Source organism: Pseudopodoces humilis, chromosome 15 (genome assembly GCF_049639895.1).
Source record: "Pseudopodoces humilis isolate 2021_Gansu_Grassland_sample_001 chromosome 15, ASM4963989v1, whole genome shotgun sequence".
Taxonomy (NCBI): domain Eukaryota; kingdom Metazoa; phylum Chordata; class Aves; order Passeriformes; family Paridae; genus Pseudopodoces; species Pseudopodoces humilis.
Window position 1 is genome coordinate 15,359,936 of NC_142214.1, and position 144,179 is coordinate 15,504,114.

Genomic DNA, 144,179 nt, shown 5'->3' on the forward strand with positions numbered 1-144,179 from the left:
GTGATGCATTTTGAGTAATTGCAGATAAGGTTTGTGTGTGTCCTGTGCTGGTGCTTTAATTTATGCACTCGAGATATTAGGTAATCTTTTACAGTTCACATATTGTAACCAAGTATACAAGCAAAAAACAGCTGGGCCAGCAATCTTTTGGAAAGCAAATAACAAAAATGCTGCTAGTGATCCTCCAATCTTCTGTTAATCCAAGTGATGTTAGAGTAGAGATATAAAATAGTGCAGGTCTGAGCAGTTGCAATCAACAAGGTAAACCTAACGATGACAGAGGTCTCGGAGTAGTAACACATTCTTTTCATTTTGGGTTTCCAAGATTTACTGGAGGAATAATGTTTTAGCAGTCCTTGTCACCTGGAGCATAAAAATACATACATATAAATGTATCCAGTCAGGACAACCACACTCGCATTTCATTTGTTTACAAGGTGAAAACTCAATAAATAGGGAAAGGAACTAACACATGATTCTCAACACCACCCAAGATAACAAGAAAAGGTAATGACTGTGGAAGAGGCAAGTAATTTCACCCAGTGGTGCTGGACAAACTGCCTGGCTATAATTTAGGGAAGATTACTGTTTGGTTAGATGCACTAAAGTTGAAATAACACCTAAAAATAGTCCATACTTTCCCTTTCCCTGCTTAGTATGGAGATTCCTGTAATAGTCCTGATTTTATGGAACTATATTTCTTTCTATGTGAACAGCAAGAGATAGCATCTTAAATACTGGAGTAGTTTTACGAATGTTCTTTCCTGTTCACAAATAATTCACAGATTACTTCTGCTGAAAAGAAAAGCTATTCTGCAATAACTACTTTGCAAAGTAATGAAACTAGGCAGACACTGGAACAATATGACAAAATATATTTGTTTGAATCATGTCTGGAAAATGTCAAAGATTTTGAGTAAAAATGAGATAACTCAGTAACATTTAAATGAAAGACAAACCATATCCAAATATTCTATATTAAAAATGAAATCATTACAATTTTCCAATCAGAGAACATATTAAAATATTACATTCTCTAGTAAAGTCTCCTAAAGCTTTAAAAACATATACAGAAAGCAAAATTAAAGGGAAAATACTCATTTATCCAAAGTATTTGGGATTTGTAAAGTATCCCAAATATCACAAGTAGAAACAAAAGAACTTCCAAATATCCAGATAATTCTGAAAATAATTTTAAAATCAGTAAAAAACAGTTATCATGTTTTGGCATATATAGGGATGTCCTATATAGGGATGTCCCAGGCATGTTTTGGGATTTATAGAAAAACACAAAAAAACAGCCAATGATGAGCCTAGGTCAGTAAGTTTATAAAGCCAGTAGTCTCTAAACAGATAATTTATTTACTTTACAACACAGCTGGCTGCAAGTAATTTTTCTGTGTTTGTATTTATTAAAGATAAAAACAATTTCAAACTAAGTATTCATGCTCTTAATCAAATGAGACTTCCATATTCTTCAATCCCATTTTAATCACATCAAATTCCTTTCACTCTTCTGTGCAACCATATTTCTGTAGTTGATCCTGATTTCTGCCAGCCTTGGTTTGAGACTTGCTCCCAGATGAAATGAGGACAACTGAATCAAAAGTACTAAAGCTGTTGTTGTTCTTTTACACATGGGGAAGCTTTGATTAAAGGCTTGCCAATGCTGACAAGTGAACACAGGCCACAGGATACAAAATAATTTCTTCCATAGCTGCCCACCTTCTCCTCCCCCAATCTACACACATGCAGTTCACAGCCATTATTGGTTTTTCCCCTAAGAAATGATCTGATAAAGCAAAATGTCCCTGACCTTGGTGATCCACTGTTACTCAAACACAGGCTAATAAAATGAGTTTGTGTCAGTACCACTTCTTGCCCAACAAATAGTTATAATCTGCCAGAAGCCTTTAACAGCCACACAGTTCCAACTGAGTCTGTAACTTCCTTTTTTACATTTCTTAGGCAAATCATCAAAATATAAACCCCTGCTGTTACACTGAAGAACAGTTAAGTACAGGCCAAGAACAAAGCAATTGTGTTTCCAAGGCTGTGCACAATCCCCCTGTGTGCACTGATTGCTGCAGCCTGTCACATCCTGGTGATATGAGAAACAAGCTGCACAGCAAAGAAAACCACACAAATACAGCTCTAATGCGCAGGGTTTTATCTAAAAGATTGTGATATTCTACTTCAACTGCAATAGGCCCTGACAATGAGAATATTTAAACAGCTGTTAATGTCTACACATGTTACTGGTCACTGAACACACATCAAAATCTCAGAAAACTACACACTCATAATGGTGGACTAGCAAGTCATATTTTATAACTTAAATACTACAGGTCAAAAAGCTTAATTTTAAGAGATTTCTTCATATTTAAAAAAAAACAACTTTTCATTCCAAACCATTTTTTAAAACGCAAATTAGTACTAATAACAAACTCTTGTAGTCCAGCCTATTACCACAATAAAGACTTCAATATTTTACGGTGTTGTCAGATTTGCAATATACAAAACTGAGTGTAAATTTAGCTTTAAACCCTAAGTGGCAGCTAACTGCCTCCTCTAAGAGTCTCTCTGCACCTTCCAAATTATTTTGTCATAATTCAGATCAAACTAAACTCAAGATTCATCCCAAAATCTTTTCCAGATAACAAAGAAAGCTATACTTCCCATAAGCCCCCAGTGACCAACCAAAGGATTTCTCACCAAGTCAATTAGCAATATGAATTCCACCCAGATGAGTGTATTTAGGTGCATGGTGAGATCATTAACCTTATTATGCCACCCTGTCTTGTTTTCAAGCTTCCCACTAATCTGTTGCTAATAGATACAGGTGCCAGAATTATTGCGTGCTAAGGCTTTTCCTTATAATAGAAATAATTTGTGGTGCTGCCATTTACCACTCACATTTCTGAAGTGCCTTTTATGGTCACATGTGGAAGCCATTACAAACAATTTGTGCCTCCATGGAAGGAAGTGCCAGTGCTTCTGTTTGCCTGCCCGTTTCCATCTGTGGAGCTGGATCATTCCAGAGCCCTGTTGTTTAGGTAACATCTTGTGACACAGTAGAGGATCCTGGGTTTTGAGCTGTGGGCCCTATGGCCCCCTCCAGAGGAAATCCCCTTTCCCCTACACTAATCTGACATTATATTTAAACCCAGAATTTACACCCAGTGTGAGGAGCTTTGGTGTGCAGCCCTGCCTGGAGGGACCTGGTTGCAATAAGCACAAGTCTCTAGCTGAGTGAAAAATGCTCATTTATTTATCCAGGTTATGCTACAGGGATGCTGATGAGGACATGGACCTTGGATGATCTGGCTCCGAGTCCAGCAGGGATCAGCTCAGCCAGAGCTCTCTGCAGGCAGCACAAGCAGAGTCTCGCAGAGTCCCACTACCCAAAGCTGTTTTCCTTTTCCTTCCAAAGCACAAGACAGTTCCCAGAATTTCTCCCTTGTCATAGGCATCCTCCCAGGGCTCTCACCACAGCCTTACCACTCTCCTGCCTCAAAGCAGAATCCAATATTAACTAATTAAGAGCGGACACTTCATGTGGCCTCATGACTCGCTATAACCCAGTTTAATTAATTTGTTATTTGCACTTCCTTGATGGTTTTGGTACAAGCAGATATTATTCTCTGGACACATTCTTTTCTTCAAGTCCTGCCACACGTCTGTTAGATATTTATTTGTATTACTTATGGTTCTAAGCAACAACTTGAGGCAAATCTTGATTAGCATGTTAATTAGGAAATTCCTATCAGGCACTTTGGGTGACAGCTTACTCCCAATCACCGAGGATAAAAAATGTGTTTAGATTGAGACATCAGGTTGAATTATAGAGATGGACACACAGGAAATGCTGTCAAACAAATAAAACTCCCAGTTCCTTTCCCCAGGTTCCAGAGTGCAAGCCCTCAAAAAGCAAATGCTTGTACAAACCAGCCAGCACTGGCTCCCCAGGCTGCCTCCTGTGACTCTGTTGGACTTCCTTTTATTTCTTTACAGACACAGGACTGGGGGCTTTGAAGAGCCAGGTTAGTCCAGAGCTCTGAGCACCTCCTTGCCAGCTCAGACCTGATCCAGGTGGCAGCTCAGGGAAGGTTATGGGAATATTTCCAGTGAGTGTTGCAGGCTTTGAGTGATGTCCAAAAGGTCAGATTATGAAACAACCACTATCTGCTCCTCTGGAAATTATCTCTCACAAAAAAAATATTTATCTCTTCTACTTCCCCCTTATTCTTCCAAAACAAATATAGGGCTCAAAATTAAACCAGTCCCATACTGGTTTAAGTACTGTTTATGTAGCTTTAAAAAAATATATATGCCTTTACAATTTTCCACACCACAGTTGTGGAGCTAAGCTTCATTAAGTACAAATCCACAACACTAGCAACAGTGATGAAACACACTTGCAAGAATAAATCTCCAGCTGAGTGAAGAATGCTGAATTTTTATTCTACATTGGTTAAAGAGAAAGGGAAAGTGTCCATCATTGGTTTCAGCTGAATTACTTTTCTTTTCAATAAGATTTTTTAAATATGCATGAACTCTTAAAGTGCCTCAGTTCTCTCACATAATTTCCTACTGAACAGTGCTTTAATCTGGAATTAGTTTCAGTATTTTCTATAGGGCTACACTAAGAGCACAGATTTTTACAGATAACTAAGCACTAAAATTAGGCAAAATTGAAGAATCCCAGGTAACTACCCTAGCACATGGCTGTTACCGCTGAAGATCAATAGATCACATGGACACAGGTTGAGGTGTGGTGAAAGAAAAAGCAGAGTTTATTTTTCCTCTCAGGATTTATAGGCTTGTGACCATGGCCAGGGATTGGATGGTCAGGATAACACTTTCTCACTGCACTGGCCATGGGAGGTGCCCATTACAAGACGTGTAACAGAAAGAATGTACACATATCTATGTTTATAGTTACTGTCCTGGGAAAGTCCTTAGAAAACTATGTTAGCAAGCTCAGAAGCTGAGTTTTCAGGGCGACACATGGCAGAAAGTTTCTACCTTGGAAACAATGCCTTGAAAGTTGTTTCCATAACTTACTGGCAGGTGAAAAGTGATACAGCACCCTCCCACCATTCCACTCCAAGGATGGTAATGCCCAGCAGGTGTTAACTCTGCCAACATTGCCAAAATCCAAGCTCCAGGACATTTCTCACCACCACTTTGCAGAGGAGATTATAAACTCATTTATCAAAAACCACCTGAAGTAGGGACATCTGCAAACCAACACCCCTTCTTCATCTCCAGCCCCATCCCCAAGGGGCAGCTTGGTGGCCAGCTTTGAATAGTCAATACTGCTTAGGAGGGACGCTAAGGCTAACTTAAACCATTGGTGGTTTTGCCATTGGTGTGCCAAAATCAAGCTGGGTTTAGCAGAGAAGGGGTGACATCAATAAAATCTCGAGTCTCCTTTCATGCATCCCAAGCATAATTCTCACTGCTTGCCTTCTGATCACTTTTGCTTCCACTAATCTCAATGTGGATTAGGCCAACACAAAACTAACTGTGTCAGCTCCATCTCACTGTGGAGACATGAGGCAAAGCACATTCAGGTCCAGAAATCTCCTGCAGTAAAATGCTGGTACTCTCTGCTGGTGTCTAGCTCAGCCCATGATTTCTTCTGGTGGCAATAAGACAGGTGACACAAAGACAGGGGGACAAATCCAGATGCAGATTTGTGTTCAGGCATGTGAGGTTATTAAAAAGCAAAAAAGAAATACTAATTTTCAGTCTGAATATTTGATATGGGCATTGGGGGAGCTACTGGTCCTGTCACCAATTTAAGTCCCCTGGTAAGTAAAAGCACTGGGGGAGAGCAAACACAAAATTTAGACTCCCTTGACTTTTTTTTCTTATACTTGGAGAAGACTGAAAAGAGACATTCTAGAAACTTATGAATAAGTTTGAAGACTTGATGGAAAAATAAAAGGCATCAATAAGACAATTACAAGAAGGCAACAAATGTGGGAGGCAGAAAGAGAAAAAGGGAAATTAAGCACACAGTTATTTCACTGCAGCCAATATGGAATATTGGAATATAAAATATGGACCAGTGAAAAAATAAGTTCCATAATAGCTGCTTTTCCAAGAATGATCTGTTAAGAAAAGTAAAGGTGAAAAGATAGAAAAATTGCTCCTGAAGCAAAATTCTCAGCCTCACAGAAAAATGTTCACACAAAACAAAAGCAGGTGTTGCAAATAAATTGTTTAAGAAATTCTTTTACTACTGCTAATTACATGTAGGTGTGGTATTCCTTACACAGATGCAATAAGGTGTAAAGATGTAAACTTAATGGAAATTTGAAAGTCTAGGAAAAAAAAACCACAAAGAAAAATGCAAAATCTCCAATCATATTTGATTAAGAGAAAGAAAACTGAATTATATCTACATTAGTTATTTTCTTCTCTGAAAGTAATGTTTAATTACCTTTTCAAGAGTGAAAAATGTATTATGCATAATTTATTTATGAAACAGAAAATATTACTGGGCAGGTCTGTGTAATAAATGTTTGTATGTTGTTTACACTAGATTAATGACAAATATAGGCAATATTTGAGACAGAGCTGTACTGCATATTAAGGTATTTACATTTACTGTTTGCCTGTAAACATTTCTAAAGCAGGAAAAACTAACATAGCAGAAGTACGAAACATCAATATTTTTGACTATTTACCAGAAAGGTATTTACATACAGCTTCTGAGGCCTACCCCCTATAAAAATCACATCTCTTTAATGCAGATGCAAAGGAAAAGTATGTTTTGCAAAGGTAAAAAGTGGAAAATAAATACAACATTCTATATAGTCATTGAAATGTAGCTCTAGGGGACATAGAAATACATAGAATATAATCATTGAACCTGTATACTGACATCATTTTGAAATAAAAATAGCATAATTTGAAATCCTAATTAGTTTTAGACTGCATCAGAATGAACTGAAATGTAGCAGTAATATAATTTTCAACACTGAGGATTCTGTCATTACTTATTCAAAGTATTGCCCACATCATTTTTGTCCCCTGCAACTCCCCAGGTTTCCAGATTTCCCTTGTTTTTCCTCAGGGTAGAGAATAAAACAAATGACAGAAAAAGACACTTCCTCCTCTACCACCAAAGCCTGAGAAACCTGCATAAAAGAATGAGAAATATGATTTTGCCCTTAAGAGTTTGTTACTATTTTCTTGATCTCAGCTCTCTCACTGGAATGTGGAAAATGGAAGGGTACTTTATTCAGTTTACTAATTTCTTGCCTTTGATAAGATTGGTGGGAAACTACAAGAAAATGTTAGGTGGAATAATGCCTTTCTTGAAGACAAGGGGAAAGAGTGGAAGCTAAATTTCACCGGCCTATTCATTCATTTATATGTTGCAATTCTTAACAAAGTGGGTTTTTTCAAATTGTGCTTCACATGCTCTTTGTAAGAGCAGCCTATTAATGTCAAACTGTAATAGCATCAAATTAGGTGATGTGAGCACTCAGGCCCTTAAGCCAAGTATTTTTTTATTGTGGCAAGAATGAGTGTGTGGAATGAATCATGCAGCCCCAAAGCACGTTGGTAATCTTGGCTTTATCTGTTCTGTTGTACTGCTGTACTGAGGAGAGAAAGGCAAGATAAAATCCTTGATATGTGTGGCCCAGAAGCACAGAACCATCAGGTGACTCCACCCATCAGGGAGATTTGGCTCAAAACGTGCCTGTGAGCAAAAAGAGCCAAAGTGAGGAGACTGCCTGGGACCAGTTAGATTTTACAGAGAACATGCACCCTGTATTGGATTCAAAAGCTGCTTGGGTCTAATCCAAAACTCACAGAGACAGGTGAAAATCTCCTACTGGCTTCAATAGGCTTTGGTAAAGGATAGCATTGCCTGCAGCCCGATTTCCTGTTGAGAGTAGAGTGGATTATCCGGTAGTTTAGGATTCCTGAAGATTTCACCTTGTTTCAGTATTAGATTTACATAGAAGCATGTGGATGAGAATACTGTCATCATCCCCTGAGAGTGGGGATTATTTTTCCCTATATTTTAAGAATCTCAAAACCAACCTCTTTTCCCCAACAAGGTTAATAAATACCCACGTTCCACAAATTTTGTACTTAAAAGATTCAAGTGAAGGAATGGTGGTAACACTTTACATAGGCAGTAGCACAGGGCTGCAGCATGTTTAGCCGCTATCCTTGTTTGGTTTTAGTCAGTAGAGGGAGAAGGGAAAAATCCTGATTCCTTGACAGCATGAGATAATACATAACAATCATGTTTATCAAGTCACATTTTAATTTATAGCCAGTGACTTGCAGTTATTTGAATACACTGCTAATTAGTATACATTATGAAATAACTGTCAGCATGAGTGAGCCTTCAGCGATAACAAAAATGAACCTACTTAAATTTAAGAAAAGTACTTTTTGAAACTGAGCATGTGCATGTACAGCCTTGATGAAATTCTGTAATAAAGAACATTCTTTAATTGTCACTGTAGCCATTAGCGGTCCTATGGAATGAAATATTGGTAATGTCCTTGACTTTGTTCTGCAGAAAATTTAAGAATTATCCTTTATGTTGCTACAGACCAGCTACTATAAGCCTATTGAAGTTCTCTTCCTTGTTGGCATATGTTCCTTTGTTCTGTTTTGTATAATTACCATGCCTCTAGTATACACTCAAATACACTAGAGACAAGAATAGAAAACATAAAATATTTAATACTAAACCTTCAAGGTGAGTACACACACAGGAATATGCATAAATCCCTGCTTCTTATTAAAAACCCATACCTATATTGTTATTTTTGACTGAGCACCTACAGAAGAACCTTTCTTTACATCTTAACAATGCTACAGGGACCATAAGCAAAAAAAAAAACAAAAACAAAAAAACAACAACAAAACCCACCACAAACCACAAAACAAATAAACTTTAAAGTTACCTTCCAATTTCAACCTTACCTAGAGCAGATGCAGCAAAATTCATATTTCCTATGTGTGGGTCTCTTGCCTGCCATTAAAAGGCAGCACAATATTACAGTAAGCTTCAGATAACATTTGTCTCTCAGGATATTGTAAGATATTAACAGACATTAAGAAGCCCCCAGCTAGGTACAATCTGTGGCAGGGTTGACAGAAAAGCAGCTGCCCATTCAGAGCCAGCCATGCTGGGTTTGAGGCCCTGGTGTTTGCTCTGTCCAGCAGATACTGGATGAACAGCTATTAATTACCACACATATTTATGCCAGTGCTCTTCCCAGTTGGAATACAACTCAGTGCATTTCTCTTTGCAGAGAGAACAATGGATTTTAACAGACTAGAGGGAAAGATAGAGCAAGAAATTGTAATTTATTTCCAGTTCTCTTCCTTCTGCCCTTTCATTTGAAAAAACATTCTGCAGAAAAAAGCCTGTAGAGTACATAAATTTCAGCAGACTCTTCAATGTTACCAAAATAGGGGAAAAAGAAACTGTTGTGTCACAATACCTACAAAAATTTGAAGACCTTGAAATGTCTTACTCTACATTTCACTCCCTAATTTTCTTTCCAGTCTCTTCATTTCCCATTCATGTGGACAAGAAACCACCCATGAACTACTACAATATGAACATTCATCAAACATCATGAAACCCCAAATATTCAAATGATCCTTTGCTTTATATTGCCTTTCTTTAGGAAGGCATGTTTAATCTGATTCCAAACCATATAACTCCTTCTACTTCAGTGTTTTCAAACTTCTCCCACTGTAAGCAGAGCCATTCTAGCTTTGTTTTATGAGCAGAACAGACTCTTCCTCTCTCCATCAGAGATCAGCTCCCCAATCTCCAGCTGTCACTCAAACAGCCGCACTCTGTAGCTCACGAGTGCTGTCACTCCAGCCGTCCGGGGGACGGAGCAGCCTCGCTGCTGCTCCCCTGACCCTTGCAAAGCCAGCAGCAGCATTTCTCAGCACAGCAGATTAATCTGCTACTCCTGATCCTTTCAGCCTCTGGCTGCAGCTGCCTTCTCGTCTGCTCTATGAAATAAGTAAATCTGTAGTCACTGCAAGCCCGTGTCAATCACTGTGGGATGTCACCCCCTCCTCCCCAGAAAGCAAGGTGCTTCATTTTCACCTGAATTACTGAAATCAAAGGGGACTTGCTTGGATATCCAACTTCATTCCCACTTAGGCATTCATTGCAACAAGCTCAGCTCCCAAATAAACAATCTTGGCACTCCTGGGGAATGAAATGAAGTTACCACAGTGCCTATTTGTGCTGGGAGTGTGGTGAGAATCCTCCCACACTGTGGAGTATGGGTCCATCTTGGCAGTAAACTGGGATGCTCTTCCCAAGTTATCAGCAATATTGTAATGAAAATGCCAATAGATCTATTTTCTAAGTTACAGCTGCCTAAAGTAGCAGGGAAATGGTGGTAGAGGAAAAGCTAATTAAGCAAGTAGTGGAGGCATCTTTTACTGCCTCCTACATTAATGCTTCATTAAGGATCTGGAACTGCACTTAGCTTGGGATGATAACAGCATGCACATATTCAATAGACCATAAATGAGAATATAAAGTGCAGGACAATACAAAACACAGCTTTAAAGGATAATCACCCCTAACATAATCTAAAATTTTTACTTTGATTTCAAAATATAAATATCTGGAAGGGCAAACTTATATTTTCTTCATTAAAACAACCCATAGCCTTGAATGGAGAGGTTTTTTTTTCCTCAAATCATCCAGATGCAGGTCAAATGGAGAAAGACATGTGTGAAAAAAAGTTTTGCTTCCTTGTGATTTTCACACACAGGATCTGGCAGGATGACTATACATGCATTTGACATACTGCCAGTGCTTTTCATTTTCACCTGTAACAGTTCTTTGACAAACAGCAGCCAAAGCAGCAGTGTTTTTACAGAAGATGCCTTGGTTTTCATGGTTCCATGACAGCTTTCCATAAAAATGAAGCTTGATTAAAGACATGGTTGGGCTGTACCAGCCCAGGAGACCTTCTCCGTGGAATTGTTCTCCACATTTGTCAGCTGGAAAGACTCGTGTGCCATTTGTTCACAGCCCACTAAACATTTATAATTTTTCACAGCAAGGTGACTGCTTTGAATATAGAAGCTGCCATTGTTGGGTAAGACTGACTGCACAGATCTCTGGTAGATGGACAGCTTTAACCTGTCATCAGATTCTGGGATTTCTTGCACAAGGAATAAGAAAATGCTTAGTGATACACACTTTATGTGAAGCCCCAGGCACACTCAAATTAAAAAATGGTTTTCATGTGTTTTGTGGAGACTTGTAAATCAACCCGAGCCTGCATGAAAATATTTGTTGCAAACTCTTGACCAAAATTGAATCCACAAGTTTCACTTACATTCAAAATTCCCCTTACTGAATATTTTCTTCTTGTTAATTCTCTACCATGAAGAAAAGCATTAATCTATCAACTATGACCTAAATATTTTGATTAGATTCTGAAAGCCAGTAAATTCTCATATAAGACACCAAAAGACCACAAAAAAAGATCTGCATGTTCCATAGAGAGCAGATAATGAAGGCTGTGAAAACGAAAGCTTTGAAGCCCTGGCATTTTTCATATTCATTAAAATCAATATAGACACTTTCCTGCTATACCCCACTCCAAGGCAACATAACATGTTCTTCTAGTGAGCAAGATTAGCATTCAAATCACAAGATTGACACAAGAAATATCTTAAAGCAAAAATTAAAATGCTGATCCATCCCCTGTTAATACAGGGCAGATAATTTCTAAGCAGTCCTGCCATTTCTTTCTGGTGTAGCTTCCATTTTCTGCCTCACAAGAGCAAATGGTCTCCAATCACAACAGTATCATTTTATACATTTGGTAAACATATGTGAATGTTAGATCTCTGCAACAAATAAGGGAAAGTACTGGAATGAATGGCAGGTCTCTACTCATGAACACATCCTGTTCAGGAATACTTATTGCAGGAAGGGGCACTGCCAAATCCAAACCTCTGTAATCAGTGTTTGGCACCCTCCATGGTGCAAGCAAGAGCTCTGTCTGCAGAGGCAGCTGCCATTCAACCCTTCCTGTGTTCCAGAGGAGAGGATGCCATCAGGACATATCTCCTCATTTATACATTTCAGACTAGAGGAGGTGGTCTGGAAGCTTTTACTAAATGCAAATGTAAAGCTCAGAAGCTTGGATTACACCAGCATGAATGCCAATAAAAATGCAAGAGGAAAAAAAAAAGGCCTTTTCTCTTCTCCTTTGATTACAAGGTACATGTTTATCTCTCCCATTTTTCTCTTGATGTCTCAGCTAAGCACTAAGCTAACCATCATTATCCAACATTGCACACACTGAGCAAATTTGTCAGTGTAAAGGCTCTCAGTTCCACCAAGTCAGGCTGGTTGCACTTTTGACAGAACAGCCTGAGCATATCGTGCTGTTCATGCTGTGCTGGTGATGAGGCCACATGCTCCTCAACAAGGCAATTGGAAAGTTCATGCATGAGAATGTTATTTCCATTATTTAATACACTAGGTAGTATTTCTACTGGTTTTTATCCAAATTATAGCTGGGTAAAAAGAACTGGATTCGCATACTGAGAGCATTTATGTTCCTGTTTCACTGTGTTACCCCTGTGCACATGACAAAATTAGGCATGTGTTCACACATGGAGAAGCAGGATTGAAATTCCTTTCAAACACTGGTAGGGGGGAGTTTTTAAATGCAGAACACAGACATTAATGTGTAGACAACTCAAAATTTAGCCTTTCCTAATGATAATAAAATTGGTGTTACTGAATTCATTTTTTGTGAAGAGAACATATGAAAGCAGCATGTTCAGGGTGGCTTTCCTTTGTCTATAGTATTAAGGGCATTTGAGAACATCAATAAGAAACTGTTTTCTGAATTAGCAATATCCACTCCCTCTGGCACTACATGGAAGAGAAACAGGTTCTCAAAACTTACTGGCTGTGGTTGATTTCCTTTAATCATGGTGGAGCCAAAAGTGACAAAGAGAGAATCACTTCCCAGCCAATGTGCCACAGAACCATTGCTTGAGGAACTGGAACCAGCAGGAATGCTACAAGGACAGGAAGGGCTGCAGCCTCATCCCTCCAAGCCTGCTCTCTTACATACAGGGAGATAAATATCATTTCTGTGCTGCTCTCTGTGAAAAGAAATTAGTGTTCTCCAGAGCTGAGCTTGCTAGGAAAGAGAAGGCTCCTCACTAAATGGCACACAGGAGCTGAATCACCTGCTGATGCTGGGTGGGGTAAAAGCTGACAAAGAATGGTCTGAATCTCTGCTCTAATATGTTGTTAGAACATAATTTGAACGAACTTCCAATACAGCAAAAGCTCTGACCTTCCAGCTCAAAGAGGAAAACAGTGAAACCAGACCCTCTATTCATATCCTCACTGGGCAAACCTCCTCCAGGCCTGCTCTTAGACCAAGCAGCTTTCAGTGCCACCTCTGGAGACAACAGCTTTGTGTGACATCACAGCTTCTCTGTAAAACGTGTCTTTCCTTCCTGCACTCAGGGGTCTGACAGCATGTCTGCTTCTGACTCTCTCAGCAGTATCCTGGCTTGCCCTTCTGCTCAGGGTCTGTGCTGAGTGAATCTGTCTCCTACAAGCTGCGTTAAAGCTCGAGTATTTCCCATGTGGGATGCACTGCTGGGGAAGAGACCACCTTGGAGACACAGCCTGAACAAGAGTGCTGGTCAGCCCAGGTGGGCACACAGACAATCCTTCCCCTGCTCCATTCTGCCTTAAAAGAAAGCCAACAAACACATGAACAAACACAAGGAATCCTCCTGCCAGAAACAAAGAGAACAGATGGTGTCTGCCAGAGTCCCTCACATTGATACCAATGGCCAGCCAGGTCCTCAAGGTTTTTGGTGCTCTATATCCTTGTCTAGGCTCTTCTCTTGCCAGCACAGTGACTTTAATTGCATACAGTTTCATGCCAGGAGCCATGAAAGACCCCCCAAGAATGTGACAAAGGCATTAGAGTTCAGCTTTAACACCACAAGCAGCAGTTTTTACACATTAGAGGATCTACAGCCAGCTTTGCCTGAGCAAAGGCTCATTCCTCACAGCACAGTTCTGCTGCAGACATCCTCTGAACACAGCCACACACGTTCAGAGCAGAGCATGACTTAGTACAGACATGCACAAGGACAGATCTTTAACACTGGGCAGTAAAATTACCCAGTTGGCTCTTATCACCATTATGAAATTCATCTGTAAAGACAGAGGCCCCTGTGGTTGTGGGAATCATGCCACACAGATGCTCCATGCTGTTTCAATACTTTTGTTGGTCTATAATGTGCCTTTGTTCCACATGCTTCAGAAGAGAAATGAACAGCTGGTGATTGTCTCCAAGTTTATATCTAGCTTTTATTATAAACTTCACAGTCCCTCCACCTTCCCAGCAGACTGAAACACAGAATGAGATCCCTTATTTACAATATGCACTCCTCCTTTGCTTCCCTACAGGGCATTCTGAGTCCAGGTTGCTCAGATTCTCTCCAAATTTATTCCCCAGTGTCCTTGTTTTCTTGCAGGATGTACTTAGAAAGCATCCAACTGGACCACTAACAGATGGCCTGCTCTGACTTCAGACACTTGTAGAGCCAGGTGTTGCCATATTGAAGCTATTACAGATAATTCAATCCATGCCATGATGCTTTTTGAGATGTTAATATTCACTCTGATTTAAAGTACAGCAACATGAATTTTTTATAAACCATATGCTGTCACTGTTCTATAGCTAAGGCCAACTATTCAAATTGGTTGATTCTAAATAGGCATAACCTCAAAGAAAATCCACAGAAAAAGATGATTTGCATTAGTATGAACCACGGTCTGCAGGTAGATCTTTTACATTGAAATTTATTGCTGATGAATTGAAAATTCCTAACCTGTGGATAATGACTGATCTTACATCCTGAGATTTCATTTGACTGCAAGAGAGACCCCCCCAGCTGTCAGACAGCTCCTCATAAAACCTGCTATGAGCAGTTTGTAGTACTGGATACACTGGAAGATGTCACAGCACATTGCACACACATCCATCAGAACACTGCAAGAAATATCACCTTTATTCAGTGTGCCTTGTGTGATAACACAATCATTACAGTGCACGGAAAGAAACACAGCTTTTCTGAGTGAATGAGTGGGGAACCCTCACATTTAGTGGCATTAGGAGCCTCCAATAAGCTAACTGCAGCATTTAGATTTCCTGGGATGAAAGAGGACTGAAAAAGATAACTTGGTGCCTTTTCCATCAGTCCTTCTCTGTCCATTTCCCTGTCAAGTTCCTGGAATTTACCATCCCCAAGATTCTGCAAGGTCATAGAGAAGCAAAAAGTTTATCCATATTTAGTTTAGACCTCAGCAAGTGCAGCTGGTGTTCCAGAATCCAGCAGGACCAAGGAGGAAACAGGACATTCACTATAATTTTATTTGCCATTCAGACACAGGCAAGTTTGCTACAAACTGCAATTTCTGCCCCAAGGTTTGACAGTCGCAAGGTTTGACAGGAGGATTTACATGAGAAGCTGTCTCAGGAGCAGTGATGTGCTGCACAGCACACTGAGCTGCTTGGTTTTCAGTGCTCTGAACAAAATACCCAGCATTTACATTTCCATTTGGGAGAGAATTTGAAAGCCAGCAGAGATGCCTGGGGCCAGCAGCAGCTACAGCAGGCGGTTTAGCTGCAGCCAGGGCTTCTAACGATGCCATATTTGCTCTACAGCATTCAATGGCTCTGTGTCACTGTATCAAACTGCTTCATTACAAGGCAATTACTGGCTGAGAAAACAAGGTGTTTCAGTCAGTACTTATAGCCCCTGTCCTTGATGTTAATTAATATAGAAAAATTTTATTATTATGTCACAATGTGGAAGGCCAGAAGTAGAAAAGAAAAACAACCCTGTAAATGAATTATGAAAGCAAGAATTTATGAAATTACTCAAATGAATATACAGATTCCAGAGGGTTCAGTGGGATTCACATTCTTTTTTTTTGCTTTTGCTGTGGGATTTTTGTTCATCCCCCTCCCACATGTGCAGGGTGTGATGGAGCAGCTTTTCCCAAGCAGGGACCCCTTTATTCTGGCAGCCACAGGTGTGTCACCAGGGAGGCCAGGCTGTCACTGCTGCCAGCCAGCAGGAGCAGGACACAGCAACCTCCACCGGTTTGCTCCACAGTGACACAAACTGAGAGCCTCTATTCTCTCTCCCCTGCCTCTGCCTCTGCTTCCCACCCTGCTCCTGTTTGCTTTCAACCTTCTCTATACACTGCAGGTTTGGTCCTGGCACATTCTGGAGCTTCCCACGCTTTGCAGGCAGAAAATAAACTGAATCTACAGCCCCTAAAAACTTCTCCCATCTGTGTCCCATTCATCCCCATTATGAGAATCCTGAGCAGCCCCTTCAGGCCAGCCTTCGGCCCATTTCACAATCCTGAAATCACACCAAGAAAGCAGTGAGAATTTGGCCCTCTAAAAAGAATAATTCAGTTAGAGATAGGCAACATTACAGAAAAATATTCCCAATTGTTAATTTTTGCTCTGGCTGTGTTACGTTAGCTCACTGAAATTTAATTGCTAAAGGCTTATAAGTGCCTAGAAACAGATCTAGCATCTGTCTTTTTTTAATGTCTCAATTATCACCACAGTAATTTAATGGCACCGTGTAAAAGAATCACCATTGACATGCTAATGAATGGCACCATGTTCACGTACATTAGCTCTATTTTTCAGAGGTTATAGGTTGAAGATAGACATTTTATGCTTCAGATATCACTAAAGCAAGCAGTGTCACATTTATCTCATTTTGCTTTTACAACTCAAATTGGTTATCTTAAAAATAGTCACTGAACAGTGAACTGCAAATGGGTTAAACTGTGGTCAATTACAATTATGTACTTGCTTCTTTAGATCAGAATAAGTAACAAAAATCCTTTCAACCCATTTATTACTTAATTTGTATGTCAACATCTACTGTTGAAATTTTCTACAATTAATTCTTTATTATTAATTACTATTAATTGTTAATTATTATTAATGACATTTATTCAATTTATTATTTAATTTATGTGTATATATATATATATTCACTTTTTAATTGAACAGCTTGCTTTATTAAGTTTTACACTATTCTTCTCATTTTGCTGAACCAAATTTTCCTATCAATATTTTTCTTACATTTATTCCACAGAAACTGTGTTGCTAACTAAAGAGTCCCAAATCTATTGCATCTAAATGATCACAGCAATTTCCATAATAAGAGATGCAATGATGTACACGGAGATATTTATCTGCAAACGTTTCAGCATATTGTGTATGAATTTCTACAGACAAGCAATAAGGGGTTGACTTCACAAACACAATGGAACAGCCTTTTGAGATCACCTAAATGCTAGTGTTAGCATCAGAGTTGATTTTGCATGGAAGGCTGCATCCTGGCAATAATGTGAATGGATTTCTCACTTCAGCAAATACATCACAAGACTGGGAATAACCCTGTGATATTTATTATTCGCGTCTATTTAAAAAGACTTTTAAAATCAGTTTATTCTCTCATCATAAGCACTGCCAACAGTTACACTGCATAGCTCCGTTCTGCCGTGAAGAACGAGGGAGGCCACGCTGAAAACTTTAGGTGTAAGAACTCACTGATGCTCAGACGAGCTCTCCGGGCTTTTAGTCCTACCCAGGTGGCGAGATACGAGAGGATGCTTCAAGTTGTATTATTAAAAAATACACTTTTTTAAGTGCGTTGTTGGCACCACAATCGGTACAGAGCGTTCCTCGCGGGATGCCTCCGCTGGGCTGGAATTCCATGGAAAAGGTGGAATGGCATCCCGGATTCCCGCAGCCGGGGCCGTTCCGCCCCCTGGTGTCCGCAGCAGCATCCGCACCTCATCCTCATCGCTCTCCCCGCGACCTCCCTAACTCTGGGTTAAAAAAATAACAAATTAACCACGGAAGCCTCTCGTTCCGTGAACACTTTTTAGGTTTTTTTCCCACGTGATGTTTAATTCTTTCGTGTTGTTGCCTCCACCCTTGGGGGAGAGGGAGAGAATCCAAACCTGGGCTTTTCAGCAGCGGCAAGTCCGAGGGGTCTGGGACAGGCAGCCAAATGCTGCTCTTAATTTCTCTGCCTCCCATCATCTCTCGCAGGAAAATATGACAATTTGTGGCTCTATTCTTCTCCTGCCTGAAATATTTCTCGGGCCAAGTGCCAGGCTGTCCCTTTGTGGCTGGGTGCTGCCTTTTAGGAAAGCTGCCATTAATTAGCTTTGTAATCACAGTGAGAGAAGCAATGAAGGTGGAGGGGAAAAAATGGTCATTCTACGCGAAAAGTGGTCATTCCATTAACTCTTCCTTATCTGTGATCACAGAAGCTTATATATTGTCTCACAGTTACAATTATCTGTTTTAAGGCAGATTAGATTCTTCCAGGCAACTTGTGACATGTATCTCAGTGCAAATCCTGCAGGTGCTGAGTTTATCTCCCCATTTGCAGAAGAGCCTGTGCTCTCTGGATCAAACAGATCCATGAAGGGATCACGAGGGAATGGTGGCAGACACTTCCCCTTCTCTCTCACACTGCTTTTTGTTAGCCAAAGGACATAATTTGCAGAATAAATTACAACAGTAAAATAAGAAAAAGGCTGCCTAGATCAGCTTAGGGCACAGCCTTGTGCAGGTTTTCTCCTTAGTGCCCTTTTGATTGCTTGAAGACGAGCTTGTAATACACTCACTGTTTATAACCATGCCTTATATTTGCCCATGTTACTCTCTATTAACCCATTGCAACCGTGACGAGATTGATATCAATCAGAGGGATGGCAGCCATCCTCATGAAATTTAAACCTGATACATGGCCCTTAAAAGAGAAACTAATTATTGCAGGAGGAGTGCAATTTAACCGTAGGTGTTTGTACCTGGAGACTTTGAGAGATAGGACAGAAAATCACAGTGAATTTAACTGTGATCCATACAATGTTGATCTGAAAAATTGTGGATGACACAGATGACTGCAGCTTCTTTAAGGGTCTTCCCACTCACATCTTTCACAGTTAGACTGAATATTCATTATATTCACCTTCACAGTGGTCTGGTTAAAGGTCTTCATCCTGCTTAATTGATGTCAGATGCAGTTCTAACTAGGAAAGGAACTTTTCCCCTCTGGGTGACTGATTGGGATTTTATATAGGTCAAAAAGAAATGAAAATCCACACAAACATTTCAAATTTTAAGCAATGATCTCATGTTCTATAAGAAATAAATCACTGACCAGTGTCTGGTTAAATTAAGTTCAAGGTCTCCTTGAACATTCAAGCATTTATAACCAAACTAAACCCAAAGCATCAAAGCAGAGCAGTGATCCCCACTGGCAGGTGGGCAGGGGGCTGCAGCCCCCGGAGCCTTCCCAGCCCCAGGCGCTCTGCACGAGCCCGGCTGGGCTGCCCTGGGGCAGGATCCAGCAACCTCCTGCTTCGTGGGGAGCACTCCAGGGACTGCCCTGATTGAAGCCAAAAACAGTCAGCTGGAACTTGAGAGATGGCTGTTTGCTGGACCAGCTAGCACTGAAGAGCTTTCAACATCCATGAGTAGAAGCAACAGTTTAGTCCTTCAAACTCAAAAGGCATCAAAACAACAAGGGTTTGGGCTGTCTTATTTTCCGCACTCCAGTGTCTTCTATTTAATTTACTGATGTTTTATAAAGAAGTGAGACTTGTACAAGCCTTTGTATATCACAAAAAAAGCACACATTTCTTATTCCTGCTTCTCTGGTGTGTTGAAATGAATTTTGATACTTATAAGGGAATTTAGACCATGTAAAAAGCAGAATGCTACAAGAGGTAATGAAGAGTACTACAAAGGAAAAACAATCATGCATGATAAACACTCTTGTGTGTTTAGAACAAGTTCCAGGGACTTGAAAAGATTAGATTAAATTCAGCTCATTTAGTCCAATAACTTAAGCATAGTCAAATTTAATCATAAGAATAGGTATGCAATTTTCTGCACTTGTTTTGTGTAGTGTTGAATACGCTTAAAGATTAGCAGGTTGCAAGTTTAAACACTTCAATTAAAACAATTTTTTTATAAATCCACCTCAAGAAAAAGTGAGGGTAGTTTTTACAGTGTGCTTTTGGACAGAGATTTGACTCATGAGGAAAGCTCTTAGACTGCCTTGAAGAAGCCTACAGTCAGTCTCTACTCTTTGTCCAGAGAGCTCTGGAAGAGAAAATAAAGTCTGAAGGATGTCAACATTTATATCCAAGAAATTCAGTTTTAATTGACAGTGACCTCAGTCATAGAGAAAGTACAAAACCAAACAAGAAACCAAGCCTGCCTACTTCACTGGTTAATTTTCTTTTCCCCTCTGCTGCAAGTGCTCTATTAAGGAAGTTGCCCCTAAGCTTTCCAAGGCAGTGAGCTTTGAAAAAAGAAAGTGCAGAAACAGCAATGTATCAGGAAGGATTTTCCTAAACAAGATACTGGGAAATATGTAAAAAAATTCCAGGACAGACAAGTTCATGCACAAACCCTACATTGTTCTGATCAGATAATGTTTCTGCTGTAGTGGAAGTCCCATCTGGTAGGACACTGTTTTTAGGTGACACCTTGGGGTGATTCCACCACATGCTCTTTTCTTTGAGACAGTTTATTAATTCTTCCTTAATTTTTTTATTCCATAAGCTGCATAGTAGCTCTTAGTGGTAGACTTGTGAATGTCACCATGTCCTTGATTCACTAAAAGCCTCTCCACAATATAGCCATACCGTGAATCCTATCATTCTGCTTCACCATGGAAGTCACCAGATATTCCACGTAAGACTAAAATTATAGGCCTTTTGTGCCTCTATTTTACAGTTTCACTATCCTCATGAAAACTTTGTAACAAACTCCTGACAATGTGACCACAATAATTCATTCTTCATGTGAAAGGTGAATTTTCATGAGAAAACAATGTCCACAGTATTTTCTTATAGATAAATAAGCAGCCACTTTTTCCATCCTTTCATTGGATGGTTGTTGTATATAGGTAGATGGTTATCTGGGTCCATGAGCTATTTCATACATATATATTCTCTGTTTACAAAGGACAACTTTGAAAACTAGGCAGCTTTTCTAATAGACCTGAGTTAAAAAAATGCTCATGATTGCAGCAATCAGCAATCCAAATCCCAGAAACAAGCAAGTGTGGCTTGGACCTTTCACATTCATATTTGTTGAAAATATCACAGGAATTGGTGAAGTTAAACAGGGCTGAACTTCCCCCAGCAATGTCTCCTACATCAATCTACAGGGTGTTGTTTTGTGACACCACATTAATTCACACCAATCCAATGGATATGAAGAAATTTAAAGGATATTGCCCTATCAGTTCTGTTCCATCACAATTTTTTCACCCACACACAGGTGAAATATATCAGGAAGTGCTGTCATGAGCAGGTTTCAGCCATTCTGTCAGATCACACCACAAGTGGGTGCAGAACAAGGGAAGTGCACAGGTTCAGTTTACATAAATGATGTACCTATCAAGGGTGGATGAAAATGCAGGTGCTTGTGTTTCATTTTCTTCTTGAAAACTTCTATAAAACACACCATTTCTGTGAGTTTTCAGTAAATAGAAAAGTTGACTATAAAAAAATTATAAGAACACAGTTGAACCCAGCTGATGCAAATTGGAATACCACCAGATTCTTCCAGACAGAAGTGCTCACCTAAATCTGCACAACATGTCATTATCTTCAGATCAGAATGGAACTGGTTTATCTTTCACCAGACAATAGGGGAAAGAGGCAAAATTTCTGTGCTTAACTCATTCTGCAGTCCAAACTAACAAATTCCATCCCAGTGTTCAAAATATATTTGTTTGACTTAGCCTTGAAGTCTACAGCCAGCTGTATCCAAGTTGAAACAAGCTGTCATTATGCCTGTGAAGACAGGCTTATTCTGCACTAAAAGTTTTGAATATTCTCGTACTGTGATTTCATCTTGGGCCAGCTGATGTTACTACAGAAACACAGACATTTTCAGGCACAAAAGTTATCGCCAAATCTAAAAAAGAAGCAGCTATCCAAACTGATGAAGGGCTTATGTGCCAAACATGCCCATCATTTTTCAACCATATTGCATTTTAATTTATATCTTTATTTTTAACCCCATTTATTCCCTTAGATCACAATAAGGAACACTTCTGTTATAACAATTTCTCTTTATATAGATCTGGCATACCAGATGTCTCACAGATAAACAGCAAACAACTTCATGTATTTACATGAGTTTTCAGGATTATGCAGAACCTTTCCCTTTCTCTTTTTCTTTTTTTTTTTTTTTTTGAAAGGGAGGAGACAGAGGAAATAAGCATTTCCCATGCATCATGTTCAGAAAAGGCATCTTCCAAATGTACACTAAGCATTGTTAATCCATTATTGTCTTATCCAGTCTGCCAAAAGACAAGGAATGCAGATGAAAGGGCACAGGCAATCCAAGGTTAGCTCTGCCAGTGCTCAGCCTGGTGGATCACAACCCAGCTTCAGCCTGGAAACTGCACAGCCACGCCAGAGTGGCTCCCTGCCCATGGAATTTAGCAGCTTGTTGGCTCAGTCACAGTTCCAGCTGCACACCGGGGTTGGGGGGCTCCTGGAGCAGCAGGAGGAGCAGCACAATTCCAGGGCTCTCTTTAACCAGCCCTGCAGCCACACCTGGAGCACAGCACCCTCACTGTGTAATGCAGCGCAGTCTCCCCACTCCAACTGTGGCTCTCTGAGACTGCGAGAAAAGAGGGCAAGAATGGGGCAAGCATATGGAATAAAAGCCATGGAATCCTCAAGGCTGGAAAAGATTTTCAAGATCTTCAAGTCCATCCTTTGACTGAAGAGCTACAACCCACTAAACCAGAAGTTGGAAGTGCCCTGTCCTGAGCAGGCCGTTCCAATGCTGAGCCACTCCTCCAGTGAAGACCTTTCCTTTGCATCTCTCACACCTACAAAGGCATGAACTCTTCTTGAACACCTACTAATCCACCCACTGCTGACATTTCAGGAGACTTATTTATTGTTGCTCAGGCAGGAAGAAGCAGCTGGTACAAACTGGCACCACCAAGGAACATGGAATGTTCTTCAGCACTTGTAAATGCATAAGGCACTACATGGACTAAAGGCAAGGGGCATCATGGGTTTTTTGACAAAGCAACTTAGCTTGAAATAATTACGCCTAAACCATATTTCCTGGCTGTATAGTGGGTTGAGACTTTTTCATGCAGGACTTTGTCTGTGGGGAAGAAAAGGTCTGTATAGCATGCTCCAGCATCCTGGTCTTTATTAATACAGTATATATTCCTTCTAAAGGGCAAAACACATGTGAGGAATCCAAATAATTTAATCACTTTGCTCTGAGAAAGGCTTTCTCTCTAAGTTCTGTCTCTAATTAAACTAGGTCATTCCAACTTATAGAAAGAAAAATAAAAAAATCTCTAAGATAGGAGGTATACATAATGAAAACAAAATGACCATTGTTAAGATTATACTAAGATGAAGTTTTAAAAAAGTGCATTTTTAGTTGTTAGCCATCAGAATTTAAAAAAAAAATCAAAATAATACAAATTGTAAAAAAAAAACAAAAATCCCAAAAACGCCTCAGCAAATCCAAACAAAAGTATAAGCAAACAAAAAAAACCTAAAACCCAAACTCATAATTCCTGAAAAACAAAAGAAAATGTCCATACCTCAAATTGTATAAGCATCATGTGTTTGCCATATTCCAATATAAACAATATCTACTCCTCATGCAGTCAAATGCTTCTCTAAGCTCTTCAAAAGCAAAAGTTGGCATGTGTAAACACAGACATATGGGGGACATGATCTCTTGCCTAGGGTTCACCATGGACATTGGAGACAGAACTTTGGACTGCATCCAGATTTGACCCACCATCCAATTCAGTGTTCTTTCCACAAAGTTACATTATTCCCTGTCCATTACAAATGTTGCATCAATTCCTGGAAATTCATCAATGTGTTTGTCCAATAAAATGTGTGTTCCACAAAACTAGATGTTGTACACAGAGCAGTTACCTTTGACTTGCAGACTGCTGCAGCTGGGACACGCTTTCAGCTCTACATGAACCCCTTGTAGCATTGCTTAAATGGAATAGAGACTGCTCTGTGAACAACAGCAAGATCAGGCTCCTGTAGCTCTCTAATTAGTGTTAATTTCTGCATACTAATTGGGTGAATGCCAGCAAAGAATCAGTAGGCCTACTCTGGTAGAGAGTCAGTAAAATACTTCAGAGGAAAACTGGATCTGTGCCTTTTTGAAATCAGTTAAAATTTGTTGCTAGGCTTTTCATTTTGCTCAGCAGTGAACAGCAAAGTGGTAAATGATATCTTAATACGAATGCACAGGAGTCTTCATGCTCTGAAATACTCTCTGTTCCCACTGCAGCCTTTGACAGGGTCTAGGCCCTGGTGATCAGACATACAGATATATTTCAGTCTCATCTCAGCTGCTGCCCAAGGGCAGCTTGCTGGAACCACTGTTTCATCCTAGTTGTATGGTTCATAACAACTAGAGAAGATTAGTATGGCTTTTAAGGATACTGATTAGCCAAAATCTAAACTAAACCATGTTAACTGCCAGAGACTGGAAATACTGCAGAGCAGTAGACTAAACTCGGATTAGCAGAGCAAACTGGGCTGGGGGAGCAGCACTGCAGAAAAGGGCTTGGGGGTGCTGGCGGATGAGAGACCGGACATGGGCACTGACGGCTCAGAAAGCAACAAATGTGTCCTGGGCTGCAGCAAAAAGCAGGGGAGGGAGGGGATTCTTCCCCTCCAGTCTCATGAGCCCCCACCTGCAGTGCTGCCTCCAGCTCTGGAGTCCCAGCACAGGAAGAACATGGAGCTGCTGGAGCGAGTCCAGAGGAGGCCATGAAGGTGATCAGGGGTGTTCTAATTGCAGTCTTCACTACCTTCAGGAAAGATGGACAGAGGCTATTTAGAAGAACATGTAGTGACAGGACAAGGTGGAATGGTTTAAAACCCTCAGAGGGCAGGTTTAGATTAGATATTAGGAAGAAATTCTTTCCTGTGAGGGTGGCAAGGTGGTGAGGATCTTGCACAGGTTACCCTGAGAAGTTGCGGCTGCTCCATCCCTGGAAGGGTTCAGGGACAGGATGAGGCTTGGTCTAATGGAAAGTGTCCCTGTACATGGCAGGGGAATTGGATGATCTTTGAGGTCCCTACCAACCCAAGTCATTCTCTGATCCTATTTCATACTCATTCCATACTGGTTAGGTTTCAACTTTAATCTGAACTGTGTGCACTAGGATGGAAACAAGCATTTCATGCAGTGGTGCACATCAGCAGATAACATAAACATCCAACATTTTCAGATGTCTTTTTCCAAAGGATGGAGCAGACACACACTTGATGAATGCCTCTGCTTTTTCCTGGGCAAAACAGCTGAGAAAGAGGTGATTTTATTCATTTCTCATTGTCAATGGTCTGGCAGAGATAGAGCCTAGGTGCCTGCCAATTCCTTCCCCCATTCCTGCCCTATTCCCCTCTGCCTCTGTGCCACTGCTTATGTTCCAGGAACCAAATTCAGAGGAATTCCTTGTTCCATTACAGGGATGCAGAGTAACAGAAGTTCTCTACGAAAGGTAACAGCTGTTCTTTCTTGCCTCCTCCACAAGAATGGCTTTCAGATAGCCCCAATAAACAATGTTCTTCGTTCTCATTCATGTTGAAGCTCACGCTGCACAAACATTAGTTGTATTGATGGGAACAGACAGAACCATTGAAGTCAAACTACAACAGCAAATCTTTCAGTGCTGCTGCATTCAGCAATTGGTAAGCATAAATCTAGAGCTTTTGGTGCAAATCTCTTTCAGTCATCTGTTCTGTAAGGGCATTCTCAAATTTATGGGGACGTGCAAACTACTCACTGTGAAAACAAGGAAGTAAAAGCATGACTTCATTACTTCATAAGCATTCATAAATATTTCTCCCTTTGGAATTTTGTACTTTGTATATTTCATGAACTAAGATCAAAAACTTTTGACTGCATCTCTGTTGGTTGCTTTCTTGATTTGGTTGTCTTTATCAAACTTTGAAATTGAAAATAAACAGAATATGATTATCTTTTTGACATTTGGTCCACATCAGAGAAAATCTTATGTGATAGCAAGCTTACCAACCCTACAGATATTGTCTGTATCTATCTGCAGGCTTAACAGAAATACTCTGAAGTTACAAAGACCAGCAGTCACAGCAGCACTGGACAATTACTCCACAGTGAATGCTTCATTCAATACATCTTTTACAGTTTACATTTTCTCTTTCTATTTGTGTCCACACACCATTTTTCCTCCAACTATGTGGCATTTGTCCTTTCTGTGAGTATCGATTTCCATGGCTGACAGCATTTCTGCCAGCATGCCTTTGTGAAGGTTTGGACCCAAAATGGGGTCACATGCATTCCCCTTTACAAGCAACATCTTTTGACTCAGCTTTACCTTCCACACACAATTTGTTTGAAGTAACTCTTGGCTAAAGGATTATTCTAAATTTCATACACTTCTGATCCTGTGAGCAATGCGACTTCTATGCACTTATCTTTTCTGGTTTTGATCATAAAAGATCAAAGCTAAAGAATAAAAAAGAAAGAAAAAAAAAGCTTTGGCTGATCATACACAAAATCACGTGGAGAACCAAATGGTAAAATGACCATGTTTAGTTGCATTAATCCTGATGACAAGTCAAAGCAGGAAGCTGCTACACAAGAAACAAATAAAAGAAAGTATTTTCATTCTTTCCTCATCTCTTTTTCACCCACGGTATATCCATGAAATCCATTAGAATATTCAAAGTACTGTGTAAACTACACTGTTGCTTGAGACTTTGCTCAAGGAGGCCCGGCTCTGAGCCTGGGTACTTGAGGTACATTCTGCACATCAGATGCAGAAGTTCCCTTCTTTTTCGCCATAGGGAGTGTCCCAGAGCTGTCTTTTATCTTGGTACCTTCAGAAGCTACTTGTGATCTTGCAGTGTCACAGGGGCACTTAAATTCTGAGATTCCAAAGTTATCTCAGTTTCTCAAAGACGTGCAGATATCTACTCTGCTCAGATTCTGCTCCCAGCAAAAAGCAATGGCTCCTTCAACATGGATCCTTCAATAAGTGAAGGACACCAAACCAAACACACAAACATATATATGCTGTGCAAATAATTAGAAAACAGAAATGTAGTTTTGTCAAATAATCACTTTCTTGCTTTCAGGAATCCTGTTAAATGGAAGTTGTTTTATTGATGTGATTTGTGGTGAGGGAGCAGAGTTCAGCAATGTGAAATGGCTGTCATGTGGCAGTATAATCTCAGCTCTAGAAAGGAAAAGGCTCCCTATTTCCTAAGCTATCCATTCAACACCTTTTTATGACCTGGCCTCCATTTTGTAATTAGTAGCAATCGTAGCAATATTTCCATGTTCCTACAATAATAATAATAATAATTAAAAATCCCCTCATTCTATTATAAAATGTCATGAACTTTTCACTTTAATTTTCAAAATTACCCCAGAGCACAAAATGACAGTTACAACTAAATTAAATCAATGCACACATCAAAATGGCAGATCTGCTTTTTTTTTTGCTTTTTTTTTAACAGGCTGAACGAATACATTGTGTGTATTTATGGGGGTGGAGAGAGACAGACAGAGTGCATTTATGCACATGCAAGCACACACCAAGGCAGATATACATGCACAGAATGCTGAAGGTTAAAGTGATGTCTCCATTTTACTTAGAAATATTCAATTGCAGCAGTACATAAAAAGTAGCAATAACTGATTTATCCATTTTGAAATACAACTAAGTATTGAGGTTACGAGTCTGCAAAGCAATCTATTGTACATGCAAAGAAGTTTCGTCTAAGGTTTACTGGGATGTATATATCGGAAAATTAGCTTTTGTATTCAGCCCCTCAGCACAATAATTTAGATCATAGTAAAAAATTATTCTATTATGTCTGCTACTAAAACAAATGGAAGCACTGAATTACAGTATACAGTACCAAAAAGGAATATTTTACTAGCATACACTTGTCTAATAGAATTTTGTGAATGTCAACAAGGACATAGAAAACAAAGGAATTTAACAGATGTTTTACATGCAGAGCAGTGAAGCATAGTAATGCTCTATCCTTATTTTACTCAAGTGAAATATCTTTCCTACATGGTTATTTTATTCTGCCAGCTCCTGTTTACACATTGCCACAAACATACGAGCTGTACCTGTATGGCTGATCAGCCCAGCTCACACAGCTGGGTATCCCAATAGTCCTCCTGGCAGTATGGGATTGATGGCACACAAAGGACACTGAGCACAAGTGCCCATGAAGTTAACGAGAGCAGCCACCTCCGGACTTTCGAAATGACTTTCAACCTTCCCATGCCTTCCTCCACTAACAGTGGTGACTTCATCCTGCAGTGCCTCACTTGAGGAAGACGTTTCACCACGTTTTGCAGTGCTGACTACCTTGCTTTGAGCAGACAGGCTGCTTTCATTGGTTCAGGCAGAAATGCAATAGTAAATTTAACAGCTTCTTTCTCTTGCCTCCACCTACACACGGGGTCACACTTCTGCAGCCTGACCTCGCAATGCTTTCCAGTTGTGTTGCATTTCCTTCCACAGATTTCCAGCAGTTCTTAATTTCTTTCCACTTCATCATGAAAACCCCAAGGTACCTCTGTGTCAGGATCTTGGCAGGGCCATTGGATGTACAAGATGCAAGACTGAAGAAGACATAGAAGAGGAAATACAGAGAATACCCTTATTATGAAACAAAAATAAAATCCTCTTTGATTAATTTTGTTCTATGTGATGCAAAGATAAAAAGGGGCTATTAAGCAATATTTCAAAATTCCTGTGTTTTAATGAATCACAAATTGAGATATAACAGCCTTTTTGCAGACTTAAATTATCCCCTGAGTTCTGGAGAAGTTTCACTATTAGGACATCCTGTCTAATTAGTCAGATTAGGTACATGTAAATGGAGCCTAACAGAATTAAACCTTGATGAAGGGGAAATATGTGCAGTAGAATATCTCAAATTATCAGAAAATTAGGTGATTTCACTGGCTGACAGGAAACAGAACTTTGACTGGTGTGTTACAGTTATTTTCAACAAAGTATTTAAAGGGTTATTAACATAAAACAGTATAAAACACATTAAAATGTGTTTTATTCAGTGGAGGATGGTATACCACAAGAAAAATCTGTCTGGAGAGTAGACTTCAGCCAGAGAACAGCAAATGCTATTCATGTTTCAAAAAGCTCATAGTTCCATTAAGCTAACACTGAGATAGTATGTGTTTCCTCTCAGCAGGAATGCAATAACCTGAGGTTAAGGACCTGCATGTAAAAAACCAAGCATTTATCAGGGGAATTACAGTTTAGGCATGAAAAATCTGATTTCTTGTTACCCATCCATTTTGCTATTGGAATCTCAGGCTTCCCAATCTGCTTTATTTTTCATGAACATCTCAGGCACGTTGTATCTTTCAAACAAAGAGGCTCCCATGCTCATGATACTCTGAAAAAAAGCAAAGTAACTCCTGGTGCCTTGGTTTTACTCACATAGATTACAGCTTGCAAGGGCTTCATGCATCTTCCCTGATGAAGTCAGCAGTACAGTCCAGTTATAAATCTCTAGCCCTTGTTAAGCTTTTGTTGAGACAACAGTTAGTAGACTCATCCTCTGAGATTAAGATTCTCCTGGTGTGCATTCACCCTTGTCACATAAAACAAACCGTGCCTCTGAGATGGACAGCTGGGTGCCTGCCACCCGTGCATGGGAAAGGTCAGCTAGCTCTGAGGCTTACAGAAGGGACAGACACAGAGCAGGAGCAGAGGAATTGTCTGAGCAGAGCTGGAATTGTTCTATACTTTCTAGCACACACAATGCAAAATCAACTGGGAGCTGAGGCTGGAATCAACAGCGGTCTGGCATGCACGGGTCATCTGAGCTCCTTGTAATCATCCGGATATGCGTTATGTACACAGCAATTTGGCACCTTTGCTGAGAAATTTCCTCCTTTACTAATTGCTGCAAATCTACTAATTGCAGATCTAGTAATGGATTCAAGTCACCTGAGCTAGTTGTAGTTTTATTTCTCTTGTACGGGCTTAGACTAACATGTAATGAATCCTGTTAGGCACTGAGGTGTGAGTTAAACTCCTTGAACAACATCCAAAATCCAAGAGTTGGATACTGCTGCATTCGAGCAAATCAAGGAAAGCTTTTGACAGAAGCGATTGCATAGAGGGTAAGAGACAGGAGAGGGAAGCCTTTACTCAGTGCTGTGAGAAATTCTCATTGGAAGCTCTTCCTTTTCTGCCCTATGGACAGAAGCACACAGTTTTCTTTCAAAATATCACACAAACTGTACTTAATATAGCTCTGTTCTGAGAGGCCATGGCTTTAAATCCTTCTGACGGACAAGGAAAACCAATTCAGATCTCTCCTTTCCTGCACAAATCCGCTGGCCACTACATTAGCATATGGAAGGAGGGTAAGAGTTCTTCCTTAAGGTGCAAATTAAAGAATGGGCAGCTGGAAATTGTCTGTCATCCTTTTCTAGGTTCGCCCTTCGAATCTCCACCAGGAAATCTCCATAGGGATTTAAACAGGGCACTGACTGGATTTGCATCTAATTGTCCCCAGGAAATGTGAGGTAGTTCTTGATGTGACTGTAGATGGGTGAAGAATGGGAAGATGTCTGCAGGGTCACAGAGTGCAGGATCATGTCTCTGAAATTAAGGACATTAATTCTGCCATGTCTTGTGCATCTGGCTTGGATCTGAGTGCCTCTGTCATGAAATAGGATATGTGCTCCCATACAGGCCAAAGTACCAAAGTGGAACTTGTATTTTAACAGACTAATATTTTTATTCAGAAAACTGACTTTTGATAATAATGAATGATAAAACTGAATTTTAAAATATGTCTAATTAATCTCATTGGGTTAAATGTAACTATTAAGATAATTAGCATATAATTTATGAAGACTGATTATAAACTTAAGTATTTTTCCACAATCCATATCAGTGTTTCAGTTGGTCATAAGACACAGTCAGGTGGGCTAATTTGACAACACCTTTGCTCTTGTTTCACTCACAGTAATTAACCTCTCAACATCTGTAGCTGTTTCCTGGTGTGTGGTAAATGCACATCTAAAGTGTCCAACATGCACTATTTCCCCAAAGTGCTATATTGTTTCAGATTGGCTCCAGCCAACCTTTTAATATCCACCCTTATGTTTCATTCAGCTTTTCCAATTGCTGCTGCAAGAGAGCAAAAGTAGTAAGCAACTCCACCTGGGAAAACAAAAAAACCCAAAAACAAACAAACAAAAAAACCCAAAAAATGACAACAACAACAAAAAGACAACACACACAAAAAAAAAAATAAAAATAATAAAAAAAAAACCCGCCCCTGCCTAGTCCCCTTAAGGATATTTTCAAATGTGTTAAAAATTGTCCAGGAAAAATCTGGCCCAGAAAAACCTCTGAATACCTTGACCCTTGATGATTTTTAGGAAACACTATTAAATTATTTCAGTTCTTATGTTCAATGCTATAAAAAAATATGATCTATTCATCAGATGAATACTCTATTTCTCCAAAAAGGGTCTAATCCAAAACCCATGTCAAGGCTAAGGGAAGCCTTTTTAATTATTTCACCATTCTTTGGATCAAGTTCACTTACTTTCAGGAGGATTTTGAAACTGAAATGGATTATTTCCTTTTGCCCAGGGGTTAGGTTACATGAGATGAAGCATGGCATAATGAGTGATTACTAGAACAGTCCAGGAGTGAAATATGAAGTGTTAGCTGGATTAGTTGATGAGTTCTTTATTGCTTCTTCTTTATGTGAAGGAAAAAAATTCTCTGTGAAATTATATCTAGTTAGATTCTACAAATGATAATGATGACAAAAGTTTTCAGTGATCTGGGATGCTTTAATCATCTCTTGATTAGTCAGGGAATATTTATGTTAAATAAAATAATCCAGAAATAAAAGAACAGCCTTCCATTCCCCTCAGAATCTCTACTTGCAACCACACCAGCTTTGCTTCCATTTGCAGTGTCAGGGGAGAGAGACAAAGTCTGCTGATTCCTCTAAAAGCTGAAGGGCTTTCCTGTTCCAAAGTTTGAGATGAGGACTCGTGGAATTCCTATTGAAGCCATTAAAATTTAAACATTTGAACTGAGATTTAGCATTCTGCTCAGAGGCTTCACTGGACAGAATCTCTCATATCCCCAGTCTATCACAGCATTGTACCCTTATCTCAGGGGATGGAATTTGACAGGCAGCTCTCTGGGGTCTTTCCTACAGCAGCCTATCTTGGTGCACAATGACACAGGAGGGGAAGAAAACAGCCAGAAAACAGGATCTAAATAATTCTGCATTCCTGTCTAAGAATCGGTGTAAATAAATAGTAACAAGGATGCACACAAAAGCTGAGTTTGTAAACCCATCATGCACACGGGGCACACCTTGTCTGTGGTCCCTGCACCATTTTCAAAATGATGTCTGCTCTCTTCATGACTAAAAACAGTAACTCTGTAAAGAAACTCATGCACAAACTCTTTAGACTTCCAGTGTCAGCCCCACTGGCACTGAGAGCAAAGTTTGCATAAATTTAATTAGCACAGGTCCACAGCAGATGAGATAGCCACTATCAAATATAAGCCAGTGAAAAAGAGGCAAGTCCTATCAATAAAGTACAAGTTTTAGGCATGAAGTGTACAAACTCTCAGAAGCAGCTGCCATTTAAGAAATTGGCAGCCTAGAGAAAAAAAAATGGGTTTTCACTGAAAATCTGCAAAAGCTGGAATGCCATCAGTTGGGCAACTTTCCCCTCCATTCTGCACAAATTTGTCAATGGATTCCCTTCCAGGGGCAGTGAGCATGGTAAACATTCATCAAGGCATACACAGAGCTATAGATTTTAAGGAAATCATAAATTCAAGGCCACAGGCCACTACTGTTGTTAGTATTTGACTTTGTACTTAATAGACCATTTAATAGCGCCTAGCCATGCCTGCACTGAAGAAAATTCTCTTCAGTATGAAGCTGGAGACCTTAAAAGCTAAACCCAAGCCTCTCATGTTGAGATTTTTACACTGCCAAATATGAACATTCCTCATTTTTCAGCATTTGGTTTCATTTTCCATGCAAGAACAGATTATATTTGAGAGGGAAATCTGCAAACCTACCCCTAGAGCAACAATTAAGAACAACCTTATGTTCTATTACATGGTAAAGGACAGAGATATCAAAATTTCATTCCACAGCAAACTACAGTGTGGAGTTGTTGCAAATAAGAATTCTCAGAATAAATTTTAGATGAATCTAGGTCTTTTAGGCTTAGGTAATGGACTTATTTTGCATTATTTGTAATTGCTATGAAAAAGCTGCCCCAAGGTTACTTTCTCTCCTCATTCTTATTTCTCTTCCTCAAAGAGAATTTTAGGTAGTTTTAAGGCAAAAATAGGAGCTCTCGCCAGATCTGTCATCCTGTTATACCCCCACAAGAACGTATCTATATATCCTTCAATTTGTCATTAATCATAAATCTGAGTAGCTGAAGATGAGATTGCTTTGACAAAAAGCATTGAAGAGGGCATTTTTGGGGGGTGGTAGTGTGTATATATACATATAAATATATATATAGGCATAGGTACACACATATAGAGAGAGATATGGTGAAAGACAGTTTTAGATACAAAATATTCATCCTCTGAAAAGGAATAAATTTGAGTATGACCTTTCATTTTCATCTGACCTTTCAAAAGACATGATTAAGCTCTATCTCCTGGCAGTGCAATTGATTTCCCCCAAAGGGCCATTTATCAGGTAATAAACTGGGTTTGTACCTTGAAGTGTATATTTTGTGGCTTTTACATATCAACTGGTATTTTAAAAGAAGCTCTCCATTTTAAAAGCACTTCTGAGAATACCAGAAAAAAAATTAAAAATAACTCAGGTGGAGCCCCTGACTTTTTATCAATGTATCATTCCAGTAAATCCTGTCAGTTAAAAGACTAACTTTTGTGAAGAGATATATTGAAATAACAAACAGAATTAGATGTGACTAGAAGGTTGTTTCAGCAAAAAGGGGCTCAAGAAAGACTTGTTTAAACCAACATACAAGGACCTGCCAATTCATGTAAAGTTTGGGCATTAAAAGCAAAGATACAAAACTTCTTCCACCTCTATCACAGATGGTGGAACACACAAACAAGGAATTCATTCCCCATTTCCCATGGCAGGCAGGTGCTCAGCCATCCCCAGGACAGCAGGGCTCCATCACCTGTAACAGTGACTTGGGAAGACAAACACCATCACTCCAAACCTCCCCCCTTCCTCCTTCTCCCCAGCTCTATATGCTGGGCATGGTGCCATATGGTCTGGGATATCCCCTGGGTCAGCTGGGGTCAGCTGTCCTGGCTGTGTCCCCTCCCAGCTCTTTGTGGAGCCTTTTGCTGGTGGGGTGGGTGAGGAGCAGGAAAGGCCTTGGCTCTGGGTGAGAACTACTCAGAACTCACAAACCTCTGTATTAACAACACAATTTTCAACAAAAATCCAAACCACAGCCCCATACCAGCTAGTGTGAAGAAAATGAACTGTATCCCTGTCAAAATCAACACATACCGTAAAGATTAAGTGTTGGATTTTAACTGATACCTGGGGGTTACCGTGCTCAAGAAGCTGGACATGCAGACACCTACATTCATTCTTAGCCCAGTGTGAATAACACCCCAAAACTGCTGTGACAACCCTTGTGTTTGGAGTTAGACACATCTTGTTCAGGAACTGTGGGAACTGACAAGGGTCAAATAAGAGATTTTTAGGCTGTAGGCATTAACCTGAGCCTGTGTGAAACTAAGTCACACAAGGTTCTTACTCTGGCCTGCTAAATCATAAGGAGGAATTCAAACAGTCCTTAGAGAAGGAGAACAATCTTTGCAGGTGTTGTTTGTCACCTTGTTGTTTACTTGCAAGAAACAGTCAAGGGGTGGTGTTCCCAACTGTCTAATGATGGTGATGTGTTGGTTTCATGGCCAATGAGAGTTTTACCTTTCAGACCTTCTTAGAACTGTCTATAAAAGAAGATCTGGAAGAAAAAAACTCACTCTCTTCTGCAACCAATGCTAGAGAGTCTGTGTCATTACTTTCACCATTGCTAATATAATGCAACAAGCAACAGGCAAAAATGTTTAGAGATTCCAAATTTGAGTAATTTCCTTAACTCTGAGTGTTTCAATTCATGTATTTTGACATTGTTTTTAGACAGAGCATTTATAGTAGAGGGAATCAAACCATTTTCATAAGCAATTCAATGCTAGAATTTACAGAATCAGACATGGAATTTACTTGTTCTACAAACAAAACTTAGTACTCCAGGTGAATTAAAAATAATTTCATCACTGCAGCTACAAAGAAATTTAAGTTAACCAGAAAGTAATTACCTGTGTGGTACAGCAGAGGTAAAGTGATACCTAGATTTAACATTAATGTTAATTGAATTATACATGTGCTGTGGGAGAAAAATAACTTGCTTAAACTCAAATTATGTTCTTCCAAATGTGATTATACATAGCAAATTTGCTATTCTCAGACAATCATAAAGCAAATATTATTTCATCAGATGGCAGAATTATTAGGAATATTTACTCTAATGAAATACAAGAGCAAACAGATAAACAAGAGATTGAGGGACAAACATTAACCCTAAACATTAACCCTCAATATTGACCTTTACTTGAGTCCAAGACTAACAAGAGGACTTGGGAATCAAGACACATCCTTACCCCTGAGTTTTGTCAGCCAGGCATTATACAAACTGCAGATTCTCCTAGAGATCAGTTATATGAAGGTGTCAGCTTGACAAGCAGTGTAAGCTCTCAGGGTAATAATAAATACACCTCTGGTATGTGATCCTCTGGTTTGGAGGGGGTTGCTTAAGTCCATTGACACGTGTCATGTCAGGACTCCAGATCAGCTCTGTCAGGAGCGGCTCAGAGCTCCTTGCCATCATCTCAGATCCAATGTCATGTATACAGAAAAACAAAAGCAAGGTGTAGAATGAAATATGCAGTACAGACGGACTGGAGGAAATGTGAAGCATTCAACTGTTGAGTAAACTCCAGTTTTCTCCAGGAGATGTTATGGCAGTGTCAGCTCTGGTACTCTCACTGACAGAAGGGACAGGCAGGTTGCTGGAGCACAAGTGACCTGCTCAGGTTTACCCTGCAGCCTTGGGACAAACACTGGGCAGGGCCTGTGTAACTGCAATAAAATACACTGACTCTCTGACAAGCATGTTAAAGGGGGAAGGTCAAAATCTGAGGAGAAAATCTCAAAAGACTGTACAGAACAGTATTACTTTGAGGTAGATTAGTTTTTAAACCACATTGCAACTGAGATGAAAAACACACTTTAAAACTTGCCTCGCTTTCCAAACGAATGATGGGCATAATTTCCTGCTCAAATTCACACGGGAGAGGATTACTGTAACGGGTACACTGGCCTGCCACCGTCTGCATGTCACTGGCAGGAGCCCTGAGGTGCTGTGCAGAGCTGAGGACAGCTCTAATTTAGCAGCCACCAACCGGCAGCAGGGACAGCTGCACCACAGCCGATGCTCAAGCACAAATACTTGTTAAGCTAATTGAGGTTAACTTCTTCTAACTCAATATGCAAAAAGCTGTATCTTGCCTGTCTTCAGCCAGGGGATATCATGACAACAGCCCAATATATTAGGAAAGTTGGCACTGAAACCAAGAGACAGAACTGAATTGAGTGAAAGATCCGATGACAAAATGATTTGATCCCTAGAGAGGTATAAATAAGTTTGAAAGAATGTTAAGAAAATATTGATTTGAAGGGAATGTGTTTAAGGAACCCCTTGTTCTAGTAACCTCCAACTTTAACTCTGTTCCTTTGTCTGGCACAGTAATCTACAGGGTGATCTTAAGAATTAATGTGCAGATTTTAGACCATTTAGAAAAGTCAACATTTTAATATTAACTAAAGATAGAGTTGAATTTCTAGTACAATTCTGACTAAAGTAAAACATAAACAGGCAATTCCAAAATCATAATGATAAGAGGTTATCAGTAATATCCTCTACACTTTTCTATTTTGGGTAAGAACAAAATAGGGTCCGGGTACTCTACAGCATAAAACAATCTGGCACCAACTATTTGACCAAAGTGCTCTTCAAATCATCACTTTTTAGTTTTCACTATTCACACCCACCAAAACAGAATTTGAAAGCATTTCCAGAAAAAGAAAAATTACCATAGAGCTTTGGTGAAGGCACTGGCAAGATTCAACTCTGTGAACCTCTCATTTGGTGTAAAGGAACCTAGAAGTAGGAGATAACCAATAACAATTCTGTATTGATATTCATTATGAAGGAATTGAGGTTGCTTATTGCAACAAGAGTGCTAAATTCAGTGAGTACCAGTGCGCAAAACTGTACTGCTTCTTAGAGAAAAAAATAACCAAATTCCACAACTGCTGGGAGAGAGTAAGACCTGAAAAGAGAGCACATATTCACCTGGTTCAAGCTGGTGGAGTCCTGACAGACTCGGTGCAGCTGCACTGATTTACACCAGCTGAGCATCTTGTCTAAAGCAGCACACTGAATCTTTGCACAGAGCCACAGCACCTCATCAAGAATGATGAGATGCTCACCGCACTTCAAAGGGTGATCCCCAGAGTGCAAGCACAAGATGGTAACAGAGACCTTGGAAATACAAGGCACAGGATGAAGCCAAGGGCCTCCAGCATCCCAATACAAACAGTCAATTACTACAGGATTGCTACCTTGAGAGTTTGCTAGAATTGGCATTAGGGCATACCAAAGAGAAAAAAGAAATGTAAAATCACTTATATTGTAGAAACACAGAGGTGATGGCAAGAATGTATAAATGTGAGTAAAAATGTCCACAGGAATATAAGTATCCCAGCATCATCCCCACAGCTTTGGTGGTACAGCAGAAAAAGCTGCTGCTTTTTGTTTTTTCAATCACCATGTTTTCCTACTTCAGTTTTTCACATGCCATGTATTATATTTATTAAGTTATTAGGCAGAGTAAATTAGAATTTCAGAGAGCAGCATGTATATGATACATGTGTTTTCTGCTACAACCTTATCACATGACAGTGTGATTAATATCAGCCCACCAAGTCAGAATAAACCTTATAAATATTTAATCATTTTCCTTATAAATGCATTAATAAAGTAGCAGTAATAGGTGCAAGAATGCTGCAACATCATACCTATCTTCTATTTTTATTTTAGATTTCTTTTTGTAAAATCATGTATTGCACACAATATTTTTCAGTTGTAAAGACAGCAAATAACACTAGATAAAATCTGGGAAGATTTAGAGCAACTAGCAGCAAACTCATCATCTTGCAGGATTCCCCTGCACCAAAGGGCAGGAATCTGAACTCAGTTAACTGTGAAGTTCTGGATATGCATCTTTATTAAAGTTAGAATTCCAGCTGAATTTCCCTTTTGCAACCCTTCACGGATCTTATTCTGACTCTTAATTAGATGCTGTTCACCATGTGAGCTAGGATGTTAAACCAGTGGGCTGAGGTGAGAAATCACTGCCACCAACAAAAGAACCCTGGCCCACAGTGAGACAAATTGGGGTCCAGTGATTTAAATGCAATGATGTACAGCCAGCATCTACAGCATCATTTAGGTACTGTGTACCAAAATATGGTACAAATTACCACACTGCTGTAGCTGTTGGCTGTACACAGCATACGTAGATAGCATCATGCTACAGTTCCATTTTGGCATCCAGAAACTGCAAAGACAGTTGTGCTTCTAAACTCCTCATCCCAAAGACAAACCAATAAAAAATCCTTTTTTCACTTTGCTTCTAAGGGGTTCACTGCAGCCACCCAGTACATGAGAAAACCTCTCCTTTCAAATTTAAAAATGCACCAACTTTGGCTACCCTGTTATCATCTGGCATTGTCATATCCCAGTGCAATCGGTTTGGTCTTACAGAGGCTAATGGGACATAGGGAGCCTGTGGGTTACAATGCCAGCAGGTGGATGACAGCAATATAGGCATGATTAATATCTCAAAAAGTTCTTTGGGGCTTGTTCTAGACATTAACAAGTGGCACAAGCTAGATGTTCACTGCATCAGCATTTTATTTAAAAAAAAAATATTCTCGTTCTGCATGAGACACTTCTGAGGAGAAACACACAGGGGAAAAAACTCTGCACACTTTGATATGAAGCAGTAGCAGAGAATTCAGCTTTTCTCACTGCTCACTTGGTTTCACACTTGTTTGCCTCCAAAGAGAAAGGGATTCTTCTGTGCTAGAGGATTTAGTAGGTGGTTCTGCACCACTGCTCTCAGGATAAGGAGGAATGCTTTAAAACTATCAACTAATGTCCAGAGGCAGCTGGGGAGCCGTCCTTCCCTTTGCAGAGTCTTTGCACATAGATCCCCTTTGGAGAAGATGTTTGGTACAAGCCTCCAGGTTGCCAGTGTGCATAACCCTCCTGTGACATGTAACCAAAGCACCAGTGTCCCTCAGCAAATATTACACACTGCCTGAGCTTTCCAGGCTCCAAAATTCAGCTTTAACTGTGATATCTGCTCTCCCCTGAGCTGCCTTGATACAGCACTTGGGTCACACAGAGGCAGACAGAATGACTTTGAGAATAAAAATCTGCTATGCAAACTTTCTAGTTAGAAAACCTCCACTGCCATTTGCCTCCCAACCCAAACGTTACTCCATGATTTCCCGTTGTGGCTGAACATGCACTCAAAGCTCTTTCCCAGGAGACAGACTGTCCTGCACAGAATTAGTGGGGCAGGGAAGGGAGCTGCCTTCAAGTTCTTTTGGTTCCTCTGGTACCATAAAGCAGCAGAAGAGGAGATTCTCCTTCCAACCTTGAGAACTTTGTTCCTTGCCCTTATCCTACCTTCATTCCATTTGCCATAAAATTACCATCCTCACTATTTGCTGAATCAAACAATAATTCCAGCAGGCATTGTGACTATATTGTCCTTCTGAAAAATAAGAGTTAAATACAATTCTTAAGATGTGAAAAGCAGGAAGGCAGGTGATAGTCAAAACATTAGACACAACAAATAGTGCATTTTTAGAGGATTAAGTCTATTCTTCAGGGATGTGTCACATGGGACTGAAGGTCAAGTGCATACAGCCACCTGAGCAGTGAAATAATCCTCCAGAAGTACCTTGACTGCAGAGACTTATTATTCTGAAACAGAAATTAAGGGAAAAAAAAAAGGAAAAAAATTCAGAAACCAAACTTTTTCAGGGATTAGTTCTATAAATATAGTATCATTCAAAGCCTATTAGAAACATAGAATATTTCAGCTATTCTGAACATATTCTATTTTTGAAATTCAGGTATTATTCATATCACTAAGGTAGACTGTGGATTTATTTTAGCTGATTATATTAAATCAATTTGTTTAAAAATTCAAAAGACTATAAAAGCCTGCATGTGCCTACAGCCTGTTTGAAGAAGTTTGCAGTCACAAGAGTGTAATGAGTGCTGCAGTTGGCAGTTCTGTCTGGAATCTGAAGATGCTGTGCCATGGCCTGCCTTTCACATCCTTGGGGGATACCATGCAAAATACACTTGATGCAAATTAAGGAAATGAGGGATCATTTTGTGTACATGAATCTTGCTCTTGCAAGATCCCTTCTGTATGTCCAAGTTAAAAATCCTGCTTAACTGAACTTCTGTGGCACTGCAGCTGCACACATGATGGAATGGTCCTTCAGGGGAGCTCCTAGTCAGGAGTAACCTCAGCTGTCCTAGAATACCCCGACTTGGCAGAGAAACAATTTAACTTCTAATTAGATCCACTGTGCAAGTATCAGGTAAATCAAAGAGGATGCATTTCTCAGTGCCTGATACAAAAATTCCAACATAATTGCTGTCAGAGCCTCATCATTTTCTATTACATTGTTAAACCCCCAGCAAGATCAAAAGCATCTGAAAAATTGTGAAGGATGCAACATTCATCTGATACATTTCTTACAGCTCTTATAAGGCTTTTTTCTCCCTCAGATCACAAATCAAACAAAAGGGGCACTGAAGTTTAAGAACATTCACTTGATTTTCTGATTTCCTAAGAACACAGATTGACAAGCAAAATGGTTGCATCACCCTCTTTGAGACAGAGCAGTGAAAAACTCTAACTCACATTCACTGAGTTTCTCCTGAACTTACAGGTGGCCCAGTATGGAGAAGAAAAAGCAATCAGAGAATCTGTATATTTGAACAATTGTTGTCAACATAAAAAACTGAAAAAACTCTTGTGATTACTACAAGTACATCAGAAGACACAGCAATATCCACATAAAACAACATGTTGCAAAGTAGAAGCAAGGTGATTCAGCTTGAATGAGTTTACATTAACAAACAGCTGGTGCTAGCTGATGATCAAGTTTAAAATCTTAACGAAGAGTCGGTAAAGAAATCAAACTGGAAATTACCATAATTTTACAAGCCCTATTTAACACCCCATCAAGTCTGCCAAACAGCAATCCAACTTCCAGGAATATTATTTTTCATATCTCTGAATTCAGGAATATCACACAGGCAGTGCCTGCCATCACAAATGGGAATCACTTCAGCAAGAGACTCTGTCATCACTACCAACAAACCACTCCCAGCTCAGGCAGGTGTGACCTTTGAAAAGGGTACCTGCTTGTCACCTCACCATTAAGTACTGTATCCATAATCTTCCCACCACTCTGCAATCTAAAAATATTGCCCAAGGCCTTTGTTTCCTTTTCTAGTCTCATAATTGCAGTCAGTTTCTGCAGCAGATTCTGACATTCTCTTGTGTGCTGGCTGAACTCATTCTGTCATGAAAGGTCAAAACGTAAACAGCTTCAGAATGTCAATAGGTGTTTAAAGTATTCCATCTCAACCCAAATTGCTTATGTGCTAAGCCATCAAGTGTTGATTCAGAGGTCATTAACTTTAAGGTAGGAAACTTGAGCTCATAAAGGGAAAATTTTCTCTTTACTTGCCTTCTTCAATAAAAATTTGAGTCCAGGTCACATTGACCATTAGCAGTTATTCAGAGTAAGATGAAGATTACTGCACTTCCTTAATCCTCCTTAGCAGTTCCATGATGTGTATTTAATGAGAGTGACATTTAATGTATTTACATTTTGGGAGCTTGCCTTGCTTAAGAAAAGAGGATGTCGTGCTACAGATCCATTTAATCAGACTTTCCCTGATTTACCACAGTCCTGCAAAGGAACTCTATTACAAGCCAAAATAAATCATACCTAATGCTATATAACATTTTTTTCATATGTGAATTTTCAAAGGCACTTTAAAAAAAGAGTTTAGGTTCATTATTTCTAGTAAAAAGAAAAACTTGTCGAGCTGGCCAGTTTGTTAGTGTCAAGCCAGGAATATAATGCAGGTCCCCTGCAGGGACTTAAACAGACTCAGCTGCCCAACACCAGACTAATACAGGCCAGACAACTGACGACTGTGTAATTGCAACATGGTTGAAAAGGAGTGCATTTGTGAGGAAATCAAAGAAAAGGAAGTATTGGTGATTCTCAAGTCCATAAACATTTTTTTGAATAAAAGAATTCTGAAAATCACTCTTTATTGATTTGCTAAAAATTAAGAGGGAAATTGATGTTAAATTTAGACCAGAACTGAAATATAAACTATAGTCTGCATTCCCCAAATTTAAATTCTTTGTTGACCAAGAGTCTTGTCTGCATTTTACATTATGATTCTGTTTGTTTTTTTCTTTAAAAAGAGAAGAATGATGAGAAGCAATTTTAGTTCTTTTTCCCATAGTTTTATAGTTTCAGTATTGTCTTCATCACTTTGAAGTTCAATAGTCTTTGATGAAGTTGAGTTTTAAGAGCTCATTTTGGTGCACTCTATTTATCAAAATAGCTTCAAAAAACTTATTCCATGTACCAGATCACCTATAAACCACATACATTTTAAATTCAGTTTGAAAAAAGAAGCCTACCAGAAAAATCCCACTGAGAGTATCATGAGAGAGTGGGACAACTGACTTTAAAGCTTGTGAGCTTATTTGCTTTAAAAATAGCGATATCTCTACATTGTTTCTTCTCTTTCTTTTTCCAGTATAAAAGAATAAAAAATATAAAACATTTATTTTCATGTTCTTAATCAGCTAGTGCTTGTTTGTTTTCAAACACTACCTTCAAAAAGGCTGAATAAGACCCAGATTTGCAGAAACAAACAAGCACCAAAATGTTATGATCAAATGCAGGGTATTTCAAGTCAAAAGGGCTCCTTGTTTGCAAAGTGAGGAGCAATTGAAAATAGAGTTTACAGTAAGGCTGCATTTCAAGCCCAGCTTCCTGTTTGATAGATAAATGATAGAGCTCTCAATGTACACTATAGCAGTTTAATTGAAAACAAACAAAAAGCCAGCTAGCCCCTGAAAAACAAATCAGAGATGGAATAATGAAATAATCCCCGCACTCTGCCGCAGTTTTCTAGGCAGTGCCTGTTGCTTTTATCCAGAACATGCATTTTAAACATTTTTGCTTATTTCTTGCTTTTTTCTTTGCAAGAACAGACAAAACTGACTAGAAGTCCCCTCCATTAATATGCCATATGCATGCTGTGCTCCAGCTGCCATGTTAAAAATACATAAGGCTAAATTAAAAACTGCTGCAAAGCCTTTTGGTGGCAATCAGATAACTCTCTATGTAAAATACGATTTAAAATGATAATATTTTCCACACATTTCATATCTGTAATATAGCTGAAGGATAAAAGAAGACTATATTTTGATAATTACCCTTTATGGACATTTTGTGTCAATGTTATAAATAAACTGTATTTCTAAATAGCATTTAAAAGTACAAGTACTGAGTCATAGCTTCAGCTGGTACAAACAGTAGTGAATCCAGCAATTTTCACCTGGTTCAGTGTCATGATCAAATGAGCAGCTTTTCTCTTTGGAAGGAAAATAAACCCTTGCAAAGTACTTATCAGACTACTCAATAAACGCAGTGAACTGAGCTGTGGTGTTCAGCCAAAGTCAGACCAAGCAGAAACAGTGAAATAAACCCAGTTTGTGGGAGATAGCGGTGCCAGGATGTAATGTTGTTTTGGTCAAAAGAAGGGAGAGCAGAAGGAAATGGAAGCTGGCAAATTTAACATGTGCATTGTGCTTGTTGTGGCCGTGAGCTCCGGAGAGCTCTGACAGTGAGCGGGGAAAGCTGGCTGACCTCAGGGGGAGAGGAATCCACAGTGGGGCGGTGGAACACCCTCCTAAAGCATTGCAGCTCAGGGAAATGCATTTGAACTGCCTCAGTCACAGCCTGGGGCACGAGAGAGGGGCAGCGAGAGAAGCTTATCCTGCTTTTTGGACTCTTGCGTCCGTCTCTCCCAAAAGCCCCGGGGAGGGCACTGTGGCCGCCTCACCTTCTGCAGGCCGCTCCTCAGCTTCCCTGGAACGCTGCTGGGAACAGGGACAGTCGGGCTGATCCTCCCCAGCAGCTCCTGGAGCTCCATCCCTCCCCACAGCCAGCAGCGCCACTCCCAAGCTGCCCAAGCCCCGCTGGCCAAGGGGGGGAGAAGAGCCGTGGGCCGGGGCTCTCCGGAGCTGGGCTCCCCCGGCTCCAGGCCCGGCTCCAGGCCCGGCTCCTCGGGGAGCTGCAGCCGCACGGACCCAAAGCCAAGAGCTCTGCATGGCCAGAGTCCAGCGCTGGGCTCGGCACAGCGCAGCTCATAAAATCCGAACCTCTCTGAGGGGCTCAGAAAGTCCTTCCTTTGCAGGTAAGGAGACTACAACCTAATCCATCATCCCGGCTTTCTTTGGCTTTGTTTTCACATGAGGGAAAGAAACTCATCAAAACTAGGGTTCAGCTGTACAGATCTATTTTTCTAAAGCAAAAAAATTATTGTTATGGACCATCAGTATATCTATAGAAAGGTTAATATTTTTCAAGCCAGAAAATAATGGGCATACCTAGATAATAATTTTAATAAAAAAAGAATATTGGTCTAACTCCATAGTAAAATCTACTAATTCTTCACTCCAGCTACAGGAAGTAAATTTCTAAATAAATGGTTGTTCCGCTTATTATGAGAAAAGTATTGGGAATGAAGCTGCTATCAGAAATAAATTAGAATAAAGAAATTCTTGTGCCATACATCATGAAACATTACTATGTAATTTATAAAAGACGCATTAAATTGTTTTTTATTGTATATTGGGGTAGTTTCATTATGCATTTAATACTAACAGATATTAAAATATCTGCTTGTTTACAACCTATAGTTTCAGGTTCAAGAAAATAGTTTGCATCATTCTGAGAACCACGTATATATAATAATACAAAGAGAAACTAAATCATAGGTGTTATAAACATGACAATGTAATGTATAGCAGGGGTGGAATATTGATATCTTCTGAGATCCAAATGCATTGATAATGCAAAATTTCTCTCCATCACTGGAGCTGTTCACACCAGAAAACTCCACTGAGTCAGATTTCACCAATTTAAGAAAAAAAATATTGTTAGACTTTTCCTGATAATTAAAATTTTTGGTATTTCAACAACACCAGAGCTATTTTTTGTTGTGATGGCAGGTCTGACCCAGGGTACAGGTACAGTGGATTGAACTGAACAATGCACTGCCAAGAAAAATCTATAAAATACCTTTATTGCGCATAATACTGTGAGAATTAGGTTATTGCTGTCTAATGGTGCCATAGGCAGGATAAGCCCTAGACATATCCAATTTGAAACAAGAGATTTTTGGTGCTTCTGCCTGTCCACTCTGCTCAGACAACAGACAATAAAGAGTCACATGAGCTTCCTCGGGATCTGCTTTTCTTTTTAGCATTGAACCCTATGATCAAAAATGAAATTTTAAACCCCTTTACTGAAATGTGTTGATTCCATACATGGTGAAGAGTTCCACAAGTCTTGAGTTTAGCCCTCAGTGCCAGTGCAGATTGAACAGTAGTGTGTGGATGGGTGCACATACCTGAGGAATGCAGTTAATGTACTGTGAAATTGCACAGCAAATGCAGATGTGAACAACATATAGACTGAGTGGTCATTTAGCAAAGCCTTCCAGACTTCCCAAAAATCATTGGCTCAGCACTGAAAGCAATAGATTACCTCTCTATTGTTAAATCATTAAACATGTTGGGTTAATGGATCTATAGTGAAATAGAAGATCAGCATTTTATAATAAGTATAAAACATTAAATTTGCTTTGAAAGCAACACAGAGTGTGTAGTACAGAAAATTACTTCACAGTAATTTTAACCCAAGAAATTGATCTGGACAAACACAATTCCAATATTCACACTTGAAAAATTTAGATTGGTTTTGACTCTTTTGTTCTATTAGTTAAAGTAACCCTGCTAAGTGTCTGAAGAAAATATTATGTGTCTATATTATGCAGGACAAACTTGCTTCTAAATTATATTAAAAATATGTATGTAATTTCCTTGATAAAATTGACTTTGACAGCTTTTTTCAGGGGAAAGTCCAATTCAGGGAAGTCTCCTGAGTGAAGAAGCACAGCTGCTTTGTGCAAGAGGAATTCAGGTGGAATGGGAACATGGCATCAATCTTTCAAGCAAACCTGTCCTTTTCACATCAGTGACTGACGTGACAGTTTCCAGGTCTGGAGGGAGCCTATAATTTACTTCCTTGTAGTCTGGTGTTTGTTTTTATTTTACTTTTGAGTGGTTTATTTCTCAGTGATTTGAGGTTTCTTTTGATAATTTCAATTTACTAGAAAATCAAATCAACCATTGCAATAAAATGTTTCTCTTTTTCTTTTCACTGGGTGCATGCCTGTTTCTCTCTGCAAAATGTCCTAGAACCATCTTATGATGCATTTCTAAAGGAAGTTTTCCCTCCTTAGTCCCCACATAATACAGCACACAGCATTACACAACCACCTCCCTGGCACATCTCAGACAGCTCCCAGGGACAGCTCTGAGATGCCCCAGCCCAGGTAAATTTACCCAGCTACTTTGGCAGATGCTGCACTGTGTGCAGCCTCTCGGCTCATTGTTCACTTGGGAATGAAGATCAAACCTCTTCTTTCAGATCCATCAAGTTTTCATTACTTTTCTCACTGCACAGAAGGGAAAAAGAAAAAAAAAAAAATAAAGGAATTCTAGGAACAGTGTTCCCTTTTCCTCCTCACACAGGAATCCACATTTGGCAGGATGACAAGAGTGAGCTGGCAGCTGCTGTGCTCTTGGTGGTGAGTCAAGGCATCTGCATCACCACAGAAAGGGAGTTCCTAGAATCTCAAACTGCCTTCCCTGATGGGGAGTAAGGAGGAACTACCTCAAACCAAATTATCAGAAGAAAGAAAAAACTTCAGAATGAATCAATAAAATGAACTGTAACAAATTGCTTTTACTGATTCAGCAGTTCTATTTCCTAAACTCTCCTGAATTCACTAAAGTTGCTACATATGGTGACCCCTTTTCATTTCCGTTCCCATTACATCCATCTTTGTCTTTCTAAGACAAAGACCAGACCTTTTTCCTTACTCCTGTCATTCTCTCTGATGCTTACTAATTTAGTTCATTCTTTGAAGCTACTAGGTATTTTCAGCCTCCAAATAATTATATAAATAGTAGTGGCAAATATTTTATTTGTTTTGTTTGAAAAGACAAACTGTGGACTATAATGATGCTGATTTATGCTTTTTAATTAAAAAAAGAAGCTTGGTAGACACTGCAGGATAGAAAAATGTAAGTAATTAAATTTTTCCTGCTGTTTTTTATACTGCTGATGCAGAGGTACTTTTTCCAGGCATCAGCTCTCATATCTAAATTTCAATATCAGTGGCATAATTTGAAGTCACAGAAATGCAGCTGAATTACTTCATCTCTAGGAAAAGATAAGCAATATGATTGCATTGTATCTATGTATGATTATTAAGCAAATAGTTGTATGGTGTAAGACCAAGAACCAGAAAATTACCCAAAGTATCTCATTATACAGTATAAATTCTCCAGATGCCCAATTCAAAGACCATAAAATGTTCATTTTCTAAGTATTAAAATATGTTTCATATTCACATTTCTATTAATTGAATAAACAAGATTAGCTGTGTTGCATCTTCAGTGTCTTTGCAATTTTATCTGCAGACTTATTAATATACTTTCACTTCTAATACTTGTGCTTTGCAAAATGAAGACTCACTTTGCAGATTTTCATTACATCTTGCTTTTTTGCAGTATTTCAGAGGATTGCAATTGACCTGTCACTCTCCTGCTTGTTTAAAAATTTGGGCAACATACAAATAACATATTTGCTCTTCAACAGAACTTCATGAAGATCTCCAAGAGATCTTACATACTTTTGTGCAGGAACCTCACAAATAATTATATATGGATGGCACAAGTAATAGAAAATATACAGAATCATCATATAGGTTGCAAACAAACAAATTAAAATATATTCTACAATACTTATAAGGGAAACAGAGAAATAAATACCTCGAGTTTCACAGGCCTCTCTAGCTCAAGTGAGTTTTATGTTTATTAAATATAAAGAAAATAAACAAAAAGTATTTTCAATTATTTAAGGAAAACAATTGTTTTGCAGCATGTAGAGAGTGTATTAAAACATTTGAAAAACAAAATTTTATCTTGTGAAATATAAATGACAAGTTGAAATTAAGAGGTCTCATGTGGACATTACATACTTTGATTTGGAGAACAGCAAATATGGTAAATAACAAACAGAAAAGCATATTTTAAAAATTATTATCAAACATCAGACATGGAACAAAATGCTTGATTTTGAGGTTCTACTTGACAGGATTTTTCATAATGGCAAAAATATATGAGACTGTAAAATATTCATGGAGTGCTTGAGTTTCTCAGTGCCAGAAAAATGTGAAACTGAACAGTCACACATCAACAATCATGGTATCCATGAGATACTGCTGAGGGTATCTTATGTTAAAGGTTCTGTGTTTTAAATTTGCTGGTTGTGAATTATTTACATTTATCCTAACTAATGTATCTTGTTAATTCATAGTTATGGCAAAGATTTCTTTGGTAGACTTTTGAATTTGGCTGTTCTAGCATAAACATAACTCAAACAAAATACAGGAAGAAAACCAAACTGGATCACATAAATAATTATGAGGAGGGGGAAATTTTCATCCATTTCCAGCGTGCTTGAGTTACAGGTTTGGTGCCCAGCATGTGATATCGAAATATGAGATTTAGCAATTCACAGAGATAAAAGAGCAATTCACATTTCCTAGAGTTGCCTCCATTATAAAACACCACCACTCCACTTACTTCTGAACATTATCTCTTGTTAAGGTTTGCTACCAACATGAGAGTTATTTATGTCTTTCTGTAGATAAATAATGCTCAGCTGACAAAAGCATGAGGTATTGCTGAGAGTTTCCCTATAAACAGCTATAATTCTGGTAAATGGCTCTTGTGGCTGTTCTGGACACCTCAGTAATTCTAAGAATTTTCTTATTACCAGGTGCTCTTTGTCTTCACATTAACTGAATCACTAAAATTAATTTTCAGTCTTCAGAAGTAACAGAGAAGAAAGTTCCTACTGAGAACTCATAGAAATGGACATTATAATGAAGGTAAATGAATGTATTATCTAAAATAAAGCACTGCTGTTATTGATATGATACACTTTAAATAACAAGACAGATACCATCCTGAGAGCACTGTGAGCATCCAGGACATTAATAAGTACAGACAAGGAGTTGCAGGGTTATGACATTTTCATTTATAACTGTATTTCATGGACTGACATTAGGGTTTGGTTACAGTAATTCACAATATTGTTTGAAAACAGACCTGTTCTCAAGAACCTACATAGTAAAAGTGGAAAACATGGAATTGGAATTGATATTGAAAAAACCTTGGGATGTGAGATATCCAGTTGCCTTGACCTATGAAATGCTAAACTTAAAGTTTATTTAAGCCAAAAATAGAGTCAGTGAGTATACAGACCGAATTCCAACACAGAGAAAGAAAACAAGAAAAGCTTAACACCACCTTATAGAGACATGCTGTCAATTTTTGAGTATAGTGGTAAATAAAAACAAGTCACTGGATGAGGAGTTGTTTCACACAGGCAGGAACTTTAGATGGAATATTTTGGACACACAGCTAAGATGGAAATCAGGCCTGGAAACCACCTCCAGTACGCTGAAAGATGACACTAAAATCAGCTCTTGCTATTGCTGTTGTCACCATGGGATCCTCACTCAAGGTAGTCTGTGTGTCTCTTAAATAAATGACAGAAGATACTTTTTGGCACCCACAACCATGTCATGCCAACAGAAAATTTCCTGTTTACTTCAAAAAGCTTCAGATCCAACCCTGTCTGTAGAGCTCTTCAAAATACACTGAGACTCATTGTGATTATTCTTCATTTTGTCAGGGCTTCTGTTTCCCTATAATGGGCTCAAGAAGGCCTTGAAGCTAACTTTGTCAGGCCAAATCCCTTTTCCTTTGGGAACAGTAAGGAAAACAAAAAAGCTTGAGCAAGTACAGCTGGTTTGCACCTCTCATCCCATCAACAGCAACAATTTCAAGGGCTAAGAGATCTTTTCCTCATGTCATGCTGCTACTCAGTGCACATGCATAATGTTTTCTTTTATTTTGGTTAATGCTTATTACTAATGTATGTAACATGTGGTAGCCTGTTATAAATTCAATTAAATGTTAATGTAAACATCTGCTTGACTTCATCTGTATACTGATATATCAGGCCAAGAACTAAAAGTTTCACCCTGTGAGTTGTTTTTACATTATGTGCCCATCCAAGGAGAAAGAGACAAGGGAAAAGAACCTGTTAAATTGACACTGGGCAGCTACAAACTTCTCTAAGTCATTAACACTATAAAAGATAGCTGTATCAAAGCAATTGAGATTAAAGGTACAGCAGTTAAAACATTTCTCACAGGGCTCAGGAGTACCAGTGACTATTAAAGCAAAAATAATAATCTCAAAGAGAGTGCAATGGGAAATATCACAGTGTTTGGAAACAGCAGAGTGAAGCCACTTGTACATGCAGGAATAGCTACACGCACTGGACACGTTCAACTTGTCAAAAAATGACACAAGTCTCAGACACAATCACAGGTCACTCATAGAAGAGTCACCCTGAGGAAGCAGCTCCTGAGAAAGGCACATAAATAATAGTTTCAACTATTACAGCTCATATAAGAAGAAACAGAGATGGCCAAACAAGCAACAGCAACTTTGGAATGTGAAACATTACTTAAATGCATCCCTGAAACTGAGAAAAGCTAGAAATCATTAGAGAAAATCTGCTCCGCTCTATCATGCAACAAAGCAATTATCACCTTCCTCTTAATGTAATTTCAAAGCTTGATTTCAGACAAACCATCTCAAAATTAAACAGAGCTTCAGAAAGCAGAAAAATTTTCATATGGACTTATCATAGAGGGAAGATAAGAATACCATCAGTCACATCAAACACAAGAGCTACCCACAAGTTCCTGGTGTGCTGGAGAGCAAGAAGTGTTTCCTCTGCATGGTGTAGTCTGCCAAAGAAACCAGTTGAAAATTCAGCTGCTGACAGATGAACATGTGTGCTCTGACTCACAGGAAAACACATACATGACTCTGTAAAGAATCATTGATGCACCCCAGCAGCATTATATCCATTTGAACTCTAAAGCTACAAAAGTCTCAATATCAAAAAATCATGCATGTGAGGTTTTTTTTCCTCCTCTGCACCTTCATATGTGGCTGGAAGATCTGGCATTAAAAGTCAGCTCAGAGTCTCAAGCCTGCTTTTTCCTTCTTCTCCAGTACTGTGCCTTTGATTGGCAGCCTCAATTAAAAATGGTGCCATGCAATCCTACTAATTATTGTCCTGCCTAATTCTTGTTAAGTCTGAAGGAATTAAGTTTGGAAAGAAGTTGGTGAATCAAAAGAACCTGTGGGTTGTTATGGTATCTGACTTACTAACACTGTAGCATGTAAACTAACAAGATAAAACAGGTCAGGATGGATAATAAACCAACACTAGTGGACCAAACTAAAAGAAACATTTTAAGTTTTGTGGGTTATAACATTTAGAACACTGCTTTAACTGTACTAATTTTCTCACCCTTGGGAAGCAAAAATGGAGCATCAGTGGTCTCTCATGTCAGTGCTATAGAGGTTGGTGAAAATGTTGGTGGAATGTCTTGAGGACTTTGAAGCTAATTGGATTAGTGCGTATGTAATTAATAGGATTACTCTCACTCTGCACATTAATAGGATTTTTCCTTATCAATTCCAAGCTTAAATGTTATGAAACTGCATGTGTCTGTATACATCCCCCAAGAACTCTGTGGATCAGGACAGCTCCCAGTCTCATAATTGCGAAGCAGTTTCTCTAGAAGCTCCCCTCTGAATATATTTATCTGGGCTTTGCAACTCTTCTGAATAAAAATATACACTCAAGCACATAAATGTTCTCCAATGTCTTCTGTACACCTTTATCTGTTCTAAATTGAACTTTCCAAGTACACATACCTACTTTACTGAAACAAGATTTTCACTGAACACATAATACCAAGTTCTCTGCAAGGCTGCATTCAAGATTACTTTTTTCCCCTACAACCAATTTCCAATCCATTAAGCTGCTCTACTTTTCTCTTTTCAGCAGCTATTTAACTTGGACATTAGCCTTTGTGGCTGGCCACAGTCTCTTAAACACTTTTCTTTGCAATAGACTTTCCTAGCTTGTCAGTTACATTTTTCCTAGAGAAATATGATGGGGAAACCATTAATCCTTAGTACGCTATTTTTGCTGCCATTTTTAGTTTTTAACCTCCCAGGAAGCTTTCATATAAAACCTCAGAGAAACAAAATATTTTGGTCAAAGTACAGTATTGAATCAGTGGAAATGAGCCCACTTCAGTGCACGACTGTTTACATCACCTATTTAGTTGGCAATTTGCACAGACCAAACAGATCAATGCACACATCCTTGACATGGCACAGTAACTAATTCTGCCTCCATTTCCTCAGCAGAAACATCATCTTCATGATGAGGTTCTTGACTTACTCTGGGAGTTTGAAACTTGAGAATGAATTAACTCACAGACTGCGCAAAACCTGTAAAAGCTAAGAAAGGATTAAGAGTGTGCTGCCACTCTTTCTGGTAAAAGGGAGAAGTGATTTCTTAAAAGCTGCTTGACTTCAGCAATAAGACCACCGTAAAAATTGAAGTTAACTTGCTGGCAGACCTGGCAGAAGACAATATTTGCTAAGCACAGGGTGTTTATATGTCTTGCACTGAGCAGATATAATTTTTTTCATTACAGGGTGTCTGGATGAGTCACAAGAACTCCTAGTTAGAAAAAACACACTCTCCATTAAAAAAAAAAAAAAAGGATAAAGGAAAAAGGAAATACTTAATTCCTTCCTGAGAAGATGAGCTAATGGCCCAAAATTTCAGAAAAAAAACAAATTATGGTGAATCTTCAGAACTTGTTTCTCTGCAGATGAGCAGGAGCACAGTGTACAGCCAATACAAAGAAAACATCTGAATGCCCCCTTCTGCAATGTAAGAGTGACACATATTGCCCAGTGAAATCCATAAAGGACCTGGGTTGGAAAGTAACCTGACCCCTCACTGACCTTTTTAGAGGCTGCTACCTGTTTTCAGCCATGCTCCATTTCTCAGTGAGAGAAAAAATGCACGTTCGAGCAAGGGAAAAAGAGTCTGCAGGTGTGTTAGAGTATAAATTAAAATGCCTGCAGGAAGATGCTTAGCCTATCCCTAAAATCAACCTCTCGTCTCAAACCTCCTCATAATTTTAGTCAGGGTAAAGGTAATTTTTTCAGGCAGCACTGTACAAAAAGAGTGTATCATTGAGAGGATGCATTCAAAGACAGTCATAAAGAACATACCCCCATGACAAGAGAAGATGAGGAGAGCCCCATGTGACTTCCCTTTATCTGCCCATTAATATTTTTGTTTTCTCAATCTGTATTTCAATCCTTTTCTCTAGCCACAGATCACACACCCTGCTTGTATGTGCTTGGCAAAAAAAGAAAAAAAAACAAAAACCATTTGGCTTTTTTTTTCTTTTTGATGTATATTTTATTACATTTCTGCAAACAGAGATGTTTTAGAATTCATTTCTTGTTCTCATGTGTTTCTGATTGAAAAATCTGACTTGAAAATTGAGTTTTCCGGTTTATGTTTCAGTAGATCCAAAGTAACTCAGTACTGGTTCATGCATTTTGTCTGCTGAGAAATTGAATTGACTTAATCAGAATCACTTTAAAAAATAAGATTACAGGAAAAGAGGAAAAAATGGTGTGATAATTACCACAGATACAGATTGACCCTATATTAATCTTTGATACTCACAAGACTGGGTTGCAATCTCATTAGGAAAAAAAAACACCTTATTTTTGTATGCAGTAATTGTCTTGCAATTGTTTGCAGCAAAGGCATGACAAAGTAACATGGATTTTGTATGTCTGTCTTATGGTTTATCTGATTAAATCTGGAAAAGCACCAAACACAGAAAGACTACAAAAAGTTATAAAAATAAAAATTTGATCTTGTATTAAAATGAAGGCTCTAAAATTTGAACCTCAGGTGCTAGCTACATATTTCACCTCAATGCAGGCTGGAAACAAATCATAATGTCATCTGGAAAAAGTCCATGCCTTGTAAGTTTGCATAAAATTCTGGTTTCGTTTTTATTACTTCTGGTGCTGCTTCATAGATAAATATGTTTTATTGTAATAGCAGTAAAGTCTTTGGCAAAAGACTATCCCCACAACCATAGCTCAACTCATTGCCTTGTTCAGGGCAGAATTCAGTTTCTGCTGGAGCACTGAACCAGTCAAGAATTTCACCAAATAATAGATTCCATTAAAAAGGAAAACAATACATGAAAGTCAGTAGAGAAATTTCTTGTTTCAAACTACCTACTTATAAAAGTTCTTTGGACAGTCCCTAAGACAAATTCAGTGTGCAGTTTAAGCATCTCCTCTGCTGGTTTTTATACAGATTACAACATACATCAGTAAGTACTACAGGTCACTGGAGTGGTCACAATCTCTATTTTAAATAATCATATTAAACCCCAATGTTTAGATTAATTAGTTTGGCTAACTTGTACTATCTCCAGCTATAAAAGATTCACAGATCTATAATTCTATCTAATTATGCTGAAAATTAAATGTGAATATATTGCAACTGAATCACTTGCAAGAAAAGGTCTCTTTTCAATTGACTTATCAATTGATTGACAAGCAACTTATCTTAAGGAGAGCATATTGAAAGTGAACCGTTTGTCCTGGAGTGAAGATCCTAGGAATATCACCCAGTGGCATGCTTGAGGTAAAAAGAAATTTTATACACTAATCAGTTTTTTTAAAAAAAATTATATATTTGAGTGGAGTCATCTTTTAAAATGTAAATAAACATTTTTCAAGAGTTCCTAATTCTAGATCTGTGCAGGGAGAAATGGTGTGTTACTGGGAACAGTTTTGAAGTGGTTTGGCACAAATTCACACAGAATGGAGAGATCAGCAGTATCGTAGAAATAAATGTGATAAAAATATATGCATAAATATATGTATATAGCATCATATATAGAGGAAATTCAGACATATTTACATGACAATGTGGGATATCTGAATAAAGACTAGAATTGGAAACATTTTTAAAACTACACTTGTACAAAACAACAGAGATCATCTACAATATGCAGGTTTAATTTTTCTCCCTTAGTACCTACAAAATAGCGTGTTCTTGCCACCACTTCAAATTAAACATGTGATGTGTATACTCAATACATTTGACAACATTTCTAAAAGAGCACAGATGAAAAGATTCCACATCTTGTGCTCTGTACAAATGACAAATGCACAGTACAGAGAAGCAGGGTTAGAAGCAGCACAAGGACATTGCTGAGCAATAAGTAACGATAAAATGTACATAGTAGAGCCATCATGGAAAAAAAATGTTTACATAGGACAGAAAGGAAAGGTGAAAGAAAAAATATTCTTTCATATTCCTTGGTACTTTTCTTAACCATTTCCATCCTTGGCATGGAGCAGCAGGTGACCATTTTTAAACTCTGACGTATTATTTGCCATAATACAAACCTAATTATTCTAATTTAGTTTTTAATTGTAAATTTGCCCCTCAGGCCTCCAGGATCACACATTACTCTAAATTTCATAATAGTTCTTAACACAGAGTTTCATATTACTTTTTTCCTTCAATTAGATTCAACAGGATTTTAATTAACTTCTCAGAACATAACTTTATTTTTAAATGCTTTCATAGCTGGTCATTCATACATTAATAATGAACAACTATCAGATGTGATATACTTAAGTTTTATTATTTTAGTCTTTCCTTCAATAACATTAATCAAAACTTGTTAATCATAAAATAGTTTTCTGTCCTAGAACCCTCATGATAAAGGCCAACCTTCAAACACTTGCAATTTAGTGAGCATGGTGGAAAAAAATTTAGCATAAGGTACTCAATGTTGTATCCCACTCAGAGTGTTAAATACTCTGGAATGTCCCCAGGAATGCATTAGCACAGAAGGTGGGATATACTGTGAAAAGAAAATCCTGACAAACTCTCAACTCCAACAAGCTGTCAGTGCTGAGAGGCCACGAAAATCACTCCCTGCTAGACCAGAGGGCTCCAGAGGGGGAATGGGGTGGCTGCTGTTGGCACATCCCCACCTGCTTGTGAATGAAATCAATATACCAGGTGAGAATAGGAAAACCTCAAAAAACCCCACATTTCAATTTTTATAACCTGTGAACTAAAAATGCAATGAAATTGTTTCATTTGCAGCTATTCTCTGCGTCAATCACATCATTTTTGCTTGAAACGGTTATGAGATTTTGAGCAGGTTAACAAGAAATACAGGTCTGTTTCAAACAAAATTGTGTTGCTTCATGAACTCTAGGACATAGAAACCAGTCTTATGCCTTGGGATTTTTATTTACAGAACCAAACTTTCTTACTTTCCTTAAAGTGCATTTTAACCTATTATTCTTCAAAATATATATGAACACCTGTGTTTACAAGTGCAGAACTCTAGCCTGAGGTTTTCTGGTATATTTACCTCGTCACAAAATAGTGCTGCCAAGTCAGTATATTCAATACAATCTATCCAAGGAGAACAACCAATCTGAGAGTGTTTTTCATCAAGCAAAAAGCAGTATTCATCATCAAAAATAGAATGTGTATGTAGTCTGGACAAAACCACCTCCATGCACACCTACACCAGCTAAGTTCCTTTATCACAATAAACATCTTCTGGATGCTGCAGCCAACTAGAAAGATCTGCCTCCTTCTCCTGGCTGCTGGACACCCACCATCTTTAAGAGTGTGTCTATTACAAAATTCAAAGTTGTAATTTATGGAGGCTTGCTGCTGTTGGCTTTAAATCCTCTGTCTTTGCTGCAGAGGGGAGCGTTGCTATGGCAGCATCAGAGTCAATGCAGGCCACAAACCCTGCCCAAGTTCAGGGGCTTGGTGTCCACTCCATTCCTGGTTGCCATGGCTGCACTGCTCTAAGTACCAGCTAATTTAACAACTTATAATCAGCCTCTGTGCATTGCCATCTTTGTTTTAAATTGTTCTGTAAGGGTGGTTCTGGGATTGCAAGAAAATGGTTCTGCTTGTTATTCCCCGATCTCCCTAAACGGAAGGGAAACAAGAACAAGGTACATGACCTCGAAAAAGCATTTTTTAAAAAGCCATTCATACAAATAAAATCCTTACATTTTAGAATACTTAATAAAAGCATTTATTTAGCCATCTGACAATACGTAGAAGTAAACCACTGCTGTTTATTGCCCTCCATCCCCATTTCCTCTGGGTTCACACACTCACCACGACAAGTGGCGTACTCTTTCTTCTGACCGGTGCCCCAACCCAGATGATTTCGGTGAAAAGTATACTAAGATTCATTTTGTAGGGCATTTATTTTCTTTAAATACCCAAATAACTCTATACTGAAGTCAAGAACAAGTTATGCCATATTCTGCAGTATCTAAGAGGGAAACAAGTTAAAGTCGGAAAATTATTTTTGGTTTGTTTGTGTTTAGCTGTAAAACCTCCAACTCAACATGTCACCTAATATATGGAATTTGTCATCACGTTGCAGTGTTTTTATCAAAACATCCAGACTGTTTTAAATCCAATAAGTTCTGCAGCTTTTCTGACTGTAGACTACAGGAAAAAAAGGGAAAATTAGAAGAATATCAACCTCCTTTCCTAGCAGGAGATGATGATGATATTCTCCAGACAAGATTCAGTTGCATTGCAAGACATAAGAGCATCAAATTCAGTTAAATTCCCCCAGTTTTTACTTCCCACTCCTGTCACTGTTAGTATGAGTCACTCCTGAGTGTGCTGAGCATCTCTGCTTTTCAGCAGGACAGGAATGGTATTTTCTGTGATATTTCCCAACAAAGTTTAGGATGCAGCACACTGTGCTTGTAACAGTCGGTTTAGGGAGTTAAACAATGGCTCTGCTGCTGGAAAAATCACAGTGAGTAATGGGAGTCTCAGATTTTCTGATTGATGAGACTTGAGTTTGAAATTAAATTACTTTCCTTAATTATCAGAAATTACTCCACTAAAAATAGTTTGTAACCAAGTTTTTAATCCTTTTTTATTCTCTTTCCTTCTTCTCCCTAAAGGACCATAGCTCAGAATCTGAGGAAAATTGTTCCTTCTATAAATGCTTACAAAATATTTCTTTAAAATAATGTGCAATTGTTTTTAAACATTTCCATTTCACAAATATCAAAGTAGCCTTAAAAATACCTTTCTTCCTACCATTACCTAAGAGACAGAGAATACAAACTCCTCATACCTTTTCTCTTCTTGCTAAAGTTCAGTCAAAATAATCTGCATGACAAATCACTGGAGAACTGTCACTTCCTTTTCTAAGTAAAAATGCAGTGTACAGGGAAAGCCAGGTTAATCCTTTCAGAAGAAAGCTGGCCAATATTTGCTGTTCATGTCATAAATGTACTTGTTCCCATTAATTATGTTTCCTTCCTTGCTTAAGCATCATATTTAACAAGATTGCAGTGTCCATAGAGGGCACCACAAAGGTCTCTTCCCCATGTGCACAGCTCTCCAAGCACTGAGTTCTAACATAACCAACTCTCAGTAGCATCTGAAGGCAAATTCTGTGAAATGGAAAATGTCTCACTTGACCCAGACCCCCTCTTTGCATTTGGGGTAAATATTCCAATTATTTTCCAATCTGTCTGTCACCACTCTCATTTACTGGAGTCTATATTATGCCAGAAATAATTGCTCTTGTTGAACAAAAATCTGTTTCCTTTTCCTAAGACTGGAGCTGAAAGTCAAATATATTCATTGCTGCCTACATTTATAACGGAGTTCTGCAAACTATCACACTGAAACAAATGAAGCATTGTGAAACATATCTGTTGATCCTTTTCACTAAATAATAAGAGATTTCTTTTTTTTTACCAGCACTGGCAGGTCAAACATTTACTTAGATGGAACATTCTTGGGAGTACTCACAGAAGCCAAAGAAATCAGGTACTCTTTACTAAACTTAAAATCATTATAATAAAGTAGATCAGTGTTTAAAAATACTGGGGAGTTTAAAAAGAAAGAAGAGTGTACTTCAAGTTTGAGGCAGAAAAATTTAGAGGCTGCTTCAAGAGAAGCTCAGAATAAGGGCATCCATACCTTAATTTGTATTCAGCTACTGCTTGAAAAATCATAAGAGAAGGCTGATTTTCATGTATTTCTCTAATTTCCTGCATGCAATTCTCTTGAATTTCAAAGCTATATCCAGGACACTGACTTCCTAGACTAACCCTCAGGCTATCTAATAATAAAAAAATGTAGTATTAAAACCATTTTTCATCATTAGGAATTTCCTAGAATGACAACAAAGAGCTCCCACATAAGTATGTACTGGAGTCAATGTGACTGCTCCAGATCTAAGTACATGGAACAGAGATGCTGAGCCTAGCTGCTAATGAAGAGCAATCTTTAAATGTGTCTAATTTTGAAGCAGAAAGGTTTATTCTAGAGAAAAATGAGGCAGAGGGACAGCAAAAAAACTGTAACTCAGAAACAACATTTACCCTATTAATGTGATTTCTGCTCAGAAACAGTTACTTAAATTATTTTCAGAGTTCATTATGAGCTTATACTGCATACACAGGAATGCTGGATAGAATTGATTTAGCATAAGACTGTATATACACAGGCTCAGAACTAGAATGACATTCCTCTTTTGTATTTCAGAACTCACAGTGCTAAGCAGGTTGCATCAGAACTTCTACCCAAAACTACAAATTTCACCTTAAATATTCCTCTCAAGATACATCATTGTCTTGTGCTGGGATCCAGAACAAAAGCTACTTTAGGCAAGTGGAAAGGCTGCCACCAATGTCAAGCTGTGTCAAAGGCCATTGGCAAAGCCACCTCTGTGGGAAAAGGGATAAAGAAAAGTCAGGAAAGTGAAGGAACAGATGGATGTGAAAATTATACTTTGGGAATAATAATATCTGGTCCTATCCCAAGAGCCAAGGCATTTTGTAGATCATGTTTAAATTCAATTGAAGAAAGAACTGCTAATGCTGATGGATGCTGATGGATGCTGATGTTTGTTCACATTATCTACCAGAAAGCAAGAAAAATTTAAAAATAAATACATTTTAAAAAAGAATTAGTTTTGAAGGGAGGGATCAATACAGTAAAAGAATCAGAATTACAAAACACACTGTGCCCAATACAATGGTGCAGAGGAGTACAAACCTTGACTGTAAATTAAGATGAGCAGGGATGAACTCTGGGTTTATAAAGAGCTTAGCAAAGTTATCTCTCATTGTGATGAAATTCTTGGGAGCTCTAAGAATACAAACAATGATGGGAAAGGAACGCAGCAGGCACAGCCACCACACACCCTTCCACACATTCCAGCAGAAGCTGGGCAGATTGTGTGAGGCAAACAAGAGATTTCTGCCAGCAGCAGTGAAGTTTCTCTGTTTTCTGTTATGGGCAGCCCAGGAGCCAGAGTGGATCCCAGAGCATCCCCAGGTCCCTGCCTGAGGAGCCCCTGGTTGGTGTCACCCTGGTCCCCTCTGCCAGGTGTGGCAGGTTACACACAGGTAACCACACCCCACAGCTGTCAGAGTGACCTGCTGAGGTGCTGGAACATTATTGCTCCTTCCTGAAAGGGAAAATCAAACCACATGAGAATCTTGTACTCCAAGAAAGGTGTGTATGTGGAGGGCAGGCAGATATCAATAGGCACATAACACTGAGTACTTTGGGGAATTAAAAAACTATCTGAATTGGATATTTTTCACCAGTTTATTGATGATGATATCTCCTCTTTTGCATTTTCAGGTAGCAGTACCTTAGGATTAAAGCTATTGTGCAGAAAGATGTCAGTTCCAGCTGCTGTTTCATTAAAAAAAAAAAAATTATCATTCCAATTTTTCATAGACTGGCTTGTAGCCTGCAAATTAGTATCTGAGCTTTTGCCAGAAAACAACAAGGGGCTCGGCACCAGTGCTTTTTGATCCATAAGTGTTTCTTTCCTGGTAGGCAGTGTCTTGTTAGACCTAGGTCAAAAGCCACCCTATATAAAGAAATCTACAGGTAAAGGCCTATTTAAACCAGAGCTAATTGTGATAAATGCTAGCATTCATTACCTGAAAAATAAAACCCCAAACCACTGTGGATGAACTGATGCTCTACATTATTAATTTCAGGCAACACAAAAAGTAGTTTTTATGAAAAAAGCACCTTATCTAAGCTATCTAAAGAGCGTCTTGATTAAAGATCAAAAGCAAATAATAACAATAAAACCTATTATAAAAAATTATTTTAAAAAAATCAATTAAGAAATATGGTTGGCTTTTCAGCAGTGACACCTCTGGCTTAATTTCCTCCCTCTGGGGCAGATTCTCAGGTGGTATAGAATCTCTCCAACACATGCAAGACAGACAGCAATAACAAGCATTAGGCAAATGAAAAGCTTTTCTCAGAGTGTCAGCCCTTATAAAAGGCCATTCATTTCCCTTTGATCTCTATTTCCCCATCACTCACTCCTGTGGCAGTTGTCATACACCACCCTGCTCAGCTGCAAATTCATATTTCCATTTTATTGCATATGCCTTGAAAAGTTCTTTCCTCGTGACACCTTTGACTTACATTAACAGCAAAATAAAGACTGAAAAAGGCTGTAGTGGTTTCTGGACTTAATCACATTATCATAGTGGACCTCTGCATTTTTTCTTATAACAACATGCATTTCAAAAGCCTTCATAACTGTGTCTGTGTACATATAGATATATGTATGCATTAGTATCTCCTGCTTCCTGTAAGAAAACTGTTTGTCTACAAGGGCATCTGGTGACAGCACATTTGCTTTTCAGGTGTATTTCCACAATTTTTTTTTTACATTCTATACCATTACCAAGGAATAGCTCAAAGTTCAGTGCATCAGGAACACAAGATTTTTTTTTTATTTATAGGTGTGCCACTGTATACTTTAATTCCAGATATGATCAATCTCCCTCTAAAGGAAGTACACTATGTTTTATTAAAAACTTCTGAGAACACAATTCTCACAGTAAGTGAAAGTGTAAATAAATATTCTTGCAAGGGACATATAAATTATTCTAAGTCAGCAGCAGCATATCAGTTAGGGATGATTAGATTCTTTACAACACCACCTTATGAAAAGGAAAATGTTATATTTAGTCCAAATTGGAATTTTTAATGAGTGATATTTTTGTGAACTTTTGGGATCAATGAACCTTCTGTCATAAACTAAAGCAAAACCTTTACTGTAGGACTGAACATTTTTTTGGAAATTCAGGTTTGCACAGGTTGTGAATCTGAAATATTAACACCTGGAGAGCTCAGCTGCAATCAGCCCTCATTGTAACAGGTATTTATATAGAGAGAGGCACAACTCCATTATCTTACTATCAAAATTGCTTAAGTGCTAGAGAGAGGACAAAAGGTAAAAGGCAGTCAAGGTCATGTGTTACTCCAGGCTCAAAAGTCAATTTGACACCTGGTTAACAACATTTCCTACACTGTCCTCCAGCCTCTGACAGCTAAATCCATTTTAAGAGAAATAGCATCACAAAGAAAATGCATGCAAGTGTATATTCTTCCAGGGAACTATTCTAACTTCAACAATGCAGGAAAAAAAATACCCTAACACATTGCCCTGGAGGCAAACTCAACAATACGTGGTCTCTAATGCATAAAATAGTAAAGAAACATGGTGTTTCCAACTTCCATGCAGATATATTTAAAAGTATATACAGAGTATCTATCTGAAACACACCAGTGAAGGATCTCTGAACACTGCAAGAAAATTACCTCAATTCATTCTCCTTTCCTCTCAAACCCAGTAAAGGAATCACTTACAGAAATCCCTTACAGAAACAATGCTGACTATTATTGCCAGTGAAAGTTATGAGTCTACACTTTCAAAAAGATTTTTGGACAAAGTTTGTTTGCAGCTATAACAATTTACATCCAGAGTTACTCCAATGGTGTCTACAGAGCTGTTCAAATTTAGCTGACACGAAGAATTCAGTTTTGTTTTCCAATAGTCAGATTTAACAGCTTCCCTCTATAAAATGCAGTTTAGGTGATCACAGGTATTTCAGGGACACTCTTGTATGTTATCCTGTATGGCAATTCTATCTAACTTGAAGTAACTGTGTTCTAGAATGTTCCTGTAAAACGGATTCCTACTTTGCTGTGAGTAGACCTGCATTATAGCTAAAGATGAATGCTCCTTCCAAGGAATGGATCATTTCCAGATTAATTAGTAAATTGCTGCTCCTTGGCAAATAGAACAACTCAGTCTACTTCTACAACAATGTAAACATTCTCATATAAAATTTAAATTATTTTATCTTTTCTCTTTGTCCATTTTCTTCCTGCTTGGGTATGAAAAAAAAAAAAAGAAAAAAAGGAAAGAATAAATAGTGTTGCACTGCTGTGGAAGTGTAGCTTGTAAGTTCACTATGTGGTGTTGTAAACATATTATATATATTATAATATATATTATAATTATATATAACTGTGTTCTTGTTGGAGCAGACTCAACACAAAGCAGGTCCTTAAGAAACTTCATCCCAGTCTTTTTATTGCACCCATACCTGACATCTTTAAACTCTTCTGCCTCCACAGTGCACTTCATCTTGGTGTCCATCATCACACTACCCTCTAAGTCCATCAGTGGAAACACTGCTTTGAGAGCATTCCCAAAAAATCCAAGGTACAGCTAAATCCTAAAGCAGTTCCGGGGTGGCAGGCAGCTCTCAGCACCCATCTCAGCCCTACTCCAGCACAATTTGTTCCCCTCACAGTGTGGCCAGGAGACTCTAACTCTACTACCTAACCCACTCTTTTATAACTCCCATCCTTATTGGACACAGCTGTGAGGGCAAAGATGTTCCTACTCTCTGGTAATTAATACAGCTGCAATTATCAGTGGTAAGACTACCTTCAGCACTATCTCTATCCTCCTGCTCCCACATAACTGTGTCCAAAAAATACAAGATATCACATTTTTAACCAAATAGTATCAAGCAGTTTACTTTTATTTCTTTGGTTTACCTTCTAAAGATTCCTTCAGGTTTTTTTCCAAGTATACGGGCTAGGATCTTTAAAGAAAAACTGATGTTTCCACCTAATTGCAGAGAGGAACCATGACAAAAACTAAGATACAGCAAGAATTTTGACAGTAGGTTCAAGTGGATCTTGAGAGCTGAGTTTGACCTTAAGTTAGTTGCTGGCCATTTCATCAATCATGGCAATTATTCAGGTAGAGTTTACTTCTACTCTCTCTCCCTCACTCCTCTGAAATGTGTTTTGATATCTTGACAGGAAAACTGCTCCCTCAATTGGTCCCGAAGTTTTATGTAATATTAGCAATACCGAGTAGAAAGACAGGTTTTATCCACACCTACTTATAATTCTTAAACACTATTGTTTTACACAGTTTAATATAAGTAAAGATTGTTTATTCAGACAGTAAAATCTGTTTCTCATCAGCTAGTAAAAAGCAATTCCTCCCTTAAATTTTTTTCCTTCTCTTAGGTTTGCTATGAAGTGCCATGGAAACTAGACATCAGTGTGGTGTGATATTTGCAAGCATCTACAGGTTTAACAGAAAAAGTGTGACAATTAAAGGGAATCTGAAAATTTCTTTCTTTCTCTGATCAATGGGTTTTATGAAATTAAAATTTCTTTATCATTAAGCAATTAAGTTATTCTGTTGTGAGAAAATGACTAATGATTTATCCAGTTTTAGAAGCCAGAAGGGAAAGGAGAGAAAGGTTGTTTTTAATGTTACTTAAGAAATATGACAGTTGGGAATCAAGGAAATGACAAAAAAGCTCAGTGGACCCTGGTATCTCACCAGGACTGTATGATAAACATTCCATTTTTTAAATGGTTTTAAAGGCAGCTGCATGCAGGGGTTGTATGTAAGCAGTGACAAGAGAGGCCACATTTAACTCAGCAATCCCCATGGTCAATACTCACATGGATAGAGATGGAATGGAAAATGGCACAAGCAAAAAAACAGCCTTAAGCAAAACTTAAATCAGTGTTTGTGGACCTAAGTGGCCCTAAAGAATCTGATGTTCACTATTAACTAACAAAGCAATTTATCTCTGTGATTATTTTACCAAGAGGCACAGTTAAGCTACTCTCCCCTCCTCATTTCCTATGTTATTCTGCAATTGCCTTCTCATCTGCCCTTTCAATGTAGATAGCTACTATTTAAATTAATCCAGGTAACACTATTACTATATTTTCATTTTTCATAATTTAGAAAAATTATCAAAAACTCATACAAATTAAAGAGTGCCAACAAAGGTGCACTACTTTGCTTTTATAAAAAGTCCTTTAGAATGCAATATAACTAATGAGATATTGCTCTGAAATATGATTTATATTACCATGTAGACTGATTTTGCAGCAATATTTTACTAACTGCAAAATGCCTACTAATTAAAGCAAGCTCAGTCTCACCCTCAAGCACCTCCAGCACAGTTCTCCTGTTGTTAGAACCAACACAAGTCAGTGTTTTTCTGCAACCAAAATGTAAGCAAAACGTTTGAACCAGTCTTAATACTGATTAAATGAATGAATGAATGCTGGAATCCAGTGTCACATTTTTGGGGTGACAATTGCAAAATATACAGGCTACACAACAAATTTAGAACTTTCAGGATGAAAGGAAGGTCTGAACTTTGTGGAATAAAAATATATTTTCTTCAATTTTTGCTTTTGATGAGCAATATGCTTACACTGATAGCTTTTTCAAGCTTTTTCTAGCTTTTTCAAGGTAATATGAAATGGCTCATTGTAACTCTAACACACAGAAATTGAAAACTGAAAAAAATAGGATTCCCCTCAAGAATTTTCTCCCCTCTCTTCTCAAACTAAAGGCTGATGAGTGTTTTAAGTGTTGTGCATAAAAATCAACCCACATGTAGGCCTTTACTGATTGGCCCTGCAACGTGGCATCCCAGAAGAAAAGAAGTATTCCATGGGAAATGAAGACATTTTTCTGAACAAAGATATTACAATACTGCCTGAGAATATGTGCACTTCCTTTCACTTGGAAAACACTGAATTTGGGTCACAGTAACCAAATTCTATGAAGGCAAATCCTTCTCTGACTAGCTTACACACTAATTTTAGGCAAATGGGATTAAAAAGGAACCAAACGTATTTGTGGGCTTCCTTCACTGACTCTTACTGACATTTCAGATAAGTCCTGCTGCTTCTGAATTTTGCCTGTGACTCTAAATTAGTTTTCAGACAGTCCTCCTTAAAGAAGGAAGTATCTATACAACCATACTCAGTTCATCTGACTGCTTCTGCTTACCACCTTCTCCCCCTTTCCCTGGCAACACCCAGAATAACTTTCAATTCCATCCACCAATTTAGATCAAACTTAGAAAAGGTAAATGTTTCAGACATGTTACATCCCAGCCAATTCCCCCCTCATTCTCCTGAAAAATCCCTGAAACAACTCAGTATAACAATGAGCTTCAACTTAACATCCCCATAAGGAAAACGGTGCAGCATCCTTTGGTCTATACTGGACACCAGAGAATCAAAACAGGACAGATGTGTTATCATCACTTACAGTTCAGGATAAGCACTGAGATCGGTACAAAAGAGCAGGAAAAGGTCTGGGAAAAAAGAGTGTATTTCATTTCTCTCACTCACAAATGGAATGATAGGATCAGTTAAGTTGGAAAAGACCTCTAAGATCGAGTCCAACCAGTAACCCAGCACTGTCAAGTCCACCACCAAACCACGATATGAAGGGCCACATCCACATATCTTTCAAATACCTCTGGGGATGGTGACTCCACCACTGCCCTGGGCAGCCTGTTCCAGTGCTTCACCACCCTCTAGTGAAGAAGTTTTCCTGATATCAAATCTAAACCTCCCCTGCTGCTACTAGAAGCCACTTCATCTTGTCCTATAGCTTTTCCCAGGGAGAAAAGCCTGACCCCCAGCTGGCTACAACCTCATTTCAGGCAGCTGTAGAGAACATGATCCCCCCCTGAGCCTCCTTTTCTTCAGGCTGAAGAATCCAATTTGCCTCAGCTGCTCCTCATCAGACCTGTCCTCCAGACCTTCTCTGGACACTCTCCACTCCTCATGGTGAGTGACCCTAAAAAATTGCCAGCCTTTTGCTTACTTGTTTTTTGCTTGTGGCATTCAGTTTGTTTTCAATTTCTATTCTTAGGTACTTTTCTGTATTTCCAAAAGGTGTTATAAAACTATTCTACAATTTTAGGAGACACATTGTTTATCAAAGACAGAAAGAAAACCTTTGTGGTAAATATGCTACTAATTTAGCTCAGAACTGACAAGTTTTTATGTAGAATTTTTTATGTAAAGATTTCTTTTAAATAAAAGCTCTCTTTAAATGTACATTATGGTGTGCTATGGAAATACAAAGCAGTGTCATCCCTTATTATTCCTTCTCCTGATATAAAGTAATGTTTACATTGCAGCTCCTCAAAAGAGGCAAATGTTTCCTGTCTTGCAACTTATAACACAGGTCAGTGTTTCCTGAAGCCTTGACCAAAAAGCAAATCTAACTCCAGACATCTTTATTTAGGTCATCTATCCAGGCTCTGTAGAAACCTACCCTGTGCAATGAAAGATGCACTGAACCTTTGACATTTCCACAGATATACATCAGTGCCTTAGAGATTTATGTGAACATTTCCATTCCACCAGAGTAAACACATCACTCTTATTGATTTTAACTTATTGAAACGAAGATGGAAAACACTAACTTCATAATGTCTTGTTTAATGGTTGGCTGGGAGATCTCATGAACCACACTTACAGTCCCAGCAATGAACCTGGTCCTCTAAAATGCAGGAAAATGCTAGGACATAGAATGTAACTGATTAACACTTCCAACACAAATAGACATCGTCCCAGGAAATTTCTGGAAGTGCATATTGCAGAAAAGAAAGAAAACTAGAATACAAAAGAAAGTACTCAAGAGAATGGTGGTATCTTTTGATTAATCCCTGGAATTCTCATGTTCAAAAAAATTAAAAAGGTGGTGAATCATAGGAATCATGAATGACTGAAATATCAAAGCTCACAAAGACAAAACCAGCACATTTCACAGAAAAAATAGGATACATTCTTAAAATTTACTACAACTCAGGTTGCAATATTTTTTTTAAGTAGTTAAGTATAGTCAATTTTGTTGTTTAGGTTTTGGGGTTTCTTTTTAAGGCAGGGATTGGCCTGACAGAAGGATAACCAATACTTTGCAAAGTTCAGTACTTGGAAGTAATACTCAGTGAGGAAAAAAAAAGTCAATATAATTTAGAACTTTCCCATCTAGTTCTGCTCCCAGTGGAATGCATGCAAAAGAGCAGCAACAAACAAATCACCCTAATAAACTTTGGTGAGAAGGATGGTGGATAGATTTTAAGAAGGTTGGACTTCAATTAAGGTTTTCAGGCAAATCTCCTCTGCGGGTGTCCTGTGATGCCTGAGGCACAAGGTCATGATGAGTTGTTCCACTGTTTCAGTCCAAAAGAACTACACACACTTTAATCCCACTAAATTTTTTGCATCTTCTAGAATGCCTAAAATAAAGCACAGTTTTCCTTCAGTCCTCATTTAGTCAGCAGAGAGAAACAATCACCTATGAAAAGCAATTCAATTTTTCTTATACAGTCACTTTCTGGAGTGTCTTTTCTCTTTTGTTTCTGTGTCAGTACTTTTTGCCTTACATTATATATATAAGCACTTTGCATAAACACACCTTGGTCTCACAGAGCTGGAAATGACTGAAAGCCTCTTGTAACATACTTTTTAATAAGTTTTAGATGATCATTAGAAAACCTCTCCCCTTTTAAAACATATTGTCAAAGCTGAAATTAAACATGTAGAAAGCTCAGAGTTGCTGCAGATGTGCCAGGAGCAGTAACTGAATTTCTTTCAGATACACAAAGACCTTTCTATCAAGCCACACAGACCCATTTCATTGCATTACCTATTTACTTTAAGAAACTAGACTTAAATATTGCTTTAAAAATCTTTAGCTATGCACTCAGCTACATAATTACCAGCCTTCTTCACACTGAGGAGAGTGATAACAGCTTATGATAACATGATTCATGAGCCCAAGTGACATCACACCCTTGTGGGGGTTCTTTTACAAGGGAGTTTTCAGCAGCAGTCAGAAAAGATCAGGCCTGTGCACAATGATGGGCAAGGACATGATCCAGCTCCCACTGAAATCTCTGTGAATGTTCCCATTTGCTTCAGCAACTTTGGAAACAGAGAATATTCTGCTGGAGTAATGCTAACTCTGAAAACATTCAGCTGGCGCTGGCGAATGCGTGGCTGAAGAGCCTGCCAAAGATAACTCTGGGTAAGGGTGGAAGATGTTGTGAATTGACTCAAAGGCTTGCAAACGGACTCCTTATCTGGGTTATGAGGCAAAAAAGGAGAAAAGTTTAAATACTTTTCATCTCCAGCATCTTACTCACCATCCTTCATATGCCAGAAGATTATGTCAAATGAGTGTTCTCTCTATAGAGGGAATCTGGCTTGGAAAGTAGGTGGTGGCAGGATTGCCACTGTTTTTATGGAATTTTCCTTACAGAGGCCAAAAATCAGCAAGTATATTACACACAGCTTCTTTACCAGTGCAACAGAATATTTCATAAACTAAGCTACTATTGCTCCTGCCAGCATTTTAAAGGAATGGCACTCTGCAGTGGAGATGCAGCGGTTCCAGTGGTCCAGTCCAACTACAGCTCCACAGGGTCTTAAATGAGATGGATATTCAAATTAGGTAGTCCTCTGTCTGCTGGAGAATCTGATATGCAAAAATGTAATTTCAGGAATTGGCAGGTTCTCCTTGGCTTGCAGTTTTGCATGTTTTGCTCTCTCATATTTCACAGAAGAGGAAATTCCTAAACTTGGCAGCCAGGAACGCATGAATAGGAGGACAATAATTCAGTAATTACTTCAGAAATAGAACAGGGAGGATTCCTGCTCTGGTCTGTCTTTACTCTCTAGTCAGAAGGCTTAGTATATAGAAATAATATCCTCTGCTTGTAAGATGAAATAGGGTAGGAAGCAGTAACTGAATTAGAGAGGTAACTGCAGGTCCCAGAGAAACAAATAACAGCAAATGTGCTATCTATAATATAATGCAAGGAAATTCTTTGTTGTACAGAACAAAATGTACATTATCCAAGGAAATGCACACCATAAATTGAAATGTCCATAATTTCTACAAAACCACTAATGGTCTATTCTACACTTAAATGAATAGGAAATTTTCCCAAATACCTAACAAAAATGTTTGCTGCAATTAATTTGGTTTCTTGGTCTTCCTCCATGAACCATATTTACTTTTTTATTCTTTGATTCCAGATCAGCAGAGGGAGACTTCTATATCTAATACCCTAAAGAACTGAGTCAAAAATTGGCAGTAGCTGATTTCCTTAAAGAAAATTATTATTCTTTTGGCCATGGAGTTCACAGGACTCAGTTCTACTGTAGTTTTCTTATTCTGTGTAGTTCTATTTACTCTCAATAATTTTACCAGAGAGCATGATTTCAGTTGTCTGGACATTCTGAAGTTCTTACTTATTTCCTGATTATTCTGTATGAAATGGTGGCATAAATAATTAATATAGACAATAGTATGGTCTGATAGCAGTTAGTATTGTTTTGCAGGGAATATCTCACTATTTTAATCTAGAAAGCACAGGTGTCTATTAATGAATGAGAGAATGGCTGGCTCTATTTGGATCCAATGACTGCACACAAGTCATTTTCCCCTCTCAAAAAAAACTCCACCAAACATATTTACATATATATACATATTTATTCTGAGGGGTAAGATTCATTTCTGATAATCTGATAAGATGGATGAAGGCAATCACCTTGTCTTAGTTTCAGAAAGACATTTAAATTTCTTTAATTACTCAAATTTTTTTGTGAATCTCTGATAGCAGTAGTAAGGACAATGCAGTAGTAAGATAACAGGCGTGATAAATTTTACAAAGTGCAATACTTCATTTGAATAAAATAAACAGGGACAACATAATTTTGTCTTCTTATAATTTAGACAAATGCAAGGCAAATTAGAAATAATTGCCCTTAAGTTACTATGACAATTTTCTAATGAAAATGTAAGGTAGATTCTTTTCAGATTTAGAATATGGCTATCCCTAATGTGAGAGGAGAACACTGCATTATGAAAAGGAAAATGTTACCCCTATTACACTGTAAAAGGCTAAGAACCTCCTCCATCTTATTTACTGCATGTACAGCAGTGCTTTTATACCTCCTTAATTGAGTGCTAATTGACTGCCTACTTTGCATGCCTGTGAAGAGTGGTTCTCTTCATCATAGACAGCCACATGGAGGGTTTTATTCCAGCACCTGTGAACTTCTAATTGATCTTAACCAAAATTTCCCAAGCCTTTCCCCTCTGATACTCCTTTCAGCTATTAGCTCCTTTATTCAATTTCATATAAGCGCACACAATTTTGCCTCCTGTCACGTAATGCAAAGTCAGGCACAAGAATTCTCAGATAAATTTACTTGTCAGACCCAGCAAGAAAAGGCAGAACAGAAGTGATGAACATGGATTTACTAAGCTCAATGTGAGCCAAATATTAAAAACCAGGTGAGGTGTTACACAGAGCAAACATCTGGGATTCTCTGTGCAGCCAACCACTACATTTAGGTCCATTTTGTGGTCCTCTCCTTGCAATGTTACACTGAAAGAGCTCACTGAAAATCCTTGAGACAAACAGAACTTTCAATTATTTTTATTTCTTTTTCATTCCCAGTCTTCTGGAAGCCTTTTCAATGTCAGTGAATATTTGTAGCTGAAGAAATAACTTATTTGTTGAGCCCTGTTGATGATGGACACCATCCCTTGCACCTATTGTACATTCTGTACAAAAGCAGGCTATGCCTTGCTTGTCTTAATGTCAGCAGCTGTTCAAGCCTACCCTGCAGCTTCAGAATAAGGATCCTTCCTGGACTTGACTCTTCAGCTGCATTCATTTAACAGTCCCTTGGGTATATCCTTTAAAACTTGTCTGCTGCAGGATGTATTTGGCATGGGAAGCAGAGTGCACCCTGCTGTGCTGTGTAAAACACCACATCCCAGTGCTGCTTTTCAGTGGAATCTCTGCAGTGTGGCAGCTGGCAGAGGAGCATAAGCAAAAGGGATAAAATCATTTTCACTCAGTATTTCATTCTGTTCTTTTTAGATGAGCTACTGAAAAGTATCTTCATGCTACCACTGGTTCCTAGAGTGCTCCATGAGATGTGGATATACAGAAACATGATGGACAGAATGCTCTGCACAGCAGAACTCACTGTGCAACAAGGGACTTACCCTGCTCCAAATTATGTTATTAATTACATTGCAATTAAAAACTATGCTGCTGTTTAAGTGTTGCCTAAAATCTCCACAAGGTACAGATACTCCAGACTTCATTAACTACTTGAAGGACTCTTACATCAGGATTTAAAGGCTAAAAAATTCCACTAGATGTTATTTAGTTTATAATAATAGCTAGAAACATTAATATAATTATTCCTCCTGACTGCACAATATAAAACCACTCCCTTTGACAAAGATGTCTTTAACTAGAGAAGAGAAATGGTTGGGAGAATAACAGAGACAGAGATTTTTTTGAGTTTACAAGGCAGATTAAATGTAAAAATCTCCAAATACCATTTGTGCCACCTGAATCCCTTCCACTGCTCCATTCACTAGGTACACATTAGCCATGCTCATCATATCACAGATTTTTATCTTTTATTCTTTTTCTTTCTTTCAAACAATTCAGATATTATATGAATAGAATTTTATTTCTTTACATTTGTTCCTAGAGAGGTGTTAAATGCCCTAAGCCTGTCACTGCTTGAGAGGCATTTGGATAATTTAAAATAAAAATATGTTTTGATTTAGTCAGCCCTGGATTGGTCAAAGAGCTGGATAAGATAAGATTGTTTTAAGTCTCTTCCAACTGAAACATTCTATTCTATTCTATTCTATTCTATTCTATTCTATTCTATTCTATTCTATTCTATTCTATTCTATTTATTCTATTCTATTCTATTCTATTCTATTCTATTCTATTCTATTCTATTCTATTCTATTCTGTTCTGTTCTGTTCTATTCTGTTCTGTTCTGTTCTGTTCCGTTCCGTTCCGTTCCCTTCCGTTCCGTTCCATTCCATTCCATTCCATTCCATTCCATTCCATTCCATCTCACAGCACATTTGCAAGAAATGTGACGACACTGAGGAAGAAAATGAAACACTTGCCTTGATTTACATCATACACTCCACCATGTACACATTTTCTACACACACCATTCTCCCTTTGTTTCCCTGATCAGAGCTCTTCAGTGCTTTACAGGAAGTTCTGAATCCTTGACTGCAATTGAGTAAAAAAAATTCTGAAGGAGAAAAAACCTCTGCTATAGTTGTGACCCAACCAAAGAACAATTCAGCTCTCTCTTTTACAAGAGCACAAAAGACTGGAAAACAGGAGATCAACAAAGCTGCTGCTAAGAGCTGACAGAATGATCTATTTACTCAGAGCCACTGACAGAGCTAACACAATTTCTTGCAGCTCTTCTCTTTCTGTAAGAACAGAGATCAGAGGAAGCACTGTCCCCCAGCTCACCACAACTCCTGAAAACAATGGTGAATCCTGAAAATGGGTGAATCCTGTGTGAAGCAGTGATAGACATTTTGGCAGGATGGATATGGTGCTACAAGGAACTTTGATTTGTCCCCATGTAGCAAGAAATGAAGGTACAGATCAACTCATCACACAGGGTTTATGAGTAAATAATTATTTTTTCCTACAAGATAAAAGAATACCTCTTACCTTAAGAATACCCCTTCCTGCAGAAAGTTGTAACTTCATATCTCCTCTTTCACATTTTCTGTGTACTTGTTTCATGGTCTCTCCTACGTGATTCTAGGAGCACGTTTTGTTTACCCTACCTACTCCATTTTTCCTACCTTGGGGGAAAAAGAAAACATATATTTTAATTCTGTCCTCTTCTCTCAGTTCAGTCAAGTAATCAACTGTCCTGAGGTTAAATGAGAGTAATGCATTTTAATGGTGCAAATTATCTTGGGTCTGACATGACAAAAGCTAATCTGACAATCTTTTATGAACTGTCAGAGTCAGATATACAGACAGACAGACATTTTCATAATACCAAAGATTATTCAAAAGCTATATAGGTTAATTATACAGATATCACAGTTTCCAGTATTAAAAATATATAATACCACTTTCATTTCCCTGTACATCCTATTAAGATCTTGAAACTTACAGAATTACCTTTTATTTTGCAGTTAAAGAATAAGTAGAGCTTCAAGAAATAAAATTGTGGACCTATTAGTCCACACTTTTCACTGACCTGCCACACTGAAAACCATTTCAAATAAACATTATATGGACAACATTAAATCTATATTTTATCTATATTGACAAACAGGTTTATTCATCTGCTGAAAGTTAAGCAGCAGAGAAAGAATGGAAGAAACCTATGTTTACTTAATCTCTTCTAACAACTCAACAAAATTAAAGTGCCTAGAGAAATAATAGGTTTACTCACACTGAACTTCCCAGCCACAGTACCAAGAATGACCAGCTAGGAAAGGAAATTTATAAAAAAGCAAAACTGAAAACAGAATAAAGGAGTGTGAAGGTGTTTCAGCTGATGGATGTCTATTAGGGAAATGAGGCTGTCCTAAAGAGACAAGTTAAAACATCAAGAATTGGCACAAGCAAAGGACAGCCAGCCAGCATCAGCCAAAGTAACACAGAAAATTCAAAATCTGCCTAGCAAGCCCCATTTGAGAGATAATTGGTGAGCACAGTCTTCATCAAGAACAGTTTAAGGTAAAAATGAGAGTTACTGTCAAATCACTTTGTAATCATGCCTTTCTGTCAAACAATACAAAATTATTTTTTGTCATTTTCCTGTCTCTGCAAGCAAAGAAAACGTGCCATTTCACCAAATGCAGCATTCTTTGGTTTCAGCATTGCACAAACTTTTGACAATGTCTAGCAGTGAGCTTGGCAGGCAGACAAGAGCTGCCTGAGATCTAAACCTAGCACGACTTGGGCAGCAGCCTTTCCTTCCTGCTGCAAGGAGTGGAGTGTCCCAGCTGGAGGGCTCCTGGGACTGGTGTGAGCACGTTTATCACACCACCAACAACCCACATCTGCACTCAGGCTGCCAGTGCTGCATTATGTGGATCTGCTGTGTATTCTCTGTTAACTCTTTCATTGCTGTCTCATGATCTAAAGCTTTTCTGAGCTCTGCAGCATGCATTCATCTTTCATTTCCTCAGAACTACTTTGCTCTTTAACCTGCCATAAAGTGACCAAACCCCTTTTGTTGTTATCCCATCCCTGAGCTGCCAAATCCATCCTGACTTTTCCAGGTGCTTTTGAGTTCCACACAGGAATGCTATCACATGTAGATAGGTTGATTTTTGAAACAACCAAAGCACCAGATGTGGCCAGAGGCATGATTCAGATGGGAAAGGGTCAAGGCATACTGGGCTTATGGCAAATGCTTTAGCTTGGAAAAATCTGCAAACGAAGCAGTAGCATACCATCAGTTACTCTGATCATGTCTGAGATCAAAAGTAGCTATTTCAGCAATCTGTTATACTGGCGTTATAAGGAAAGTGAGCTCTTACTCTCTTTGCTGCTTGAAGACATAAAAGTTCATTAAGGCAATTTTGTCATGTAGAGAAGAAAATCTAAAATTTTAACACAATTTTAACTCTGCTATGAAGCCAAATTGCACTAAATCCCTATATTCACCAAGTGGTGGTAGATGATAAAGCAAAAGTAAGATCATCAAGTGGAGAAAAATATCACAAATTTCTTCATATTTAATGCTCTTTCTATTGCTTAAAATTAGTAATTTTCTTTCTTTTGACTGCCATTGATATTGCACATGCATGGAATATTTTAGCAAGCATTTTATTATGGATTCAAGTATTTATTTAACTGGTACACATGAAGTAATCTTTCGGCTAAATTAATTTACAGATTAAAAAAAAAAAGAAACCAAAATCTACGAACAGAAAAATAGCAGGAATTTTTTATTTTTTCTCTTTTAAATAGTTGAATCTTTGTTTCTTTCTTTTGACCATGAAGGAAACAGTAGAAAATGTGTTGTCATGTTGGATTTAAACCCTGTGAATGGGGAACTCAGACGCAATTTATTACATAGTGCTTTTACTTTATTGTGCAGGTGCACTCAATAAATTAAAATGTTTATTATATTGAATGGAACTTGTGGCATAATCTAGATTGAGGCTTTCAGCCAAATCCTTCCCTTCTGTAAAATTTCTTATGGAAGATTGCCTTCAGGGTGTTTGTAGGGTTCAAACAGGGCACAGATGTGCTCAATATGCTATTGATGCCTGTTCTTTATCTCATGGATATCTGATTCTGGGTGTGGTTTCATGAAATATTTATCAGATTTGATCTTTTCAACCTTGGTTTTCAACCTAAGAAACTCTTTTTCTTCTCTTTATTATAAGGCTTCAATGAGGATTATAGAAAGAGAACTTGGATACCTATTTCTTTATAAACACCAGCAAGTCTCACTCTAGTGGTGTATAGTTTATTTTAGGGCCTTACATGGATAGTCCATACTCCATGGGCAGGAGCTGAAACAGGAGTGCACTTATCCTTGTATCTGACTTAGAGCAAGAGCCTGGGTTTGCAGAGGAATCTCAATGACTTTACCACTTAAATCATAGGTTATGTCAACAGCATGCACTACAGAGAACTTTGTGGGCCAGAAAATTTTTCTTAGTAGAGCTCTTATTAGACCTCTGAGGTATCCAGAGCAGTGGCAGGAGAGGGGAGATGGGAGGATGTATGAAAAGAAAGAACAGGTATACAATGGAACATAAATAACCAGGTCCCACTTTCTTTTAGCTTTCTGAATTTCAGAGGTTTCCTTCTGCAGATTTTGCAAGTGATAGTAATCTCCTTTTCTGTGGCTCACCAGAATTTGCTAGGCTTAGGCTCCCTGCAGGCTCTGCAGTTCACCTGAGGACAGCAAGAAATATCTTGGAGTTGCTTCTTGTGTTGCTTTTTCAGAGGGTAACACATAGGTAATTTAATAGCTACAGAGCACTACAAGAAACATATCACAGCTTATACAAAGAATTGTGAACTTTGCTGTAGTTCAGTTTGTCATAATGCTTGCTAAAAAGTTGCTTAGTTAAATCACTTAAAGAACATACCTGTAGCAAGCAACCATTTCTTCAAAATATTCCAGATCATTGCTCTCTGCTTCTGCCCCCAGTTGCTGCTGCTATTATCTTCTGCAATGTCATCTATATTTATTCCTTCACATCTTCCTCCACTTTCACATCTTGTCCTTCTAGTAATTGCATGAGAGAGCCTGTGGGACCAGCCATTTATCCTGCTAGCTTTGATATCACTTTCAAATTCTGTCTAACAGCATAGAAAAATCTGACGTGTTAATGATGCAGCTACTTTAAACTGCCCAGCAACTTTTCTCTGAAAGTTGCTCAGTTTTGTACACCTGTGACTCTTTATGCAAGGCAAGACATTAAGAGTACATTTTAAAGCATTTGTCTGGTTCTAACTAGTCCTGCTTTTCTCTAAAATGAAAAATAGAGAGAGCTCTGGTGCAAGTTGCTGGATGAGAACTTAAATAATTTTAGGAAACCACAGATCTACCTGCACCAAACTAAATTTATCTCCCAGAAAGGGCATATCCCCAAGTCCTTCCACTACTTAGACAGGAAAGCCAAGCTTTTTAAAAGCTTATTTGCTCCTTGTTCCTTTATTTTGCCTATATTATCTGATTACTAAATTGATTTTGTAACAGACCCAAGGTATTACATGTTTCTTTTGCATCTGAATATCTCTTTTCCTCTTCAGACTGTTAATCTAGGTAGGAGCATGCTGTGATCACAAATGATTTTTTCTTTCACTCCTATAACTATCATTGTTAGTGGTTTTCAGTTATTAACCTTGGGACTCCATCAATTTCAGAAGAATGCTGGAAAAATTTTTTCTCCAAAAGCCAACATATGAACCAAGATCAGATCCAGCTCAAACATTGTTATTGTTGACCTGTATGTTTATTTCACTGTCTACTTACATTTAAAAAGACCAGAATTCAAAAAGCATTAAAAAATTCAAAACCAAAAATTAAGCTGCTTTTCTCTTTTCTAAAAACCTTCAAGATTTCCACATTTTCTGTTAATGAGTAGTCTTTCCAAAATCCAGACTCAAATTTTCACAACAATATAGGCCTTTTCAAAGATTTAGTTGCACCCAATCTATATCCTAAACCTTCATATTAAGGTGCTTACATATGCAGTAATATTTTGTTTTCTACATAGTAGATATTACAAAACATTGTAGTTAATAATGTACTTTAATACACGCTGCCATGCCTTGAATCTTTCCTTGAAATCCTGAAATCAAGGGCTTAATTCCCTGATATGCCAGGCACTGGCTTTTTTTTTTTATTTGAGGGAGGGTGTTTACCTTTAATTAAGCATCCAATGTGTTTTGATGTATTGTAAATTCACAAGTTTTTAAAAAAACTCATTCATGAATGAGTGTGTACTAGCTCTCACTACTATTTTGATCTCAAAAAGTTGGCCTTTGTAATTGGTAATAAAAATACTTCGGTGTATAAAATAACACTGATTTTTAAATGGTTTTCATTTATTTCACTGTTATCATCAAGGCACATTTTCAGTTCATGTTTTCCTCTTTCTAAATTATACCTACAAATGTGTCTGTATGGCATTAAAATCTCATTTCCATTACAAAATTTTTCTGTTGATTTTGACTTCCATATGCATAAATGTATTGCAATAATAAAACCAGCTGTCAGTGCTTCCACACTTTCAACTTTTTAATGAATCGTCCAATAAATATGTAAATAGCTCCCATATCATTTAAATTTACAGTAAACATACCAGTCTTATTTGAAGCCTAGTCTTATACCCAAAAATTATCTGTATAGGAGAACTCAACATATAGGCTGATTACAGGTGGCTGTACCCATTTACATTTGTAAAAAATCCTTCTCCAAAACCCTTTCATACAAAACCACTCTTACCAAAAATAAGCCAGTTCACAAAGTTTTGCATTCTGTATCTGTAGTTGACTGAACTTCAGTTTTCAGTCCTCAAATAGCTGAAAATTGTTCAACAATGGTGTAATTCATTCTTTGATCAAATATTGCAGTGGGACCCTGCCTTTGGAAAAATTCGGGAATACCAGTAACTCACATGGAAGTGCATTCACATGATCCAGATGGTCATGATGGAGGAAGATTTATGAGCATGTAAAGTATCAGCTCCATACAAAACAGAGGTGAGGAAAATTGACAACTTCATTCTGAAATACTTTGACTTGTTGCCATCTACAGATAAATAACATCTACCTTCCCTGGCAAAAGAAAGATAAAGTTTTCCTTTATCTTTAAAAAAACATTACTTGTTATCCATTAAAGGCAAAAAACGTCAGCTAAGTAGATAAATTTTGTAGTTATATGGACATTTGTATCTCATATATATTGACAAGGTTTTTTTTTGGTCAAACAACATGGTCCACAAGATTCAACGTTTATAGTTCTCTGAGAACACAACATTTTACTCTGCATTGCATAAACAATAGTTATCTTTTCCTAGCTGGAGATGCTACTGAAAAAGTAATTCCCAAAAATATCACCATCTGATAGATGAAGTGCAGCTAAAACCTACAGGGTGCCATCTGATAAGTCTAGAAAACAGAAAGTTGTTTAACTTATTCATGAGAATCCCCACACTACTAAGAGAAGATTCATACTTGTGCACCACACACTAATACATAAGAAATATCAACTTAGAGCCATCTGTCAAACTGGCTCTAAATTTTGGTGGATTTCATCATAGTCCACTACATATATATATATATATATAAAGTTACATTTTGTTCACTATAAGTCACGTCAGGGTTTCTGCAGGAACACAGGCTGCACACTGTTATATTGACATTTATTGTCAGTTTTATTTGCAGTTCTATATGTGTAATTTCAAATACTTGCTCTTTTTCTAATTATTTGCCAACACAATGTTTGTGTGATGGTGCAATGGCCAAAACAGTTCTCATTCTAAAAATGGGAATTTGTTCTATTTGATTTATGCCATGTCAGATGTGACTGATGGAGGCTCTAATGGTGGGTAATACGTCATATCATGTGGTGCATCTCTTATAAGCACAGCACACGTTGCTCATATATTATGTGCCAAAAAAAAAGTGCCAAATAAAATTTGCTGGACTTGTCAGCAAAGAATGAAATAAAATTCCTCAGTGATGGCGGCTCAAATGTTCCATTTAGGTAGTAAGCACCACTTATCTGGGAGCTATATTACTGCATTTGCTTGCACTATCAAGCAGAAATCAAGAACCTTTGAAGTTATTCATTAATTTCACAGTAACAGACACAAAGAACATCTTGGAGGAGTGTTCAGCAAAGCTTTATTGGAGATAAACAGCTCAGCCTCTTCCAGCACTCAGGCTGCAGCGCTTCCATTCTCACCCATCAGTGATTGTCCTCCAGCAGCAGCTAAGAATTGGTAACAACTACCATGGCATTTATAAATACTTGACATTTTTTCATTGTGTGCTTATTGAACTGAGTGAGAGCTGGAAGTCTTGAAAACATGAGGCTATACACTTGATACAGCCCTCAGAAAACACTGTCCAACATTATATAAACACAATATATGCACTTGAACAAGCGAGGGGTTTGGCCTTGGCAGGACTGGTTTGGTTGCAGAAATTCGAGTGCTGATGTTTGTTTTCTAAGGTTTAAAAATTACTACTGTTTAAACAAAGACATATTTGACATGGAGAAAGCATCAAAGAATGCAGATAAACAGGTAAATAAAGGGATAAGAGTTTTCACTGATGACACTGAAGTATTTTAGAGTGGTAAAAAAGGAGGCCTGACTGAAAAAATACTGCAAGAACACCTCAAAATACCATGAAATCAGGTGACAAAACAGCAGGAAAATGTGCATGGGGATAAATATTAAAAGCAAAAAAAGCAACGCACTGACAGGCAAGAGAGCCCCAACTGCACAAAGGTAGTGAAAGACTCATGAAAGAGAAAATTACTGAAAGTCCAAAATTTCCCAGTAGTGCTCAAAGCTCCAATTTAAGGAAAGGATTTAAAAAAACAAACAAACAAACAAAAAAAAAACCTTGTTATTGTTGTGTATGGACCAGCAATCTGCCTGAAATCAAAGTGCTGGAAAGGGAAAACAGATTAGGACTACCCAGCATCTAAAAGCAATTACTGCAGAGGTCCGATAGATGTCTTCATAAGTTATAAGGTGAAATAGATGATCTTAGATGGAAGGTTTAAAGCAGAGAAATGGCAGAACTTAATCACACCCACTGTAGTTAAATGTTATTATTAATTGCCTCAAGATTGGTGCAGATAGCAATACTTAATCTAAGTTCAAAACCCACCAAAAAAAAAAGTCCCCTTGTGAATATTAAACTCAAACATGACTGTTCTGGCTGAGACTCTCATTAGCCTGAGGAAAGCCAGAGAATTTAATGATACCTGGGAAAGAAAGTAAAAAATGATATGCAAAATAATACAATAACTACAAACTTGATCAGAATACAGTGCTAAGAAAGTTAAATTAGAAAAATGGACACAGTATCTCCAGGTGTTGTGATGTAACACATCTACAAAACATATCAAAATAAATTAAAGACTTTATAAATGAGAGACATAGTCAAACTCTGTTTTCAGGATGATCAACTCTTTCAAGAAAGTTTTCTTTTCCAAAGAAAAGAACTTCAGTTAGTGAGATAAGATCTTCATTACCTTAATTTGTTCTGCTTTTAAAATCATAACTGCAGTGACAATGTAATGAAGCATAGCTTATACCCTCTAATTTCCTAAAATGGGTAAACAATGGTTACAGCTGAATGTCAGGAATTTTGAAGAAAGCTGTTTGAAGTAGGGATTGTTTTATCAGTTCCCACTCATTTAAGCCATTATGATCCTTAGGAATAGCTACCAGATGTGCTCATCAGTCCATGAAGGTTATCAGAACACCCTCTCAGTGAACACTTGAAACAGCCAATGAAAACTAAACATCACCTTCTTAAAGCCTAGTCCTTAGCCTGTTAAAGCCATAGGCAGATATGCCAGATTTTAAGGCATGGAGAGCTGGTACCTAAACAATTTTGGGTTAGTTTTTTCTTTCTTTAACTTGACATTCCATCTATTAGCTCCTGTCTCAGAGACAGAACACTAAATTAGGCTGATCTTTGGTGTGATGCAGCACATGTGCTCCCATACTGCACAGTCACTTTTCAGTTCTATATTACCTTATTGCACAGTCTCTATATTAACAAGCAAAAAACCACCATTCCCATTCCCCACATTGTTAATGATATTACTTTTCAAGGAGACTATCTCACCACTTAGGATAAAGAAATGGAGAAGAGAGGAATGCAGGCTTTATTTTTCTTAAAACCACATCATAGTTGAAACGTTGCCAAGTACCCCTTTAATTTCTTTTACTACTATCATTATGTTCCCCCTTTCTTGCTCCTTTGACTTTAAATATTCTTTAAAATCCTGCTTTGGATATCGCAGTGCATAGGGGTATCCATGAGAGTAGGGTTTCTGTACCTGCTGTGGGCACTGACGCTGCACCAGGTAACCTTTGCAAGGTACTTTAATTTGGGTTTCATATCTGAGGGGAGGATCAGGCCGTTAAAGTCAGTGGATGACACTTTTTTCCTGTGTAATGTATGAAAATAGAAGAAGATTAATCAGTGCCATGTCACAAGTGCTGACAAACCTTCATTAATAAAATCAGCAAGTGCTTTAGAAACATTATACGTTCTAAATGTAGCACAGCAGAGCATCCCGAGAGGCCAAGGGACTGTCACTCAGTTGTCCTGCATGCAGTATTCTGCACTTACTAGTAAAGAATTCCACTCAAAATCCCCAACTCTATATTGGAATTCAATATTTCCATCCTACCATTTTGGATACAGGCATATATGGGTATTTTAAACAGAATAGAGGAGAACTCTGAGATTGGTTTCTCTAAAGGGGAAGGCAGGGCAGCAGAATTTTCCAGTGGTAGAGATTACATTTTCAAAAATAATACAGTTATGTATTCTGGTGTTCTGCAATAGGTCCAAATACACACACTTATTGGAATTAAAGTAATTCATCACATTGATCTAAATGACAGTTATGAATCAAAGAAAAAACAAATCCTTGCATCTTCCTGGAAAGAGCAACAAAACAAAACAGAAACTACTTGTATATATAAAGCATTGATCAATATGATTTGTGGGAGACTAATATACCTGACTGCTGAGTCTAGATTTCCATTTGTATTAAAGAGGGAACTTTTCTGGCCTGCACATACACAAACTGCAATTATAGGCTAGAGGCTGTCATCATACTTTTTTAGAGCAAATATTGTTATCACTCAGGTACCTTTAAATGTGAAAATAACAATTTTAACAATATATTCCCAGGGAGGAGTGCTAATCACCTCTTCAAAAGGGATAGGCAGGTCATGCAACCAGTCTGATAACAACAATAAATATTGTTTGTCCTTTATATTTAGATTATATTCTTGACACTTCTGAAACCTGCCTTTTAGGAACCTTCTCACCCTCCTTCTCACACAGCAGACACAGACAATGACATGAAACATTTTGATCTAAGACATACACGTCCCATCAATGCCTCATGCATTTCTTTGTGGTGAATTTTATTTCTTTTAGTGATAAAAAACTGGGTAACAAATATCTCCTTTCTGGTACACACTTGGATACAAAATATATGTAGAGACTTTCTTGGCCAGCCTGGATATCTGAGCATCCATGGTCCTGTTGGTCCATAGAACAGACAATTGATTAGTGTGATTAGTTAGCAATGAGGTATCTCAGTGCTGTGTGGATGCAGTTATGACACAGATAGAAAGGCATGATCACCAGATGATAACAGATTTTCATCAAATCCCGTTGTGTAGCCCACTGAAATTCCCCCATTTTCAATTGAAAGGAAGGCAGTTATTCACCGCAGAACTGGGGAAGATAATTTTATATGTAGATGATGTTTAATGAAACATTAATTTCTTCTGCCTAATTGAAGCAATGCTACCAACACTTAAGAAAACTGTGACAGCTAAATCTAAGACAAAATCTGTCCTTTGCATTTAAGAAGAATGAAGAATAAAAGCCCATTTTTACCGTGAATCAAATCTTATTAAGAGTTATTAAGCTCTTTACATTTGGAAAATAAACAGGTAATTTTTATACATGTAGCTCATAGCATAGCTTCATCACTTAATTAATTATTACAGTTTGGATGCAGATTACCTGGGATTTGCCAAAAATTTGATGACTCTTGTTACCACTGTTCTGTAAGGAAAGGGGAACTTAGTCCAGTAACTAGACAAGAAGTTTTAGCTCATTTTCAGAAAGCTTGAGACATCCACTTACTGACCTCTCAGTTTTTTGGGGTTTTTCTTAAACTGCAAATTAGCCAGAAGGAAAACATATGTGTGTGATTTAAGGACACTACACTGGCAGTGCACAAACAATACAAAAGATTTTGCAATATCCATTGCTCCCTTCCAGCATTAAGCACAATGTATTGGTTTCAGAACTGCCTATAACATTAGCAGGCTATTTTTAAATGAATTTTGGCAGTGTCCTACATTGCAAGTGAGAATTAAAACTATGTTTTTGCCTTAGAAAAATTGCATTTCTAACTAGTAATGCAAGAACTAAATAAGGTAGTTATACAAACTACTAATAATTTTTTATTACTCAAATCAATAATATCTAATTGACTGTTCATTCTGTTGCAGACAAAGATTCAACAATCAATAATGAAACAGAAAAAAATTAAAATTTTCTAAGAATCTGGTAGCTTTAATGTGACTTGGGGTTTCCTGGAATATCATTGGGCCCTGTATCTTGGCTTGTAAGGAGCTGATATTTTATTCACTCCCTCATCAGAAGTAAATATTCCTGTGCTTGCTCTTTCACTTTTAAATATTTATACATATGTTTCCTCTTACAGACTCAGTATATTTCTATCAGTAACACCAAAGAGACTACTGACATATGGTTAGAGAACAGAGACTCACTTTTTTAACTCAAGGTATTATCTGGTCAAATGGTTTTAGTTATAAATGATTTACAGGGCTGTTACCACCAGCAGATTACTCAGCCATATCTTCCTGAGAATACCCTGTACAGTGACATGCACTTACCTTGTGAGCTCCAAAAGGATGCTGTGCCATAACCCTGCTGCTGTGAATAATGCAGAGGATTTATTGGCTCTCTGTGAATTCCCAGGTGAATTGTAGGCCAGTGACCTGTGAGGAGATCATCACCCTGGGCCTCTCACTTCTTTTAGAGCAGAAACTGTCAAAAAGATTCTTCCTCTTACAGAATGCTACGTGTGACACCAAAGAAATGCTGAGGGCATTAGGTTTCCACTGACTTCCTGATCCATTAAAAAATTATCATCTCTCACAATTCTGTTTCTTGCAGTGTTTTTTTCTGTTTCAAAGAATGCCCCAAAGAAGCTTGGGTTTTTCAAATCCCTGTGCTGTGCTTACTGGAGAATAGAAAAGGCCCTTTCTACCCTCGTATTCTGGCAAAGGAGGAGATGATCACACTGTCCTTCCTGGAGACAGCAGTGACATTATTAATGGCTCTGTATGACAACCCATATTCCAAAAACATCCCCTCCAATGCAAAGGTTCAAGCATGACCTCTAATTCTCCCTATATCAGGAGCAAAAGACCTTTCCAGAAATATTTAGCCCAATGGCATTCATTTTGTATTAGCCTTTGCTCATTCAAGCTTCTTGAATACATCTGAATGTATTGAATACAATACATTACAACTTAAACAAGTTTTTTGACACTATTGATGGCACCTTTCCGACAGCTCGTTAGGCAAATTCACGAGTTTTCCCAAACATGCCTAGAGACTCGTGTTCATTCAGGGCTCAGAGTTAGCTAACAGATTGCTGCAGCTCTAATTAAAATGTAAAGTCATTCTAAGCACACAACCTTTGGCAAATCAAATGCACCAACTGATTTAAAAAAATTCTTTCAACTGTAAGAATAGTTTGCCAAAATATTATGTTTGCTCCTAATGGAAATGAGCAACAAATTTATGTCACACAGCAGCTAAAAGCTGAAAAAGCCTGGAAAAAAGGCTGTTTTAGCTAGTGACAGCATATGAAAGAGACTCCTTGTTGTGGTGAAGAGATTATTAAAACACATTTTTAACACAAACTGCCATGATCTCTGGATGGAATTTCTAATGAAGCACACAATTTAGCCTTCTGATAATATTATTGCTGTTAAAAGTGTTTCAATGAAATCTCAAAGTACGGGAATAACTGCAATGCTTCACAGGGAAGTGATTTCCAAACCTGAAATTGAGGTCAAAGGCCAATAACATTTCCACTAACACCAAAAATTTCTCTTCATATGATTTCAATAAAACCTATAGCTGTACATCTCATATCCACTCTGAGCAGGGGGAGTAATTTCACGATATATTAGCTTCAATTGGAATGGTAGTTTTTACAAATATTTGCTGCCCTAAAGAGATTGAAAGAAACAGAATAGAAACGAAGAGTTTTCAGGAAAGGTTTAGACACTGTAGAACAGAGCAATGTGGTTGTTATTATCAAGACCAAGCTCTTTTTCACTCCTTGAATACAAAGCTCACTTGTATTTCCAAATATATTGGGAGACACATGTGGCAAAAATACATCATTGTGTAGAATTCTATATGGGTACTTACTATTGCAAAACAATATCAAGAGCATTTACATTAAAAAATAACCTAGATAAAAATGTACAAAGAAACAGGCGTAATAGAGAAAAAAAATATGAGCAACGAATAAAAATGCTGGAAGATTCTCTTCAGAGGCTCTGCAGAAATTCACAGAGACTCACCTGTCTCATGGGCTACCTCAAAAACAGCATAAACATAAAATCTGTCTCATACACTGACTTAGCTATTGAGGAAATACACGCACATGACTGATTCATTCTTGCAAAGTTCAAGTCCTTTTAAGAAGGCAGATACATCACTGCAAACTTCCACATTTGTTAGAAAAATGCAAAAAACATGCTACTTAATTTAGAACACACAATATTTTATGTCTAGTATAAGAATAAATTATAGTTTATGGATTTCTTTCACTGTTTCTCTGCTTCTTTTCACTTCCTCCAACAACAGAAGAGACTAATGAGATTGCTGCTGTCAGAAAGCAGCAGAATTTAGTCACTTTCTGCACCACTGGCTCCCTCTCTTGAGGACACAATGAATTAGGGTTTCATCAGCTCATAAATAGGAGGATGCAGGGGGTGACCAGTGATGCATCACCCAAGGCCTGCAGCAGCGTTTATTCGCAGCTGCCGTGGAGAACAGTTTTGCCTTATTGCAGCAGCAACGAAATCTGCAGGATTAGGCTCATGTGTCTCGCTTGCAAAGCTTCATAGCCAAAGTTCTCTTTCTTATGTGTTAATGAATACAAAAGCACATTTTCCCTTCCAAAAGCTCCTGTTACAGCAACTTCCAGATGAGAGCTGCTCTTACACAGCTAAAGCATGGCACAAACACCAGCTGTTCAGCAGTGCATGCTGCAAATAACTCCTGAAATCCATGTTCTTAGTCTTACATCCAGTGAACAAGCTGACAAAGAAATTTTCTCTGATTTAAGGGTTTCACTCTCTCTGAATTGATGGCTTGAAGCGCATTGATCCTCAGACTTTTAAGCAGATGCTTAAATTTCAGTGTTGCACTAAAGTACATTGACTTCAATGGGACACAACCACGGCTGCTCCAGGAAAAGTGCTCTGAGTGAGCAGGGACAGTCAGTCCTGGAAGAAATGAGTGCAACATTCACCAGCATGGGCACAACACAAACTGCATTTCTATCTGCACTCTCAAGCTGGTGACTGCTTTGCTATCTGACTTGTTAAAATAAGAAGAGGGAGAAGGTACTTTTCTCATGAAAAAAATTGTGAATCAGAATTTCTGCATGGACAAAAACAGGTTTGAGAGGGTTCATGACTGATTCTCAGCAGGTAAATGAGTTACTGGTGGCCTAGCCCAACTCTAATTACTGTCAGTGCCCTTCACAGATAGATATTACTCTGCTGTTTGTGTTATATTGTAAAAGAAATGAATAAATGCTTCACTTAAACAAAAATTAAAACTCATCAATTTTTCTGGTCGATAGTGTTAACATTCTGTCCTCTCTCTGCCTTCCCTCCTCTTTAAGATCTCCCATGAAAATGCAAATCTATGAATAACTATGTATTCTGAAAATATGCTCCACTGAGTGTTTAACCATCCTGCCTTTGCAGCCCTGAAACTCGTCAGCATATTCTTTCAGCATTGAACTCAGTGATGTTCCTCAGGTCAGCAAATATTTTATTTTTCTCCAGTGCCAGAAAATAGGGAAGTATAACAATAAGTTTAAAATATTTCCAGTACAAATGACCTTTTATCTCCCACCTCTTTCCTTGTATTTTTTTACATGTGTTATATAATCAGGAGACAAAGTCTTTTCTCCTGTAAATAAACATTTATGCATTTATTTTTCTGAAGGTACTTTTCAGGGTCTCACATTGTTTTTCCTGGAACTCTATTTCAATTAATCTTTGTGAACACTAGGGAGAATGAAACTCGGGTTCAAGATGTTTGATTTCTTTTCATCCCTGTCCTTCACTTCCTGAGGGCTTTCATACATTCACACAGAATGGAGAGGGGCTACAAGGATAAAATTTAATTCAGGCAGATGCTGATGAGCTGCATGACAATGAAATTGCTGTACCCTCCCTGCACACCTCTTAAAGGCTCTCCTTGCAGTGCTCTTACATAACCCATGTCTTTCTTTCCTGAAATATTTGGCTTGGATTCTACCTCTGGTGAACCACAGGGATGGGAGGGCAGTAAGGACTCAGATTCTGATTTGTTTCACCTACCATAGGAGACAATTCTCCATTATTGTCAGAAAGGCTTTGTTCAGATCTCAGGTGTGTAGGACAAGAGGGAAACAGAACTTCAGTGCATGTCACTGTGAATGAGTATTCAGTTCTGGGAGGAACTGGATGGATTTGAAGGAAAGGTTGGATAATATATGGAATATATGGAAGGACCATGTTTAGCCTGCTGCCACAGGCCCAACTGAGAATTTGGATATCCTCACTTCATTCAAAATACTTGGGATCACAGACCTTCCTGAAGCTGCTTTATCCCAGACTGAGAAGAAGCAGAGTTCCTAGGATTTCTGTTTCTGTGCCTTTACAAGCACAAAAGCCTGGTCCCATGGTCCAAGTGGCCAAACCCCTGGCTGTGGCACCAGCTCTGTAAACATTTGCTGATTCACCAGACTGGACAGGCCCTTTCAAACCCCTTCAGTTTTCCTAGGAGGACTGATGAAAATACTGCCTGCCCTCCAGATTCTCTGTTCTTCTGAGCAGTCCCTGGGCATATCTAACCTTACTTTAGGGTGAGAGTTGGGCCAGGGAATACAATAAACTGCATCTAATAGGGTACCTGACCCTTACAGCTGCAAATGCTCTCCTCCCTTTTCTCTCTTTCTTTTATTTTTAAAAAGTTCACAGGAACATTTATTCCAGCCTCTGAACATAATCACTGAGTTTCATAAAGAACAAGATTCCCACAAGGCCTCATAAAAGTTATTCTCAGTATTACAGTTCTACTTCAAACAGGAAAAAAAGCCATTTTACAATAACCTTGCTGTCACAAAGTGCTTACAGCCAGGGTGTTCACTGGGAATAATCCATAATAAAAAGGAACCCTTTGGGACTGTCTGTCCAATTGCCACATATAAAACAAAGCAGAAAATAAAGTGTTGGATGTTTAGCTGTACCTCCAGCTACTGACACCCGCAGTGTCAAAAATAAAGGAAGGAATAAAAAGATAGTCTAATTAGATAGCAGTATCTGAAGTGCTGCTTTTAGGGGGTTTTATTTGCTTTACATCATGTCTTTTAGTTCAAATTTCTTCTTTCCTTTTTTGTGCCTTTTTTTTTATTTGATTTTGTGGGCTTGTTAGTTAGTTTGTTTGTTTGTTTGTTTGTTTGGAGGGGTTTTGTCTCTAGTTATCACTACTTCCAATGCACTCTGAACAACTTTGCACTAATACAGATCCTTTGTAGTCCATGTGGAATTTAGCATGTGCAAATGCTGGGCAGGTGGTGGGGAGCAGGGAAGAGGGACCTTGAACACTGAAGTGAAAGAGTCCAAATTAACCCCTGCAGTCCTAATCGTCTCAAATTTATGGCTGTTGTACCACTGAAGAGAAATATCATTTTACTTCAATTCTGTGCTTTTGTAAAGCAGGTATATATGTAAAGACATGGGCAGATAAGACATGAATTTCCAAAAGCCAAATCCATAGAGAATTTAAAGGAAAAAATACATAAAGCAATATTAATTTTTTTTCACATCAGCTGGCAGCTTCATCCTAGGTCCACCTCATTCTGGCACTGCCTTCTGCTCTGAAAACCAGTTTTTATTAACTTACATATTGGGAAGACGCCTTCCTGTCAAAGGATATCTGCCCTGGCTCCTGTGAACCTTTATGGCTTGCCCTCTTGCACCTCCTCTGTCAGCACATCAATAGAGAGTAACTGTTGTGGCATCTGGCTAAACCAGATTCCATTAATTATCATATTCCACAAACTTCTTCCAGTGCTAAATGCATTTTGTGTGCACACCCAGAAACTTCTGTGCTCTAGGAACTCCTCAGCAAGCACCTGATGTGTACAGGATCCATCTGATGCCAGCATAACCCTGAACCTGAAACTTTTCTTCCTCACACGCTCAAAAGTCATGAGAGCAAGCCTAGAGTATGCAACTCAACAGGGATTAAATTATCATTATTATTATTATTGTTGTTGTTGTTGTTGTTGTTGTTGTTGCTATTATTATTGCTATTACTATTACTATTAAAGATCAGGATGGTACAGCTAGCAAGACAGGAAGAAACATGAGCCTAAACCAAGCCTTTGGAAAGATGTGAAATGCACATATTTTTAATTCTTACCACATTTATATTATCTGTATGGAGGGTTTGTTTCACCACTCTTTGTGAAAAAAACACATCAAAAAGAGGTATTTTATGCATTACATTGATTAAATGAAAGATGGAGATTGTTTATTATGGTTATACAATTACCACAGATCAAATTTAGAGTGCATCGAGTCAGTTTACATGCTTTTTTTTTTATCCCAAGCAGATTCAGGCAAGTAAAAAGTTGAGGTTTTTTCTTCCTATTATGTCCTTCCTTTAATTTGAAATTAATAATCCAGAATTGTGGTATTTATCTGGAAGCACTCCAATAAAGGGAAAGAAATCTATATAAGGAACAAAAGGAAAACTTCATCAGTCATATACCAAGAATTAGTTTCATGGGTAGTCTTGACTAAAACAGAGATCTCCTACCTCAAGAACTTTACCCTCTCACCAGTTTTTTTCATCAAAGGTTTCTTAATAGAATAAAGATCTTTTCTAAATATGCAGCTTTTGAGCATTAATAAGAAGTCCTTAATGCCTTCCTTCTCTCCCCCTACCTTGAACACCAAAATTAGAATGCTAACTGCTCGTTTCACCTTTATTGGCAGCTAAGTTCTTTAAAGTGGTATCAGTGAAACCACTGCAACAAGGATTTTCTTCTAATTATTCAAAATTTGACTACAAATGCTGCACATTACCCTTAGCACCTGAAGTCAGAACCTGCAGCAAAGACTGGAGCAGAGCTTTCCCTGCAGGAGAACATGTAACTGCAGCTGAGCAATCTCTTTTAAGTTTTGTCAATTTTGTTGAGTCCTCTTTAAATTACAACCCAAATATAAAACCACATCTTTCACTGGCTGCAGAGAAGTTACATTTATACCCATGTGCTTTTTCTGTCATCTCTATAGCTATTGCTCAAATACAGTTTCAAGAAGAAACTTCTTTCCACTTAAGATCTTTATTCCTCTTATGAAGAAGTGCAAAATCCTATGCACCAATGACCATCATGAAATGCTCTAAGGCCACGAATTTGCTAGACACCTTTTTTCTTTGACATTTTCAAGGCTCTGTCGTTAATCCTCCTTTAGCTGCTTTCAATATCTCTGCTGGACACACCCTCATTTTAACACAGCACCAGCAGTTACTGTACCAAGTAGAAAAAAGAAATCATGGATATTTCCCACACTTTTTTCCAGGCTCTTCCTGATGTAGGACTGAGTTAACACCTATTTCAAACAGGAGGAATCTTAACTTCCTTGGAATCCTTTGGAAAATGTTTCAAACCTTTCAACAAAGCAAATGCACACTAGACATACTACTACTTAAACCAGAGGGAGGATGATTGAATTTTCATTCATCTCCGGGAAAAGTATCCAGAGCAGGATGCAGAAAGAAGCATGAAGGAACAACTTGTTTTATTGTCCTTGGGCCAATCTACTTATTCCTACTAATGAGATGGTACTAACATTTAAAAACAATATCCCACAAATTCTAATTTTTGGTCAAATTCTGAATCTTTATCTCATTTATTCAGTTAGAAATAGCCGAACAAACCTTGTCTAAATGGAAAATAACCATATGAGATGGTGATTTCCAGAAATACAGAAATTCCTCAAGCACTGTGTAATTTAATCTTCATAATAAAAATTACCTTTATTTCCATATTGCAAGATGGTGTAATGGAATGCATATTTCCATAAGCATTATGCTTTATAAAAGAAACTAAGTACGTTGATGAATACGCTTTTCATTATTTTTAATAATCAGATTATGATCACACAAGCTGCTTCAGAGTTTGAATGACAATGTAATAATTCATCCATGACACTGTTGATGGCACTTGGCTTTTGGCCTTATGCTTAAACCATGTTATCTATAAATTACTATTTTATAATTCATACCTTGTTGCTTAAGAAAGAAATTATTAGGACATAATAACTGTAAAATTGTATTCAACTACTGGTATTATTCACTCAGTTTTTTCAGCACCCTTCCTATTAATGCTTGGATCAAAAAATGAAGTAAGGGGATAATATGTACTTGAGAATTTTTGATATTCACTACCATTGTCTCCTTAAGAAACCAGAGAACCATACAGCACAGAGAAATATGAGACAGGACTTATGGCAGTTCTAAGAAAAAGCATCACTGCCTATAATAGACATTTCTAGCACTGAATAAACATCAGCTAAAAGATGATATTTTACAGTCTGTTACCGCTTTCTATAGAAAGATTTTCCCACTGCTTGAGAAATGAAGGCTGTCAGAAAACTGTTAACTTCACAATATGTCTGACCATATCAAGTAAGCAAACAAAAAATCAAACTTTCTGTGAAAACATTTACATTAGAGCAGCCTTAGAAAGTAACTTGGGTTGCTTAGTTTGAGTAAACAATTTCCAATCGCTATCAGCAGTGATTTATACTTGTGGGACATGCTGTCCTAGTGGGCCATATCTGCCATTGGGAGAATTTCTACTCCAGAAGCAACATTCCACAGACAAATGTGGGATGACTAAACATCAGCAGAAAGAGCTTGCAATCTGTACTGATAGACAAGGAACAAGAAATTAAGCCTGAATCCATTTTTAAAGGATATGCCACAAAAGTGATGCTCTGAAGCTCAGTGTGAGGGTGATGTGAAATCAGCTTTTTCGAGTACCTGCTCAGTGCTCAAAAACTCTTTAGCTAAGGAGCACAGAACAGAGGGGATCTTTTGCAGACGTGGATGAACAGTGTTCTGCTCTTCTTGGCCTCTCACTTCAGGAATTCAGCACAAGAGACCAGCAGACTGCCTTCAAACTTCTACACTTCAGTGATTTTTTCCTCTTGGAAGACATAATGCTGCTTATGGATTTTTTGTTTTTCATAGCATGCCACTGTTCTTTTCTCTTTCAGCAGGGGCTAAAAATGTTTAACATCATTTCAAGCTGTCTGACTCTTTCTTCCACAATTATGTTATCAAATTATTGCAGCTATCAGCAAAGAAACTGTGAAATAAAAATAGGTTGTCCTGCACACAATGTTTTCAAAAAACAGTTTGCAGTAATATCTGGACCATATTTTACACCTCTGCTACTGCAGGTGACAGTGACATATTAAACCAGAGAATTTGCTAAGATCAGAATGAAAATGAAAAGGAAAATTTGGCAGAGCTGCAATTGCAAGCAAGCAGAAATAATTTGTCCAGTGCTTGACAAAGTCTTCTTGCTCTCCGACCGCATTAACATGATTTAGCAATGCAGCTGCACACTCAGGTGTAGAATCTGTAGAACAAGGCACATCCTTTACATTTGGAGGGTTTGGATTAATGAACATCCTTCTCCAAAGCTGAACTGGAATAAATCCTAAGCAAAATTAAGTAATTCTGTAAAAAAAAAAGTGTTGTGTTGTGTTGTTTAGATAGCAAAGGAGAATTTCATGTCTGAGTAATAAGTTATTTATCAGAATATTGGAATTTAACAACAATTAAACAAAGATCAGAAGCACACAGTATAGATAGAAGGAGTAGAACCATCCTTCTGTGTGTGAGGCTGATGACAAACGCATCCTAACAAATTCCCAAGTACATCATATTTCAATCCAAACTTTTTACAGGTTTGGTTACACCTCTACAGATGTTCATCTTTATTCCTTACGGTGTTGAAATATTATCAAACAGAAGGCAAAATATAAACCTTTCCAGTTTCTTTTCCAGAAAAATAAAAACTTTTCCAGTTAGCACTTAAGTAAAACAAATCCCTCCCCACAAAAATCCAAACCAAATAAAATAAAACAAGCAACCTCCTCCCAAATAAAACAGAACGCCCCCCACAAAAACCAACCGAACAATAACAACAAATTAAAAATAACTCCACCAATTTTTACCCTAGAGAATACAAAAGGTCTTCTCTTAAAACAATTATGTATTTTTTTCTTGGAGAATTTGATAAATGTTCTTTAGGTAAAATTTTCTTTCAAGCTAGGTTAAAGATTTAGGTAGGAAATATCCATATAGGAGCTATGCAGTCCTATAATTAATGCAACTAGACTCATTGTTTCATGTCTCAGATGATGATGTGTCAAATAAGCTCATATTATTCCAGCATCAATTTTTATTCTGCAGAATGCTGGGGTTTCATTAATCATACTGAAGTGCAGCAATTATTTTTGAAATGTCTCCTGTGGAATAAAATTGTTTTTTACTCTATCTTGCTATTTTTTCCCCTTATGCTTAAACTATTTTCTATTTTCACACTTGGAGCTTTTGGCTTCATGTTCACAGCCTTTGCCAGTCTTTGTTCACAATGGCAAAGCCTCATCATTTCCCCCGTTACCGCTGACACGGAGCGATCGTTCATGTCACAGCAGATTGAGTTTACACATAATCATACTGCACCAAGCTTTCCATTATCCTACAACTGCGATCTCCACACAATCACATGCAGTTGATAATGATGATATCCAGAGTTTCCCCTCTATTTCACAGCACAAACTTCCTTTTGGCAGCTTACTGCAACCATTCAGGGCAATAGCAAGGTTTCTGCCTCACACATAAATAGTGTCTTGATTCCTCTTCTCATAAAAGCATGACAGGAAATTCTGTCTATGCAACCTATCACCCATGAGGTGCTTGCAGCTGACTCAAAAGTGATCCTGCTGGAACGTGAGTATGACAAATATCAGACAATCCCCAGGAAATGACCTGCGTTATAACACAAGGATATCAGAGTCCTACAGCTGCAGCCAGACCACTGACTTCACTGAGGGTCTCTTTTCACTCCATTCAATTCCCCTAACAGTGTGAGATGAGAACTGACTCACAAAACTACTTTTTGGGAAAATTGGAAGCCTGAATTGAACAGCACTTCCGCACCAGAAGAGATCAAGTGCTGCAGAGGGCTGTGCTGGTTGTGTAGAAAAATGCAGGCAGCAAAGGTTCTGAACAGGAACAGGCAAGAGGAGAATCCCAGCTCCTGAGCTTGCAGATCAAGGTCATTGTGCCACAGCACATTGTATGATAAAAAACATGTAAAAAATTTGAGTTCAGCTCAACTGGTTTATAGATCTTCTCAGGGGTGATCTCTCCCACTACATCTACTCCCTCTGGACTGCCTGGATTCAGGGACACAGAGAATTTTTTAAATTTTGTAAATTTAAGGGAGCTTCAGTGATCCTATCATGAATGACCACTAACCTTCCCAGCACCAGCCTCACCAAAGCAATCTGATTAAAGCAAACACACTCCAATTATCCATGGAAGAGAGCATCACATGACAATAGCATCAGGAGTATCTAAGTCTCAAGGGAATTTTAAAACTACCTGGCCCTTTGTGAAACCTTAAAATGCCAGTAGTGTAGTGAACAAGACACAAAAAAAAAAAATAAAAAAAAAATCCAGTGTGTTACTGTAAGCTCACTGAAACTCTGTGTACCTGCTAAGCACTGAACTATTATTATTATTATTATTATTATTGTTGTTGTTGTTGTTGTTGTTGTTGTTGTTGTAATCATAATAACATATTCCAGAATTTTTCATACACAAGAAACTGTTCCCCCCTTTACACAAGAATCAAATCCAGTCACAGTTTCTGCCTGGGGCAGGAATCTTTGGTGTATTTTTAACATTGAGATGATAATCAGAATATCATCTCACTAAATACACCCAAAATTTTACTGTTTTGTAATTCACTGTATCATTCTTCTTTTCAGTGTCTTGTGCTTTCCAAATAACACATAATTTGACAATTACAGGAATTACATCCAAGTCCTTTTTGCCTTTCTAAAAGTTACCATGCATAAAGATTGCAATTTAAAAAATCACGTAATTTATGCAGATATTAAATTGCAAATACATTCACTAATCCAAAACCAGGTGAAAAAATACAAATCTGACAAATCAGAAGTCAATAACAAATGAAGGTAAGGACTGACCATGATGCAGAGAGTGCTAGGCTGTAATGTTTGCTTGATGTTCCTCAGGTAAAAATATATCTGAGACAGAAATGTGAGTTGAGGGATAAAGGAAAAATCTACTAAATTGTATTAGTGTAATTGTGTTAGTTGGGAAGAGTGGTTGTGTTGGAGAATGTAGAGATACTTATTTAGGAAGATGAAAAGGAAGTTAATGAGGATGTGAGATAAGGGAATTGCTCAGCTCTGCTGCAACATCAACACTTTGCAGCCAGCTCTGTATCCCCTGCACCACCCGAATCCTGGAGCAATACCCACCAAATTCACTCATCCCCCCATGCATACATTCTTGTCCTTTTGTAAAATACACATTTTTGAATATTACTTCTTAATTTTCTAACAATGTAACAGTAAAGGCCAAAAAATTTAATACCCTTAAGTAAGGATATTAAACAAATCTTAAAAAGCATGTCGACAAGGGAAGTAATCCTCATTTTACTCTTTTTCCAGTGCATCACAATTCCCTCCTCCTCTGATAATTCCATTGGCTTTTTAAAAAATAATACATTGCCAAAGAAATCAAAATGCACCATTGCAGACTGACTGAAATTAGTTATAGAAGACTTTTTGCAGTATTGTATTTATGTCATTATTCCCAAAATCATTGACCCAGGAATTCTCTGCTCCCTCTTTCTGTTTTGGCTTATCTACATTCCAGAGTGCAGATTAAGCCAATCTCTCGGTCTTCTGTGACCAAAGTGCAATAAAAAGCAACAACTAAATTTGAAATATTTATTAGAAGGTGTAGAGAATGAGAAGCGAAAAGCGGCCAAGGGAAAAGAAGCAGCAAAAGAGCATTGGACAAGGTTACTTAAACTGCCAATTAATGTTCAAAAATAACCTCAGCAATAAGCACAAACATGACAGGCCTGACAAAGAGTAAGCTGAAGCATTAATGAATACTTGATGTCAAGTACAGCAGCCAGAAAACAGCTGTTTTTTCCCCAGGATTTCCTATATGGAACAATGCATTTTTCCTCACTTTTCCTGAGCAGACACTAAACATCCCAGGCAAAGGCTCGAAGTTCAACAGAGGAATCAATTTTGGGTGGGCAGGCGTGTGCTGGAGGATGGAACGAGGCAGACAAGGCAGTGCACAGCTGGTGACACAGCTGGCAGGAGATTCTCTGCAGCCTCACATTTACAGCTCTGCCCTATCCCCTCGGCCCCTTGTGCCCCTTCAACACCTCTGTGTTTAGACAAGTTCTTTTGTAGGTATTTTACAAACATGCAATAAAAAGTACCCAGCCCAACAGGGCCTATGGGACTGGAGGCAGAAAGTTCTGGAATAAATGAAGGAATATCAACCCATTGTGAGACTCTTTGCCACTGCTGCTCTGAAATCAATGGCTGGTGCCCTCCGTGGTTTGCACACTCCCCACTCCTCCAGCTGGAATAGGAAGGAGCCACTGACTGCTTCCAATGATAAACTTTTACACAGCTTCAGATCTGGCTTTTCTCTTAATTGTCTGCCTGATTAATTACACATCTTTTCCCCCACCAGCATCATGTGTTTGAACACCAGGCTGAATTGGGACTTTATCTAATGAGCCATAAATTCTGTCCTTTATAATATATCAGTTTCTGCCTCTGGGCTTCTGTTACCTGACACAAACTTGTCCTGTTATTATTTCTGTGAAGTCCTTCACAGTTTATAATGCACTTTCCACAACATTTCACAAACTGTCTATTTCAAATAGCTGTCTTCCCTAGCAGTATCATTCATAATTTAAATTCTATTTTCAAAAAAAAATTCAATTACCATTCTGTTGAAATATTTTCTATACAAAAAGAAAAAATATTTAATAAGCAAAATGAGCTAATTAGAAGACAGTTGTGCTTCATTTTAGAAAAGTAGCAAGTGATTTCAGGTCTCTGCATTAACTTTTAACAAGAGGCTTAAATTAATGTTTTCCAAGTACTTTTTCACCTGAAGATATAGCAAGAATTTCAAAAAGCTCAGAGACTTGTCTCTCTTTGAAATCAAAACAGGAAAAATCTTGCCCTGGGGCTCCTAAGTTACTTTTGAAAATGTGACAGTGTTGAAAAGAATACAAGTTGCTTCTTAAAGAGCTTGAAGCTGTTGATGGATATAGAGTTGGAATTAAAGAGGTTGATGACAATTATTATCTATGAATTTGTTGCTTGGCAAATAGAGAATTTCTTGGTTGAGGATCTTCTAAAAGCATTCAGGTAATGGATGGAGGTGATGGGAACACCTGAGGAACATTCTTCATTTGAAACACAATCTCAGGTACATGAGCCTCTCCCTCTCTCAGAAAGACACTATTGAATCACTTTGATAATACTTGCACTTTCATAGTGGAGTTTGAGCAATAATTCTTATTCTTATTCTTCCCCTATATAACTCTTCCAAGATGTTTATACAGGACAGATGTGCTAGAAAAGCCACGGGTCCTCAAAAGCTGCTCCCCTTTGCTTCCTGCCCAGATGAAAATAATTCTCAAATTTTCAGGAAGGATTGAGAGATTTCCAGAGTTACATGTCCTTGAAACTTTGTTCTAAGGGAAATTTAAAGCTGTTAAATATCCACTATATGGCATATATGAAAAATTGTAATTTATAAATTAAATAAATCAAGAATATTAAATTTTGTGTTAGTTGCTTATGGATAAGAAAAATACTTTTTTTTTTCCCCTGGGATCATGTCTATCACAAGTTGTATATAAATTAAATCCAAAGCCATTTCCACATTTTTGTGACACCCCTGGATCATTTCAAGACCTGTCTGTCCCTACAGCACGATTGCACAAAGAGAGCTCCTCCAGACAATCACACCCTAATCCTTTCTGGATACTTTGTGAATAAAAAGGAGCATTAAATATAGACATTTCAATTTAAAAAAAAAAATAGTAAAATAAATATTAAAAAATATATTTGTAAAATGTACCATAGCCACAATACCTAAACTTTAAATTATGTTCTGTATAAAGCTATCTTATTATAGATTTTACTCTCCATTATCCCTTACAAAAAGGCACAGCAGCCCTGTCTCCTGACATCTTATCCAACAATATTCCACATAATCAGTGTGGCAGAATGAGTCCAACACTTACAGTCACTCATGTTCCATATTCAAGGACAACTTTTAATTAGCTGAGAAGGGTGAACATTCTCTTTGTCTTGGTGTAAAACAAAATTTTCATAAGCTGAATTTTATTCTTTCTCTTCCATTTCTTTTTAAACAAAGTGATCTAATTTTTTAAACAATAGTAAGGGAAAGATAGAGAAATATATTATTTGATCAAATAGAACAAATTCTCATATTGTGATAAAAGCTGGTGCCCAGTTTTAAAAAAGAAAATCATATTTTTTTAAAAAAAGAGGAAAAGGTCGATCTTGACAGATGGACTTATGAGAAGGGTTCTATTATCTCTTCCTATGTATTCCTAAATTCCATGTTTATACCAGCCACCCATTATGTTTTTCAGGGAAAGCATTCCTAAATGTGACAGGCTTGTTGTATGTACAAACACCAAGTACCTGCATGTGGTCTCACTGATTCAATATTTATTTCCACTCCCTCTGATTTGCAGAAGATAAAGGTGAAAGCACAATTGACAAGGAGATCATGTCAACAAGAATTTAACTTAATTTTTCTTTCTAAGTATGCAATGTTAAACAAAAGTCTCAGCCTGGCACATGACCCCATGATAACACAAACTTGGCTCATCCAAGTTTCAAGGATAAAAAAGAAAGTAATGAAAACAGAGAAGATCCATCAAAAAAATACGAGTTTTAGGCAATTCTATTTTGATCCTCATCCCAAGACTTGTATTCTTTACATCCCGATTAACAAATCATCTCACATTTTCTGGCTCCTGGATACTCCTCTTAACACTCATGACATCCACGACTATCTCACAGGGATTTAATACACAACTTATATTTTGCATATAAAAGGCAAAGTAAACCTGTAATTTTGACTACTGCTACACTGGAAACGAACAGCACGGCAATTGTGGGGGAAAGTGAAATCTCTAATGGATTCCAGAGCAATAACTGGTTATTCAAAACACTTCCTGCTCATTTTTCAATGAATGTGAAGGGCTCTACCTCCAGGAAGAATAAGTTCAACAAACTGCAAGCAGATAATGACACAATGAGAGACAAGGCTGCAATTTTCAGAAGCACATTGAACCAAAAACAAGGTGAAAATATCCTGTATTTAGATTTGCCATGCTGTAGGTTGGATCTGCATTCCCACTATGCAGAATATAAGTGAACTGATCTTTAGAATTACACATACATTAAAAGGAATGCTAGAATATGTTTCCATGGACAGCCACTTTCCCCACTAGAAAAGGGAAGAAAACCATTGCATATGACATTTAAAATGCCTTTAGTGATATATCATGACAACTGCACCACTTATCAGCTTGGAAGTACAGCTTGCCTTTTAAGTAGAATATGAAATAAAAAAATTAAATATCCCATTTACATGAAAAACATTTTAGCCTACCATATTATTATTTCATCAAGAATTTAGATATTCACTCTCTCCCTCTCTTAGCAAACACATCCCTAAACTTTTGGTATTCTCAATGTTTTAGAGCTCTCTATCTCACCCCTTAAACATTCAAAACTGACTGTGAGACTTGTGAATTTGTAAAACAGGCTGCAGTCACAGCCTGACACTGCCTGCATATCTCATCAGTTGTCCAGTGCTTCTACAGCTGGAACCTCCAAGAGAATGAAGGACTGCTGACAAATAAGGAGAAAATACTGACAGAACCATTTCTGCCATGGGGACATTTCACTAGAGCTGCAATATTCCTGTTTCAATAGCACATATTGATTGCCAGGCCAAAAAGTGTGATAAACACTATAAAAGATAAAACATATCCTAGACTGGATGAAAGCCAAGTTCAGGTTCCTTACTTAGAATGATTTAGAATCACATGGATTAACTACCCTGCTGCATCTCAGCCAGAATATCATATTCCAGATCTTTCTGAGTCAAGACAAATCAGCATCTCTCAGATCCACATCACATCCTCAGGCAGTCAGGACCTACAGCTTTCTCCAACCAGTCACCACTTGCAGACCAAAACATTTAGGTTTTTTCTGGTTTTATCTAATGAAAACAAAACTACAAAGTTCCAGAACATGGTGAAAAGCAGAACAACCCAGCTTTCTCAGGAAGACCCCATCCTGAAATAATCAGCTAGAAATAGAAAAGCTGAATAGAGGTACCAGATGAACAGAGATTTTCCTGGCACAGGGAGCTCAGGTGAAGCAAAGGCCTTTGCTGGGTCAGTTTACAGCACACAAAGCATGTGGGGAAAGTGGCAAGATGAGCATTCACAGTCAGGTATGATTCCAGAAAAATATACAGAACTTTAATACAGAAATGTGCTAAAGATGCTGAAGTGTGATGGCTGATTTCTCTATTTTAATCTAAATAGTTTCTAGTCACTAAAAAAGTCCTTCAAAACACTTGGGGGAATTTCCTTTCTAAAATGTTACTGCTAAAGCTGGCAACATTATCATTGTTCTTCCTGCAGCTTAGGCAATGTGCTGCTGTTGGGTTTTTTATCAAAAAGACAAATGACAAATTGCAGTGAGGGAAGAGATGTTTCCGCCTCTTTCTCTTTGCAGGGGCCTTTCTGGGCCACAATAAACAGATATTTTCCAAAAAACAACACTGCACAGGTACTCCATAGTAAATCCAGAGCAAGAACCTCCCACCAGCAGACAAGCATTATTTTCAGACCTGTTCCAAGAGTAATGAGGTTTAAATTATAAATATAAATTATTATATTATATTATATTATATTATATTATATTATATTATATTATATTGTATTATACTAATGTGATAGAATATCTAATATATTATATACAATAAAATATATATTCTATCACATTATATTACATTACATTATATTCTATTATATATTATATATTGTATACTATATTATAAATTATAAATTATTTAATATTCTATTTATATAAATAGAAATTATTATTAAATTCACGTATGAACTCTGCATCCCAGACTACATTTCTAAAGAAAACTTTAGACAATACCACAAAGCCATAGACATTCTCCCCAAATTATGTTGCCTTTGAAAGCCATCAAAATAACCAGTGTTTACATGTAGTTTTAAAAGATGCCTTGAACTCTGCTGAGTCAGCATTGGCTGCACACAAATTGTCCTTGAGGATTTTGATTGTTCCATAAAGCATCTCTGGGACTTTCAGGAACACTGCACACTCTCCTTGCTACCATTGAGAGAAGTGATGCATTGCATGCTGGATGAGAAACACTGAAATACTGGCTTGGGTTGGAGCGGGAGGTTCTTGCACAAGCCTGGAAAATTGAGCGATTTTGAAAATCCATAGTAACAAAAGTTTTGTCTAAATTGAGCAAAAGATAATGCATCTGAATTGGAGACCCACACAGAGATAAAAATCCCTTCTGCATATAGAAAACAAAGGGGAAAAAACCCCACAAGACAGCACATTACAAAGTTCTTTCCAGTATTTGCTCTCCAAAAGCAAAAACTGTTCCAAAATTTGAAAATACTGCTTGGATATTTTTCTTTAAAAATATACACAATAGAGATAAAAGAGATAGATAGATAGATAGATAGATAGATAGATAGATAGATAGATAGATAGATAGATAGATAGAATAGAGCTAAAGTTTAGATTCAAACAGTCAACATTTTACTTAACTTCAAGAAGAATCCATCTTTACAATTGACAGAATCAGACAAAAATAAATTGTTTTTTATTAGAGAAACCACATACTCAGAATGAAATTTACTTTTCAGTTTCTCCTGGAAAGGTTTTGGGGATGGAGGGTTTATCCTCTCTTCACTTACACTTCTGCTTAAAATATATTGTCACCTGCTATTAGATCACAGACAGATTTCAGTAGCTGTGATTTCCCCAGTAATGCAATTTCCTTGTTCCTGCATGTAACTGTATGATTTGAAAATAATTCAAATGCTTTGTAAAGCTCATCTTGAGGGTTTAAATGGGATGAACATTAATAAAATTAATAAAATGGGTTGTACATGTACAGTGGGATGTTTATAATATGTGCATGTAAACCTCTAAAAGAGTATATCAGTCATTAGTTTAAAAATTTTTATGCATTAGAGCAGAATTAATGATGAATAGACCACAGTGCTCAAAAAAAAAAAAAAAACCTGAAAAAATAGGAAGGTGTGAAAAATATTTGGATAAATTAAATGTATCCAAATTGACAGGACCAGATTCTGTTCACCTAGGTTGCACAGGAAACCAGCCAATGCAATCTGTGAGTCATTAAAGCTTATTTTCAAGAATTTGTTGAAATATAAGGGAAGTTTGTAAAGGACTGGTGAAGGGCAGACTTCATGGGTATTTCCAAAATGAGGGAAAGGGAATAGAAAATTATAGATCAGCCAGTCTAACGTCAGTGTTCAGAGAGATACCACAACAAATCACCTAAGAGTCAATTTAAAAGCACCTACAGGATAGTAAACGTGATAAAAAGCAGCTAACATGGATCTGTCAAGAACAAATCTCATCAAAACAATCCAATTTCCTTTCATGACAGGATAATGGGTCTTGCAGATAAGGGGGAGGCATTAGAGACAATCTGTCTTGACTTCAGCACTGCACCTGATGCCATCCCTTGGGACACTGTCGTGTGTGTCAAACTGGGAAGTTTGGGGTTGATGAAGACAAAAGCTGGGCACAAAACTTCATATATGTGCAGTAACCAACAGTTTGCTGTCTAACAGAAAAGCATTTTAAGCAGAGTTCTATGTGAGTCAGTCCTGGGACCACTTCTACGCATATTTTCAATTCGTACTTCAGTGATAGGCTGGAGCAAATACAATGTTCACTCAAAGAGACCACATATAATGGATTAAGTGGATAGAATCCAAAGCAGATTTTAAAAAAAATAAATTTAAAAAATCAATTTTAGTAATTTCGCAAGCTACTATATTTAGGAAGATGCCCAGAACATTATTTTGCAGCAAAACAGTAGTGTAGAATAATTTTGCACAACCTTTGAAGAATGCAGGGCTGCTCTGGGGATCCCAGGTACTGCTTTATGCCTTCAGGCAGAAGTCTGCATAAAACCTTGTGCTTTGTCCTACAGATTCATGTAAAATTAACCAATTTTGTTTAAAGTTAATTAAATTTTTTTACTGTCCTGAAATAGTAGCACAGGAAAACAAAAAGAAGAACTTGCTTTATTTTAGAACACTTTATAATAAGTTTCTTTTCCTTCATTATTTCTTTCAGCAATGCCCTAGACTGAAATGTAGTTAGATTTTTCTGAACTGTATTTTTTTATAAAGAAGTGGTTGTGTCATACTGAATGATAAAGATTATAGTTTTCAATGCAACCAAAGCAAAAAAACTAGAATCAATTGAATTATATGTTGTGATTTATACAATCAGCCTGTATTGGCATAGCCTAAACTTCCTCCATGTCAAAGTGAATCTGGTCTATCCAGTAATTTTTGCTTTAGGTGTTCACAGGTTTAATTATAGAAAACATTCACGCTTCATAGGTGCTCAGCTAAAACAGCACTGATATTGCAATGAGAAATACATTTATCAAGACTACCTTGCTATAGTAAACTGCTAAAATACACTGTGTTGAAAAGCATTATAAACTGATTTCTCAAAAAATGTAAAAAGTTGCAAGACCTCTACCTGTTACACAAACTTGTAGAACTTGAACAAGTCACTTTAGCTTTCATTCTGTTTAAAAAACAAATGATAATTCTCCCTTAATTTACCCTCTGTGCTGAATAATTAGTTAATCTCTGTGCAATTACTTCAAACTGTATAAATGTGCTCAATACTGTTATTAGCATAACCCAAGCTGGGTAAGATACAGAAGAAATACCACCATGTATATTCTATCGTATTGAGTTGTTAGGCCTTGCAGTAAACAAAATAATGGTTGGCTTAAAGTGAGATGGAACAGGGAAAGGAGAAGCTGAATTAAGTTCTAAAAAAGGAGACCAGAGAGGGTCTAAACAGAGAAATAGAGATATCAACACAGCTGACAGGCTGTCAGAGCAGAGGGGAAAGTAGGCATGACCCAGTGAGCAAGACAACCACACCTCCAAGCCAAAGGCAGCGCATCTGGAAACAGATCAAAACCTAGAACAAGTGCTCAGAGTGATCTCCGTCACTCATTGAAACTGGGAATCCCTAAATTCACAAGTTTGTAGCAAATAGGAAACCTAAAAAAATTTGGAATTTGCAGAACTGCAGAGATTGCTTTAGAGCTGCTGCAGAGGGCATGATGAGTGCACAGAGCATGAAAAATTAAAGCAAAATCCCATGTACCACAATGTAAGAGTAAATAAACATCATATTTCTGCATCTAACATCGCTCTTTGTGAGGCTCTCAGGTCACTGCCTTGGCCATTCTTTACTTTTCACTGCCAAAAATTAATAGAAAGACAGGGAGAAAGATAAAATTAAACTAATTAAACATCAAATATTTCTGAAAGTGAAAAATTATATTGATTTGTGTGCAAGTTTAAAATCCCCTTCCTTTAAAATGTAGTGCCAAAAATCTGTTAGTGGTGTGCGTTGGAGGGTGAATGTTGACAGGGAAATTACATATGCAGTCCCCATGTTTGTTGTCATGGATTTCTTTTTCTGTAATGGCACTTATAAACCTGGGTCTCTTGTGCTCAGGGAGCTAGGTAACATATTTTTTGATTTAGAGGCATGGTAATGTGTGCTGCTACAAAGTCCTATGGCCCCAGATACAGAAAGGAAGCATCCTGCTAACCAAATAAAAAAAGATCAGTAATTGTTCAGCCAGCCATGGGATGAAGAATGATCAGTCACTGAGGAGGATAAGGATTTGGAGATTGTATTGCCCTACAGCAAATTAGTTTTTTAACCATTAGTGAAAACTTCCTGTTTAGCATTGCCAATGGTGCTTTTTTCTTTCATTTTGCAATCAATAAAATGCTAGTGCTTGTCTTTTTTAGCACCTTAAGTAAGTTTGTTTTAAGGTAGTTGTTAATAATAAACAGAATTTCTGTAGAGATTTTGTAGATTTTTTACTTCTTGATTCATCCCTTTGACAATGTGTGCAGGGAGAATCAGTGTTGGTCAAGTTAAAAAATCCTGTTTTTCGAGGGCATGCATGGCTGACAGCAGCAGAGATTTAGAAAAAAAATCAACCAAAAGGGGCCTGTGGGTGACCCAAGAATAGATCAACCATCAATTAGCTTATCCAGCTTTAAGGGCACTGATTCACTCAGGCCAGGGCTGCAGAAGACCTCTGCAGGCCAAGATAATGAGTTTAAACAGATCAAGGTTTTGGATATCCATGGAGAGTCTATTAGGGTTTGCTTCTGCATTCCTGCTTTTCCTTCCTCTGGTGGCTTTGCCCTTTCCACATGTCCAACCCATTAGAGGGACTTGAACAGAACTACAATCTAAGTTGTTTATCTGGAGCTCATTGCACTTCAAGTGAACAACCAGTTTCCATGAGGAGGAAAATCTTTTGTACACAAAAGTATAAAGTTAGCACAGTCTACAGATGTACATTATATCTTTTTTGTCCTCACGGCATAAGTTACACAGTCAAATCTAAATTCATCCTCTCTACATCACCCTCCAAAATGGGAAAACAAATGGCTTTTTTCTTGCTACCTGGTTAGTCACTGAAAGCACTTTCACCCATTTTCTGCTAACCTGAAGTGGTTTTTTAGGTGTGCTTATCTGTTGGAGTCAGAGGCACAGAGAGTGTGCCCTTATCTCTCATACCTAGCTCTGACATCCAAAAAAACACTAAATTTCATATAACACCGTAAAAACAACTGTTAAGGTTAAATAAAAAAGCTAAGAGCATGAGTGTGTAAATTAAAGAGTTTTCTTAAGTCACTGAGTGAAAAAGGTAAAGTTTAAACTAGTTTAGAGAACAGAAGACAAAATAGAAGATTTAAGGTGGTATCTCTTGTCCTTCTTTCTTCTTCTTCTTCTGGAGGTTTTTGAATAGTAGTAAGTGATTAAATAAAAAATGCCACAGTGCAGCACACAGGCCATCAAGTCACTAAAAAAAAAAATTTATGTGTCTATTGTTAATTGAGTGAAAATGAGTATAAAGATAAAAGAACTGCATATTTCAAGGCCATTTTGTGCCATTCGAGCCAATTTGAGCCAGTCAATAGTAAGTTAAACTTAAGCAAAAAAACCGAAAAAGACTGCCGAGTCTTTTGATAATATATTAATAAACACGAGAAACAAGAGCCTAACGAGCCTTTGGGGTATTCTTTCTGACACAAAACTGAGAAAAGCAAAACTCCCAGTAGAGCATCCTAAGAGAACTCAGCCCAGAAGAGATTGAGCTCCCACATCACTTATCATGACCATAACTCTCTTCAAAACCAATTTCATCTCATTTATAACTAATTCCTGGGCTAAACAACCAGACTTCATAAAGTAAAGCCTGCATGAACAAAACCCTCATCCCTTCCTGCATCAAAAAACTTGTGAGGTTTTATTTCCTTGGGCACAGGCCTGTCTGGAAGGGCAATCCAGCAGTCATGGGGTTAATAGGATGAGTTCCTATTGACATGCTGAGCATCACTGGCTGAGTCACTGTGGCCAGAAAGGGACCACTGATTCCTGCCAGAGTCACTCTGTGTACAGGAGAAAAGACAGAAAAGAGGTGAAAAACTTTCACTTTGCCCCATGATTTCTAGTAAAAAAATCATAAGTTAAAGGAATCACCTTTCAGATCAGACACACAGGTTTTCTCTTAAATTTTCTGATAAATACCAGTGCAAGTTTCATCTAAATAGAACAGGTTTCTATAATAAAATGTGTGTGCAACCAAGCAAGACAGCATGATAGCTTCTCATCTGGGACAGCCAGAGGTTTGCTCCTAAACCTGTTTAGGGGGGCACATTAATTAGCTAAAATGCAGCTGGTTAAGTCCACAGGATCAAGTGATCTTTCCCTACATCAGAATTCCAAGCTGATTTACACTGATTCTATGCAGGTGACATCAGAATCAGACTGTTCATCTCCAGTATACATCTTAAGCAATAATCTACTGTTAAAAATAAGAGTATAAAGTGCATAATAAATTGAGAAATAAGAAAAGGTATCAATAATCAAGAAAATAGGTACAAGGAGAATCAAAACCAAACCTGCTTATCCCTGCAATGATTTTTTTTTTCATGAGGTTGACTCATAGAGTATCCTGAGCTGGAAAAGGACCACCAGGACCATCAGCCCTGCACAGAACACCCCCAAGAATCTCACCTTGTGCCTGCTTGGGTAGTTGGACTTAATGTGTTTGGGGCTACTATAAATTTCCATTGCACATTGATAATAATGTTAGAAGAGAGAAGGGGATCAAAATTCTGGGCATGGTAAACTAAATTTTAAAATTTACTTATTAAAAAAAATGCAGATTTGATGAAGGCTGTTCCATCATTAAAAAAATTTAAAAAGAGAGAGAGAGAGAAATAAAAAAGTGGGGAAAAATCTTAATTCTACCAGCCCTGTGTGTTTCTGGTTCAGTACATCTACTGGATATCGTGTTGTATCAGTGAAGTATAAAACTATAATGCAAGTAAGATTTTAAAAAAGCTAATTTTGAGTATGAAAAGAAAAAGTTTTATGTCTTTAAGTATGAGCTCCTCTACTTACACCAACAATATATCAAGTTCCAGTTATCTCTGTGTTTGCTTTCCAGGAAAATGAAACATTTGGTGTCTTCTTGTCCTTGCTGTTGTTTTGTAATGAATTGCACACATCTAAGCGTTACTTAAATATGCAGCAGAGCTCTGCTCCCCTAAGAGTTAATTTTCTGTCTGTGAAAACCTGCTGCTATTTAACAAAGTACCAGCTCTTAATCAACCTTCAAGTGTAATGGCTAGCTGGGGTATGAAAACAAATTCACTGCAAAGTTCATCAGCACATCAATGTTTCTAACAAATAAATATCTTAATACTGGAACAGTGCAGAATTTGCCTCTATAAATTAAAAATATTAAAGCACATATCAATAACTTTGTAATTAATCATTTTTTGTTCTTCAACATAAACAGTTAAGTGATGAAAATTGATTGGGTGGGTAAAAGCTTCACAATAGGAACCAACAGAGTTGAATGGAGACATTCCCATAAAATATGGGAATATTTTAGGATTGTCTTGGTAATAAATATAGAAAAATAGGGATCTGGATAATTATTTTTTCCCTTGTTTTTTTGTTGTTTTGTTTTTGGTTTTTTTTTAACTATAGAGAACTAAGCATAATTTATAGGCATAAAACATTATTTACCTTCAAGAGATTTTTGCATAAAGTGGATTAGAAAAAACAAAGGACAGGAAATACCTGAAGAAAATGTCTCCATCAATTTATGTCATCTGCTAGGAGCTTCTGTGTCACCACTCCTGCACAGCTATCACACAACACACAACAGCCTTTTCATCTCTTCTTTCCCCTCTGTTCTATACCTGGAGAATATTTACTGTCCCTTCCTTCAGTTTTTGTTCTTCCAGAACTTGTAGGATATTGTACAGTTTGTTGTCTCCCTCTGAAATAACAAAATCTAAATTATACAATTACCAGGAAAGAAAATATTCACTTACAGTGAGGTATTAGAGGCTAATGAATAAAACATTGTTTGCTTCTTAAGTAGAGTACAGAATCTATTTCCTGTTGCTGTGAATTTAGGTGAAATCTGTCTTAATCTCTCCATTGTGATCCTTTAAACTCCTGAGGAGGAATCTTCCTGAGAAAAAAAAACATTAATTCAGAAAACATCCTTGTAAAGAAAGAATTCAAACCTCCTTTTCACCACTTTGACCTTGCCATGGGTACATTCTCCACGGGTTTGTCCTGCTCAGCTGCCCAGAGCTCTGATGGCATCTGCCTGAGGTGGGGTTTGCACTAAAGCACCCCCAGACATCACAGTTCAGCCTGAAACCAGGAAAGTTACCAAAGATCTGTCTCTGTTCCACTGCCCTGATTCTGCTCCCTCCTTTACCCATGGCATTCTCTTCTCTTCTCTTCTCTTCTCTTCTCTTCTCTTCTCTTCTCTTCTCTTCTCTTCTCTTCTCTTCTCTTCTCTTCTCTTCTCTTCTCTTCTCTTCTCTTCTCTTCTCTTCTCTTCTCTTCTCTTCTCTTCTCTTCTCTTCTCTTCTCTTCTCTTCTCTTCTCTTCTCTTCTCTTCTCTTCTCTTCTCTTCTCTTCTCTCCTCTCCTCTCCTCTCCTCTCCTCTCCTCTCCTCTCCTCTCCTCTCCTCTCCTCTCCTCTCCTCTCCTCTCCTCTCCTCTTCTCTTCTTTCTTCTCCTCTTCTCTTCTCTCTGCCTTCTGCTTCTCAGATATCATTTTTAGTAAGTATTTCTTCCCTTGAGAGGATAAGATTGGGTTCTCCTTCTGTTCTACAGGAAATCTGCCTTTTGTTTCTTCCATGATATGGGGAGAGCAACAATGTAGGAGTGATGAGGGTTTGGGGGATGATAGATGGGGGTTTTGGTTGGTTTTGGTTGGTTTGTGGGGGCTTTTTGAAGTTTTGGGGTTTTTTTAAAGATAATTGGATTTAATTGTCTCACTGCCCTCATCCATAGGAAATCTTTTTTCTCACCTGGTGCTGTTCTCATCCCCTCACAGTATTAACACTAAAATCCCTGCACAATCAAAAATGAGAGAAAGCACCCAAGTCCCAGATCGTATCTTCCAAGGCATTACTCACAGGGGCTGAGAACAGAATTCAGATTATCTCAGACTGGTTCAGTGTGTGATTGACACAGATCAAGTGTCTGCTTAAGTAAAGCAAACCAAGAGACTTCTAAAATAAAGGTGGAGTAGGAAATAAAGATCTTTACAGACACTACACCCTAATCTTAATTATTTTAATTAATATTTTATGGGTTGCAAATGCAAGGGGTTTTATGCTTTGCCACTTTTGTGTAATCAAGTTTCTTTCACTATTAACTGATTAATCTCTGTTTTCTCTTTTAGATGATTGCATTTGTTCAGAGTCTAGCTCAAAATGACACATTGTGAGAATAACCTACTGAAAAAGCTAATCCTTGTTGGTAATTAGCTGTAATGACTTCTAAAGGGAAAAGAAACAGCAAGAACAAGGAAAAAAGGATTATTTTTTGCCCCTCCTCACTATTTATGTCTTAAAGACATACTGAACTTACCCCAAACATTGCTGGCTCATTTGTTAAATCACAGGTGGTTTGTTGTCAGTTTGAGACTTAAAATATTGAACATTTCATCACTTGTGACGTCTGAATTCCTGAAATTATGAAACAGTAAGCTAGCTATATTTAAATTTTCTAAGCTTACTGATTGCTGCTCTGCCCACCAAATTTATTTGACAGATCTTTCAGTGCACACAAACACTTATATCCACAGACACATATTTGTATACACACACAGCCACAAACTTTCTTGCACTTTACCTTGAACTAAATTCAAACAGGACTGTGGAGTAGGAGGGGGGAAAAAAAAGAAAAAAAAAAAAGAAAAAAAACAAAAGTAATACAACACTGCCATTATCTCACATCTCTTTGTTAATTTTCCAGGTATTGTATGAGACTCCCTCCTCCAGGATGAAAGATTCTCTGTGGAATAAGAGGAGTTTCTTCAGAAAGAGAAGTACCAAACACATCATCGGGATTGAGGAAGAAAAACTGGGATTCCAGAGTAAAAAGGGTACAAGATGATTTTTATTTCTTCCTCTGGTCCCAGGGAAGCTTTGTGTAAACAAAAGTAAAGGGCTGTTAGAGACAAATATTGCTTACTCTTGGTTGTTGCAGTTTAACCACACAACATCCTCAGAACAATAAATGAGGAACCTTTTGGAAAATGGAGGAACAGCAGCTAAGGGGTAAGAGATTCTTCATCCATTTGACAGATGTACAGAGAGGAAAAAAGGAGGAGGGAAACAAAGATCGCTGTTACGTGAGATCAGAAGAAAACTAAGTGCAAAGAACAATAAAAGAGGCTTGCTTGAAGCTCTCAGATCTCCTATCAGTAAGTTTTTAAAACTGAGAGGAAGCCTCTCTTTATTCTCCTCCCTCCCTTCTGGATCAAAATGAGGGTCCTTTGAACATGAAGTAAAACAGAACTCATAGACACAGAAGTGTAACAAAGCGATAAAAGGGCTGGGGCCAGAATGAAAGCATGAAGGGGATCAGAGGATAAAAGAGTCATCTGAAAAGTATCAGGGGAAAAATAAAAAAAGCAAAGATGATCAAATAAGATGGATAAAGTTTAATGTTAAAACCAGACCTTTTGTGTCTACTCCTAGATTGGCTATTGCTTAAAATATCAAGGAACAAATTTAGTCCTGATTCTGCTGACATTAATATTCCTGTAATAAAAAACCTTTCAGCATTCCTGCACTCAGAGAGAAAATAGTTGTTTTCAGAAGATTTTAACATGTATTTAGTGCCTTTTGGTATTTTCATCTCAGTGTGCAACCATATGCTGCCTTTTGGTACTATGATAAACATCTGCATAACTGGTTTACCCTTAAGTGAAATACTCAACATATTTTAATGCAACTATATGAGTAAACAGTTCCTGACTGAAAATCAATACAAATAAATGGAACAGTTCCTATCACACCTTCCTTTTCCCAATATTTTTCATTTAATTAACAAGGTTAACATTGTAAGGCAGTGTTATTGCATCTTTACAAATTAATTTTTGGGTTTGTTTGTTTGGGCATTTTTTTACATTTCCATATATACGTATTTCCATAGTATTTCTCTACAGAAGACAGCTATGCTAATCAAATAAGAAATGAGAAAGGGAGCTGCTCAGAATTTGTTGTCTAATAGAGAATGACAACTATGAGAATAGGAGAAAGAAAACAAACATACAGATACCCAGAAAACAAAAAGATCACTTAAGGAAATCGACTGATGATATGTGCTGAGGATGGAGGAGAAGGAAAAATTAGGGGTCTTTCTGTTGTTCATCTAGCTCAATGGGGAGGGAAATCCTAAACCCTAGCATAGCTCTTTCCTCTCTCAAATATCTGTCAGGGCAGAAAAATCAGTCCCTTTACCCTTTTTTTTTTCCCAAAAAAAATTCAAGCCTGCATTGTTAACTTCTGCTCATTCAAGTCTCTGCAAAATATTCACATCCTTTGTGATTGTCTCCTTTCACACAGAAATATTATTTCTCCCTAAAAGAATACATTAAGTTCAGATACTTTTGAACTCCTGAAGGAAAATTGCTTTTAGATGCAGCAGAAGTGGCCAGTTCAGTTCTACTGGTTCACCATGACAAACCAACAGTTGTTAGATAACTAATACCTGGTGCCAGAAAAATGAGGTAATTTTTAATGTTGTCCTGGTTACAACTGGGACAGAATTAATTTTCTTCCTTGTAGTTGGTACAGTGCTGTGTTGTAGATTCAGGATGAGAATAATGCTGATTACACACTGATGTTTCACTGTTGCTAAGCAGTTCTTGCCCTCAGACAAGGACTTTTGAGTTCCCAAGCTCTGGCAGGGAGCAGGTGCACCAGAAACCAGGAGGGAGCATGGCCTGGACAGCTGGCCTGGGCTGCCCAAAGGGACATTCCACACCATGGCACACAATGTCCAGTCCAGGGACAGGCTGGGCTTTGGTCAGTGGATGCTGAGAAATTGTGCATCACTTGCCCTTCTTAGCCTTTACTTTTTCCTCTCTCTTTCTGTTGTCTCCCTTTTCATCACAATTAATATTATTAGATTGTTCTGTTTTATTTCAGCTATTAAACTGTTCTTATCTCAACCCAAGGACTTGACCTATTTTCCCAATTCTCCTCCAGGTCCCCCTGGGGTGCAGGAGCTGCTGTGTGGCACTGAGCTGTCACCTGGGTTTCAACCTCGACAGCTGCCAGTGCTCACAGCCAAGGAACATCCGAATATACAACAGAAACATGGGGGGAAAAGATGACTGTGTCACAAAAATCATTAATTTTACACCACCTATATAAATAGCTTTTCAGGAAGCTTTCCTAATGAAGTTGCAACTTATACTTGAAATTCAATTATTCCTCAGGTGATTTGACAACAGGAAATGAATACATTTAACTCTTCAGACATTTGGTGTTCAACATCACCTGTTTAAATCAGTTTTTCCTGTCTGTAGAAAAACAAAGTGACATGACAGAATATGAGTTACATGGAGTATATTAGTGAATTATGAATTATTTCAGTAGTTGATAAAATTATTTCCAAATAAGTAAACAACATCATATAAAATTATAGAAACACTTAGAAATTTGGTTTCACTATTTCTTAAATGATGTGTTCTCTCCTGATATATTCAATGCTTTCTAAAAAATTGATGTCAGTAAAAGACAAAATATTTTGTTTGACTTTGGCTGTTGGTTTTGGTGAGATTTTTTTGTGTTGGTTTGGTTTGTGTTTGTTCTTTTAAACTGGGATTTACAAATACCAAGACAAACACTTTGGTGTTTTTCATGTTCAGTGTTATAGAAAGGTACTTAAATTCTATCTGAGTTAAGAATGAAACCTGAATGGCTACTATTTCACCAAAGAGTTTAAAGTAACATGCAAAGGACAGACAAAGTATTTTTAATAATTAGAAAAGGAAACGAAGGTGCTACAAGTACCACAGGACTTCATGAACATTTGTTCCAGACACATTGTGCCTTAAAGAGCAGATGCTGTAAGGTAAGAATTCAGAACCAAAAGCCTCAAATATTCATGTTTCAGCAAGTTTTATTTATATTACAGAAAGCTTTTATCCAATCTTCTACTTTCTGCAATCAACAGGTAACAATAAATCTCTCAAAAATAATCCATTTTTAATTCTTTAGCCATTCATACTTCTAGCAGTGTTCTCAAAGCTTGTCATGGATCATATGGATTTCCAGAGCCTCTGTCCTTCCCCCTCAACACCAAAATTGAACTTTGAGAGCGCTCAGAAATGGCTTGTCTTTACTCACAACAATTATCACTTCCACACTAATTTCTATCAGGAACTTACTTTAGAAGTCATTGGGGCCTCCAGTTTTATCAGAACTGGATATCAGATATGTCCAGCTTTGCTGGGATTTTTGTTCTGAATGTGTATTTTTAGAGTACACATGGGTCTACTGGGAAAAAAGAGATTTTTCTTGTTTTAGATCACATAAAAAACTGTATTTTCTGGTTTTAAAAGAAATCATTGTTGCACTTCACAAATCTCTCATTTTAGCATATAAAGACTATTCTATTTCAACTATGCTCAAATGGAATAAACAAGGAGATCATGTAAAAGGGAAAAAAATATTTCTTCTTTTTAACAGCCACTGAATGTCTTGCAGTAAGATTTTTAATTAAGATTTACACTATATTGCCATCTATGGGATAGCAATTAAATATAACTTCCAAAAATTAAGCTGTGATTATTTTCTTTACAGCTCTTCCTTGCAATTGCAGATAGAAAAAAAAATGTGGTGTAGCTCTATGATTTTATGTAAATAACTGATGGGTATTTCATCATTCCAGCACAGCCTCTGCACAAACAACTGCACAAGTCGAGTTAGGTAACCACTAGAAGATAATTTGCTGGGACCAGAGGAGACAGCACACACACACCACCACAATCCCCAGAGGTCTTTGAAGTAATGACCATATAATGCAATATTACAATGAGATATTATATGCTTAACCATAGTTAGAGTATCTTTTGCTTGGCACTCAAACAGATTTCATCTTTTGAGCTAGTTGCACTATATGCTCCACCTGGAGAATCTGCTGGATTCAGAATTTCTTGAAAACATGATTAAGACTTTATTCTCTACCTTGTGCAGCATGCATTAATAAATCATATCTGGTACTGAAGCCTGATGATGAATAATCAAAATTAAAGCCATTCTTTTCATGTTTCCCACTCTAAACTTCTTTGTTGTTCATTTTTTGGGTTTTTGCTTTCCCTTAGGTTTTCAGCTATTGAGTTATTCTGACTGGGTTATTCTGTGAATTACTGAGTTTTCCATTCTACCAGGCATCATTCATCTTCCTTTGCAGTCAGATTTGCCCAGAAAGGCAATTGTTCACAGTCCAGACATGCTGTTACTTGAGTGCTAGCATCCCAATTCAATTTCTGTGCATCATGATGGAAGCATAGCACAGGAAGCAGAAATTATATACAGTTGTTTTACACTCTTATTGTAGTGATGTTAGCTGAATCTGTTAAACTCTGTTGTAAATTCCAGTCTTTCTCAGTAGCTCTTTTTATTCCTTTCTTCCTATTTCCATTTAAAAAAAATAACTTGTGCTGGTCAAAATCTTGTTGTGAAGCAACCAAAGAGTAAAACATTGGGTCAGTCTCTTTGTACAATTTCCTCTATCAATTTTCAATACATTTGGTTCTGTAGATTGCTTGAAAAAGAATAAAAACCTGCATGTGGCACTAAATTTACCTAGCAGGCATTTTTATGTCTCTGTAATAAGAACCCAGATTTCTCTGTATTCAGAGAGAGGAAAGTCAGAAGAAAAAAAAAATTAAAGCTGGGAAACTTAAGTTTATGGAAACTAGAAAGAGCTTCTGCTCTTGTTTCACTGCAAAAACAGAAAAATTTGCAGTGGGTCTTTATTGTTTTCTATTTATGACACTGAAGTTCACTTTTTTTTGCATTTCCCTCTTGCTTTTACTGATCCAGCTCCACAAGTTTGAACTTCTAGAAATACAAGCCTTAGAAGGCACTAGAAAGAGCACTATCAAGGCAGTGCCAGATAACATGACACTATTAATAGCACCACAGAATCTCTCTTAGGAAGCCAAATTTTTAATAGGACAAACACTTTTAGGAATAACACCACAAAAACTGAAAATATCCATGATTCTTATCCTGATAGAGATACACAGCAAGCCTGAGACTGGACAGGCAATGTCATGCAGTTATCTCCCAGAATTAAATGGTTTTGCTTCTTGTCTTGAAGTCTGACAGATGCAATTTTAGCTCTGTAAGCAGATGTCTGCTCTGTGCATTCAGGTACACTGCCAATAATATAAAGATCCTCAGCAAATGCTTCATCAGAACTTCAAAATACATGAGTTGACCATATCTGAGAGATCCAGATGGCAACTTCTAAGTGAAAGTAGACAGGAAAAAGCCCTCTACTTTTATACAATACTAGAGGTGAGTGTTGTTCAGTAACTACTTCATAATTAAAGATTTAGTAAAGAATGCTAAGAATCTTCCCTAATGATGGCTGGTCAATGTCCAGCAAAATTTTCTAGCTATTGCAAGACTGAATGTGACTCAGCAAGGAAATATCTGCATGCCCACAATGGGAGGCAATCTTTCAGGTTTATCCTGCACTTCATGCAAGGGCTCAGCTGATTTTTCAAAATGTGTAAAAGGCAATTACATGGGATGAGATGCTATTGAGCTCCCACTGACTACTTCTTTCTTCCAGCGACATTCAGAAATATTTACAAGGATATCTTTCCCCTCCTACTGAACAAGGAAGATATTGCCTCTCCTTACCAGGTCTCATTTCACTGAATCCAAAACATTTTTCTGTGAAAGAATCATTACATGAATGCAGGTGCTTAACAGATGCATAACTTCCATCCACATTAACATACCTTCAGCCACTTGTGAAAGCCACCCCAAAACTCATGCTGAGAAATGCACTGCCTGTAGTACTTGGTACAGCATCCCATCATTTCCCAGCTCCAAGGTAGACTAAATTGAATCATTAAATATTAAATTATTCAAATTTCCATACATAATTTTAAGCAGGCAGTATGGAAGAGGAGTTTATATAAGTTAAAATGGTCAGTAATCCCAAGAAGTAAAAAATATTTCAGTTTCTCTCCAGCACTTAAGAAAAATTCACAGAATTTTTGTGCTTCTCTCTCTGATGTCAAGTAAATGAACATATTGCCAGGCTCCCACAAACAGGTATTGTCAAGTTTGCATGGCTTTGTTATTTCAAAACCAATTGCCTCAAACAAGGCAAAGTGAAGATTACTCATACTCCTGCCTCCTGCTGAGCTTGATGCTTTAAAAGAGGCTTTTAGTTTTATATAACACAAAAAAAGTGCCAACATATTCTGAAGAACAGAAAATACACTTTTCCTCACATTCTTATGTGGTAAGTCATGGAGTTAGCTGGATGCTTGTTATGGAACTTTCCAAAACAAAGTTTAGACCAAGCAGATGAAAGTTCAGTAAATCAAAAGTGAGTAAAAGTAGGGTATTTGGAGAGTAAGGTCTTGGAAATTGAGCATTGCTATTGCAGAAGGCACTCTTGGGTATTTTGATTACATACTGAATTACCAATCTGAATGCTTAAATTTTTACTTAGCACATGAAACAGAACTGAAGACTGCCCAAAACAATGCAATTTTGTGAGATTAAGGTTGTCTATGTGTGTAAGACTACTGTGATCAACATCCACAAAATGCAGCCCAAAATGGAAAGACTGAATAAGCCCAAATATGTGCCTTGGATTGCATTTACATCTAAAGTTAGAACTGACCAGCATTAGAAGTTTAGAAGATCAAAGCATACAAAGCCTTTATTTTTTACTTGAAACTTTAAATTTGTTTTCCTTAAAAGCAATCTTTATTTAAAATGTTGTGATTATTCTCATTGAAACCTATATTATGAAAGTATTAGGTTATTATCTTATAGTATTATCTTATAGTATTAGGTATTATCTTACACAGGAGAGAAAAACAACATCTTTTAGGCTTAGTACTATGAAAACACCAAGAGAAAACAGCTAATGGAGACTCATTTTCTTATCTTTCACTTTACTTTTTTTTCTAGTGTCTGTGCAAATTCAGCATGAAATATTAGAAAAACTAAACTGCTAGTTGAACTTTACATAAACTTTCAAAAAAAATTATGAAACAGTAAATTTGGCCAAATAAGGTTGTGTTTCCCTCTGAGTTACCTCACAGTCTTGATGACATTTTTCAGAAAGCTAAGGCAGTAAACACATGCTCTTTTTAATTTCAAAAGCTGTTTTCAGAATTTCACTTTCTCTGTATTTACTTGCTAACATTCATGCAGCCAGTAGTTACAGGTGGATATTTTAAATATTCCAATTAAATCATTAATGAAGATATAGCTTCTATATCCCAGCAGAGTGAAAGCATTTATACCAGAGGTTCTGGCTCGTGGCAGTTGCACAAAACTCCATCTGCTCATCTTCCTTCTCAGTTAGTGGCCAGAAACGCCAAAGAACAATTCTGCCTTTTCATTTAGTTGTGCAGTTTTGTCCAGTTAACCAGCCAGGTTGCTACCTAAGAAAATCAGAAACTTAAGTCTGAAACCCACAGAGCAGTTTGGTGGAATCAGTGCCCACCTTCCAAGCACTCCAGGGATACCAAATGTGGGAGATCCAGCCCAGATTGGCGCTGTGAATCATCAAGCACATACCTGTCCTTACCACAGTAATGACATCATTGATATTTTTCATGCAGTGAAGTCAGAATGACTGAAAGTTTACCGTTGTGCTGCAAATTTTGAAAGAGAAACTGCTAAAATAAGCAAATGATAAAATGATCCATAATAGCTGCCTTTGAATCACGTCCACAATTCCATCAGTCAGGCAAACCCAACCTGCAGCACGTGAGGAGCTGATGCTGTCCCTGACACACAGCTGGGCTGTGCCTGCATCCCTCACTTCCCCCAGGGACCCACACACTCAGCTGCTCACCTGGAGAGACAGGATTCAGGAATGTGGAATCCCAACTGCAAACAATGCAAGTATGACATTTTCATTTTATATAAGAAATGGGCTGTACACACCTCTCACACTGGTTTTTCCAGATTTTGAAGGCAGATTTCTTTTTCTCCACCACCTTAGACTGCACAGAACAGAGTGGTCACAGGTCAGTGTATTCCAGCCCTAATGGAAACTCTTTCAGAGACAATGGACAATGTAGTTTCTGCATAATTTCACCCCTTGTTGCTTGCTTTAGATGTCCAAAAAAAAAAAAAAAACCAAAAAAAACCCCATCAATTTGTCTATCTCCAGCTTCATAATCACTATCAAAAAGGAAAAACTAATCCATCAGAAGCTAAAACAAGAATATGTTCTATTCTCTTTCCTCCTGGGCAGCCAAAGCAAAGGCAGCATTTTGAATGGGGATAGCAGATTTCATTTTTAATTTAAATTATCATGCCACAAAGCCATAAGGGAAAGGCAGTGAAGGAGTCTCAGAGCAGAACCTAAATGCAGTATTAATGGGGCAACAATGCACAGAACCTTTCCTAATGCAAAGAGATTCTACAAAATTACCTCTTACATAGAAAATCTGCATCTCTACATGGGCTTAGTGTTCTTTCACAGATTTTTTTCTTAAGTAGCAGGTGTCTGTGAGATTCCATTTATGCTACCTATAGTTATTCAAAGACTATATAAACATATAATTTTATAATATATATATTATATTTTATAATATAGTAACATAAATATTTTTACCCTTTCTTTAGACAATTGCAAAAATAAGTAGCAAGAATCATCTACACTTTTTCAAATTTCTGGGTACATTCAGATCACAGAAAAAAAAAAAAAATTAGGCAGAACACTAAACCATCAAGAGACTGTGAGAAATTTTATCATGGTATTGTCCTCAGCTTCTAAAGAATATTCACTTATGGGTTTCTTACAGCAAGCCTGGGGGATGAAGCTTTTCCAGCATCTCAGACTAACATACATTAATAGGACATAAATTAAATTTTATGAATTATAATTAATGTTATAATTAATGAAATGAAATGAAATGCCCCATGTATATTACTTGGCCAGAGAAGAGGCTTTACTCAGGGGAAAAAAAAAATATCTTTAATTTAACAAAAAAATGTTATTGTACTAAAATCAACAGACGTTGCACATAAATTTATCAATGTTGTCAATTGTGCATGATTAATATAAATGTCCTTTTCCTGATTTAGAAGGTCTGAAGTAGATAAATTGTTTCAAGTAATATTTGGACCAAAATACCTCAGCACTGTATTTTGATATTGATATCACTTTCTTTAATTGTGTAATATCCTGAGCTGTATATCCAGCAGCTGTCCAAAATCAGGCTCTTTCCCCACTGCCAAGGCACACCTGTTGCTTAAAATAAACACCCTCCCAGCCCCTTCTCCCCTCCAGGAAAACCCCCAAGCTCAAAAAGGCACAGATTCTTTCCTAGATGAAGCCATGCCATGGTGGAAGAGCAGCATCTTCTCAATTGACAGTAATGGAAATTCAGAAGTACAGAACCTAGGACTGCTTTGCCATCTAAATCCTATTTGGGATTTATAGACCATAGACATTCTGCCCTGCTATTTGGGCAGAATCTCTGTTGCTGAGTAGAAACACCTGGCCCACTTACAGCAGGGCACTGTCCTAACTCATCTGAAAGGCAGAGCAAGGGTCGTGCTACACTCCCAAAGACAAAAATCTGTTACATGCAGCGTTCAGAATGTTCTCACCTATCACAGAAATTTTTCTGACTGAGGGAAGTTTGTCAAGCCAGGCAGGAAATCAAAAGCAGAATAATAAAGGGGAATTTCTCACTCAGCACTGGTAAAAGCATTTGCAATCCAGAACTTCTTCTAGTGCAAACAGTTCTTAGGAGTTCAAGCAAATTTTCTCTGTTATTTCTGTAACCAAATGCAGGCAAATGCAGCTTCTGCACATGCAGAGGGAATGTCAGGCTGAAAACATTAAAAATTTCCAATGAGAAACACTACAAAAGAGTCTGGGCTTCTTACCCTGCCATGGAAAAGCTGTAATGTACAATATGAATCTTTAGTTATGGGTGCAGTATAAGGTCTCTTAGTGAGCTCATTTAGCAGGTTTTATAGGGTTCAAACAATGGTTTGCCAGTAATTCCCTTCTCAGTCACAATGGTAACAGTGTGGTGATCTGCTTAAGAGACAGAAATTAAAACAATTTATTGTATTAATTAGCATCTTCTCTTCTACACTGAGATACTTGCTTCAAGTAATCTGACAACTTAATTGAGGACATCATTGATTTTAATTAACATTTTTCTTAGGAGAAAGGCTGTTACTGTTGGATGGTGCTAGAAATTAACAGCGGGGGGGAAAAAAGAACCCTAGTCAAAGAACATTAATTTCTGGCCCTACTGCAGAGTTTTGAAATTCACAGCCTTTAGGTACATCAAAAATATAGGTGGAGAAGTACTAATAGGGCATAACATCCCAGATTATTTCATTGATAGGACTTGATCAAAATGGAGTCAAAATACATAATATCACTTTAATTGGTCTGTATTCAGATCCAGAACAACTGCTGTTTCCTTGCAGTGCTCACCAATTTACTTTTATTTCATTGACTAATTTTTCATAGTTTTGAAACCCTGATATTTAGCTTAACATTCAGATTTAAATGATTCCTTACTCCAACCCACCTGCTAATGTAAGCAAAAATTTGTGCCTTAACAGGACTATTTAAAATAATATATTCAATTTTTATTTATAAAACCATCCAAAATTTTTTGGATAGTAACCATTAGCTCTGAAAAAAAAAAAAAAAGAAAAATTAGTATTTAAAAATTGAAGACAAAACTCATATTTGGAGGGGCAGGAAGTCTCTTTTAGGTTTTGTAACAGAACAGTGTATTGACCAAATCCATGAGGTCAAGAGCAGGGTCAGATCCCTTTATTGGCACTAAAACATTTTAAAAACACAGAGCGGGATAATTCAATTGCTGTTTATCATGTGCAGAGGTCCCCATCACTTCAAGAGTTCAGTAGCAGATGAACCAGAACCAGTTCATTAAACACTTCATAGGCAAAGAGTTTTTACCCCCTATTCATTACAAAACCAGAGGAAAGGGCAAAGAAACCCCCAAAGGACTCATTCTGCAGAATTAGTTTTGTAGTTTTTTCACAAATATATAAATGCATTCAGGTAGAACAACTAGAAGACCATCTCAATTTCTTCATTTCCATTTAAGCACATTCCTAATACAATATCCCTTTTCAGAGCTACATACAGCTCATGGCTTGCCACTTTAGACCTTCATCCCACATAATTGAAGTCAATGAGAGATTTGCTACTAAATTTATTCCGTGCACAAATTGTCCCAATTCTTGGGCAAAGACCCACAGTTCCAATTAGCTTTAGTCAGCAGATGTAAATATTAGGTACTTGTCCACATCCAAAGTTGACTGCTTTACCTTTTCTGTTATTATTTGAAGCAATAATTACTGACAGCAGGTTCCCCTGTATATCACCCAAAGCAAGCTCACTGCCCTTTAGCTATTTTCATCTGTCTTTGTGAATGAGAGACATCATGACAGAGTCTGTTTTTAAAGGTGAGGAAAAAAAGCCTTTTGGGCATTTGAGATTGCAGGTGGAATGCATGGAACTGTCTCAGGTGTCTTGTGAGACCCTGTGCACAAAATGACAAACCAAACCCAAATGCCTTCAAATCAAACACCTCCTCCACCTTGTCCCCTATTTTCTCCTTCTATCAAACATTGTAAAATCATTGGGAAAAGTCTGAAGGGTTTTTCTTTCATTTCCATTCTATCCACAGTGACAGATTTTAAGTATTTGTTTCTCACTTTTCAAACATCAGATGCAAGAACTCTACAATGCTTCACAGCAGGTACATGCTGACTTATTGTCATAACAACGTTGATTATTTTGCTGTTGACTCAGGTTATTGTTCTCCTTAAAGGACGTTTTCAAAGAACCCAACCTAAGGCTAATTTCATCTTAATTACACATGAAATTAAGAGCATGAAAAACCTCTCCAGACTACTTGATTGCTTGAAGTTATAAACCAGTTTAAGTGCTTCTCTGGACAGGTGTGTACATGAAGATATGGGAAATTATTCAGCCATTAACAAGCTAACAAGATCTAAAGATTTTCCCACAGTTTCTTCATAGAATGAGGTAATACTTTTCTGAATCAAAAATGCAGAATGAGCCAATTCTAAAATTTTCATTAAAGTCAGTGTGATCTTAGAAAATCCACAAATGCTTTATCTGAATTAATAATGTGGGGAGGGTTCAGAACACTGGCAACACCTCTCATAACTATAACAGCTTCAAGATTCCAGAGATGGGGGTGAGAGCACAACAAAAATCATCTTAAAACACAAACCAAAACAATCTTTTTGTTAAAGAAATATGTTTGACTGTATCTATTGTTACTCTTGGTAAATTTAGACAGTGTAAAGAAGATCTCTCAGGGTGTTTATGTGAAGAAGCATAATTGGATGATTTATTTTGCAGTAAGAACATGTCTTTTACTTCTAGAATCCATTAATAATTTTAAAAAGGCACTGGAGGAGAGTACAAGCAGTAAGATATTGTTTCCATCTCAACTTCCTGCAGCTTTGAAAATAAATAGCTCTCGGAGTTTTCTTGTGTTTGGGTGGTCTTTTTAGATTTAGTTCACATATTACTCCTTTAAGAAAACTCATGCATTAGAATTCTACATAACCTGTGGAAGAAAGAGATCCAGGATTTTGCATTACCAATGCCAGAGTATAAATTACAACATGTTACACAGTGAAACTATCCCACCATTTATAAACTGGGTTTAAAGAAACTCTCTATTGAGCCTGAAATGAGAAATACACCTGAGATGCAGGTCTGGAGTAACAGATTTGATCTTGGACAAATCAGTTTAAGTCCTACAGCATTTAATCTCAAGAGGCAGTGACACTTGTAGACCCTGGAATCTTAAGTCAGATTTAAACTAGTCCAAATGAAAATATCCACTCACAGGTCAACCTACTTGTATTCTGTAAAATATTACTTGCCCACAGTGCAAACAGACTCCTTTTTTTCATTTCTTTTTTTTTTTTTTTTAAAGTTTTAAAGATAACCAAATAGGAAATCCTTCCACTGGAGGGGAAAAAACAAAACAAAACAAAACAAAACAAACAAAAACTAACAAAAAACCCCCCAAAAAACAAAAAAAACCAAACAAACAAGAAAAACCCCTACGTGTAATTTATGCAGGGAGAATAAACTGCTTTCCCCAAGGCAGATAAAAGCCAGCTCTACTAAAAGGCATGAGTCAGCAGTAATCTCTGTTAGGATTCAGCAAAGGCAGAGACACCCCAAACTCTAAAACTGTGCAGCGGAATTTCACGTTTCAGTGATGCCAAGAGCTTATGAGTCAGCCTCCCCCTCCTCCCCCTCCTCCTCCTCACTGGAGTTCCCCATCTCTCCTGTCACAAATCTGCCATGGCAAACTGCCACCTGTGCCTTCCCTGCTATGTCACCCTGAAAACTCAGCTTCTGAGCTTGCTAACATAGTTTTCTAAAGACTTTCCCAGGACAGTAACTATAAACATAGATATGTGTACATTCTTTCTGTTACACGTCTTGTGATGGGCATCTCTCATGGCCAGTGCAGTGAGAAAGTGTTATCCTGACCATCCAATCCCTGGCCATGGTCAGAAACCTATAAATCCTGGGAGGAAAAATAAACTCTGTTTTTTCTTTCACCACATCTCAACCTGTGTCCGTGTGATCTATTCATCTTCAGCAGTGACACTGCTACATTCCTGAAGCTGGGATACCCTCGGTGAGGTTTTGTGAAGAATTTCTGAAAAAAGCATCCACACAAAGTTTAGCAGTCTGCACATTTGATTATGTGATGCACCACAGGAATCCTTCAGCCTTTCTGACAACAAACCTTGAGGGCACTCTCTGAAAGTCACTGGAAGAAAATGTGAGATACAGAAATCGCATCCTAGAGCTGACACTCGCTGGGATTAAGTGGTGAAGCATTTAAACTTATGATTAATTCTAATGAGCTTTAGTACCAACACTACAGAAGACAGGAAACAGGTTATAACCTGAGGAAAAAAGCTTTAGTTGGCGTTTCTAAAGGAATCTGGAAATATATCATGGCCTAGTTCCACAACGACTGGGATAAAGAAGCTGGATCTCAAGCTTGATTTGGTTCTCAACAGGACTCCCAGCATTCTGTGTACTTCTAAATAAGCTCTGAAAACTTCATAATTTCACCTGTAAAATGAAGACATCCTCAACATTTTACCCATTCTTTCTGCTTTGTTTGCAGTCCTTTTTAACAGGTATTTTTTCTTATTCTTTGTCCAGTATCCTCACAGTTGGTATGAAGGTGTTTTTAAAAATGTTTCAGAGTTACACGTGTTCTATCATCACCCTGTCAGGAGAAATCTCACTGTGAGCTCTTTATTAAGAGTAGTGAATGATATTGACCTAAAACCTAACCCAGACCGAGGAACCCTATTGTTTGTGAGATAGACACAGTGTGTGCTGAGCTGAGTGTCACTGGTCCATCTGTTGCAGGTTTTATTAAGTTCTTCTTGAGAAGAAACCATCAGGCAAAAGCTGCATTCAGAGCAGAGTGTGTAGATGGCCAAGGCACCCTTCTGCCCACATCCAGCTCTGGAACAGAGATACAGGAACATCAGGATGATTTGAACCAGTAGAGTTTGACCAGAAACAAACTGCCAGCAGTTTAAGTTTCAGAGCAGTTTCATCCCAAACTGGAACCCTGCACACTGTTGCCTCTGAACCTGAAGCAGAACAGTATCTGAGGATCTCAAGTGCTATAGAGTTTATTTAAAGATTATTTTTTTCCTAACTGAATCCTGAGTGACTCATCAATCACTCAGCTATTCTGTGCTGCTTTTCCTCTACTACAATCTAACATTAAACTTTGTCTAACCACTTACGGCAGTTTTTCAAACATTTTTGAAATGCAGCCCCTTTTGCCTCATCTGTCTTCCTGCCACCCTTCCATTCCCTCCAGCTCTCCTCCTCCCCTGGCATCACCACTTCCATTTCTCCTCCACAGGGGAACAAAAAGTCTTTCATTAGTAAATTTGCAGACAACACTAAGCTGGGAGAGTGTGTTGATGTGTTGGAAGGCAGGAGGGCTCTACAGAGAGACCAGCAATGGTTGGATGGATGGGCAGAGTTCAATGGGATAAAGTTTAATAAGTCCAAGTGCTGGGTCCTGCATTTTGGTCACAATAATCCCCTGCAGTGCTACAGGCTGGGGACAGTGTGGCTGGACAGTGCCCAGGCAGAAGGGGACCTGGGGGTGCTGGTGACAGCAGCTGAACTCGAGCCAGCAGTGCCCTGGTGGCCAAGAAGGCCAATGGCCCCTGGCCTGGATCAGGAATGGTGTGGCCAGCAGGAGCAGGGAGGTCATTCTCCCCCTGTACTCGGCACTGGTGAGGCTGAACCTCGAGTGCTGAGTCCAGTTCTGGGCCCCTCAGTTTGGGAAGGACATTGAGACACTTCAGCGTGTCCAGAGGAGGCAACGAGGCTGGTGAGGGGCTGGGAACACAAACCCTGTGAGGAATGGCTGAGGGAGCTGGGGGTGTTTAGCCTGGAGAAAAGGAGACTCAGAGGTGACCTTATCACTCTCTACAACTTCCTGAAAGGTGTTTGTACTATTGTGGGGGTCAGTCTTTTCTCCCAGGCAACAACTGACAGAACCAGAGGACACAGTCCTAAACTGCACCAAGGGAAATATAGGTTGGATATTAGCAAAAAGTTTTTTACACAAAGGGTGATAAAGTATTGGAATGGTCTGCCTGGGGAGGTGGTGGAGTGACCATCCCTGGATGTGTTAGAAAACAGACTGGATGTGGCACTCGGTGCCATGGTTTAGTTGAGGTGTCAGGGCTGGGTTGGACTCGATAATCTTGAAGTCTCTTCCAACCCAGTGATTCTGAAAACCAGACTGTAATTACTGTAAGTATTTACTCACTCCCACATCTTAATGGAACCAAATTGCTGATCTCTTTACAACTTAAAATGGGTCTCAATGCTCAAGTGAAAAAAAAATAAGTTATTAAACCATGCAGTCTCCTAACATGCCAGTACTATCCCACACCACTTCTGTGCCAACAACTTAAAAATATTTCAAAACTTACCAACTCTACTACCATTGCCACTTTTTTTTGGTGCTTCCTTAATCATACCACTTCTACCACATCCCATTATATATTACTTATGAATTAGACCCTCCATAGGTAACGATGTTCAAGACAGCTTAAGGAAATGCTCATTAAAAGACTCTAATTTTGAAGAAAAATATACTGTAAATATATAAAACACCAAAATTACCAACAGGTGTGGGAACTAAAAGAAAGACTGTAAATAGATACCCTCTTCCAGATCTAAGGAATTAGGTGGAATTTGTAATAGTCATCTACTTGACAATATTTTCCAGAGGTCTGGACACTCAACTGAACTTCTGGCAGAGTCTGTTGGTGAAAGTGCTCTCAGATTCACCTAATAAGTGAACAAACTAATGAGCTAAATCAGCTTAAACCTACACATTTAAGGAGTTTTAGAGAACTCATGTGAACTGCTCCTTTAGCAACACCCGCAGAGAGGTGATGGCAGATCATGGTAACTTCTTCCTGAGACACAGAAGTCCTGTCCACACAAACCTGATTTACCTAGGGATTCAAGTATCTTAATTTGTATCTACAGTATGAATTTACTTCATTAGACCTATTTAACTTATGTCATTTTCAACCAATTTAGAAATTAATCCAGTTTTCTATTCCAAATAGGCCTGTCAGAAAGGTCAGTTATACATGAAAACAAAGATAAAATAACTGCTTATTTTCCTGTAAATTTTCCTTTAATAAAACCAAACTAACCATACCACCCTTTCACCTGAGCAGAGCACACAACTAGATAATCAAATACTTCATGTGTAAGGCAAAGTATCTTCTCTATTGGTGGGTTATACGAACATTTGTACCAATACATTTCTCACAGAGAGGAACAAATCACATATCTAATTCTATAAAGAATTAACTTCCATAAGAGCAACAGCTGCTTAGATGGTGGAGTCAGGAAGAAAAAAAAAAGCCTAAAAAAGCCTCTCCCAGCACCTCTCAAGTGGTGTTTGGGCCCCAGGATATGGTTCTGTTCATACACAGTGGAGCTGGGCCCTGTCTCCTGAGCCAGCTCCCAGTGCCACCAGGTGGGATCATCCTACCTCCATTATCCATAAGGACAGAAATCTGCTGATCAAAATGCCCAGGTGATCCCAGAAGCAAATTGTCTATAGGAAAGCAAAATAAAAGCAAAACCAAGCTAACTGGGGAGAAATTCCTTCCACACCTGGCAAATGATAAGATCTGTTAAAATTTACCAATTAAATTTATTTGTATACACACTCCTGAAACTTCTCTGGACCTTTTGGAAGTGAGTGTATATACAAACACAGAATAGATTCTGCAGAGTTTCTTCTCTTCCCAGGAAGTTTTTGTTTTGGCAAAATTTTAGGAAGACTTATTACAAAGACTACAATTGAGAGGCAGACAGTTCTGAAGAGATATTATATGTGTATTTAATTTAATTTAATTTAACAAGACCAACATTCATTTCAAGCATTTATTTTCTTTCCCTTGTACAGAATGGGTAGCTTTTTTTTTTTTTTTTTTTCTTTATACTTCAGCATGTGGCTCTATTAATCTCATTGTAGCATTTTCATCTTCTCTGGTTCCAATTCCTACATCACTGCAAGACTGCATCTCATCACACACATCTAATGCATCATTTTAGTTTGAGTCATTAATCTTTGCTTTCCATTCAAAAGATAAGGCATGTTTAATAGCTATATCATATAATCTGCATCTAGGTTCTGGAAGAACAATTTGCAAACTTCAGGAAAATATTGTAGCTATACCAAATTTAATTAAACATCCAAATATCATTTTTAAGAGGACAAAAGTTCCCTCTGCAACAGCAAGAGCTAGGAATACATTTTAAACAATTTCTGCTTGAGTCTTGGGAGAAATAAAAGAACACAATCAGTTCTCTCATGTCCTCTCCCCCAGGCTAGTTAATGTTATCTTTTTACAATAAAGATAAGGATACAGTTTTAAAAAGACATTAGCATTGATAAATATTTAGTAACCCAAAAGCACCCCCCCCCGAAGAGGCAGAACATTTATAGAAGACTAGATTGCCAAGAGAATAAATGAGTCCTATGCTGATATTGCACACCTTAAGGCAGGATTTAACCTGTGACAAGCACTGTGGCTTCAAACATTTCTCCAGCTTCCACCACTTGCTCACTCCATAATTAGTGAAAGAACAGCCTAAGCACCACCAAGCACATGAAAGACACTAAGGCATAACATCCAAAATCATGTTACTTTTATACACTGACATATTTGATAACTTTGTGTTAAATCTTCATAAATATTTCCTGAAGTGCTCCAACAGCATTGGTCTCTTCCACCCAATGTTTTAGCTCATCAGGGCAAACCAACACCGCATCACCAACCACATTCCAGATTTCTCCAAGCAGAATTAAAGCACAGGAAGTGTCACAGAGATCTTTGCTTCTCACCCTGACTCACAAGACAGTCATGATGTAGCTGGTGACTAAATTCAGGTTGCAGTTTTGTCAGAATTAGTGCAATAAGGTATTTGTGGTGCTGTATTCCTGCTTGACCTTTTCCCCTGTGAGAAAGAGATGATCTAACTCTTTAGAATGATCATCCAGCCTTTCAGCAAAGACATGTCACACACTGGAGTTAAAATAAGGGTAACAGCACAAGATTAAAGGAGTGAACTAACTGGTCAACCAGTCTTTATCTCAGGGAACACTTCTAATTATATTCAAAAGACTTCATTAAACTTTGAAAAGAACTCTTTGCTTCTTAATTTCAGTGGAATAAGAACTATAAATAGAATCATTCACTAAATTATTAGTGCAGGCTCCTTGCAAGAAGAGGATAATATGAGAGCTCATCATAGCACTTCACATCACAACTAGGATTTCAGATAAAGAGCAGATTTCAAAAATGCCTCATTTCCTGAAGTAAAATGGGCTATTTGTTAGGAGAACTGGTGGTTCTAGCTAGCTGAGAATGACCACTGAGGCTTCTTAAAGCAGCACCATTTCAAGAAACCATTAAATGCTCTGTATGAGTAGAAGACACATATAATATAAATCAAAACTAAGAAACACAGCTCTTCAAAGTTCACTGAGATTCCCATAAGTATATACAAGTGATCAGCTTCAGGAAATCATTATGCTAAATAAAGTCACATTCCAAGCCATGAAGCTGCTCCTCTGATTCCTGAAATCATAAGCCCAAGATGTTTTCACAGCTTTTATTTAATGAATGTTCCTCAACATATAGTTAGACCTAAAGGCTCAAAAATAAGAAGGCAAATAAAAAGCAGAAAAATTATTTGTTTTTTTAAAAATCTCATTATGTCTTAAGATAACCTTATAAGCTGGAAAAGTAAATAGTGAGCTTTGACCTCCTGAGGCTCCTAAGAGTGCAACAGCTTCTAGGAAGAAAACTAGAAACACAATAATACACAAATGTATTTAGATGGTCCGCTCCTTTAGTCTTTCCCACTGGCAGTAAATTTAATAAACATGTTTATTGTCAGCAACTGAAACACATCAATTCAGGAAGACCTCAATTCCACCCTTTCACTCCTTTCCTTCACTGTATCTAATCAGAAAATATATAAGCACTATTGCATTCTGCAGAGCCAGGTGGGTCCCTGCTTTTGATTTCTCCTTAGGACTGGATTCACAGTTCCTCTGTACACTGTCTTGCTGACATTTTTGTTCCTAACTTCCTTTCTCAAGTCTTTCCTCATCTCCCAGTGCCAACAGTACATAGACTCAAAATCCTCTCCCTGGAAATATCTGCAAAATTTCTATGTGAAAAAAGTGACATATTTTCCCCTTAAAAAGCTGTCTTTTCAACAAACTCCATCATCCCTCTTCATGATTTGACCAGTCCATTAAAGTCAGATTGAGATGTGCTGATTTTAACTCCTTCTCCCTAAAACTTTGAGCTGCAGACAGTAATGGTATCCCCAAAACTCCAACCAGCCCTTGCTGCAAAGCCACCCACATTGTTCATCTTGGAATGTTCTGTACCCAGCAGAACATTCAGCAGCTCAGCAGCGTTAAGGCCATGTCAGTTCCAGAATTACTTAGCAAAGCAGGGATTTCATAGATAACAGCAGGAATGCCTTTGCTGCTACACAAGCATGGGTGTACAATCAAGTACAGAAATCTCTGATTTTTTGCTCTGTGCTTACACTGCAGTGCAGCTCAGGGGAAGCACAAGTGACAGACCCTGGCTTCTTTGGACATTTCTTTGTGTCCCCCCAACACCCCTGAACCCACTGACTGATCTCAATGCAAACTGACACTTACAGAGAAGTTCTGAGCTTCCAAGGAAACGTGATGAAACACATCCATACAATGGATTAGGTGATCCAAGACAGGGAAAGGAGCACAAGGAAGCTCATTAATACCCTGCACAGTGGTGCTCTGTGCATTCTACTGGGGTTTAATACAGTGAAGAGTACTTAATGCTTTATGCTAAAGAGCCTCAGGCCTTTGGAAGATTCATTCTGTGAAACAAACAAAATCCTGCTAAACAAATTTGTGCTGGTAATCTCCCTATATTATAGTAAAATTATCTGTGGAGAAATCAGAGTGCTGATTATCAGCAAGGCATCCAAAATTAATTATGGGACAAAACAGAGAGCTGGAACTTTTGCATTTAAAGAGTTTTATATCAAGGATCTCCACTTTATCAGCAGGTACCACCAAAAAAATAAAAAACCTTGCAACTTTATACACATTTAAAGAGACACTGAAGTTGTTTAAGAGAACTCAGCTTATTTTCTCTAAATTAACTTATCCCAAATTACTGGAGTGTATTTAGCCAGTACAAGCATTATTCCATTCTTTTCTGACACCTCCTGCCAGCAGATGACTTTCCATTTAGTAAAAGACATAGTCTACTTGGAAAAGACATAACTAGAATCAAACTCAAGTATCTCTATCCTGCTACAAATCTGTCTTCTTTTAGAATTACAATGTGCAGCTTTCCAGCTCTTATCCACAATGAATAACTTTCCTCAGTCATTAAAAAATGCTTTTTCTAAGCCGTTTCAATGTGATTTCTCAGCTTGGAAACACTGGAGAAGATTTTACTTTATGCCTTGGGATAAAGCTTTCACTAGTCAGGCATTATAACAACTTCTTAATAACTCCATGCTGATCTGGAAAATTCCAAGCCTATTCCCTCTGTTACTGAAGAATTGTTTAGAAGTACAGCTAAGATTCACTTGATCCCAGTTACAGAGATGCTGCCAGCACATAACTGTAAAACTGCAAGACCACACAATTCCTTTCCCTCTCTGTTTTCTTCCCCCCACAATCTCATGCTTAAAAATATTATTTGACACAAAATAACTCCTAACACCTGTGAATAGAATGCTTGAAATCTGCAGAAAATTGTGTCTTTACAGATAACCGTCCCTCAGCTCAAAGGGCTTCTCCAGCTATTCCAATATTCTTTGTGCTGTGTGTTTACCTTGCAATACCCACTTGGCTCACATACAGCTGGGGATTAGTGTTTTATTAATGATAGTTCCAATGTGAATTTACTAAAATTCCACACAAAGCTAAATTATAATGAATTACAAAGAAGAATATATTGGGTTTTCCATTCATTTGTACTGCAGGTAGTACAAGTCTGCTAGTTTCTAGTGAGATAAATTATGATAGCCTCAATAAGGGAAAGAACAACTCCCTGTTGGCCAAAACAAACACATCACAAGGATCCCAACCATTTATTCTGGGACTATAAACTACAAAACAACACAATCAACCAAAGGCCAAAGTTTGGCTGCTGGAACTTGATCAGGGCACTTAAATCTTAACATGCAGGTCATTTGGTCAAGGTCACACTTTTTACATAGGAAAATATTAACTCTGGTATCTCCTGGATCTATGTCATAGATACACTCACTGAGCAGTAGCAGAATTCTGCAGACACACTCAATTACTGTTAAAATCATGGCTAGTTTTTTGCATGGCATACAAAATTACCATTTTTTTTTAAGATGAGGTTCTCACAGGAGACCAAAGTGCCCACTGGTTGTTGCAGCTCCAAATTCCCTCGTGATTTATTCCCAGAATGTGTTGAAACATGTCCAAACATATTATTTTTAGCACTGCCAAGGACAAAGATTTTTTTAAAAAATCTAATTCAGTGCCCCGTAAAAATTCTAGTAACTGCCTTAAAAGCCATAAAACTTTGCTTGAAGAAAAGCTGCAATGTTTCTTCCCTGCCTCCTATTTTTCTGATGCTCTTCCGTGTCCTTGCTTCAGATTTTCAAGGCTTTCTCCAAACAATGGTCAGAAACAATTCCACTGAAAATGAAAGCCAAGATTCCCATGAACTCTGTTGACCACAGAAAACAAAGAGAGAAGTATCACAGAACCATGACAAAGCCTGGCAGCTTTTCAGCTCTGTGTTTTTCTTCTAATTTCTGATACACTCCAGTGGTAAGCAGCAAATACTTTTGTCCTGGAAATGCATCTCTTTTGTGTGTTCACCTGAGTCCTCCTGATGGATTTGAACATTAGATACTTGAGGCCAGGTTAACTCTCTTTAAAGAGATCACTTATTTCTTTAAGGAACACAAGGTCACTGATCAATGTGTAAGACAAGGACAGAAAGGATACAAAGCCTTTATGATGAAATAACAAGACTTCAATATAGGAATTATTTAAGGTAAAACATTCCTCGCCTGCCCGTTCCAGCAGCAGCTGTAAGCACTGTCACTTAATTTTAGGGAAAAAAATAAACATAGTATTTTGGTCTTAGTAAGTGGCATTGAAGTAAATCCATTCTTATGCAACTATAGGATGCAGGAACGAACATATATTCTGAAATCACTTATGCTTTAAAAATCAAACCATGCTGATTTAGGGCTTAACCTGTATGACAGGTGGAAGGGGTTGCCAGTGACTTCACTTCAGATTCATCCCTTTACTATAAATCACACAAGACAACCACTTACAGAATCAGCGCTGACTTATCCCCCAAACAAGTGATTTTAAGAATGATGTGACAACTGAAAAAGAAACCCCTTAATTTCAGGCTCTCTTTACATTTCTAAAAGCCACATGACACAAAAGCACAGCCACCAGATGCATTCTATATTCTTTCTAGAGTATATTTTGCAAAAAAAAAAAAAAAATTAACAAAATGTATTAGCATACTTTGGAAATATTCCTTCAAACTCTCAAAACTAGAGGATTAAATACTATAATATGTTTAAAGAATGTTTTTAAAGCCCCTAAAAACTTATCTTTCACTCATTTGTACTAATATAAATCTTCTTGCTGAGGAGAGTACTGAAGCATAAAAAAAAGATCCCAAACCCCTGACAGGTAACACACCAGGGTGAAGGGCCACTAGCAGTAAAAGTTGCATGTTTCAGTAAGATACCCAAACCATTTTCAGCAATAACTGAAGAGTGAAATAAAATATACATCAGGGAGTGACTGCATTACTTGAAATTTGTGTTTCTGTATATATAAACCTTTGTTTATAATGTGGTATTGGAAGAATCACCATGCACTGGATTCTACATGTGCATAGCCATAGGATGACAGAGAGGAAAAATTATTAAATTCTTGTCAACTGGTCAGAAATGGCTCCCAACTGTTGTTTGTTACCTTTTGAACCCAAGAAAAGTCTTGTATTAATAGAGAACAGAGCTGACTCTTCAACTGAGAAATAATCTGTTATTTCCTGATATGATAGATTACAAAGCACGATATTTATGACATCTGTGTGATGTAAAGGCATTTAATATATCTGAAAAAATCCATCATGAAAGCATAGTAAATGCATAACAGAACATACAATTTTTTACAGGGAATGGCATAAGGAACTAAAATAGGAAAAATCTCTAGTAATTCACCCATTTCCAAAAAGAAAAAAAAAGAATCAGTTACTGCAGGTGATTGGATTTCCAGAGTTGTATGTGAGCATTTTATTTTCAACCAGTATATAAAGAACTATTTCTCTTTTCCTTCAGTTTTCCCTTAGAGTCAAAGGCAAGTGAAGAAAATCTTAGATGTTTTCATTGGTATAAAACAATGGGCAAAGAAGCCCATGGCAAAGAGTGTTTTATATGCTACTAAAATATGCAAGAAAAGGTATCTTTGTCTGGCTGTATCTCTTAAAGAGAAATCAATGTGCAAAACATAATCACTGGATGAGTATCAGCAGCCACTTCCTGCCTGGCTGTTGAAATACTATTATGCACTTATAGAAATAAGAAAACACTTTCTTTTTCATCAAGTGAGTCCTGAAGAACTTGTCTGCAGAAGTATGCAGAGCATGCAGTGACACAAAGACCACACCAAACATTTCTCCAGAAACTCTCCAACCTGGAGTTGCCCCCAGCTTGGGAGCCAAGGGAAGCTCCCCTCGGGAGGGCTGTGACAAGCCCCAGGACCCCAGCATGCAGCTTCTTGCTTTGACGTTGTCTCACGTTCCTTCTTCCAAGCTACTCTTGCTGGCTCCCCATAGTTAATGCACTGCCTTCCACAGCTCTTGTCTCCACTGCATTTTATGTTCTGCACTGCTGTCACTTCCTTATAAAAAGTCAGACTGTGCGCAGAGCAGAAAAAAAAAAAAAATTTATTACTGAGCCCAAAAGCCAATTATCAGAAGATAATACAGTCATGCAGTCAGGGCAGAAACATCATTTCCTTTCTCTCCATGGGACCAAACAGGTCTTACAAATTTACATTTCATTTATTTGTTTAAAGCTTAAAAATGAATCATCAGGCACAGTTCCTCTCTGCAGCACCAGAAGTCTCCTGCTGCAGTAAGTGATGCAGGGCTGTTACAGGACACAGCTGTGATTTCCAAGAGAATTGAAAGCCCTTGACTTGGAGCAAGACCCAGGGCTTTGCCTCCAAGGATTTATTTTATTGTGCTTGCTTAAGTGCCTGTGCAAAAGGTATTCAGCCTCTCCATAACAAGAGCTGTCCAGATTTGGCTTCAACACATATAAAAGTTAGAATTTTATTATTTTTGTCTCTTAATAGAACACACTTAAAAATTAAATCCCATATCTGGCTTAAGGGTATCAAATTAGCCAAATTAGGACTCCCTTCTAAAAATAGTTCTGATGAACTATATTAATATAGACTATTTAAAGAACAAGATGGTGTTTGGTTTCAGTTTGTAAACATACTTCATAATTTACATAAACACAAATCCATTCTTTTACACAGAAATATCCAAAAGTGTTGGAAAACAAGACCTTTCACCTCACATGAAAAATGATCCAATTTAAATATAACAAACAAAGCAGAATTTATGACTCCCCTTTAAGTATATCTCCAAAATATACAAACACATTTTATTTTCCGAAGCTTCCATCAGCATGACTACCTAGAAACAATTTTCACCTTTTTCAAATGGTTTGGTAAGAAATAGCTAGACATTCTTTTATTACCCTTTTTTAAAATATATTTTCCTCCCCTATAGGGACTAAAATGTTGATAGCATTGATGAGCCTTATGAAAATTGTAAATCATGTTGAAATCTATCTATTCATCAAACAATGTTTCACCAGGCCAGGAAAGGGAGAACTTAACAACCACTTTGTCTCTGTTTATTGCAGCGATCATTTCTATTCTAGACTGAACACTGGAGGAACAGTTTAGTGGTAAATTGGTTACATTTCCAGGATGCAAACTATATTACCCAATGAAGTAGAAAGAACACCCTTTATTAAGGGATTCTGTTTTCTTCAAAACTAGATTCAGCATGACATTACAAAGCAGAATGAACGAGTGCTCAGCTGCGCAACATTGCATTCTCATTTACACTACTCAGATTGTCTTAACTGGGTTTTTACTGTCATGAATTCAGAAATCAATTTCTAACACCATTTATAAACTCAGGGTTTTTATATAAGTGTACACAGCACTGCCATATATGTGTGTGAAACACTGAAAGAAGAAACAACCATCACCTTACCAGACCTTTTCTCCCGTGGATTTGTGCTACAATTGCTCTCTTGATGATGCAAAAATAAAAGAGAGGGAATAAATTCAGAAGGAAAAACAATCATAATACTCTTACCCACTACCAGATATCTAATATGACTATCCATTAGTGGTGTTATCTGAGAAGTATTGGCATCACAAGACCTGACCTTAACCTTTTAATTCTGAGGCAATATCTCCAGAGCAATTCAATGTGAATGACATCTATACACACACAAGTGCATACACAAAAAACTGTAAAGTCTTCCCTATGTTTCCATGGCTGTTTACAGTTGTTTTGTTTTTTTTTATGAGTACAAAAATTGTTCTTGTCAATGGTATAAAGTTCAATGCCATAAGCAGAAATCACAGTAAATATTCAGATGGCATCTGACTCGAACACTCCCCTGAGGATTTACATTCTTGATTAATAGTTACATCATGTGCACATTTAAAAATGTAGAAAATAGCATACAAAGTTCAAATTAGTACTTCAGAATACTATCAAAGATATTTTATCTCTGTAAACACACAGAAAAAATGCACAAATATAGGCCAGAAGACAAAAAAAAAAAACCAACAGGGCAGGAGGGCTTGTTTTCTATTTTGCTGTTTCCATCAGCTGTGATCATTTTGCTGACAATCACCATTCCCATCACTGTGTGGGTACTCAGAGGAGCTCATCTCACTCCCCTCTTGTGCTGAATCCTTGAATTCTACTTCAGCAAATTGTAGCTGATTGTCTACATGGCACCAGCTACCTTTTAGACTGCAACACACACCTTTAGTTTTCTAGCACTTGTCTTCATGATAATTCATCAGAAACAGGAAAAGTAACATTAAAAAACACAGACTTCACCATTAAATGAGAACAAAGAGCAGAAAGATTGTACTCAGACTTAGGAAATAATTTTATGGAATCAGACAATCTCTTTCCACTGTTAGTCCATAATTTTTACACGACACTCACTGTTTCATGTGTGCCTTCAGGGACCCACAGCTGGGCATAAGATCTACTTCCTGACTCCCCTCAGTCCTGACCAGCTGTGAATCACATCTCTTCACACTGTGAGCTCTTAAATCTGCCAGCATTACCCACTTTACCCTACAGCCTGTTCTGCAGCCACAGATTGTTAATCTCTTGATATCAAGACAGAAAACATGCTGTCATTTGCTGTGTCCAGCTATCAGATTTGAATTTTTTTTACTGCTTGCAAAAGCTGTCTGCCCTATGCAGTTGATTGCAGTAATTGATGCAAACATCTCACTTAAATACACAAGTGTCGTCTAATTAGCTGATTTGTACCATCTTTGAGCAACCTGGTCCTGTGGAAGGTGCCCTGCCCATTGCAGGGGGTTGGAACTAAAGGAGCTTTAAGGTCCCTTCCAACCCAAACTATTCTACAATTCTATGATTTTAAGTTCTGGAAGGCACCTGTGCTTTTCTTTACTGGTGGGTTTTTTTCCTTGGAACATGGACAGAGTCACTGTTACATCAATAAAGGCCTCGGTTCTCAAGTTCTACATTCAACAAAAGATGGCACTGCCAGGAAGAGATGTCTTACACAGGGTACAGTAATCCTGATCCAGTCTTGGCTTGTGTCCTCCCACAACATGAGAATATCATTAGCTAGAAGTACCATCCTCCTAAGAAAATAACTGTAGACTGAAGACAACCAAATTCAAAACCATCCTAAATTCGTTTCCATCTGAAGTCTGTAAATAAAAATGCAAGGGTAGGTTCTACAAGGCACTGCTTTACAAGTTAGAGCAGGGGAGACAGAAAAGAATAAATTATAATTTTATTTATAATTGGGAAATATCTTTGGGCACCCCTTACATCCTTAACCAACTACAATGTAAATTCCTTAGCTATTCTAGCAGTGTTGAGTATGATTTCCTATACAAGTGTCTCTCGAATCAGAACTCTGAGGGCTACAATTCCCCCTGCTGTTCTTCAGCTGTCAACTCTCCCTTTCTGTACATTTTGGCTCCAAAAGTATTTAAACAATAGCCCAATTCTCAACAGGGCTTTGCTTGGCTAATTGAGCACAATAATGTACATGAACAGCTTTTTTGTTCACAGCATTCCCAGGTGAACTGGGTCAGCTCTAATTACCAGCTAAAACATTTCCATAAGTACGGAATTAAAATGGGATCTGGGCAAGCTTGATCTGCTTATCCTGTTACTGCTGCAGGCATGGACAGGAATGGTTTTGAACATCTATGGTGCAAATATCTATATCTGATCTAGGAATCCAGACCTCACAGTCAGCACAGGGAAACAGGCAATGCTACAGCCTGAGTGGGTCACCCTTTTCCAGTGTGCCCCTTCAGCTGAGATGGTTTGCCTGACAGAAACCCCTGTTTCTCTGCTGGCTAGAGTGCCAGAGTGCCCACAGCCAGCTTTTAGTGCACATTCTTACCATCCTCAGTTGCACAAAACCTGCCCCACACAAGAGCCTTGTGTTGGGTTTCACAAAGCTCAGTGACAGCTGTACACAGGACATCTTAATTATCTAATAAATGACAAATTCATTTCAAAAACTGTTTTGGATTGCTTGGCTTAAGAGAAGCTTTCCTCAGAGACTGCTGGATATGAACTGGGCAACTCTCTCTGTTTTCTCAGCACCACCAGCCCAGTGCTCCTAAATAGCAAAGGCCAACCTCAAAGAACATGTGAGTCATGTCTTTATAAAGCTCCAGGCCTGGGGCTGTACTTAAGTGGTACTCGAAGAGAATGGTGAGACAAGAACAGAAACCTAGCAAGCTTCTGACAAAAAAAAATGTACCAGCAAAGAGAGACTATTCCTTCTAAAAGTCCAAACAAAACATAGGCTCCTGTAACTCCTGATACAGCAGAGAGAGATAGATAAAAAATTAAAAGTTTTATTCTTACTCTCTCCTGAAAGATTTTTTTCATACTCAGTGATATGTGAGTTTGCAGATATCAAGGGCTGCTTCATACCTTCTGCCTTTCCTCGTGGCTAACAGCTAATAGAAAACAAACACACTTGAATCAAACTTTTTTTTTGTTTTAGCTTCTCAAAGCAAACTGCAATTTCTTCATGAAGACAGAGAGAAGGTAAAATGAAAGACAAATAATCATACATAACAATAGATTGAGGCATAGCAAAGACACTTCCCTGCAAAAAATATTCCACGTACACGTTTGATTGTGGTTGCAATTTGCAGAGAAAGGCAATCCTAACATGATTGCACACTCCTGTACAATTTAACACAAGTGACCAAAGATGTCTTTAATATGAAATATATGTATTTAACAGAGTGAAATAAGGGAGGCTTGAAAGAGAGTCCCTTTTAAGTTCCTAACATGACAGTCTGTTTGGTCATTTCTTATCAGCCTACTCTATGCAGTGCCACAGCTGATTATAATTTTTTTTTAATCCACAGAAGCTAAACCAAAACTACAAACTTTTAATAAGCACCTGGAAGGATCACAATAGCCACAGTGTACTGCAGGTCCCTGTGAGCTCCTGTGCATCAGCACTTCCCACAGGTCTGCAGTGCTTGGGGGGGTGATGGTGTGTTATAAAATATGTTCTGCTTCAAGCAAGAGCGTTCCAAGTCATTAAATGCCAGATCTTCCATGCACAAATAAAAGGCTTCTGAATTCTCCTCCTTAGGATAATGGTATTGATATCCCTTCATGACTGTTTAGGCTAATAGATGCTAAACAGTAAAATCACTCAGTAATGCTGTGCTTTATTCCGCAGTGCCAGTGAGTGCAGAAGGGTGGGTATGAACTGAAACACCTCATTAGCTCTTGTTTATTCCAGTGACTTCTGGGCCAGACTTTGTAGCCCCATATTCCACAAAGTGTTTCCAGGCATGAATCAGTGCAGATTGGACTGGATCTCTCTGATATCCTTACATCAGCCAGGATAGGGACATCAAATCCGAAACTGAGGGACTAAACCAGAGAAACATGTGGAGGTCTTCTTATTCCCCAGCAAAACAAGTCCTTTTCTCTTATATCATTTCCACAGTTTCTTTTGTGTGACAAGAGCATTAAAACAAATAAAAAGCCCCAGCCTTATCAATTGAGTTGTAATTGTTTACAGAAGCATGTCCTCAAGCCTCTGTCTGAGCTCATCAGTTCTAATTCTCGTTCAGTCATTCTTACAGATGTACTTTCATTCCTAAGTAACTTCATAAATGTTTTCTGGGATTTGTGTTTGCATTTTGTTGCTTCCATCAGTCTCTGATCATCATTAGTGCTAAATCAATAGGTATCACATTTCTAGGCCAATCACTATTAAAAACAAATTAAATGAAAATTGTATACATTTCCCACAAGATCCTTGTTTCCTTCTCACAGCTTACTGATTTCATTAGCTGTGCCTGCTCAACTTTCAAACTTTTATCTAAATCACTCTGTCCATTATTAAACTGACATACTAGTTCAATATCCCCTGCACCTTTAACAGATTTTATTTGCACATAATTTAAAT

At 37.9% G+C, this 144,179-nt stretch overlaps 1 long non-coding RNA gene across 2 annotated transcripts; it reads right to left on the reverse strand.

Annotated features, from left to right (window-relative positions):
• Positions 1-27,800: 27,800 nt before the first annotated feature.
• LOC148183086 (uncharacterized) lies at positions 27,801-67,700 on the reverse strand. 2 transcript variants are annotated; one of them, XR_015773886.1, is made up of 3 exons: positions 67,564-67,700; positions 29,511-29,620; positions 27,801-28,820 (listed from the first exon to the last, which is right to left on the reverse strand). It is a non-coding gene; the product is annotated as an uncharacterized LOC148183086 (long non-coding RNA). The 2 variants fall into 2 exon arrangements; XR_015773885.1 differs by lacking the exon at positions 67,564-67,700 and adding an exon at positions 64,345-64,543.
• Between the last annotated feature and the right edge of the window lie 76,479 nt (positions 67,701-144,179).